Below are 141,295 nucleotides of genomic sequence, written 5' to 3'. Positions count from 1 at the left end.
GTTTAAAAACTTACATCTTTGTAAGAAAATTAGCTTATCAGTAGATCACGCTCTGTGGAGATCAGGTTGAAATTTAAGAGTTCTGTCTCTGTTAATCTCCAAGTGTTAGGATTAAAGGTGTGCACCACCATGCCCTGTCACAGAGATCTGTTTGTCTGTCTCCTGAGTGTTGGGATTAAAGGCATGTGCCACCGTGACTTGTTTGTTTTATTCTAATTTTAGTAAAAAAATTTTTAAACATCTCAAACAAAAATTAATCAGGAAAACAAGAAAATTCTAAGTCCTAGGTAGTTAACTACATTCCCTAGCCTAGTTTAGAAATCTATCAGCCTCCTAGTTCCGCCTCTCCAAATAGCCACGTGTCTGTAGCCATCTCTGCTCTGTAGGAGTCAAGCCCACAGATAACTAGGAGCAGTGTCTGTAAAATTATCTGGCTCAAGGAAATATTAGCCCTGGACTTATTTAGTTAGTTGGATCTAAGCTGGAAACTCTCAGCTGTAAATGTTTGTTTCCAAGGACAAAACTAGTTCATATCTCTTATTTGAGCACCTAAAATTTTTTAGAAATATTTCAAGTAAACATTAAGCAAATAAACAAGAAAATTATAAACACCTTGTAGCTAAGGAATTTGGAATTAACTCTATTTGCTAGACCAATTTGAAAAACTGTTAGTCACTTACAAGCAAAAAAATTAAGCAAGAAAATTTTAAGTTTTAGGCAATAAACTTTATTTCTTAGACCGTGCTTTTTCAACTTGTCACATGTTTGCAGCCATGCCTGTTCTGTAAGAGGCAAGCACCACAGGCAGCCACTGTGCCTGGGTTCAGGCCCTGGAAAGGGCAGGTCTGCTCCTGCCTCAGAGGCAATACTCTTACTGTCTCATAGGCTGTGTGTGCCATGTTGTGCTGCACTGTTTTAGAAAATTGGCCAGCGAGTAAAGCTTAGCCCTCTATCAAGACATAGAAAAATGAAACAGTATTTTAAAAAGTAAACAAATTTACAGACATAGACATAAAATTTGACATGATGATTATAAAGCAATACCCGAGTTCCCTGTGTACTGAAGGACTGTTTGAATCTCTGTAAGAAAAGCTAATGCTTACAAGGGCTTTTTTAACTCTAACTCCTCTTTCCCTGAGAAAAATTTTAAGGTGGCGAATAAATTACGCCTCCTTTGAGAGACTTTAACCCATCTTATTGACAGAGATGAACACTTACCAAAGTGCGGAGAGGTCCTGTGAGCAGCAGGCCCGCACCCGAGACGATCGGAGGTACTTTTGACCTCGGCGAGAGACTTGACCGCGGCGTTTCTGAATTATTTCCCACGAAGGGTCTCTGTCGTGGTAGAGGGCTCGTACCTCGTGGCCACGTTGGGCGCCACTTGTCCCGCCCAGCAGGACCAGTAATTACGGGGTCGCGAGGGGAGCCATACCTGAAAAGATGGGATGAGAAAGAAGGAGACGAGACCAAGTAGAACTCCTATCAAGGTCTGTTTATTGAATCAAAAGCAAAAGCTTATATGGGGTGGAAGCAGGAGCCAAGCAGTAGGGGGTCTGAGAATGCCTCCAGGTGATCTCAGCAGGGGAACATCCTGTGGTTCATCTTGAAACAATTCCTATCTTACTTTAGCTAACTATCTCTTGGAAAGTCCCGAGCCAACCCGGCTAAACAACATCTGCAGAGGTCGAAAGGAGGAGGTTATGCAGAGGTCGAAAGGAGGAGGTTATGCAGAGGCTGAAATGAGGAAGTTATGCAGAGGCTGAAATAAGGAAGTTATGCAGAGGCTGAAATGAGGAAGTTTAGCTTTGGAATGGGGCATCAGAATTTTGCCTCAGCCAGTAGATTCTTTTAGCCTTGAATGACCCTGGGCTGGCTCCGGACAGGAATCCAGGCCCACCTGAGAGCAGACTTTAGATATTGGAGGAGGTAAACTAAGTGTTCCCTTTCTTTTGCCACTTCTGAGGGTTTGCTGCTAGTCACTGTCCATGGAACAGATGATGGCATGTCTCTAAGATACGTAATATGAGAGAGTGCCCAGTGCAGCCTGCCTGCTGAATGCAAGAGCGTAGTTTTCACATTAGGCTTAAGCAGAGTGACACAACTATAGGGCGGATGACACACTGTTCCAGGCTGAATTCTGGAGTGCAGAATTCTGTTATGATTCTGGGGAGGACTCACATTTCCTCAGATGACCTCACTATGCTGCCTCTATTTTGAGTGGCAAATTGAATGCTAAATTGTCTGAATATCTATCAGATACAAAGTATAAAAATGGTTTTCTTGCCTTGTATACATTTAGTCATTTATCATTTGGATTCATGTATGTGTGTGCATGCATGTGCATATGTGTATGCGTGCATATATGTGCATCCACATACATGTGCATGCATGCTTGTATGCATGTGTGTACATGTATGTGTGTGTCTGTGTCTCCATGCTTGTGTGTGTTTCTAGCTTTGTACCTGTGATTGTGTGTGAATGTGCATGCCCAGCTGTATGTATATGTGTGCACACAGCATGTGTGTGTGTGTGTATGTACTTGCTGAGTCCAGAAGAGGATGTTAGATGTCCTACCCTGCAGCTCTCCCCCTTGCCCCACTGAGAAAGTGTCTGTCACTGTACCTGGAGCTTGTACCTTTTCACGGCTACCTAGCAAGCCCCAGCCATCCTCCGGTGCCTACCACTCACAGCACTGGGGTTATAGGCATGTATAGCCAGGTGCAGCCTTTAATGTGGGTGCTGGAAATTTCAACTGAGGTAGCACTCACGCTTGTACAGCAAGTACTTTACTCACTGAGCTGTCTCTCCAGCGCCTATCACCTGGGCTCTCAAAGTTACTAGAGAGTTTCTGACAAAGAAATTAAAATGTTCCAGAAAAAAGTCATGACTGTTAGAATGTGCATATTCACTCATCACTATGTAAGTCCCTAGTGGAATGCAAACCCCTGGGAAGCATGCACAGACCCTGCCTTCAAGTAGGTCTAATCTAGGAGCAATACAGAACAGTGCAGTGAAAATCCAGCCGCAGAAATGGCAAGTGCCACATTCTGTGCTAACAGAGCACAGAACCCGATGGCATTATTTCATATGGGCATGAAGTCACTTGAACCCAAGGAAGACTGCAAGGAGAGATGGGCTTTGAGCCCGTCACAGAGTACAGATTTCAGCTAGGAAGCGGCGAGGAACTGGGAGACGACAGGGAAGAGCCAGTGTATTATTGGGGGCAGTGTTGGAAAATGATGGTTGATAGAAAGAGTGTATGGGGCTTGCCTGTGTTTCTAGGGCATGAGGTCAGCAAGGAGAGGAAAGTTGATATTTACTTAATGCTTATTAAACCTAAGGATTTTCATTTAATGATTGATAATGGTAACACTAGTCTAAATAAGAGGAAAGATATAGTATGAGCTACTCTAACAAAAATTAACATATTCTGTATAGTGTTATTTGTATGTATGTTTTCAGGACTGGCTGTTTGGCACTGGACGGCCAGTTGGTGTGCTTTCACCTGGAGAAGGCCGCCTCTCCCACTCCCAGCCTTCGGCAGTTGCCTATGGTTCTTTTTGTAGGGTTGAGGCCTTGTGGGTTTGCCTCTTGGCATGTCCAGTGCTGCTGTCCTTGCTCAGTTCATGTTTGGGCAGTCATGATGTCTTACACTCTATAGGATAGCTTGCTGGGCTTCAGACCCGGGACACGCGGCTGAGGTGCCTTTTGAACCAAAGCAGACCTGACTTCCAGGTTCTCCCAGCATCCCTCGGTCCCTATCTGCTATAGGGCATGGCTGGTACACCCCACCATCTACCCGGAACTCGACAGCCCAGGGGTGGGTCTTCCCCTCCCCCAGAGGCTCTTCACTATACAACCTGGAGATTTTGGTCCCCCCTCCCCACTTCTTTCTGCATTTCTTCTCTCCCTCTCTGTGCCCCCACTTTTCTGTCTCTCTCATTAAGGCTGCTTCTCTGGTCCTGTTCTTCGGGATCAGTGAACCTGGTGAGAGCTGCTTCCAATAAACCTGCCTTTAAATACTTTAACATGTCTTTAATTAGCTCATTTCACCTGCAGAAAGAAAGATAACCTCACATAGCTAATTGGTGAAAGAAGAGGCCATGGCTTTGAAGGAGAGAGGGGAGGGGAATGTGCGAAGGTTTGGAGGGAGGAAAGGGAAGGCATAATATTGCAATTATTTCATAATCTCAAAAGTAAAAAGTCAAATAAATACAATAAAATAAGTCCTGTATTCAAGATATTATGTAAGCAGAACACAGAGGTTCCAGGGAAATCTAATTGACTTAAAGACCAGGCTGTTTGCTTAAAAAAACCAAAAACAAAAATAAAAACAAAACCAAGTAGCTTTGGGGAAGCATAACCATGGTACGGTGCCTAACAGAGACTGTAATTCTCATAGAAAATGCTTTAGGCTCATAGTATAATTGACTAAACACTTAGATTTGAGCTTCTTTCAGATGTGAGTCTAAGTCCTATTCAGGAGCCCGTTAGATATATGACCTCACAACGAATTATTTTATCTGGCTCAGCTTCATCCAGAAAGAGCTGATGGTGACCTCTGTTCCACAGAGGTTACTATGAGAACAATCACGTAAATGTGAACAGGATTAAAGTAATAGGAAGATGCAGCTGGTTTATGCGAAAAGCGCAAATCAAAGCTTCTTGGGGGGAAACCAGCAGACTTCAGAGCCGTTAGAAGACAAGGAAAGAAACCAAGGCATCGTTTTCTTCCTGCCTTGCTCTCGGTAAGCGATGGCCCAAACTGCAGTCCGCAGGAATGCTGTCCGGACAGCCTAAATACTATACTATATTTAAACAAGGCAGGGACGGGAGGGGTGTGGGGCGTTCCTAAAGATCTGTGAAGAAATGCCGCATGAGCAAAGATCGAAAAGGTTAACTGGGGTGTAAGTTACTTTCCTTGTTTACAACAAATGGTGGCGAAACAGCTGGAGGAGAAGGGCTTACTCTGGCTTCCGTCTTAGAGGTCTCACTCTAACATGGTGGGGACAGGCGCAGGCGCAGAGTAGCTCACCTCACAGCGGGCAGGAAGCTGAGAGAAACACCTTTACCCTGAGAGGCTTTTGTCCTTGCCTTCTCTTATTTCACCCACCCCCAGCCACGCTTTATCCTGTCTGGAAACACCCTCAACTGACACACCCAGGGGTGTGCTTTACTAAATCTCCCAGCTACTTTTCAGTCCTGTGGACAACCGCAACTAACCACCCCAAGTCTACCCTTCTTAACATGATGCCCAAACACGTCTCCTTCATCTGTAACATTCTACCTCCTAAGCCAAAGGGTCATGGCCATTTTTCCTATGTAAAAGTTTAAAGTTAACATACGGAGCAATACATAGACTTTATCATAACATTAAAAATATTTTGAGATATTTTTAATCATGTGTATGTGTGGGTATGTGCATGAGTTCAGGTGTCCTTGGTATCTACGGGCGAATGCTGGATCCTCCTGGAGTTAGGATCACGGGCAGTTGTGAGCTGTCCCTTGTGGGTGCTGGGAAAGGAACTTGGGTCTTCTGCCAGAACAGCTTGTACTCTTAACTGCTGAGCCATCTCTTCAGCGCCCGTTAAACATTTTTATACAAATGTTTATTCTTTGTTCCCATTTACTCATTTATGAGCGCCTTCATAGTTTCAACGTTGTTCAAAAGTCCAAATCCAAAGACTGCTCTGAAAATCAAGGCGAACTCCACCGTCACTTCTTGTAAAATAAAAAAAGTAAGTTTCAGGCTTCCAACACAGAACGGCTCGGGTGGGTATTCCCATCGGGAAAGGGTGAAATCTGGGCACACGATGGAAGGACCGGACCAGAGTAAGAGAAGCCCAGGAGGAAAAACATTAAACCCTGCAGCTTCATTTCCAGCACCTGGAGCTCATGTGGGCTGCTCCCCACCCCTCCCCCAGGGGGGCGGGGCCCGCTTTGTTCTTTACAACCACGGGGCGCTCCTCTTGGGCAGGCTCCATTGCTTGTGGCTTTCCTTGACAGATGTTCCACATTCCTGCGATCAAAGACATCCTGGGATTCCCGCTCTATCTTTGGCTTATAAATATGCACTAGCCACTCGGCAGCTGCCTGCAGGGATTGCAATCCTACGACACACTGCTTGGTTTTTCAGGTCTTTCTTTGGCACTTTGGGGGACCGCCGTTACTCGTTGATTCGTATATTCTGCATCCCTGGGAAACCAGCATCATGTGATGATGCCAAGATTTGTTGCTGGCTTAAGACCATAGCTGCAGTGACTTCTCCCTGTGACTGGCTGGCCAAATGCAAGAAACTGCTTCTTCAGGTGGTCCTAACCAAGGATCCCTGGATCCTTCTTGAAGCAAATTATTTCAAATAAGTTGTTTACTTATTTATTTTGGCTTTTTGAGACAGAGTTTGTCTATGCAGTTTTGGCTGTTCTGGCACTCACTATGTAGACCAGGCTAACCAGAAACTCAAACCCTTCCTCTGCCTCCTGAGTGCTGAAATTAAAAGCCTCAAAAATGTTTTTAAGATGTATGTATACCTTTAACCAGGTGGTGGCAGCACTCCCCTTGGGAGGCAAAGGCAGTGAGTTCAAGGCCAGCCTGGTCTACAGAGAGATTTCCACGACAGTTAGGACTACATTGAGAAACCTTGCTTCAAAAAAACCAAAAACCAAAAATGAAAAAAGACTACACCCTTGACCTTCCTTTTTCTTTTTTCCCCTCTTATTTCCACTCTGTGCTCTCTTTCAAATTAATGGTCTCATTTTTTTTCCCTTATTGGTCCATACATGCAAATTCCTAAATACTAAGTATTTAAATACAACCTGCTCAGTCTGTGTGATATTACTTGTGTGTGTCTGTTTCATGCTCTTTTTAAGAACGTTAACCACATTTTCCTTTGTCCTTAGCCTAATACAAGCTTTTGTTCTCGGAAAGCTGCAAGCTCTCAAACATTCCTGCTCTGCTTCTTGCCCAGTTCGCACTCTAACGCAGGCTGGCAATGCCCATGTCATTCCTGAATGCTGTGGAGCCCTGAAGTTGCCTTTGCCAGGTTCATTAGCCCATTATCTTTAAACCCAGCTCAACTGTAGTCTCAGGGCAGAATATAGATAAGGTCTTTGCCCCAGGGTAACACATGTTTCCATATGAAAAGTGATGCACCGTCTTCACTGTCCACACTATCCCCTGCATTCTGGTGTTCTGAGCTCACACTGGAGTCTTCCACTAAGCTTTGCTTAGAATCTTGCAGGGTGTCTCCAGCCTGCACTTAGGAAGCTTTCTAAATCAGGCCCACAAGCCATGGCCAAAGCTTCTGACCACACGGGATGGTAGTCATGGAAACAAACTCCCTTCTCCTGAACGAACACATGCCATTCTTATTGCTGTGAGAAATAGTGGGCACAGTTTAAGGGAAAGTTACTTTTTGGCTCAACTTATCAATGATTTCCGTTCATCCCGGAGGAGAGCATTGCAGAGCAGCTCACACGGCAGCCAGGAAGCAGAGAGAAAATGCCTCTGCTCATTTCCTTTCTTCTTACTCCATCTTAGTCCCTAGCATTCTGGATGGTGCTGCCCTCTTTCAGGGTACGTCTCCCCCCATATCGAGTCATCCACACAGGCTTACCCAGCTGCATGCTTTACTTGTCTCCTTCTCCATCCAGCCCAGTTGACAATCAAGGTTAACCATGACATGAGGCGACTTGGTAGAGCTGGAGTAAGAGTCCTTCTGGGTCACAGAGTGCCTTTGTCATGTGTCAGAGGTTCTCTGGGGATCCTTGCTGCATAGGATCAATGAGACTTTCCAAGGCAGTGTGAGGTTGAGGCTCTTTAGGGTTTGCCCAGAATTCTGTGAATTCCTTCCTAAGAACTGCATTAATTCACCTGCTGTGGTGGCGGTTCTCCTAATGCCCTGACACTGGTCCTTGGGGAGCACCTTCACGGAGACCTCCTCCTTCCTCCCACCCCAGGTGCTCTTAACAAATACAGCCTCCCTCCCTCTTTTTATCACCAAACCCTAAGCCCTCAGCAGCTTCCTTGCTAAGGTTTCCCCCCCCCAAAGTCTGCATAGTTTTTAAATTGTTTTGAAAAGAGAAAAGCAGTCAAAAGCTGCAAAGACTCAAACAGAATCAGAAGGAACAACAACAACAGTAATTACGATCTTCAACACAACCTCTGGCTCCTGGGGCCCCTCACTGAAGATGCCACAGACCTCACTGCAGATCCCAGCTCCCCCTGCAGGCATGAATGCATTTGCTTACTCTCTTTTCCCACCTGTCTCTTGTCTGCAAGGCTCTCTGCAGCCAACTGTACACCTCTAGAACTTTCTCTAGCAACCAGAGAGCTTCTAGAACGAAGACATGAACAGGGAGTGAGACCAAACCTAAAGCTTTCCCCAGATCTGAGATACAATGGGAGTTTGGCAAAATGATTTGGGGTTGGTCAAACTAATTTTTAGATGCTGTGGGACACTGCTGCTAAATAAATAAATAAATGTGTCTCCTCTTTATCCTTTGGACTAAACATTTAAGAACTGATTATTTTAGAAAAAGGCAAGTCAGACACAGTCTTTGCAAGAGGAATGTGTAGTCAAAGAAACTTCCCACATTATTCATGCTTGCCTTAGTGACCTATGACGTGTTAATTCAGGTTTTTGTTTTTGATTTAAATGTAATGTATAGACCTAGCAGTAGATGTGCTTTCTGATAATAAGAAAGGCAGTAGGAAAGGCCATGCTTGCACCTGAGGGGTAATATCAGTAATGGAAGGAAGGGAGGGAGGGAGGGGCAAGAAGCTAGCAGTTCCAGGCCTGAGGGTTGGGGGGTGGGTGCAGGAGAATGTGCTGTGGCTTCTTTCCAGTTGTCAGACATTGGCTCCTCCTTGGGCCTCCCCCTCCCCCCCGACATATTGTCCTCCCCCGATGTCCAAAGCTCCCTTACCTAGCTTCTGAGTTTCTGGTTAGGGCTGAGCCAATAAAAATCTCAAGGCGCAGAACATTCCACCCTGGTCCTCTGCTCTTAACCCACAGGTCTTGGCAAGGGCTAAAGGGGGGGGGGGGGGCTGGGGGACTCCTGCTAATTCCCACAGAAGCAGAGAAGCTTGGGAAGCAGCGGCCAGGCATTGATGAGCACATCCGAGCTTCAGTCGCCAACCTGTGATTAGTATAATCTAAGTCACATGACCTTGGAGTCTCCGTTGTTCTCAGCGTGATGAAGGAGACCTAGGTTACCTTGTTATTATCAGAATTAGATAAATTAATGTCATAGAGCAAATTGTTCATGCCAAGAGAAGGTAGCTGGCATCTACCCCACGGACCCAGAAAATGTGCCCTTTAATTACTCAAGCATTTAACCAAACCCAGATAAGAAAAAAAAATGTTGCTCATTACCACTAGCAGATTGCTACAAACTCATTAGAGTAAGTAGCTCATAGTCACTTTGGACATACGGGTCCTTAGAAAATAGAAGACAGCAACTCTGTTTTTGTAAGCAAGATGCAACTGTGAGGGGATGAATCTGTGTTTCTTTACTTTGTAGACATCAGCAGGTTTCTCAGTGCATTCTGGGACCAGGTTCTGGAGATGACTGGTTAAAACGGGAGTGTACTAGCCAGAGCCACTCTCATCGTTTGGATTAGGAGTTAATTTTTAGTAACCAAAGTTACTATAGGCAGCAACAGGCATTCGTTTTGTTTTGCTTTATTGTTCTGACTATACTGTAGTGAATAGAAAATTTTAAACCCACAAGTGCCCTTAACTCTAAAGCCCTGACTACTAATTACTATTGTGGCAAATGCTCGGAGAAGCCAAGTGCCAGTCACTGACCTAAGTGTTCCCACTTGACTCATTCGGCCATCAGAAACAATGCTGAGAGCGGTGCTATTCCTAGCTGGATTTCACAAACACTGAGACCAGAGCACGCACAGACTGAGAAACCAGCCTATAGCAGAGCGACTGCTAAGGAAAGAGCTGGCTCCCACATAGAGGAATTGGCTCCTGCAGGCAGCTGCCCTCACTAGCCAGTACTTCTCCCGTTCACTCGGAACACAGAGTCAAATTTTCCTGTCTTCATGGAAAGATTGTAAAGTTTCCTTTTTCTCATTAAACAACTTATTTTCAGGGACCAGATGGCTTGGTGGTTAAGAACACCAGCTACTCTTCCAGTGGACCCAGGTTCAGTTTCCAGCACTCACATGGCAGCTCACATGTCTGTTACTCAAGTCTTAGGATAGCCAACACTTCCGGCTTGACATCGATGTGGTATACACAGATACACATGCAGGCAAAACACCCATGAGCATTATAAATAGAAAGAGAAGCAATGCCTTGTTATAGTTTTGTTAGATTCACTTTACATGCAAAGGAATAAAGTTAACTTTCCTGTGGTTTCTGACTTTCATTTTGGCATCATTGTGACTACTGTCTATTTGCAGCAATACTATTGGTTGTAGACCTCCAGCGAAGCTATAAAGTTTACTTCTGTTTCATCTCTTTCCCTTTGGTTGCAGTGCTAAAGACTGAATTCGCACACAGCCTTGGGCATGCTAAGCAAGCACTTCACCATCACGCTTCATTCCAGCCCTTTAGAGTTAACTTCCGAAGCATGTTAAATGTGTGTGTGTGTGTGTGTGTGTGTGTGTGTGTGTGTGTGTGTGTGTGTAAGGAAAGTGCTAAAGTTATGGTCAAACAAGTTGGAGGCCTATGACTGAAGGTTCGCTGAGTACCACAGAGCCGACACAACTGCCCTCTCTTGTCAGTGACCGAGTCTTTGCCTGGAGAAGTCTAAGTAGAAGGCAATACAAAGGTCAAAGGTCAAACTAGCAGAAATTCTAAATGACAAGAAAATGGACAGTTGGAGGGCCAGCAGAGGGGCAACCAGAGAGCAGGGACGGATGAAAGAGAGAAATCTGGGGATGTCCCAGCATCCCATGAGCTACTAGATGCTCACAATTCCTCTGCATACTGCCATCATGTTAGCCTCATGCCAGCTGGTAAGAACACCGCTTTTTCTTTTGCCCCCAGAAGCTCAGTTTTCACACTTGACTTGCAGAAAGCCCATCTGTTTCTCCAGTTCTCCTCAGCTCTGTCATTGTGTAGGTAGCTCTACAGTCCATGGATTCCTAGAGTCTAGACAACCCAGCTTTGGAGGAAGAATGGGGGCAGTAGAACAAATGGTTTTGAATGTGGTGTTGAATGTATTAACATACAAACCTCTGGCTGAATGTTGCCTTTAAATTCTGCCTGCTAGGGGGAAAAATGAGCTCTCGTTTTCAACCTTGACTTGACATTGCTTAGCAACAATAAAAGTCAGAGGGGACACAGACCCAGCTGTTCTGCTCTCAGGTTCAGAATCTGTCTTGAACTTCTCTAAATTTTCTCTAAATTTACCTCAAAGAATTACAGAGACTATGCCCTGGGCTATCTAGACAAGGTAGGCTAATTTTAAAACTCTCCCAGGCATGTCCAACCTATGGCCCTCAGGCTACATGTGTCCCAGTATTGGCTGTGACTGCGGCCCATCACATTCATGGACTACAGTGCTGTGTCACACTGTCAAAAGGTCGGATACCCCTCGGTAGTCCAAAACACAAAATAAGTGCTGGAATCCCAGGCAGCTGTTACACGGCAGATGCCTGTGGTGGCCTCTCAGCCAATGGACTTCCACTGGGTAGCCGCTGTGCCCTAAGCCATCGATGGTTTTGCAGAACAGCCAACACAGAAGTCTAAGTATTTTTTCCACTCTTCTTTCTGCCTCTCACTCCTGAATTCTCAGGATGGTTCCATAGCTCCCTCTCAGCAACCTCAGTCCAGGTGCAGACGTGGGCTAGAGTTCTATACAGGGCCCACATCCTGCAGCGTCAGCAGCCAGGGACACAGGAGGAGGACCCCCTTCCAGGACCCAAAAGAGCAGCCCTTGCTTAGTTAACCAGCTCTGCCCTGCCACAGAACCCCAGGCGAGGCACATTAGCTAGCTCGTGGGCCTCAGTTTCTCACCCACCAACCGTGGCTGCTGTTAGGTCATTTTAAGGTCCCCTTACGATTACATTCATGGTTTCTTTTTTCCTTTGTTAACACAAGATCTAAGTTATGGGTCTTGGGTCCTTTCATGACAGGAAGTTTTAGTGCTGGGGAAGATGGATGGGATGCTGAGCTAGGGTGAGGAAGCACTGTCACCATCAAAAGGCACAGAGAGAAGACCTCGATGAGTGCAAGAAGCAAGCCCGCCCTGGCTGCCCTCTCAGTCCTTTGGAGGCCAGGGTCCTATTCTCTATTCCTCGGTCACCTCCCTTCAACTCTTCTGGAACATTTGATGTAGACGAAGTGACTCCATCTCCCTCTAGGGGTAAACATACCCATCGCTTTAATGATTAACATTTCGTTGTTGTTATTGAAAACATTTATTTTAATATTAATATAATGGGATGGAAAAATTTCATGGACTGTCCTGCAGCCAATTTCTTATCTGCTGCTGCCAAGAAAAAGAAAGGAGAGAACAAAGCCAAAGAAGGCGCCGGTGATGAAGACAGCAGATAGGAAGAAACTGGTTAGGCAGCTTGGGCGCAGGGACCCCAAGAGCAGCGGTTTCAGGAATGTTGTTGCTGTAGACCAAGAATGCCAGGGGAGAGTTCGAGTGCCCGGTTCCTCATTGTGGTTTCTCCTAAATGAGCACCGTCTTCTAGAAGCTTCCTGTAAGGTAGGGACTGAGACCCCGGTCCAGACACGATGCCTCCTGGTGAACAGCTTTAGAAATAGATGTGGATTTTCACGGTGGAAATGGGTAGTATCTACACCTTTATTTCAGCTCATCGCCTAAGTGATTAAGAGGAACATTTCGATGTTTCAGTAACCTTCAGGGCCACCAAAAGCTTTGGATCCTGCTCACCATTTTCCCTAGTAGGCGTCAACTTTTCCACTCCTTAAGGTGGATTCAAAAGAATAGACTAGCTCGCGCCTAGGTGGAGGGCCATCCCACTCTGATGAGCTACCAAGATGGCAGCACTTCATACTGTCATCTCCTTCCTTAAAAGTTAGTTTTAGGTGCACACCTGCAATCCCAACACTCGAGGAGGCAGGGGCAGGTGGAGCTCCGTGAGTTCGAGGCCAGCCTGGACTACAAAGCAAGTCCAGGACAGCCATGGTTACATAGAGAAACCCTGTCCAAAACAAAACAAAACAAAACAAAACAAAACAAAACGTTGGGCTTGTCAGTCAGCTGGCCAGAAAGCCCAGCTAAGAAGACGGGAGGGATAATTATCCCTTCACGAGATAATGTGCTTTTCTGTTCCTAAAACCATGTCTCCTTTGTGACCACTTAAGGAGCTGCAGCCACACAGTTCTGCTCGCCAGTTTTTGTGAGTCTTAACCCAGAAAGGTATAACTTTTTCCTTTTCTTCTTTCCCATCTTTCTCTTTTGCATACTGGCTAGGGCCTAAGCATGTTTTCTCTGGCACTTTGGCTCTCCTCATGTTCTCTGAAGCGTTTCCTCTTGCTGATAGCTGCTTGCTGCCTTGTAGCTACTTGAAAATGTAGCTGAATAAGCCAATCTAGCTCAAAAATTTCTTCCTTCTTCCATCACCTTCCTGTGCAGCTGCCAGGGTTTACTGTTCACCTACTTTGTTGTTTTCTCTTAGACTCTCTTAAAATTGTCTTTTAAGATTCTCACTGAGCTGGGCCCATGCCTTTAATCCTAGCACTTGGGAGGCAGAGGCAGGCAGATTACTGTGAGTGTGAGGCCAGCCTGGTCTACAAAGCAAGCCAAGGCTACACAGTGAGACCCTGTCTCAAAAAACAAAACAAAACAAAATAAACAAAAAATCCAACCAACCAACCAAAAAAAGATTCTCACTGAGTACATTTTAAGTTATTTTTAATGATGAGACTAAAAACTAAAAGAAGGTACCCCAATTTTCCTAACACCAACAGGCTGGATAAACACTATTTAAAATATTCTTTTACATGCTTGGCCTATTCTTATCATTGCTACTCCATCTTTCCACTTTAAAGCTATCTATTTGGTTTATTTAATTTATCTGATGTGTATGAGTGCTTTTTGCCTGCATATATGTACGTGTACCATGTCTGTGCTGGTGTCCACTGAAGTCAGAAGAGAGAAAGCATCCGATCCCCTAAAACTGGAGTTATACGGGATAGCTGTGAGGGACAGAGTGGCTGCTAGGCAGACAGACAGGGAGGGGAGCAGTGACCAGGTACTAAGAAGGTGAATTTCTGAGATGGCCAGGCTCTTCCTCACCATTTTGAGCCAAGACCAAAGCCTGGAAACTTAAACAAGGCCCTGTGGGCATTTTCTCCTTCCAGGAGGCGCTTTGTGGACGAGCTGGCTCAGAGTGTTCAAGGCCAGCGATCTAGAAGAGACTGGAATTTCGGGTTCCCGAGATCCCTCTCTGCAGAGGGAAAGATCTTTTTCTCTGTATCTGCTTTGAGTGTGTGTTTCCTCGCCCCTCTATGTGCGCCTTTCTTCAACTGCTGATTCTGTGTGCTCTGTCTGAGATGGCTCTGTTGCTATACATCCAGCTGGAGATTTTTCCTGCCTTTTGTTCTTTCACTAGCAGAGAAAATGAGTCCCCATCTAGACCCCTGGAGATAACACTTGGCTCAGTATGGCCGCTGGGAACGAAATCTCGGGTCTGTGGTTGCTAGAGCAACAAGTGCTCTTAAACTCTGAGCCTTCTCTCTAGTGAGAGCTTTCTAACTGAGCGAAAACGAGGAAGAGGAGGCAGAGTGCAGATTGAAAACCATGGTGTTTACTGCTTCAAGGAACCAGAAGTTCACGGCAGCCTGACTGGGCTGAGGAAAATCTGCTCAGTTTAGGGAAAAACCCAGCGGCCGGCAGCAAAACTGGAGCAAACCCTGTTAGGAGATCTGGCCAGAGCTCAGCGGTCTGTACCACCCCCATCCGGCCTGTTCCGCAGAGGCAACAGGGGTAAGCAGCACCCAGTGTCTCTGCAGCAGTTCTCTTAAAGCGCAAGTTCCCTGAGAGGCAGCTCTGCATGCTCTTGTTGGCACCAGCAGAAGTTAGGCCACGTGCAAGAGAGGGAAAGAGGGCAAGAGGGAGACAGCTCTGCTTGCTGGCCTTGGCCCCTGAAGAAAACAAGCCGGGGAGAAACATACTGTTCCCTGCAATCTGGTCAACTGTGCAAACCTCTGGCTCGCATACCCGGGGACGCCAAGGCCCAGAGGCAAAGCAGATTAGACCAAGCAGGAAAGAGGAATTGGAGATTGTTCCTGAGCAGATGAGAAACACGTTGTGAGGAAGTGGGTAGCGCGGGTGTGTGAGGCTCCTCAGTTGGAGGCAGTGTCGGGGTGCGGGGGTAGGGGGTGCGGGGGTAGGGGGTGCGGCAGAGGCTGCCCCCCAGGAGGGGACAGATGCATAATAATCTGTTTGTGCGCTGAGATCCCAGCTCCTGGGGTGGCCTCTGGCAACTGCTGAGGCCTCACAGTGAGAAATCTGCAACAACAAAGGGTGAAAGACAAAAAAGCCTCTGGCCAGAGGGGGCTGCTGGCTTTGCAGGGCCAAGAACTTCACTTCTAAAGGACACATGACAAGCAAGTTGACAAGGGGGCTGTGAGGTGAACAGTGAAGGAAGGAAGCTAAGGGAGGCTGGGGGTGTACTGGGTGCAAGGCGGGTATGAGGCCACTGTATGACGTTTTCATTCAATCATAAAATGGGAAGCAAGGAGCGCTTTTCTTTTCCCCAGCTCAGTGACGCCTAGAGTTGTCTAATACCACGCCAGAACCATTCCTTTAAAAAAGGTAACCAAAAGCCAGCTAGAGAATTTAGTCACCGTGAGACAGTAGAGCTGAGAGAATGGTGTTCAGGGAGGTGAAGACCAAAGTACTCTGCAAGCCTTTATCACTCCCTCTTCCAAGTGTGAGCCCCTGTCATACCTGCAGTCACCATTTTCCGCTGCCTCTACTTTAGCGCCACCTGCTGGCTCTGATGGCTAATTTATTTTTGACCAGGCTGGGAATTTCTGCTCAGCAACACAGCTCACGCCACCCAGTTTTGCCAGTGGCCTTGCGGTGCCCGATCTTTACATCACCCCTCTTTCCACGTCTCTTTAGTCTTTTTAAAAGGCAAAACTTTAATTTATTAATAAATAAAACCCATATAATAAAGGCCAAGTTTGTAATACATCTCCTATTTGAAAAGCCACACTTGGTTCGAACCCATTATTTGAAATATACAGAGACACTGTATATACATATATGAATCTAAAAGACTATTAAGTAACAAGAAAATATTTTAAATAAGTCAATATTATTAAACATATGTTTATAGAAAATAATCGGGTTTTATATGTAAATAACCATCTAGAAGACTATATTTTCATGGAAGATTTTTTTTTTTTAAGACAGGGTTTCTCTGTGTAGTCTTGACTGTCCTGGACTCACTTTGTAGACTAGGCTGGTCCTGAACTCACAGAGATCTGACTGTCTCTGCCTCCCTTAGTGCTGGAATTACAGGCATGTGCCACTGCACCTCGCTGGATTTTTATATTTTCATTTTATTTTCTTGAGACAGGGTATCACGGCTTATCCCTGATTGGCTTGGAACTGTTTTTGAAATCTTGGCTGTTTCATCTCACCAAGGCAACGCCAGCATTGACTTCAGACAGATCTGGGTCCCCGTTTCCTGTCTGCCCTCCTCTTGGTTGACTCTTTTCCCCATGGCTTGCTTTCTTTTTAACATTATGAAATTCCGTTGACCTTTGTTGTTGCCTCCTGTGCTTTTTCAGGTTTACTTATTTATCTGTGAAGGCATGCACATGCCACAGCATGTGTGGAGGTAAAAGGACAACTTCCTGTCCCTTTGTGGGGTCCAGAGGTTGAGCTCTGTCATTGCAGCAGCCTGCAAGGCCTTTGCCGCTGAGCCGTCTGGAGAGTCCCCCTTTCCACTGTGCTACAGGATCTTTCGACCTTCCTTCCCCCACATGTTTAGGACACCTTTCAGAGGGCTTGGTTTGGTCCTGTGTGAGGAGCGTGAAGCAGCAAGGGTGAATGTTCATGGCTAGACACGAGGGCCGTCAGGATTAGAACCAGAGAGGAATGGTCAGGCCAAGTAGATAGAGAGGCTGAGAGAGGAAAGGGATCACGCCAGAGACAGACACCACAGCTCACGATTGAAAGGGTTTTCGGTCACTTTCTACTGTCCCATGGTAGACTTTGTTCTAATTCCAATGTGGAATGTCCCCCTGCTGGCTCATGTATTTGAACACGTAGTCCCCTGCTGGTGGCACTGCTTTGGGGGTCTTCCTGGAAGATGCAGGGCTTCAAAGGCAGAGTTTACCTGGTCCCCGTTTGTTTCCTGTTTCACTGAGATGTTATAATTTGAGCCACTAGTTCCCGAGGCCAAAGGGGCCAGGGTAGACCTTGTCCCTCAAGCCACGAGCCAAAAGAACTTCTTGCTCTTCTCTTTCCGTCAGGTGTTCCATCATAGCAGCAAGGAAAGAGACTAACACAGAGCTGATTTCAAGACCTAGATTTAGGAAGTAAAGAAATGGAGGCAGACCCAACAAATGTCAGGCGCAGTCATGGTTCTAAGCACCAACACGGCACTTGAGACAGAGAGCTCATGAGATACTCACGGGCATGAAAGGTGGCTATAAGCTCAAGGTAGATTTTTCTCCTGCTAGGATAAGTGAATAGGGAGTCTGTCTGGATGAGAAAAACACCAGGTCAGCGCTGGTATAGGCATTAGAAGTGTCTTATTTTGTAGACTTCATCTGGAGGGCCAGGTTAGTTTTTCTATCAGTTTAACCCAAAACATGGTTAGGAATGAAAAGCAACTGAGCCATGGGAGAAGGACATTGGCAATGAACCACAGAGCACTTGAATTTTGGCTTTGGGGAAGAACATTTCTCAGCCAAGCAGCCCAGGTACAGAGCCTTCCTTGGCCACCTCCCACCTACTGGCAAAAGACCAATTCACGGGATGAAGTAAGACACACACACAAACAAAACTGGTGTCTGACTTTAAGACTTGAGCTCAGTCTAGAATCTACAATGGTCTATACTACAGGTAGAGGTGACCTTGGTAAGTCTCATAGCGAGTCAGCAAGATCAACTAACTGTACTGGGCAGCATAGGGCAGGAGATGAGGCAAGAAACAGGTCCCTTTACAGACGAGATACACGTCAATCACATTCAGTGAGAGTAGGGGAGCCAGTCCTGGGAGGGAGATCCACTGTGGCCGCTGAGCACCCACAGTTTCCCAGGGTCTGTTCCCCTGGCAGCTCTTCTGAGGAGCTAGAGTTACAGGATGTAGGTGGCCTTTTCCTTAAGTTTTTCCTTGCCTCTCTATAGTCCCAATACATATTGTCTAGATCTCTGTATCTGGGCTTTTCACAGGCTCTAACTATGCTGTATTTTCTCTTATTAGCACCTTTTATAGGGAGATCTATTTTCTCCCCATTTTTTAAAACACGGACTCTCCCTATGTAGCTCAGTCTGGCCCTGAACTTATGATCTGCCTTGCCTCAGCCTTCTAAGTTTTAGGATTATGGGTAAGCTACCATGTCTGGCTTTAGATGTATCTTAAGCAGCTAGGTTAATACCCTGCTTCCTCCTGTCAGTATTCCCTCTTGGCACCAGCACCTGGCCCTCCCACCTTAGAGCTGTGCTTCTCCTCATGCTGGCCCGTCTTCCACTGCTTGGCTTCCTGAGCCTCCCAGGCTGAGGACTTTGCCTTTTCTCTCTACCTGCTGAGGGCTCCGGTGCTGAGACAGAGAATCGCACTGCCCTCACCTCTGCCCCCCATGGTACCTGCTGCCCTTTCAGATCCAGCCTTAGATCAGAATGAGTCAATTCAGTGTCTCCTGCTCTTTCAAGAGAGTGAGTCTCTGACGAACCCCACCAGTACCCTTCTCTCATCTTGACACTGAACTTAACCATCTTCCATTGTTGACCTACCCCAAACCTTTACACATTCATGACTTGCAGTCACAACCTGTGACTGCAGTGGACTTTGGGTGCGAAAGGAAGGGCTGCTGTGACAAAATGGAACAGCCTGCTTGGAAGGACTCTGTAAATATGCTTTGCATGGGAGATGAGGTGCCTTTAACATGCTGTAGGAAATACCCAGGGACACATTAATCTTCCCTAAATCCAAACCAACCCTATGCTTCTTATTCAGCTCTGCTTCTAACTTTTGCATTAATTCAAGAAATCCAGTTATGTGGAGCTAATAGCACAGAGCCATAGCTTCTTTCTGGAGTCAGTCAATTCTGTAATTTTCCCCTCAAAGCATTCTTCATAGATGCTAAATTCATATCGGTAGCTTGTAGATGACTTGGACCTTCTGTCGTTTTTTTTTTCTGCACCAACAAAATGGATGAGGCTCAGCTTGGGAAGGGAAACTAGGGGAGTCCTAAGACATATAAACTCAAAGCAAGTATGCTCAAATGTAACCTGTGACAGTAGGGCGGCATCAGGCATCACCTATACAGCCTGTAGTGCTGAGTCAGAATCCAAGCCTGTGCTGAGATACCTTGCTGGGCATGTCATCACAAGGGAGGTAATTAGTTCCATCCCGTCAATCACTTTCCATTGGCTTCCTGAGTACTATACTAAAAGTAATTAGGAGACCTATCCTTGGGTACATGAAAGTGAACACAATGACCAATTAGTGATGTCTGTCCAGGACTGGTCACTAGAGTAGGCAAGAGTATATATGCTACACTCAGAGAATTAGAAACCCAAGCCTTGTATTTGCTCCTTAGTAGCTTAGTGGTATTGAGCAAGTCACCTAATCTCTTCCAGGCTTATTTCTGGGTATTAAAAAATCAGGTGGATTATAGCATCTGCTTCTTAGAGTCACTGTGAGGATTGACTGAGATAATTCATGCCAGGTGCTTAGTACAGTATCTGGCACAGAGTGCTCAAAGAGCACCAGCTGTTATTATCAAAATAACACCTGGTTCAAGTGTGGTTGACACGGCTTGGACTCAGCACACCTGAGGGTGGATGGGGTTATTATGAGTCTGTGGTTAATACAATTAAAGGCACTTGTAGAGGTGGTTGAACTTCCTAGTTTCTAAGACATCAGCAAAAATTGATTCTCTCTCTCTCTCTCTCTCTCTCTCTCTCTCTCTCTCTCTCTCTCTCACACACACACACACACACACACATGTATATTAAATCAATGAAAACCAGATGTCCTTGTAGGTCAGTTGAGCAGCACAAACTCTCACTATAAAAACAACACTCTGGTCATTTCTGACCTTGTGGGTTGGGTCCTAGTTATTTATAAGACAGAAAGAATTCCTTGGCTTCCTTTATCTGAGTTTTTAACCTCATCTTTTGATTTTCTCCAATAAATTCCCTGAGCTAGAATCTATTATTTTTGTATCCCCACAGCATGCTGTTCCTGCTGAGAATTCTTTCCCCATGTTGCCTGTAGACATTGTTTTCTGAACAGTTTGCATAAGATTGGAATTGCTGGCATTTGGACCATTTGGTGAATTTCCTCATGAGGTAATCTTGGACTGGGATCTTCCTGGAAGATTATTATAGATTTGATTTCTCACAGCTTGCATATTATTCACGTTTTATACACATTCTTGAACCACTTAAATTACAGCTTTTGGTTTTGAAAAAAGTAAATCCACCCTTTTGAATGACATTTCCGGAGCTTTGAAGGTGACATTCCCTCCCTGTGCCTATGTGTTTGAACAGTTGGTCTCAAGCAGCTTCTTAACTAAGCCCCACTCCCTGTTGTTTTTGCTCTCTGCCATGGTCATCATAATCGGCTCTTCCCTCCTGCTGCCTGTCTTTCCTGACACAATGGGCTGTGTCCCCTTGAACTGTAAGCCAAAACAAACCCTTTGTCCCTTATAATGCTTCTTGTCAGATGTTTAATACAATCTCTGGACTATGACAGTATCTGGAGTAGTTACTGCAGTAAAATTACCAAATTTGTGATTTTTTTTCCTTTTCTTTTTACAGTTTGGAAATGCTCTAGAATTGGTGCATGTTTGTGTTCCTTACTCTAAAGTTAGTGGTTAAGTGTTAATGCTAGAGAATGTCCAGGTTTGTGGAGCAGTACACTTGTTTATCTGCTTTCCCCATCAATAGCGGGAAGGGAATTTTAACTGAAGTTTTCCATCTGGCTGAAAACTCCTTGTCTCACCTTTGAAGGAATTAGTTAGGTAGGCATTTCCTCAGCACCTTTTCTATTTCACTGGGAGATGGTTGAGAAGTGTTTCTCTTCCCCCAGACTTTACTTTAGTGTCATCCATAGATCCTAGACTACCAACTTCTGTGCCGATACAGGGAAAAGAAATAAACTTTATCTTGGTAAAAACCTTTGCATATTTGAGAAAGATTTAGCTGAAGTTGATGCAGCTAGTGATGGCTCATCTGCAAGCAGTACTTCAAACCTGCCATATCCATGTTTCCGAGCACTTGAAAGCCCTGCTATTTTGTTTTTGTTTTTGTTTTTGAAGACAGGATTTCTCCGTGTAATCATGCTGTCTGTCCTGGAAGAACTCTCTCTCTGTAGACCAGGCTGGCCTCAAACTCACAGAGAACCCCTGACTCTGACTCCCAAGTGCTGGAATCAAAGGTGTGCACTACCATACCTGGCTGAAAGTCCTGCTCTTAATTGTCACAGGAATCCAGCAAATGCTTTAGGGATGGGCACTGATGCCTAAGAGGAAATGGCCCAGAACTGAGGAGAGTCAGAGCTGAGTCTTCTGCTTCAAACTACACTCTCTAGGTCCATGGGGAGGAATTTACCTCAAAGCCAAGGTTTATGCACAGATAGTTTTTCTCTCTCTCCAAATCTCCATTCATCCAGAGCAGTAGCCAGGGGTCCATTTGTAAGGTTTCAAAGACCAGGCTGTAAAGCACAGTGTTGAGATAAGTAGGATATACTTGGGATTTCCAACCCCAGGAAGAATTCCCCCACCCCAGGTGGGATTCCCCACCAGGCCTCGGCGAAGGTACCAGGGGTTCTTGTTTGAGCATCCTTATTCTATCCCAGAGGCTAAATTCTAGACATGTGAATTCTGACAGTCCAAATACTGATGCCTTGTGCCTAGCTTGGGAAGACTTAGCTCTCTTAAAGCTTGGCATCGCATTTTCCCTGGTATTGAAGCACATGCCAACCATGCTGGGGGCATGTATCTTGAGAGATGCCCCCCACACAACAATTCCAGAGTACACACAAACACACACACACACACACACACACACACACACACACACACACACACACACTACAACAGAAAGGCCTTAGGATGGAGGATGCAAAGTGGGCCCATGACTTTATTGTTAGCAGAGCTTACTTCATCTTCAGCGGGAGATTCTATTCAGCTTTACTCTTCATCAACATTAAGTGATTGGGTAATTGGTCATGATGCCTCCTTACTTATGAGGCTTTCATTGATTTATTTTTCTCAGTTTTATTTTTATAAAGAGAATCTCTTAGTCAGTGAGGTCCTACATTGTTAGAGAAATGAGAGGTGGGACGTCATGCGTTGATAGAGCCTCCTCGGAACCCAACACTCTTCTATCACAGGCCCCAGGCGCAAGTTTACCATCCGGGAGTTTACTATCGAGGGCATCCCTGCCCTACAGCAGCATCTGAACAAAGTGCCCACTTTCCACCCAGACTTGTGTTGAAGACCTTTGAGTCACTGAATCTATATTAGCAGGGGACCTGGTACACTCAAATTAAGATATTCTCAGTGTAAGTCCGCACTCAGACGATGTCCTGGAAGTGGCTTACCAACCATCAAAAGAAGCTGGCCTGGTGGTAGCCGGAGAGGCTGACTTTATAGGCTTGAGGGGTAGACATCTCATGCCCTCTAAGGCATTATGATTAGAACGGCTTTGGAGGACGCTACAGTGGTTTGAATGAGAACTTCCTCTCTAGTGTCTGGCATTTGAGCATCTGGTTCCAAGATGGCACACGATTTGAGAAGGTTTAGACGGTGCAGCCTTGCTGGAGAAAGTACACCACTGGGGATGAGCTTTGATTAAAAGCTTCATGCCACTTCCGGTTTGCTCCCTATACTTCCTGCTTGCCACAGGCATTGAGAGCTCTCAGCTGTTTGCCACTTGCTGCCATGCTTGCTTCTTGCTTGTGGGTGACCGTGACGACTCTTCTCCTTCTGGAAATGGAAGCCAAAACAAACTCTCAGGACATTTTATCACAAGCAATGGAAAAGTAATGCATCTTGTAAGCAGAAAAATAGAGAAAAGTGTTCTGAATTTCACATAATCTCCGTTGTGATGCTCTGGTTTTTAGGCGCCCTATTCTCTAATAACGTTCGTGTGGAATGTTAACCCCTGAAGGGTGTCATAGTTCACAGAGGGCTTAAGGTGAGAAGTTGCAGCTGAAATCAGCAGGGGTCAGGAGTGTTCACTTTCTCAAAGAGAATCAGCCAACTGAAGGGCGGGTTCCAAGAGTCAGTCTGCTCAACAGGGCACTGGGAATGAAAGACACCATTGTGTTATGTCAAGGTTAACCAGTGGAAAAGAAACAAGGAGAAAAGGACAAGATTCCTGTCAGTCAGACAATAAACCCTGCAGAACTAAGCCCCAGTTTGGAAACAAGATTACACTAATGCTAAGGGTGGGCCTAAAGTCAGGCCTTCCCCTGAGTGGCCAGAAAGTGGGATTGGGAGGGCAGCCGCTGAGGACAGAAGGCCAGAAGCATTCTGAAGTAGACTAAGTAAGCTCTGTAGTTTTCTGAGATAACTCCATGTTTCTTCTGACTTAATGTGAAATTATCCAAAGCAAAATAACAGGCATTAGCATTTAAGTTCTAGGGTTGGCCCTTTTAATCTCAGTGTGCTGGACACAGAGGCAAGCTGTTCTCTGTAAATTCAAGGCCAGCCTGGTTTACATAGTGAGGTCCAGGACAGCCAGGGCTACACAGAGAGACCCTGCCTCAAAAAACAAACAAAACAACAAAAAACCCCTCAGAAAACCAAAAACCGAAAATCAAACAAAAAATAAAACAAAACAAACAAAGCAAAACATTTCAGTGCTGGAAAATCCCCCAATCCCCTAACCTAGTGTGCATTATTTGCAGATGGAGTAATCCAAGTTTACAGAGGTTAGGGAGCAAGACTGAAGCTAAGCAGCAAACCAGGCGTGGGTCCAGGAAGGCCAGGCCACCTGATCCCACCTCAGTTTTCCCTCTTTCTTTCTTTCACCCAGTACCATTTTTCTAGTGAAGTCTGATTCTTAATGTCTGGCTCCTTGGAATTCTTGCTTCCAAATGGCCGTGTGGATGGTAGCCTATAGTGCCTCAGACTTACAACAGCCTTCCTACCTCAGCCTCCCAAGGGCTCTGATCCTAAGTTTCATGTGTGCTCTTGTTACAAATGCATGGTCAACAGCTGCTGTAGTAACAGCCCCTCTGATGGTAGGAACTGTGTCATCAGGTTTTTGTTTTGTTTTGTTTTTGTGTGTGTGTATGTGTGTCACCGGGTTTTAGTTCTCAGTTTTCATGTCTACTGTTAGAGGTTAAAATGACACCCTGCTCATTTCTTTTTTGGTAAAATAAGATTCCCAATTCGGCTTTCCTTTCTGAAACTGGCCCTGGGTTAGTCAAGGCAACATTCTGGTAACAAAAAACATGATTTTCACGCACTCAAGATCAAGTAGTTTACTATGTATTCTAGGAGTTCTGTCTACTGGCCCATACAGAAGAGTGGTGGCTAAGACAGTTAATTTGTGTACTACAACTGCTCAGTGTGGAGGACCTCCCTGAGAGAAAGTCAGCAAGGGTGGTCAGGAAAGGCTGCGGGTCCTAGGCTGTAGCCGGGAGGGCACTGGTCTGCTGAGTTGGGATGCTCTGGCTAGGAGTGAGTCAGATGTGGCAGGGATCAGTGGCTCTGCACGAAGAGAGGACAAAGGAGATGGATGGAAGAGGGAAAGGTTGGGTGAAATGGCTCCTGGTAACACAGAGAGATGATTATAAAAAGTATTATCATAGGAAATGGGGCTGCAGAGAGATTTTTAGGCAAAGAAACAACATGAATGTAGCTGCGAAGGACAATTGATTTTTTTTTTCCTAGTATGCAGAGCCAATTAGAGTACTCATATTAGAATCTTAGGAAGCAGAAATTACATCCTATTTGTAAGATATGGGGGAAAGCAGCAAGAGTGTGAACAAGGTGTCCTGTGATAGGTGGAAAGGCGGCACAGGTAAAGGGGCATTTTGAAGGGTGCATTAATGTGTGCCATATGCTCATGTCCTAACTTGGTGTTTGTTCTTCCACATGGTGAAACACCAAATAATTTTGTTTGGAACATCATGTTTTTATAAATATTCCTTCTGAATATGTCAATATTTATGAAGTTTCTCATGATCTTATTTCATTCTCAAATGTCCAACTTAGATAAGGTCTAAGGTTTTGCAAGTGTTTTGTATCTTATATTTCCAGCTTTCAAACGCTGTGTTGTGAAATGTCTTATTGCTCTGAATTTCTCAACAAGCGGCCGATTAGTCAGGCCTGTCAGGCCATAAGAAAACCCGGATGATGTGGAGTGGTAGAAGTTCACAGGGAAGTAAGACAGTGTGCCAAGTGCATGGCAGCCTCACAGCTACCCTGGATCCCAGGAGGCCAGTCCAGAGTGTCAAAGTGGGACCATAGGAAGCCTAGCCCGGCCCTAAGAACAATGGAGCAGTTTGACATCGTTCAAGTTTGATGGCCCCAGGGTCCTCCTCTTTCTCTGTGAGACTCTTCATTATCGTCCAGAGACCATGTCGCACCGTCAGGTTTCCGCCCTGGATAGTCTCCCTGATGGACTGACACACTCTGCCTCACATGTCCCCCATACTGGGTTGGCTTTTTCCTGCTGCAATTAGCTATGCCTGGCCTGACATCTCTCATCACAAGTGACATAAACCACAGCAATTCAGACAAGAAGAAAAAGCCTGGGGACATGTTTTTTGTTTGTTTGTTTGTTTGTTTGTTTGTTTCTCATCAGGGGTCTCTGGCAGATACCCAGGGCTTCTTGTCTAGTTTAGATGAACACAGACAACGTGATTGGGTGGAAAAGTGAGTGGAGACAGTGGGAGAATTCACCATGACCGGAAAGATCCTAAACTCTAGCGAGTTTTAAAGTTAAAAAGAAAACTAGACATTAAAACGAAAGATTCCTATATGAGCTGAGTTCACCCGTCGTTGCTGCTTAGATCAGAATTAAGAATGTTTTCCCCCTCTTCTCTGCAGTTGAGACAGGAAATTATTGTCACACAACACACCCGGTGAACATCTTAACTGTAGGTTTTTTGTTGTGGTTGTGCTTGGATATTTGATGCCAACAGCTGTTCCACGGCCCCCCCACCCCACCCCCTGCCTTTCCTGCTATAGTTACAGATTTGTCTGAATGAACTTGCCTGAGGGTTCAGTAAACAGCCAACCAAGGAGTGAGTAATTCACTCAGTTGTCAGTGCCAAGATGATGCACTGTGATTGTCACACTGTGTACCTTCAGCTTCTGGAATGGCCCCTGTGATGTTCTGAGTTGAGAAAGGATTCTAAGGTGCTGCCATCTGAGAACGAAAAATTGTTAGTGTTTACTAGTGACAATGACATGAGGATAGGAGGGAGTTAAAGTGCCACGAACTGGTTCTTGGCTGCCTTACGCATTATGCTATAGACCACCCCCAACTATGGTTGGCCCAGGCGCTCTCTTCCTTACTCTCTCCACTCACTAGGTCTCGGCTTGATGATTTCACCGATGCCTGGATTCCTTTGTTTCTCGTTTCCATTTGGGACCTATGGCTTTTGTGCAATCTCTTTCCATTCGCACTCCTCCAATTTAGAACCTCACTTTTAAAATTTATTATTTTATTATAATATTAAGTTATTATTTTAGAATTATTATTATTTAAAAATTTTGTGTGCTTTTTGTGTAAAGGTATGTGTGTGTGTGTGTGTGTGTGTGTGTGTGTACGTGTGTGTGTGTGTACATTTAGAGGCCAGAACAACTTTGGGTGTCACTCTTTGTGCATTCCATCCACCTTATGTTTTAGACAGATTCTCTCATCACACCGGAGCTTTACCTATTGGGCTAGGCTAGCTGGTTAGGGAGCATCAGGAATCTGCCTATTTCCTCTTCCCTAGCAGCAGGATCCCCCAGCATTCACAAATTCATCCTGTTTTTTCTTTGTTTTTCTTTGTTTTGTTATTTTAACTTGAATTTTAAAATTAAAATATAATCATATAACTTCTCCTGTCCCTATATTTTCCCCAATCTCTCCCTTGCCCCTCCATCCCCTCTCAACTTGATGGCGTCTTTTTGATTATTATTGTTACATATATTTGTATATACATATGCATAGGCATGTATATAGTAATACCACCTAATTGGTGGTATTAGTGAGGCATCTATGTATATGCTTCAGGGCTGACTATTTGTATTGAAGAACAATTATGGGCTCACCCATGGGAGATGTCAATTCTCCCACCCTCAGCAGTCACCAGTAGTTCCCTGTCTAGAGGTGGGACCCCATGGCGTTTTCCCCTTCAAGTCTTGCTCAGGCCTTCTTTAGTCAGGCATATTGTTGAGGTATCGGGGTGCAATTTCTTTGTCATTTTTAAGAGACACACTCTCAGAGCAGATTATCTGGTTGCCTAGCCTTTATCATATTTCTGTCCTATCTTCTGAGCTTTGGACGCAGGGGCCATGTTGTAGATCTGTCCACTGGGGACTGGGCTCCACATGATCCGTTGATCCCTGCCTGATGACCTGTTGCGGTTTCCTGCAATGGTCTCTGCGTGCTGTAAAGAGATGCTTCTTTGATGAGGGGTGAGACCTACATTTGTCTGTGGTTATAAGGATCTGTTTTAGGATGCAGGTGGCATGATGCCCGTCTAATAAGGTGCTGGTAGTAGGTTCTCCCCTGAGATCTGTGAGCTCACTAGCCCGGAGTAGTTAGCTATGGCTTCAGTAAGAGCCATGTTTTCCCCGCACACTGAGTGAATCTTACATTTAATTAGACAGCTGTTGGTTATCTCCAAGATATGAGTGCCACTAATGCACTCATAGGGATATTTTGCCATGCAGGACATTGTGATAGCTCACTGGCATCATAGCTGGATAGGACTGTTCTTTGCTTTCTTCCATTTGCAATTTACGTAGTGCTTTCTGGGGCTATAAAAGCGGATGGCAGGAAGAAGACTTTTAATGTGGATTCTGGGAATCAGACTCAGGTCCTTGTGTTCACAGATGGAGCCATCTCCCCAGACCCCAGGCCAGCTTTTTTAGACTGGCAAAGCTATTGGCATTAGAAGTGGCATAGTTTGGGATGCTTGGAAGTGGTCCGTGGGTTAGTACTGCCTTGGGAACCTCACATATGTGGTTTAAGTACTCTCTTAGTTTCTTGGTCTAGAAACTAAATTACAACCAGTACCTCAAATTAGACACAGATGGAAATGATTTGTATGAATCAAAGACACTAAAGACTCATCCAACATTATAGTTTTTAAAAATATACTTTGTTGTTGTTGTTGTTGTTGTTGTTGTTGTTGTTTTGAGACAGGGTGGCTCGGTGTAGCCCTGGCTGCCCTGGAACTCACTGTGTAGACAACTTAGAGGTTCACCTGCATGTGCCTCCCGGATGCTGAGTTTAAAGGCATGCATACTATGCTCGGCAAAATGTACTCTTTTTAAAGCAGACTGCAGTCCTCTGACACACACAGTTGTCCGTAGTACAGGTTTTCCATGCAAATGAGGACATGGCAAGAGCATGGTTTGGTGACCATGAAGCTGAACAATCTAAAGAGTGTTGGGTTGTGCTGAGCCATCTTCACACCAATGTCTTCATGCTGCCCAGCCTCCTGTGTTCCCGCAGTGCTCCCACCATCTTGTGTTCCCGTAGTGCTTCTAGCATCCTGTGTTCCCTCAGTGCTCCCAGCATCCTGTGTTCCCTCAGTGCTCCCAGCATCCTGTGTTCCCTCAGTGCTCCCAGCCTCCTGTGTTCCTGCAGTGCTCCCAGCCTCCTGTGTTCCTGCAGTGCTCCCAGCATCCTGTGTTCCCGTAGTGCTCCCATCTTCTCTGGCTTGCATTCCAGTGGCTCCTTGATGAACAGCTCTTTACCAGCCTCGGAGAAATAGCTTGATTCACTTTGCTCTCTGCAAATGTCTTCTACTATGGGATGACTCTTGCAGGCTTGAGGGTTCCCCACTGATGCCTACCTAGCCCATGTGCTAGCAACTCAGCCAGCTTTACCATCTCTGGATGATATTAGCTTATTTGATTCTTTTTATTTTTAAATATTCATTCATCTTTTAAATTATGTGTGTGTGGTGGGTGGTATGTGCATGTGGGAGTGCAGGTGTCTTTGGAGTCCGGAAGAAGAAGGCATAGGATCCCCCAGGCTTGGAGTTACAGACAGTTGTATGCTAGCTGACATGGGTGCTAGGAACTAAATTTGGGTGCTCTGCAAGTGCCTACTCTTAGTCAGGAAGCCATCTCTCCTGGCCCTCTTAAAAGGCTCCCAATCCTTTAGTAATGCCACATGTTGGGTGAGCATTAGGTAACAAACGTTTCCCAGGCAGTGTGTCACAAAGAACTCTAAGAGGCTTGGGAAGTAGGTGACGCGTGCTATCACTTCCATCTTATAGGTAAGGCAGCTAAGTGAGGCTCTGAGCAGTGTTATCTAGCTCCTGAGGCAACCTGCCCAGGACTGGGCCTTGCTCCTGTCTCCTGAGTTTGGGGCCCATGTTTTCTCTGTACCTGTTCGTTTCCCACTGAAGATGCTGATAGAGGCTCTCAGGCTCTGCTGGGAGTTGGAAGAACTTAATGACAGTTTGAGGACCACCACTCTGATTCCTTATTCTGCCCAGTCATGTGCACCCAGTTCCCTGTCCTACTTGTTGTGTCTTGGCAGAGGTGGAACCGAGAGGAAACGAGTTTGGAGGGTGCTCTGGATGCCATCTGAGTGCCCTTTCCTGAGCTACATGGGGTATCAGTTTGGCAGGTCACCTTCTGCTGGCACTGGATTCAGGGACCCAAACAAGCCAGGGAGAGAGACAATTGACAGAGAATTGAGCATTTTCAGTTCAGGCTCCATTCCCGCTTCCATTCAGGGCTCCTCATTAGGCCACTGATGCCCCATGGACCTGTAATTCCATTAGGTTGGCAGGACCCATGGTCCCATTAGCAGCAATGAGTACCAGAAGGATTCCAGAGAGAGGAAAGAGGCTGAAAGAACTGGAGTTTCTGGTCCAATTTTTAAATAAAAGAAGAGAATGAGAAGTGCATAAACCCCAGAAATACTTCTTTCCCTGGTTCATTCACATGGAAATGCAAATTGGATGACAATGGACAAGGAGGAGATGGCCCTAGAAGAGAGAGACCAGAGCTGCCGATGCTCCGCTTAGGTCCCCATAGAACCCCCTGAGCCACCAGCACTAACCAAAGGGCTTTAATGAGCCAGGCATTGGTTGTACACACTTGTAATCCTAGCATTCAGTAAGCTGAGGCAGGGGGATTGCCATCATTTCAAGACAGCCTTAGGGTACATAGTGAGCTGGAGACCAACAGTCTAGGGCACACTGTGAGCTCAAGGGTAGCCTGGGCTGCCCAATTAAAACCCATTTTTTGTTGTGTATTTGCTTGTTTTTCTTAAAGGCTTTAATGTTGCATCTCTGGACATTTGGCCAGAAGAGCCACAAGTATTCCAATTAGTGAACTAATAAGCCCTTAAGAGCCAGACCAGTCCTTCCTGGAGCACGTACTCCCAAAAATTTGGTGTTGAGAAAATTCTCCATCAAATACAAGTTGTTTTCACGATATGGAGCAGAACAAAGTGAGCAGTAATGACATCGGCTGCTGTAGATTCTCCCATTGTCTGTGTGTTGCGCTGGATGGGTCCAGGCTGGCCAAGGCCAGGTTAGTGCTGAGAAGGGAAGGCAGATCCCATTTCTTGAACCTCAAAGAAGTAGATTTTGAAACAGAGGGAGATGAAACATCGCCACCTCAGCCATGACCCCTTTGCTTGCTACTTAACCTGTAAGCACCCTGTCCCGAGCACAGCTCTGCAGACCCAGAGCAGAGACATACAGCCTAGACTAGTGGCACAGCCTTCACCTTCATCCATCCCCCAAGCCCCCCGACTCCCTATCCCCCCCACCTCCTGATATCCTTACTCTACCCCTGCAGGCAGACTGCATGGCATTACCTCTCTTGTGTTAAACATGAGGAGACTGCGTCTCTGCAGAGGCACACTTGTTACTGGCAGAGTTCATGCTCAAACACAGAGCTTCTGGCCAACTGCAAGACTTCCTCCCAAAGACTTATCTTCTCAGAAGATCTCAAGCTAACCATGATGGTTAGGACTTAAGAAAGGAAGTCAAATTTGGGATTATGAATAACTCCCAGTGTGAAGACAAGTTTTAGGATATATGAACTTCACGAAGAATCATCAGTAACCAGATCATTTGCCTTAAAAGTAAAGAAAAGATTTATTTTATCCTTTATTTACATGTGTCTCTGAGTTCATATTCCACATGTACCAGCACCCAAGGTGGTAGACGAAGGTGCTGGTGCTGGATCCACTGGAATATCCAGTGACAGGTGGTTGTGAGTCAGCTGGCATGGAGGTGGGGACCCAAACTCACTTGCAAGAGTAGCAAGTGCTCGTCCCTCTCTCTCTCCAGCCTCAGCCTGACTCATTTGAGAAGCCCTAGGCCAGAGCTTTCATCTCAGAAGACAGCCTGAGAATAGTAATATCAAAACAGAGCCTGTGTGTCCTCCAGCGTCTGAAGTTGACCCAACCCCAGGTGTCACTTTCTGACTCCCACTTAGTATGCAGGGGTCACCTCGACTCACCCCTTTTTTATTTTCCTGGGCATGGGGCCCTTCTCCTTGCCTTTTCTACTATGTTGTTTATGAATATCTGTAGACTAAAACCAGAACATATTTTCACTGGCAGCTCAAGTCTATTGCAGAGAAGAGAATAGAAAAAACATCCCTGGACCAATCAAATGGGGGCAGTGCCACATTTTATAACCTCAGCCTTCTAGAGCCCTGTTGGGAAGTCAGACGACCCCAGCCTGGTCAGTAATAAAAGCCAAAGCTCATCTCTTCTTGTGTCAGTTTTAATTTTTCCATAGTGTGTATGACCAAAGGACCGAGAGGAATATGCAATATCTTTTTAGATGGGAAAAGGACACATTTGGGTGTTTGTTACCAAAGGATGCAGAGAGAGAAGGTGGGGTTGCAAGAAGGACATTGCCCTAGTATGAGATGACAGTATCTCCCCCGAGCACATGGCTGGTGACAGCCTTTTCCCTTCACACTCCAAGGTGCCCTTCTTACTTTGTTTTCTTCCCTTCTGCACTGACCTTCACTAGGGCTCAGCCCGGACTTGGTTCTGTTTTGTCCTGTGCTCCCTGCTCACACCCTTATTCTCACTGCCAGCCTTCTAGGCTGACTACCGAGTCACTTAGACTTGGAGAGAAGATCTGAGCCCCTGGGACTCTTAGATGCTGGCCAGGATACATGCAAACAGAGGCACTTTGCCCTTGTTGCTCAGAATAGACAATGCAATTGATTTCTGCACTATCCATTGGTACTAAAGTGTTGACCCCAAGCACAGGCTGTTTAGCCCACATTTTTCAAAGCTTTTAAAAACGTGTTCAGCAATGGCAATTTACTGACTGTAGGTAAATCGTAGACAATGATTGTGTTTGGATTAAAAAATTATATATATATATATATATATATATCCCTAGATTTCTTATACTAAGCATCTGACCAAACAACTAACTGAACATGAAATCAATTTCATCATTCTAATCTAAAAGAACTAATTCCCTGTGCCCGATATGGGTTAACTCCATAGGAGCTGCTGATTAAAGGGTCCAAAATAATATAGACTTTCACCATTCCTTTTGGTTATCCACCAGGACTAGTTGATAAGATCCTATTTCAGGTGTATGTCTAACATAGTGAAACTGAGCTAGAAGCCTTCTGACTCTGGTGGCTAGCTTTCATAGCGCTGGGTGCTGGTATACAGGCTGCTAGAGGGCTGGGAAGGTTAGGTAAACCCATCTATAGTCTTATGTAGCTGTAAAATCTATAAACTACAGTACCAATCTGCCTGACAAGATGTACCCATTGGTGTAATAATGGTACAAACATAATGGGGGAAACTTGAGACCTGCTCTAGAAAAGAGAATCCATGCCTAGTACTGTAAATCTGGTCCAAAAGTCATGACTAAAGAGGTCTTGGGATCTGGAGGCAGAGACATCTAGTACTTATGTTTACTTGAACTGAAGTATCATTAAACAACCTTCTAAATATGTTCACACCACAGAGAAAGGCTGTCCTCAGCCTTAATCAGAAAATCCTCTTCTTTCAGTGAATGAAGGTGAATGCAAAACGTGTTGCTGCACAGGATTCTGGGGATAAAGGACAGTTGAGGCTATCCACAAACAAGACACAGCATTTTCCGAAGGCTCAGGGAACACTGTGGAAGAGAGGCGGAAAGAATGCAAGAACTGGGTGATAGGCAGAAGAGCTACCAGATACCATCTTCTAAGGACCATAGAGCCAGACAATCATGACCTCATAGCAGTCGTGTGGACCTACTGGCACTGGGTCTACTCAACAGTCAGCTATGGATGGAAAAGGGGCTCTCCAACCCCTACCGTTTACTGCTGATGTAATAGCAACTAACAGATTTGGGGAAAGGAGGAAGGCTAGTATCTAGTTGCGCATCCACTGGTAAAGCCTACTGGGCTTTAGTTCTAAGCCAAGAGTCACACAGATGGCTTAGTTCAACTTTGTGAGACACAAAACAAAACAAAATAATCAGGAAGAATGGCTGCTGACAAGCCTGGGGGTGGTAGTGGGGGGGGGGTGGGAAATAGAGTCAGGGGAGGGGCGGAGGCTGCATTATATACATATGTTAAATTATAAAAAGCAATTTAAAAGAAATTAAATGTCTGAAAAATGTCCATATACATATTAGCTTTGAGCTTCTCTAGAACAATTTTGGTTTTCCTACAGCCCCTCTCTTCTACAAAGCAGTGTGGCAAGTCTATGTTATACTGGTGAATTTGATGACAAGAGAGAAACCAACAGATGTGTTCAGCCCTCCCTCTTTTGTATCTTCAGGTCTCTCCACCCCTTGACCCAGAGTTAACAGCTCACTTCCAGCACAAGGCTGCCCTGGGGTGGGGTGCTAGACTCCTTCAGAGCGTGCTGTTCCGCAGTCCCTGGTGACTAGGTTCTCAGATAAAGTAGCCTTGAGTTCCAGACTCTTTGCCAAGCACCTGCTTATCACCAGGCTTGGCAAATATTGTTGGGATGTTTCAAAGTACCGCTACTCGGTCCAAATCACCTGGCCAAGTGCTGTGAGCACTCATTTAGCCTGGCGTCGCCAAGTCCTTGAAACAGGGTCAATAACATCAGGGGAAACAAGTATAGGCTGTCCCTTTTGTGAAATACAAGTGGAAACTGAGTTACAAGAAGATAAGCTCAGCCACATAGCTACCCAGAGGTGTGTGTGTGTGTGTGTGTGTGTGTGTGTGTGTGTGTGTGTGTGTGTGTGTATGTGTGTGTAAGAGAGAGGGGGGGGCTTACAATCTACTTTTAAACAGAAATCTTAATTCAAATATTAGCTACAGTCTTTACTCTATTCAGAACTCTAGATTTTTTTTTTTAACCTTGCACATACTTGAATCCTTTGACCTACATCTCTGTATTTCTTTCCCTTCCCCACGCTGGCACTGGAAGCTTGTTCTGAATCTATGTTTATTTCAGTGTGTTTTTTTTTAATGACTATATATTTAGTGGAGAACCCATGGCATTTCCCCTTTCTCCTACAGTGTATTTTTACCAAGCACAGGTCTTCCAGGTTTATCTGTGTCATTGAATATAGCAGACTCTCCTGTTTTAAGGTTGCACACTATCTCTGCGTTGCTGTGTATAATTGTGAATGTGTCGAAATTACATATTATAATTTCCTAATCTCCTGCATTGAAGGAGATGGGTGGCTTCACATTTCGGCTGCCGTGAATCGCGCTGCAGTGAATGTGGAAGTGCATTTATCTTTCCAGGGTGCAGATTTCATTTCCTCTGGGCATGGAAGTATATATTCATATGTGCATGTATGTGTGTATGCCTTTATACACACGTGAGAGAGACTGATGTGTGCTGCGGTGGCTCTCCACTCATTTTTAATTTGCTTAGGGACCTCCATACCTCCCCCTGCCCCCCCCCCCCGTGCTACCTGCATCCCATCCACAATGCAGAGGATGTGCCCGTTCTGTATCTCCTTCCCAGCACTTGTCACTTTCTATAACAGGTCATCTTATCAAACAGCTCAATCTTATTTGCATTTCCCTAGTAATGAGCAATGCTGGACACACTTCCATATATATTGCGTTCATGTGGATGTCTTCATCAAAATTTCGGCTCAAAAACCTTTGCCCATTTTTAAGTCGTTATTTTTCTGCTATTGAGTTCCTTTTGTCTGAATTCTTTATATATTTTAGATATCAATCCCTTACCAGATATATGGGTTGGTTTGCATTGTTTTCCTATTCTCCGGGGGAAATTATTTTCATTTAGTCGTTTCCCTTTCTGTATAGACTATTTGAAGTTTGATGTAGTTGCATTTACATATTTTTGCTTTTATGGCCCCGATTTTTGTTATGATATCCAAAGATAGCATTGCCAAGTCCAGTCTCAGGAACTTCCTCCCAATATTTTCTAAGATATTAAATTCTTATGCTTAGCTCTGTGATCCATTTTGAGTTGGCTTAGTATGGGGTAAAGGGTCTAATTTCATTGTTTTTCGTATAGAAACCTAGTTTTTCCAAGAGCATGAATGAAAGTAATTGTCCTTTCTGCTTTGTTTCTTCTTGGTGCCTTCGTGGGCATGCTTATGGTTCCTTCTGATTCATGGGTCCCTGTACCTCCTATAAAGCCAGTATCAAGCCAGCTTATTACCACAATTGTGAAATGCCATCTTAAACCAGGAAGTGTGATGCTTCTAACCATGTTTTCCCTTTGCACACTTAACTTGGCTGTTTCACATCTTATCATGGTTCTATAGGAATCTGAAAGCTGTGTTCATCCCCCCCCCCCTTCTGTGGGGGACTGTCACTGGTATAAAGATCCACTGATTGGTTCTTGCCGGGAATGAGGTGGGTCTTATAACAGTGTTGCAACTGTGATCTGCTCCTGTGTGATTTCTTCAGCCGCTGAAGCAACGTCTTTCACTTATGCGGTCATAAACAGGGTTGATGCCTTGATTCCTTTCCCTCCCCCCAGAAAGATCCCTGTATAGACATTTATAGAAATGTTCTTTATTGTACAGCTTCATTAGACCCATTTATCAGTGTCTAATAGAGTTCGGGTCAAGTCTTTGGAGTTTTCATGTGGATAATCCTGCTGTCTATAAACTTGCTTCTGTTTGCCTGTGTGGCTGGTATGGTACTTTGACTGCTCTGCTGGCTGGCAGTGTCCACAACTGAATAAAAGGGATGAGGGTTCTTGCCTCGTCCTTGACCATAGGAGAACCATTTTCAAATTTTAACTATCTTTTATGATTTGGCTATAGGTTTTTTTGTAAATGCTTTCTATTTTGATATTGAGCCCTGAGGCACACAAAGTAAGTAATAAGAAAAAGAACTTGAAAAGTTTGTTAGTGTTTCCTTACACTAAGTCAAACGATTCAAGTAAGTTTAGGATCCTGTGTAAACAACATCTGAGTCATGAAAGAAGGTACTTCTATGATCGGAAAGCTCCCCCATGCTTCCTCACAGTCAACTGGCAACTGCTGCTTTGACTGCCATCCTTGTATATACTTGGCTTCGAACGTCATATAAACAAAATAACTTAGAATGTACTTTTTAGCATCTGACATTTAAAAACTCAATGTGTTTAAAATAGTCATATATGTTACTGTGTATTGTTAATTTTTCCATTTCATTGCTGAGTAGTATTCCATGTATGCAATATTCCATAATTTACTTATGCATTATCTTGTTGACTGATATTTGGTTGTTTATAATTTGAGGTTATTATAAATAAAGCCTACAAGAACATTTTTGACTAAACATTTAAGGGTGAAATTATTGGAATCCAGAAAACAAGTAATGTTATAAGAATTGGTCAAATTGGGCTGGTGAGATAGCTCCGAGGGTGAAGGGGCTTACAGTGAGCCCACCTATCTGAGTTTAATCCCTGTCAAGATAGAGAATCAACTCCCCAAAGTTATCCCTGTGACTACATACATACTTTGACCTACACATTCCCTGACTCCCTCCCCACCATACACACACACACACACACACACACAGAGAGAGAGAGAAAAAGAGAGAGAGAGAGAGAGAGAGAGAGAGAGAGAGAGAGAGAGAGAGAAAGAGAGGAGAGGGAGAGAGAGAGAGAGGGAGAGAAACAGACAGACAGATACAGAGACAGACAGAGACACAGACAGAGACACAGAGACAGAAAGAATTGATTAAATATCAGTGGTTGTTGATTGTTTTGAGATAAGGTTATGTATATTACTTTAGTTTGAATGTCTTTTGCTTTTCTCTATTCAAGTTTCGTCAAATTCACTTTCCAGGATTTCATCACATCCTACACAAAGACTTTCTTGGCTACAACAGTATTTCTAGGACAATTTTAATGTGTAATGCTTTTTGGTTATGTAATAGGTTCCTTGTGTTTTGCTATCATGGAGTCAGTCTTTGTATGCAGGAAGCTCACACACAGTCCAGTGGGGAAGGTGGGCAGCCAGCGGTAGAGAAGAGTGGAGTGTGTTCACAACAGGAAGCAGCTGCACATCGAGAAAGCCTGTGTCAGCCTTGGAGCCGTCTACTGAAGACTGGCCATCCCAGAGAGTGAAACAGCAAAGGGAAAGACATAGTGACTCATCTAGAGAGCTATGGGTACCCATAGCTGGAACATAAACTAGACATAAGGGGGGCACTGTGGAGCCAATACCTGGATCACAGAGGGCCTGGAATGCCATTTCAAGGCATCTGGACTTTACCTGGTGTCTTCATCTTTGTTAGGGTCTCTATTGCTGTGATAAAACACATGGCCAAGGCAACTTTGGGAGGAAAGGTTTTATTTCACCTTATGACTTATAAGTCTGTCACTGAGGGAAGCCATGGCAGGAACTCGGGGCAGAAGCCTTTAGTAAGAACTGTGGGAGTGTCTTGCAGGAGTGCTGTTTACTGACTTGCTTTTCTTGGCTTACCCAACCTGCTTTCTTATACCATCTAGCACCACCTGCTCAGCAGTGGCACCACCCATGGTGGGCTAGGCCCTCCCACACCAATCATTAATCAAGACAATATCCTATAGGCGACTGGAAACATTTTCTCAGCTAAGATACCCTCTTCCCAGATATATTTAGGTTTATGTCAAGTTGACAAAAACCAGCCAGCACATCTTGCAAATAACAGCGAGCCTTTGGTTGCTATGTCATGTAAGAACATGTTAGAAGAGGTAACATGCAGAATTAAGTGCTCACCTTTCCTATCCACAAGCACTGACTTGGACTTTTTTCATGCCACTGCCTCGGGTTCCTCAGGGCTCCTGAGGTTTGTATGCTAGTTCCTCTCTGCCTGGTCTACATGGTGAACTTTGCTTCTTAGTGATTTGCATGGCCCCAAGTGCCTGTCAACTGGTGTTGTAGGGCCAGTGTTGGTAAGTCTTTGGCACAATGGATCGAACCATGAATTTCTAGAGACTGTGGCTATCCTTGTGGTAGCCAGGGTTTGATTTAAGGAGTGGGGAAGGTGTAGCCCATTGAAATAAGTCTGAGATAGAATTTCTTTAAATCAAATGTTATAAACAAACACACAGATGACCATACGCCTCTTGCCCCATTCCTAACCGTGTCTACCCCTAAGTAGAATCGCATGAAGGTATGTCTGGGCTGCACTACAGGAAACCTGCTTGCTTTTCTAAGTGTCCTGGAATTTTCACATACTGAGCAGATGGCCTTGCTTTCATTTGATATGCAAAAGATTTTCCATGTATTCAAACAGCAAAAGCTTGAGAAAGCACAGAGTAGGGATAGTAACTGGAGTGGGGAACTAGCGTGATATGTCAATGATACGTCGATAGAAAGCAAGATCCTATGCAAAGAAAAAGATGCGATGGGAGCCTTGGCCAGCAGTCTGGGCTCTGCGGGGTGTGTGGAAGCTGGAGGCAAGCATTCACAGGCCCTGGCCTCAGCTAGGATGCTTTCAGTTTCAAACATGGGAACCTCTCTCTGTCTCTTCTGTCTCTGTCTCTGTCCCTGTCCCCTCCCCTCTCTCTATGTAAGAAAGTCCCTGTTTTGTGCTTGGCCCTGAGGTCACAGAAATGAAAGCCCAGTTCAGACCCCCAGGGATTTGAACATAGAGGCGAAGACCAGCTAAGAAAAGATTTGTACAGAAAGTGAGAACAGAAGAGGGAGGGCCCTGGCCCCACCTACAGGATCAGGGAGACTCCTGGGAAGGTAGTAGGAGCTGGCAAGGAGGAGGATGGGAACGGAGCAAAGGGAAGGGAGAAGGTCAAGGGTATGACAGGCCAAACAAGGACACAGAAGCCCAAGGAATGAAGTAAACACAGAAAGGTCATCTATGTGGTGTGGCGTAGTCAAAGAGTTGAGGGCTGAGACTCAGACTGGGGGCTAGAACGTATCAGAACATTCAGGAACATCCGAGCACAACATTATACAAGGTCACATAGATCACTTGCAAAACAAAGTGTATCCAGTCAGTAAATAGCTGAGGGTGTGGGCATATTTGGTAATAGAACTGCACTGCCAAGATCAACAGTTCACATGTGCAATTACTCATTAATCTTAACACATGTAGAACATGAGAGCCAAGTACCAGGTACTGGAAAGCCCCATGACCAGTACTGTATTCTTGACAAAAACACCAGCACTAAGCTGATGTCTAAGGTGAGCCCTCTGTAGGAAACTGTTGAATGAATAAACAAATGATCAACCTGAACCGCCCCTCCCCCCAATCCACCCCTCCCCTCCATCCCCCCCCCATCCAAAGGCCTTCCAGTTTCTGCTGATGAAGCACTCTCTTTCTCTATCGCAATTACTAAGTAGACTCTCCTAACTCACCAGGCTAGGTGGGTCATTCTCAGCTGGGTGTAGCTAGGATGGAGCAGGGACATTTTCCTGAGAAAGTCTGCAAGAACCAGGCAAGTGGGGTGAGTCCATGTGGTGGGTCTGAGGTGTAAGACAATAGGGAGGGTGAAAACCATAGCCAATGGAGAGCAAGGGTCATTTTAACAGGAACACTAGCTGCTGCTGGTCAACTAGAGTCAAGTTAGGATAATGAAAAGATGTGGATTTGTGGTTTTGGTCTAGTTGACTTGTCACTGTCTAAATTTCTTTTCCCTTACATGCCCAGGACCCAGCCTTATTGCCCTGGTCCCTGCATAGAGGAGAAACATTATTTAGTAAGACACAAAGCCCCTCCCCAAGTTGCCTCTGTGAGGGCCATGGCACTGAACTCTGTACTTAAAAGGGGAACACCACTTTTCCCACAGACAAAAGGGCAAATAGTGTCAGGTGTCTGGACACCCCCTCCCCCAACACACTTCTGGCAGCTCTGGTGTTCACCTGGAGGCTAATCTCTGCCCTCAAGCCTTCAGCAAGCTTCAGAACAGCTCCTCCCCAGCCTGCCCTAGCCTGTGTGTGTGTGTGGCAGTTGCTGATTCCCTAGATGTTTGTTCTGCCAGAGGGAGACAGAAGACTGCACTGTGCTGGAATCCTGCCCCACCCCCCTCTGCACAGCTGCCTCCCCCAGCACACGAAAGCTGCTGAGCAGACAGAGAAATCAAAGATGATTATGGGCTGCTGGAAAACCGTGTACTTCCGCCTGGCTGCATCTGCCTGCCAAGCTGTTATGTAAGCCACAGGCCTGCTCAGGCCTGGAACCAAACAGATGCTGTTGACAGCCCTCTTGTGACCTGCTCCTCACCTAAGCTTCCAGAAACCGCGCCTCACCTGGAGTGCACCTGCCCCTGGAGAGCCTTGCACATCCTGAAGCTGACAGGCCACTTCTATGTTTGTTTTGGAGTTTCCCTGTCTCCGCTCCCTTCCAGCACAACACATAGGGGTGGGTCAGGGCCAAGAGTTGACTTTGGTCAGGGTCCAAGTGACTAAGACATTTTAGTTTGGAAAACTCCATTTCACAATCCAGGGGAGAGGGTTGTTTTTCAGCCTTCTCAGTGAATAATTCACTTTGTCTGTTTAGACACTAGAGCTGAGCGCATAACTCCTGGAGCCCCAGATGACCTCCTGGCTGGAAAGGGCCTGACCATGCTGCTCTGATAACCAATACTTATTTCTATTTAGGGATCCTAGATATGTCCCGCAACCCAAAGCACCTAAATGGATGCAGAAGGAGTTTTCTTCCAGCATGTCCATGACTTGGCTAAATGTGCTGGTTTCTCAACACTTCAGTTTATCTCTCTCTCTCTGCATTACATGGCACACCGGAAAATACAAACTGCAATATCTGCTGTGTACATTCTTCAAGTATATGTATTTGTGTGTGCAGGTGTGTATTTGCTTTTGCATATGTGTGGAGTTCCTTGGCTGTTGTCCAGTGTCTTCATCTGTTCTCTCCACTCTATACATCCTAGATAAGGTTTTGCAGTTGAACCACAGCTCATACATGTAGCTAGTCTGGCTAGTTTCCTTGCTCCAGAGAACCCCTGTCTCCAGCTTCTGATCTCTGGGATTACAACAGCTGGGCTGCCACCCTCACCCAGAATTTATGTGGGTTCTAGGAACCCTAAACTCCAATCTTAATACTTGCATGGAAAGAATTTTAACTCACTAAGCCATCTTCTTAGCTCTTTAGTATTTCCAAAAGCATGGTTATCACATCTGAAATGAGCTCCCAGGCTCATCAGTGTTGGTGGTGTCCATGCAGGCTTCAGACATCCAAACCTGATTCACATGGGGTTCCATTACTTTCCTTTTGCAACTGTAAATGGCCACAGTCCAGAGTCAGGGTTCAAGTATCAAGTACAGGGAGTTCAACTTCGGCCTTGGATATAATCTGTATAGGCTGCCATATGACCTTGTGCTGTAGCCTGAACCTTGCTGCACACTTGAACTACCCTGACATCCTTTGTTTTCTGCATCACTTTATAATGCACTGGCTTCCAAGGAGTCCCATTCTGATGTTGGCTGATGGCTGACCATATCTACTTTCACTGTTTCCATCCTGGAAAGAGTGAGTAGGGGAGCCTCTACTGGTTGTTGAGAACACCCAAGTAGCAAGGGCCTTCAGTCTTTGAGCTCAGTCTTTACTCCTGACCCTCAGCTCTCTCATTAACACAGGAAATAAGTGGCTCTTACAAGGCAAGAGCCGTTCAATTCACTTTCATTCTCCACAGATGGCCAAAGTGCCAGATCTAATAACTAATGAAAACTCCACCTCCTAGGAAGATGGCCAGAAAGATCATGTCCTGAGGATAGGCATTGTGAGCAGGCTTAAGCAAAATGGAAGAAATTGTTTTCTCTAGGTCCTGTAGATGATCTACCAGGTTTCTGAGTCCATATAAGCACCATGACAGTGGGAGACACACTTGTCTGTTGCTCAAGAGAATGACTTTATACAAATACTGTATGGCACACTATGATTCTGTGGAGCAGCTGCTTCTAACTTGGAGACCCCACCTTAGATCCTGATACCCTTCTCAAGGAAACTGTTCCCCACTGCACCTCAAGATGGCCTGCAACTGGGAAATAAAAAGTGGGTCTGAATGCAGTGGAATTTGGGCTTCCTATTTCTGCCTTGCCCACTTGGGTTGGAGAGGTTAAAAAAAAAATCCCTACTCTTGGAAGACAGTGGCCTCTGTACTGAGCATGTGCAGCCACTGCTGGCTTCCAGGATGATGATTCTCTCATAGTTATTTGTGTTTCTATACTAACATCTGGCTAGTTACCTTGCTCCAGAACATTCGTGTCTCCAAGTTCTGACCACTGAGATTACAACAGGTGGGCTGCCAAGACCTCACAAGACCATACAAGACCAGTGTTGTCTGGATGTGACCCTGGGACTGAGAGGTTCTGAGTGCATTTCCCTCTGCCTCTTGAGGGGTGCTGGCCTCCAGCCTGAGTGCACAGCTTCCAACAAAGGCCCCTAGAACTCCTCTGAGAGAAAGGGGTTAAGAGGGAAATGAAGCCAAGTAATTTTGCTCATAGAAAGCCTTTTATGAAGCATGCTCCCACTAATGGGCCTAGGAGGAACCTAGACCAGGCAGATTACAAGGAAAAGCTGTCTGTTCAAATCCGGAGGCTTTGTTGACCAGGCCTTCATGTCCTCATTGGGAAATGGCCGGGATGGGAAGGTTTTAGCACAGCAGGACACTTTTGTGTACCTGAGAATGAGTGGTGTAAAAAGAGTGGCCCGAATTTATGACATTAGCCTTCTGGAAGCCCTTTCTTCAACTCCAGGCATTAAGATTACAACTCAGTCACTCTTGAGAATGGGATATTAAATACAAGCATGAGACCATTAAATAAAAACATAAGTGGCATTAAGGAATCACTAGCCTCTCTCTCAGTTTAGGGATACATAAACATTCTACTACACATTCTAGAAAATTATATATTTAATCATTAACCATTGCTTCTCAGTTACAGCTAAACCATAATATTATGCATAGTCAATCAATTATTTCTGGAAGGGCCTAAGAATCTGTAAATGTCTATTTGACTTTGAAGGATAACTCTTTAACAAATGTATTTCTTTATAACAACTTTAGATATACATAAAAATGTCAAAGATGGCATTCCTTGTCAATAGTATCTTAGTTGGATATGGTACATTTATTACAATTAACATAGATAGATACATTATGATTAAAATTAAAATTCCAATGCCTTTTTGGCCAGTGGTCTTGGCCCAAGGCCTTTCAACCCAGGGCTTTTCTATCAAACCCAGAGCCTTTTCATGGGGGGCATGGGTGTCCTATTCCTGAGCCACCTCCAGGCGCTCTAATTTCTCAGAGAAATCATGACTCAGGCTTTCACAGGGCAGATAAAAAGCCTTTGCGGAGTTCAGCTCCCCCCTTCTACCTTTGGAACACGTATGCCTGTCTACTTTCTGAGTATCTCCTGCAAGGAGAAAATATCAATTATTTTCCTTGTCTTCAATCTGGACAGTTCACTGTAAAGCAACTGTTGTACAGCTTTACCTCAGAATTGTCTTCTAATGACAATGGCATGAAATGGCCAAGAGCAGGGATTTTAGAATTAAATCATTTGAATCCTATTTCTGACATTCTAAGCTATTACTTTTTTAAGGCCATTTTTTTCATCTACAAAACAGGAATGCTAATAGGACCTTATTCATTGACTTCCCGTGAGGAAGCACATTGTACAGTTCCAAGCAAACAGCAATAATACAGCAACGGTGGCCAGCACTAGCTTAGAGCCTTCTAAGAGGCAACCACGCTCAACGGGCTAGTCAATGAGTGTCTAGATCAATTTAGTGAAAAATAGCTTTTTCAACAAATATCAGTTTCAAAGGTCAGAAGGGAGGAGAAAAATAGTGGCATAAGCATAAACTTAATTGCTTCAAGAATTCTCTTCAGATTAGAAAAACAAGGCAATTACAGACTACTGACGTAAAACCTAGGAGGAATTACTCATGGGTCTTTTCTGCTTTAGCATTCTGCTTGAAGGATTAAAATGACAGTGCCTGTTTTGAGCCACAGATATCTCTGCTGAGGAAAACTGGAGTTTCAAGGCTAATTAGGAGCACTCTTGAGAGCCAGCCCACTGGGCACCCCGCCTCCCATCCCATTTCAGCCCATGCACTAATGCTATATGTGGAGCTAGCGCAAAATCAGACACGCAGGCGCTCGGGCGTGGCCACGCCTCCCACGTTCCATGCATCGCCACAATTTCATCTGACTGCTATATTGTCAAGGCCGAAGTCAGGCATCACCTCCTCCAGGAAGCCTTCCCTTGGTTAGCCCAAGGGTCACTCTCTCCTTCACCCTGTGGTGAGTGGTGTGGGTGCCCGAGTCTTAGCATGGTCCCCACAAGATGAAGAGTGCTCAGAAAATCTTAGTGTCTGATTACTTAAAAGTCCAAGAGCCTTTTTGTCCTGTGTTTTGAGGTAGAGACTCGCCCGTGTAGCCCTTGCTGGCTATGAACCCCCTATAGAGCTCCAACTGGTTTCCAACTCGTGATCTCCTGCCTCTCACATGCTGGGGTTATGGGCTTGTGCCATCGTGCCAGGCCCAAGGACTTTCAATTCTTCCCTCAAACCTTGAAGTGGAAGCACGCTGGGGAAGCACAAGAATTTGGTAACGTATACGTATTTCTATCTGAATCATGATGAAGAATGCCAAAGGCTTCTCTTTAAACAGCATAGTTAAAGCCAGTGTTGGACTAGTTTGAGTCGTCATTTACGGGTTTCAGCAGGTGAAACGATGTTGGGCTACTTCACAGTCTTCACAAGTCTCTGGAATTCTACTTAGGAAAAAAAGCAACGACAATAAAACCCTGTAGATGGCCCTTTGTCCCAGGAGAGTGCTCTGTAGTATAGACAGGTTCTCTGGGCTGAGACTGTTCTAGGGAGGAGCTCCCTTGCAGCCTGTTTCCCTCAGCTCTCCTAGGACTGTGCTTCTTCACCTAACTGCCCTTGCCCATCTTTCTAAAACTGATGATCATTACAGTGAGCACAGTCAAGGCAACACAAGCAAGGTACCTTCTTTGAGGTCACACAAAGTGTGCCCTTTAAAACTAGGATCCTAGGCCATTGACTTTCAACCCATTGTTTCCTTCAGCACCCAGCATCCGCTGGTGCTGTTGGCTTCATGCCCAGAGGATTGGCTCTCCCAGTATGAGGCTGAGCTCTCGGGTTAGGTCTGTGTCTCATGTAGTTTCCTCAGATTGCAGTCTACTAGTGCTCTCTTATCATTCCAGAAGTAATTTGAAAAATCAAAATCATTAATGGTTGAGTGTGTATGTGTGTGTGTGTGTGTGTGTGTGTGTGTGTGTGTGTAGCTAATGTGTAAGCACGTGGAGGGTGCAAGCACCTACAATGATGTGCATGTGGAGGTTAAGAGGACAACTTGTGAAGCTCTCAGGCTTGTATGATGAGTGCTTCATCCCACTCAGCCACCTCACCAGCTCTCATTCAGGAAATATTTTATGTCACCTGGTTCTCTACCCTACTCATCCCATGAATACCCATGGTGCTTGGTGGAAAATAAGATTCTGGGATGGGAATGGAGCCATTTTTGTATTTCATTGTGTTGTAACTTACCGTACATGGGGATCCATTCTGCGCCTAAGGTTTGTGGTAGAAATCTCAGTGGTAATAATGCCATGGGGACAGTAGCTCTAGAGTGACTTCAAAAGTCCCTCCACATAGACACATTGGACAAGAGCAATGCATCTCCCTAAATAGAAGAATCATTGCTGGTGTTTGGGAGTTGGTTTTAGTATAGAAGACTCTTTGTTATGATTTTTGTCCCTGGCATGCCACCTAGTTTGAAACAAAACATTCGCTATAAGACATTTATAACTGTTTGATTAAATGCCAAGCACGCCATTGTTTGTAAGTGAAGGTAGCACCAAGTCTACCACGTCAGTGTGGAGGCTCAAGTGAAGAGCGTTTACACATTCTGAGTTCTCTTGCCTCAGCTGGTTGGGTCTGGAAAGATGCTCCTGGACTCTGAGAAGCATCTGCACTGGGGAAAGGCATCGTTATTTCTCTCAGACCCATCACTTCAACCGACAACACTATTCCTCATCGAAGCAGGGAGGTAACACTAAGGTCAAATACACGATGATTCAGAAAGGAAAGCCCATCAAACAGCGATGAAAACACACAGCGGCAGAAGGCAGAATCCAGTCAAGTGTAGCCTTCCTGCTCCCTCTCTGGAAAATTAGCCTGTGGTTTTGGCACAAAACGACAGCTTGGGTGGGGGAAAGCAAAGTTTATGGATATGGTTGCCTTTTCTCCTCTAAGCCAACTAGTGCCTTGTTTTTCTGTGAGCCTGCCACTGTGGGAAAATTGCTAGAGTGTGAAGTTTCCCTCTTTGTCCCCAGCGCACTTCATTTACCAGGGAGCCAAGTTGGGAACAGAGCTGCCTCTCACAGAGCCCATGAATGACTCCATTTTCTCAGGGCAGCTTCTGCCTGCCCATTGTTTAACTGTCATGGCCTCTTGTATAGGTGTTCCCTGCAGCCCAGGCTGTTATGTAATGCCTGGGCAGGGAACATTGCGTGAGAGAAACAGAAATCTGAGAGGAAAAACCCCAGAGGGCAACTCAGACCAAACTGTCTTCCTGGAGGGGAGAGAGAGAGAGAGAGGAGAGAGAGAGAGAGAGAGAGAGAGAGAGAGAGAGAGAGAGAGAGAGAGAGAGAGAGAGAGAGAGAGAACACGAGAACAAGAGAGGGGGAGGGAGAGGGGGAGGGGAAGGGGGAGGGGGAGGGAGGGCGATTCGTGTATAAGCTTTTTCCTCAGGCTTGTTTGCTCCAGTGATAAACCCTGGGTGCTGGCATACAAAGCTCCATGGCTGGCAGCAGTGAATGCTTCTGTTTATATCCACAAGACAGGACATGCTGTACCCTCACGTCAGTGCAGCTGTTACCTAGGTCAAGATTCTGACAAGAAATCCTCTTTAAGTAATCCTCACTTAAGGCCTAAGCAGAAAGGATTTTTTTCCCCTTCACCCTAGGCTCTATAATGTTCCTCTCTCCTGCAACTTCACTGGCTCAGGAAGGCATCTGAATCCTGCCTGGCAAACATGCACCTGTCTCAGCATCCAGGTTGGCATGATTCTCCATCAGTTCATCGTTAAGAGGCGCCCATCACTCGGCATGCCTCCGTTGTCTCTCATATCTGCACCCATTGCTATGTTCTGGACTTGAGTCTTTTCCACTGAGGCAAGGGTATTTGAACACTTGGTCCCTTGTTGGTAGGGCTGTGGGAGGAGCCAGAGTAAGTCACTGGGGGTGGGGTCTGAGCGATCACAGCTCCATCCTCTTCCTTCCAGTTCACTGTCTCAGCTTTGTCCTTGTTGCTACCAGTGTAATTTCTTAGCTTCCTGCTGATGAGCCTGCTGCTCATTGTCATGTCTTCCTGGCATGAGGGACTCTTATTCCTCTGAAACTTGGAGCCAAAATAAGCTGTCTTTATCGTAAGTTGCTTTTGGTCATCGCCTTTTGTCACAGCAACAGAAAGTAACTAAGACACATATCACACCCTTTGGTCACACTGCCAACCCTGTGGTAGGATCAAGGTTTTGGAGGTGAGGCCTACCATTTGTTCTTGTCAATGCTGGCATTTCCTCCAAGCTTGCTCTTAGGCTCAGAGCCCTGGCCCCGTTAGGACAGACCTCATGGTGAGTAAAATTGGATTCCACACCCAATACTTTTGGAGAGTGCAGCATTCTTAGAAAGTCACAGTCACGACACTTCCATTCTTAGAAAGTCACAGTCACGATACTTAAGAACACCCTGATGAGCCAGGCACAGTGGCACACCCCTGTAATCCCAGCACTCAGGAGGCAGAGGCAGGTGGGTCTCTGTGAATTGGAGGCCAGCTTGGTCTACAAAGTGAGTCCAGGACAGGCAAGGCCACACAGAGAAACCCTGTCTTGAAAAACAAAACAAAGCAAAACAAAACAAAAAAAGGAGCCCTTGATGGATTTTCAGTTAAGAAACCTGAATTACTCCGATGGACCATTTCTCAGCTATGCTACATGCTCTAGAAACAGACATTTCACCTGTGTTAGTCTTGGTTGAATTTGTTGTTCACAGCTCTACTGTGGGAATTTGATCAATGTGTTTCGTTGAACTGAAGCAAATTTAGCCTAAATTACATCAATATAAGCATGCCTTCTGCTTTGTAGATCATAGCTTCTGTAGATGTGATAATAAGAAACAAAACAAGATCCAGGTGAAGCAATGGGCAGAGAGATGGAAGGTGTGCATGTGCGCACGCCAGAGCGCTCATGTGTGTGTGTGTGTGTGCTCGTGCTCACACACACACACACACACACATACACACACACACACACACACACACGCATGAGCACGTGCATGTGTGAATATAATGGGTCTAGTGACATGGCTCAGGGAGTAAGGGGGCTGCCACCAGTCCTGGCAACCTGAGTTTGATCCCTAGAACCCACCTGGTAGAAGAAGAGAACTTTAGATTGTCCTCTGAACTCCACATGCATGTTATGGCAAGTAAGCAACCCCCACCCCCATGCACACACACACACACACACAACACAATGACTGCGTAATATAAGCAAACAAAACATTACAATGCAGCCAATTTTTGTTTTGTATGACAATTAAGAGTTAAAAACAAACAAAACTAATCAACAAATATCTCACTTCCACCATGGTCCAGAATAGAAGGCATTATGAAATCCCTGGGTTCCCAGGGCAGCACCATGGACTGTCGCTCACCTGCACTAGATAGCTCAGGCTAGAAGCATAGGAGGAGCAGGGGAGAGGGAGGAGAAAGATCTTGGAAGATTTGTGTACTGTGTGAAAACCACGTTCTTTTGTATAATAGTGAATAGCTTTTTTTCTGGGACTCGGGAATGGATTTCTCTACTCTTGGGTGTGAAGGCATCAATCATAAATATTCTGTCTTATGTTTCCAGTTTGTGGGGCCAATATACTCCTGAGTGTGGGACCATCCAGGGAGCATGGCCCACTTATCAGGAGCCACAACCTTAAGGAAAACTGAGTCTCCATCCTTCTGAAACCATCAGAGCTCAGGAACTCTTCCTTTCCTACTTTGTGTTAGAATGCTGGGTGACTTGATCTTGCCGAGGTCTTGTGCAGGCAAACATAGCTGCTGTATGTTGGGGGTTGGTCTGATGCTATGTATTCTAATCCTAATTACTGGCCCCCAAGATTTGGTTGCTCCTCAGATGAGTGCATTTTCGTGGACACCAAATGATAGTGTGTAAACTTTGCTCCCCATTTCAAAGTTGGTTGGTTAATAAATGGAGCTGACAGCCTATAGCTGGGTAGAAGAGAAGTGGGTGGAGCTTAGGTTCCCAGGCGTGGGGTCAGATGGGGAGGAGGAGAAAGGAGAAGAGTAGAAGTTGAAGGAGTAGCAGCAGGAAGAAGGAGAGGAGGGAGGAGCTCATGACTGAACAGAATGGAGTAGGAATACACGGCCAAAAGAAGTTCACCCTGAGAACACACTGATGGAGCAGAAGCTTCCCAGGGGTCATCAGATTGGCAAATGATGGGCATTTATGTGGGTTTTCAGGATAGTAGGATTCGAGTAGCTCAGAACCTGCCCAGCATAGTGCGTACAGCTTCATAATAAACCATACTCTTTCTATGTCAGTCATTAGGGAGCTAGCTGGTTAAAGAGCAGTGCCGCCATATTAATTTCCTGAACACATTACTATTAATCATTTTACAACTGTTAGTTCTTCATGAAGTAAACAACTACTGAAGCTACTTAGACTGTGATCTTGACTCCATGGCATTGGGTAACTGAAAGTGGGGATTGTGAAACTCTTGGCAACAGTAAAAGGTTTCTGAATGCAAAACAACAACAACAACAACAAAAAATCAATTCAGAAACATAACACATAATGAACCTAAGATGTTTCTGCCAGTAACCTCCCATGTTGCATTGTGTTACTTCCCCCTTGGCTTGGAACACAGGACAGACACACTTTGCATTGCACATGCCATCAAGCTCCACAGAGCCAAAGAGTGCTGCCTGATAGACCTCGGCTCAGATGTGAGACTACCTTATGTAATGAAATGCAGTGATTTTACTTTACCTACATGTAAATTTGTACTAGATAAGTTATGTAAATTGTCAGTCTCAATTACAAAATTGAAATACCAATCAGCTCTGAAAAATGTTGAGGATACAACAAGTCCTACAGTAGCAGATATTCAGACATTAATTCTTCATTTTTCTGCTCTTATAGAAACAGAGTAGTTTAATTATGGAGAACAAAGACTTTTATCATTCCTAAGCATGTAAGTATTGAACTCAAATATTTTGGCTGTGTTGTAATAGAATGTTCGATTCTAAACATGGCTGTTTGAGTTACAGAGGAGAGTCATTAAAATAAGTCATTAAATGAATTTTGACTTGGGATTAGGTCAGGATTTCCAAAATTTCTGAAATTGTCTTCTTCATATTTCTGCTAATTCATATTACTTAAGTTATGTAAACTGCCACTATCAAATATAAAATTGAAATACTGATCAAAACACTGAAGATACAAGTCCTACAATAGCAAATATTCAGCCATTAATTCTTCACAAAATATAAGCACATCTTTCATTAGCATACAAATTTTCCTTTGTCTTTAACAAATGGTAAGATTATATGTCTGCCAAGGAATTATTTTACAGTGTATTTCTTTATAACTTATTATCAGTGTTTGATTTGTATATCTGTTCTATATGCCTGTATAAATATTATATATACCCACAATTTTACTAAAACTTCTTGGGCTATAGGGCTCATGGATGGAAGTGTTGAAGAAATCCTGCTTTAGACCACATCATTAGTCTTTAAATCTTCTGTCTTCCTCCAGCCTGCCAACACCCCTGAAATATGTCTCATGCTATTTTCATACAGGGATCACGACACAGCATTTAAACCCTGTAGACTCGGTGTCCTATTGCAGCATCCAAGGACACATCTAGAATCACAAAATTATACTTTTTCCCCTTAAAAAGGCATTAAATAATTCTACTGGGGCCTGAACTTTGATTTAAAGGGTGCCACCCCTACATATTCCTGAATGAGAGTTCCATACTAAAATGGAATGGCTTAAAATAGCATTTATTTTGTTCATAGACCTTCAGCTTCAGTAGGGTATTGAAAGAGTAGCCCATCTTTGCTCTCTGTATCAGCCGGAGCTACTCTAACGCTCCAAGGAGTTGTGAGCATACACAAGCTTCTGAGACCCCAGCACACAGCCTCTGTTTGTCAGTTGTGGATGCAGATGTAGAATTACCATTTCTGTCTTCTCTTGTCCTTTCCTGTCTCTACCTGTTCCCTCCTGTCCTCTTTTGTCCCTTCCTGTCCCCTCCTGTCCTCTCCTGTCCTCTCCTGTCCCCTCTTGTCCCTTCCTTCCTTTTCTCTTTTCCTCACTTCTCCTGTCCTTTCCTTCCCCCTCCCCTCCCCTTTCCTCTGTCTTCCTTTCTACCCTCTCCCTCCACCCTAGCCTGGCTCACAAGACCTTTCCAGCTTTGGAGTAGCTGTGCTTCCTTCAGGAGAGTGGTCCTCCCAAGGTTCAGGTTGGCTTTTTATAGCATAGCATCAGAAGCTAACTCTGCTGCTTCTGGCATATTATACCTACCACAGGTCCATCCAAGCTCTGGTGGATGGGAGATGGGCTTCACTTCTTGTTGGGGGATAACATATAATGCTATTGGATGATTTTAGGAATTCATTCTGCCACAAGGAGCAAGTTACTGGTGAGACTATGGAGACCTGGGTTGCTAGTCAGTAAGCATTCAGACACTGGGTTCTGCAGCTGCCTTTTGAGCACTGGAGGTTGAAAAAGAATAAAACAATAAAACCAAATGGAGGCCAGATCAGTGGTACCCTTCTGCCTCCACCATGTTGCTTCTTCACAGCATTGCTAACAGGATGGAAACAGACACTGACATTTTTATTAATCAGCAAGCCAAGGAAAGCTGGGATTTTCAGAGCAAAAACAAGTTGGCAATAGGTTTCAGGATTGATAGCTCTCATGGTGAAGAGAACGTAGCTAGCTCTGGAAACTGTCATTTCAGCTGAGGGAAATGACATCTGTTTACTCTACAGATCCAGGGGTGTCTTTCCTCAACACACACACACACACACACACACACACACACACACACACACACACACACACACCAGATTTGGCCTCCTTGTATCTCCATGTAGATGCATATTCTACTAGGAAGAAAGATAAGGTTTTAATAAAAGTGATGTAGTAATCAATGGAGCCTCATGCTGTGGAGCACAGCAAGGAGACAGACATCTCTGTGATGGAATAAGAAAGATGGAGGAAAAAAAAAACGATGGAATATATGAGGGCTCTCTGAGAGCTAGTATCACTGTACTATCTGGCTGTGTTGACTTGTGAACACAGTAAACAGGTGCTAATAATCCAGAAAACAGAATAGATTTTCAAAGATATAATAGTTATAACTGTGAATATGATTAACAATGAGGAGATGAGAATAAAACCCAAGGAACAGCAAAGCAACTTTAAGTGGCTAGGACATCTACTTTATTGTTTTATATGTGTGGGTGTTTTGCATACATGTATGACTGCATAACTCTTGCATGCCCAATCCCTGTTAGATCCAGAAGAGGTGGTCAGGCCCTTTGGGACTGGAGTTATAGATGTTTGTGAGCTGCTATATAGGTGCTTTGAACCCAGTCCTCTGGAGGAGCAGCGGTGAGTGCTCTTGACTGTTGAGCCATCTCCAAGCCCTATTGTCATTAATTTTAAAAACTATTGTTCTTCTCAATCTTTGGGCTGTTACTGAGGATTATTAAATGCTAACACTAAGGAGTGTCTTTAAATGAAGGCGACAGACATTAAAACACACGACCTCAATCTGATGGATTGTGTGGGTTTAAAAATTACTTTATTAGTGCCTATTAATTATACAAAGCAGTGTTTTTCATTATGACACTTTCATAAATGTATAGACAATTCTCTGTATTATGCTATTACCCAGATGAGTTGCACAATCCTTGAGTCTCATTCCTATTCCTCATAGGCTGTTTTCTATTCTTATGACTTCTTAAAAGGATTAAACAAATGAAAAAATTGTGACATTTGGTTTATTGTTTGTTTTTTAACATAATAGGTTGAAGTTCCCCTCTTTTTTTTTTTTTTTTTGTGAAACAACACACATTCTTCTTAGTGGTTAAATAGCACTCTAGTATATGTAATTTTCCCTGTCCACTTATCCACTGGTGGTCACTGTGATGATTAACCTCAATTCTCAACTTTATGAGATCTAGAGTCACCTGGGAGATGAACCTTTGGCCTTGTCGATGGAAGATGATCTTAGGTTAATTGAAGTGGGAAGACCAGCCCACTGTGGGTGGCAGCATTCCCTGGGTTGAGATCCTGGACTGTATACAAAGGAGAGGGAAGTTAAGTGCAAGCATTCATGCCTCTCTGCCTGTTGACTGTGGATGCAATGTAGCCAGCTTCTTTAACCCTCTGCTTCTGTTAAAGTTATAGTTATAGTCCACGATGGACTATAACCTCAAGACAAAATTAACACTTCTCCCGTACATTGCTTTTTAATTTTTTCCTGAGTATTTTAGCACAGCAACAGAAAGTTACTAAAATTGTCACCTATGTGGATTTCATGGTTTCACTATTATGAGTGGTGTCAGACATGGATGTAACAGCATCTCTATTGTCTGCTGACTTTGATTCCTTCTGGCATATGATCAGGAGTGGCGCAGCTAGCTCATAGGGCAGGTCTATTTAGAGTGTCTGAGGATTATCTGTAATCATTTCCATAGAGCAATTTCCATCCCCATCCAAAGTGTATGAGACAGGGTTCTTCTTCCCCACATCCTTGGCAGCATGTCTTGTTTCTTCAATGAGAATCATTTTGACTGGGATAACATGGAGTCTTGATTTCATTTTTGTTTGCATTTCCCTGATAGCTAAGGATATTGGACATTTTGTGTATTTATTGCCTACTTGTTTTGAAAAGTGTTCAATTTACTTGCCCACTTATTAGATGGATTTTTATTTTGCTGTATGTTTATTTGATTGCATTTCTTTTCTTTCTTTCTTTTTCTTTTCTTTTCTTTCTTTCTTTATTCTTTTTTTTTTGATACAGTGTTTTTCTCAGTATTCTTGGATGTCTTGGAACTTATACTGTAGACCAAGTTTAAACTCAGAGATCTACCTGCCTTTGCCTCTCAAGAGCTGAGATTAAGGGCATGTGCCACTGTAGCTGACCTGTGTGTTTAATTTTTTTTGAGTTCTTTCTATACTCTGGTTATTAATCCCATATATGATAAATGACTGGTAAAGCTTCTCTCTCATTCTGTTGGTTTTTCTTCATTAAGATAATCATTCATTCATTCATTCTTTCTTTCTTTCCTTCTTTCTTTCTGCTATACAGAATTTTTTAATTTGATATAATCTCATGAAATCTACTCAGGAAGCTTCCAAATATTCCTTTATCTTCAAATATCTCCCTCTAGCAAAGTTTCAGGCATAATACCAAGGTCTTTGATCTGTTTTGAGTTTATTTTTGTACAAAGCAAGACACAGAGGCTGATATTCAGTCTACATGTGGATATTAGATTTCTTCATCACTTGCTGATAAAGGAGTCAGACTTTCTCCAGGGTAGAGCTATGTGTTATGACCACTGAGTTTTGCTATGGGAACACAGCAAGGCATCACTGGACTAGGCAGGGAGGCTAGTGAAGTTGGCTTTTGAGGAATAGGTACACATTAAACAGGTGCATTTATGCAATGAGCATAGCAATGATGGTTGGAAGAATAGTGTATTTGGTGATTTTAGACTATGAGCCTCACAAAATAGAATAGTGTGAATGGGACTGGGCGTTAGATAAGTAAGGGCCATAGTGGGAAAGTTTTACAAGCAGTGGCAGGGAGCGTAGAGTGCCAGTGGAAGGCAGGGACAGTCCAGAGTTACTATTTGATGATTCTATGGGAGGGTAGCACAGAGATGAAGACGTTAAGAGCAACTAGGTGTTCGGAACTGAACTCCAGGTGTGTCGCAATCTGAGACCTGGAATTAGAAGAGGAGAAACATCTGGACAGGGGCAATCATGAGAAATAAGTAGGACACAGACTCTGCAGACCTCGTGATTTGATATATGACAGGATCCTAAAATGACTAGAATTGTGGTGTAGGTAACTAGGCAGAGGCATTGGCACCAAACAAAACAAAACAAAACACACACACAGAGAAGGGAAATAACTAGTAAAAAGATGAGGTTTGAGTCCATTTCAGAGCATAGTGAGGCTTAATTTAATTTAATTTAATTTATGTCCTGGACTGATGTAGCACTGGAGACTCCTGGACAAAAACGAGCGCAGCGTTGAACTTGTAGAACTCCTTTGAGATCTGGAAGGGGTTGATAGTGGAAGTCGGAGGCACAGACCTGTGCTGTCAACTACAGCAGCCTGGGAAGGGTCCTCCCACACCCCTAAGAAAACCCTACTTCAGTGGTCTTGGGGCTCTTGACTACTCTGCAGAGAAACAATATTTCAAGGTGAGTCAGTATGAAGCATACTTGGAGTTTATGTTTTATCACTGATTTGAGCACAGGGATTCAGAGAAGGAGAGAGAGAGAGAGACAGGTAAGCGAAGGACAGTAGTGCATCCTTGGGCTTCTGAAGAAAGACCGGCACTCTAGTGTCTTAACAGCCATGTATATGGATCACTCTTGAAGTTGGATTATTCAAAGGGTTTGAAAGACAAAATAAAAGACTTTTCTTATATTTATTTTTATTTACGAACTTTTCTTTAGTAAATGAATTATAAGGTGGCTTGAGGTACAGCGGTGCAGGTTTATAGGCTGGTAAGATAAGTGTACAGGGCAAAAGGCTCAGAAGACTCCTTAGTATACATGGGCCACAAGGAAGTCAAGGCTTATAGGTTTCACTGCAAATGTTATCTATATGTGCGTGACGTTCTTTATTCTCAGCCAGCAGGAGCGAGCGGCTCCTTTCCTGTGTTATTACCCTTTAACTTCCCCTGTCTTTCTATGGGGCACCAAAAATACTGATGGGCTGTATTGATGCCTCTTATAAGTTTTACTGAGAAAAAAAGAAGTTTGACAGCCAATTACTGATAGGGACGTTTTAGTAGAAAAAATGCAGAATGTACAGAAATGGTCCCCACTCCCTCTGTGTGCTCCATCCTTTGCACTACCAATTGCTTGGCTCAACAAGCACTGCCTGGAAACTTCTCCACCTACGTTCTGAGGATACCAGGGGCACCTTTTAAGGAACTCACAAACTGGGTACCATTTTGGTCTTTATCACTAACAACATATAGCTCTTGTTCAATTTTAAACATTTTCTTAAAAACTTGGGCAAATGTGTTTTTGTGTAAAATAGGAAAAATTTAAAAATAAAAGAGGTTGTCCAAAGGCTATTTGGTCCAAAGAATACACAACTTAGGAGAAAAAAAAACCCAAACTAGATAATTCAGAGTAATTTTCCTAATAATTTCCAGAATACCCCTTCTGTTGAGGGATAGTAAGAGAATGAGGAATTACAGAACCAATTTGGAAACTCAAGGAAATAGGCTGAAATGGAGGACTGCTCAACCCTGGGGCATTTAGCAAGCCATAAGAAGTTTGAGCTAGAACTACAGGACTAGGCTGTCATCCGGGGCCTGAGAAGATGAGACGGATTGCTTATGACAGAACAACACCGCACACAGCTTCTCGGAGTGAGAATCATGCCAGTTCCCTAGCAACGGGAGATGTAAACCCTCTTTAAATGAAGAATAGTCCTCTGGAGCAAGGGTCCTCAACCTGTGGGTTGTGACGTCTTTGGGGTTCGAAGGACCCTTTCACAGGGGTCACCTAAGTTTATTAGGAAACAGATGTTTATATTATGATTCGTAACAGTAGCAAAAATACAGTTATGAAGTACCAATGAAAATAATTTTATGATTGGGGGATTGCTGCAACATGAGGAACTGTAGTAAAGAGTTGCAGTGTTAGGAAGGTTGAGGACCACTGGCCTAGAAGCAATTTCCCCCATATAATTATTAGAACATAATTTAAAGCCAGTCATACAAAATAAGAATATTTGAATGACAAAATGGAAGAAATAAAGGGTAATATAAGTTGGTTAAAGGGCATAAGCCTACAGTTGTGTAGGATGAGGAAATCTAGTGAGCTAAAGTACAGCACGAGGGTTATAGTTACTCATACTGCATTATATACTGGAAGTTTCCCAAGTGCAATACCGTAATGACCCTCATCACACATGCACATGTGTGCACACACAGTAACTGCGGATAGTGATGAGTGAGTGAGTTACTTTGCTTACTTAACTGAAGTAGTCACTGCCACACACATGTGCACATACGTGTGTATATGTATGTATAGATACATAGAGCATGATGTGCACTCTGAAAAAATAAAGTGGGAAGTCATTATTACAGATCAAGAGAGACCCACTTCATCATAACAAAGTAGACCTTACCAGGAGGATGCAGTGCTTCTAATTTCATATTAACATAAATTTGAAATATGCAAATCAAAATTTATGGAAAACCAAAACTGTTGTCATATCTGGTAGGTTCTATACAGCAAACAGAAAAAAGTCATTCACCATAGAGATTTCAACAACACGATCTATACACTAGACCTAACAGACAAGTATGAGACACGCACACTGACTTCAAGCTAGAATGGTTTTCTAAGCACACGAGGCAACTTCTCAGACATTTACCTTACATGAGGATATAAAGTAATTATTAGGAAATTTCAAAGTATGCTTGAAAATTCAAAATGTCATAATGAAAAGTAAAATTAAAATGTAAGAATATAATTCCTCCAAGTTGACTTATATAGTGAAATGGAATGTCATAAAAATTTACAAGAGCATTTGTACACCTGTCCCTAGCAGTGTGGGTATGTTTGTGTGTGCATGTGTGTTTATATATGTATGTGCATTTGTGTATATATGTATGTGTATTTGTGTATAAGTGTGTATATGTATGTGTATTTGTGTGTATGTGTCATTTTGTAGGTATATGTGTATATGTATGTATGTGCATTTGTGTGTGTATATATGCGCATTTGTGTGTATATGTATGTATGCGTATTTGTGTGTAAATGTGTATATGTGTGTATGTATGTGCATTTTTGTGTATATATACATGTGTGTGTGAATTGACATCTGATTCTAGTGCTTTTATGAAAATGCAAACGGTTAAGTAAGGACATCTGAGATCCTACTAAGAAAGCAGAAAGCCTTACTCTGACAGCTGTGGAGACTAATTTTAAAGCCACAGTAACTAAGGTTATAGAATTGGGGCAAGGATAGGAAGCAGGCCAATCAAACAGAAGAGAAGTCCATTAGGACACCGTGTTTCTCATGAAGCTGTCACTGTGGAGCCGTGGGAAAGGGTGGCCTTTTCAACAAATGTATTAAGTGAGGCACCTTGGACATCCATATTGAACATAAAGAGAAATTTAAAACCAACCATAATCCCCTAAGAACAAATTAATGGAATGAATGAGTTATAAATATGAATGAATGAGGTTAGCAGAGAATTATCTAGAAGACAATGATAGACTTGGCATAAAGAAAGCATTTTCACAAGTCAGGAACGACACACTCACAAAACTGAGACAGATTAAACTGGACTACATGAAAACAAATAACTTCTGCCTGTCTAAAGAGTCCGGAGAGTGACAACATAGTCCACAGCAGGTAGGGTATTTTGCAATATGTATGCCATCTGTATCTAAGTTGCATGACAAACAGGTACAGATCAGTTAAAAGTAGGAAAAGTGGGATTGCCACATTATAGAATATTCTGAAAGCCAAGAAAGATTGAGTTTCCACCAAACACCCATCAGAATGGGTAACGCTGTAAGACTGAGAATACTAAACATCACCAGGGCTTTGGAGAGGGCACGGATCCATACAGCTGTGTGGGAACACTGTTTAGCAGTGGTGACTACAGTACATCATGGCCTGGGAAGTTCACTTCTAGACACAGAGTTGCTGAAATGTGAGTGGGACACAGAAAGATGTGTGTAAGAACATTCATTATGGAATTTTTTTATGACAATATTTAACTTGAATCAACCCAGAAGTCCACTGATAATAGAATAAATAAGAAAATTGGGTTCCCTCTGTATAATGAAACATAAGAAAATGAACATGAAAATCACAATAGAGCCAATAAGCATAACATTATACAAGACACAAACAAAGAAATGCTCACACACAAGGCTCAAAGACAATAAAATGATACCTTAGTGTTTAGGGACTATGCATAGGTACCAAGACCACAAAGAAAAGTCAGTAAGTGGCTTTTTTGTTGTTGTTGTTGTTGTTTGGTTTTTGTTTTGTATTTTAAAGTTAGGATAGCTTTTTTTCTTTGAAGGAGAAAGAAGAGATAACAATTGCTGTATGTGTGTGTGTGTGTGTGTGTGTGTGTGTGTGTGTGTGTGTGTGTGTGTCTTATATCCTACTTCTGGGGTGCTGGTAATGACTGTTCTTACCTGAGTATGTTTTATGAGAAATTACTGAGCTGAGCACTTTTGTTTATATGGACCCTTTGGTAGATAAGTTATATTTTATAATACAAAATTCAAGCACACATGTACATATCTAGCCTAACACATACTAAGCACATAATCCCACACCCTCCACATACGAGAGGTTTAAAGAAGTTGACCACGTCTCTTTCACAATTCCTTCTCTCTTTCTAGCAGAGGGGCATGGAAAAGAGTAAGATGTGGATTTTCATAAACATCTCACTGCTCAAGTACAGGCAGGATCTCTCTTGTTCCCTCTTGCAGTCATCTCATTGCCATGGCAACTGTACTCAGAAGTAGGGCCTGTGAAGAGAAGGGGAAATGCAGGGTGACAACCTGGGTTTGAGTGCCTCCTTGTGTGAGGAAATCCTTGCCGACAACTGAACTGCTACAGCCCTGAGCCTAAAGTGCCCATTACCTGTTTTTCCTGCTGTAAAAACAATGCAAAAACTTCTGTTTAGCAGTTTACCTTTGCTGCAGGCCACAGTTAATCCCATAGTCACCAGGAAAATAGATATTCTTGTGCGTCAAGGAACCAGGGTGCTGGCCTTGCATGCAGTGTGCTTTGGAGAAGGCGTTTGCTGGGCTTGGTGGGGTGTGGGCTGCAGTGAGCTGCACTCTCCTGCCCCAGTTCACACACTTCAGCTCCTTAACCCCAGCCTCTGGTATGTAAGGAACTGGGGGGGCGGGGAACAGGGGGGGGAAGGTCCATAACACTAGGAAGAAGTTCAGCTCTGTCAGATGTGAAATCAAAGGCATCCAAAAGTGGAGTCACCCCACTCCCCTCCCCCCAAAAAACACCCACGACCAATTCATACAAAAAATGCCAATCTATGAAAAAAAGACGAGACCAAGATTTGTGGGTCTGCAAATGAATAACAAGTCCAAAGGCTTCCAAGCTGAAATCCCAGAAGACTTACCTTTCAGATGAAGCTGAAATTCCTCATGATTCCTCTGCTGTAACACTTTATTCAGCACAGGCCTTCAGACTGAGATTCTCTATAGGCTGGCAGGAAGGTGAGGTGCAGAGCAGGCAGGAGAGGCCATCTGGACCTCACTTCCTTGTGCCTGGGGCAGTGGTTGATGTGTGGACTCTAATATCGAGGCTGGTTGGGATTCAGCCAGCATGCGGTTCGCTGAGGCCCCATGGTGTTCTAGGGCTCATCCGAGGGCAAGCCTTAGACTGAAAGACCACAGAGACCGTTCTTCATCCACTGAGTCTCAGTGGGACAGGCATGCAGAATCCTTCTGCACAAAGGAATTGGTGGGCAGGGGTTTAGTTACTTGTCTTAGCTGTGACCAAGTGTCTGACAAGAAACAACTTAATAGAGAAAAGGTTTGTTTGAGTCACAGTTTAGGACATAGAGTCAGTCACAGTGGGAAACGTGTGGCAGTGGGATCGGCTTACAGCTGTAGTAGAAGGAGCTCACTCATGTCCAGACAGACCAGGAAGCAGCAAAGGGACACCGGTGGTCTGTGGGCTTTCTCCTTGTCCCCTTTGTTAGTCAGTCTGATACCCAGTCCATGAGGCGGTGCTGCCTGTGTTCAAGGTGGGTCTGCCCTCCTCAGTTAAGCCTCCTTGAGAACACCCTGGGAGACAGCTGGGTCTACGTCTAGTCAGGTTGGCAATGAAGAGTAACACCACACCCCTGCACCTTCAGAAATCTGGCAGGGGAGGTGGGAGGTGGGAAAAGTGTGAAGGATGCAGTCAGACACAGTATGGATCCATCCACTTAACTCACCTGTAAATGGTCAAGATGAGCGAGGAAAAAAAAAGGAACTCAAAGATGGGGTTGGGAGTACAAGTTATGTAATACAAGACAGAATGGAAAAATGTGTCAGGAGACTTAACATTAGCTAAAGGTCAAGGCCATAGACGTTTGTTTCCCTTCATCCAGGGAAAGAACTGGATGGAAGAGAAAAAAGCAAAAGCTGCTGACAGACACCAGGCTGGCACCCTGCCTTGGTGGACGGCCACAGCACGCATGGCCAGCCTGCAAGTCAGTGGGAAGGGGAAGGGATGAGGTCCCCGTGCAGCCACAGGGATGGCTTACTAGTTGAATTGGTCACAGAGGGATTTCCAGAATGGCCTTGTATGGAGGCACAGAGAGGGTGGAGAGAAACACTTCCCCAGTCTTGATTCTGTGTTGAATTCCTGGGTATGGACCCTTTCGGCACGCTCTGTCCTCGGCGATTTCCTCATTTGCAAAGCAACGTGAACACAGTAGCAATTCAAATGTGATTGCTTTCGTTGGTTCACTGAGTGCAAAATGAAATAGCGTAAGCAAAGGGCGTTCTTTGGGATTCTCCTTTATAACGTCATCTTAGGTACTTATGATGTGTCTTCCAGACAAAGCAAGGTGAATCTAGTTAGGGGAGGCATGGTTACATTCTTTCTTGAGGCCAAATTATAGCTAGTTGCTAAAAAGTGACCCATGCTCACCCCCAGTGGGGCATCTTAAGTAAGGCCCAGTGAGATAGGACTCTCAAGCAGAAGACAGCTTTGCAGTGTCCTCACTGCCATGTAGAGCTATGCCCTGGTCATGGACTGCTGCATGTGGTTGTTGTTGTTGGTTATTATTAAACATGTAAGTCATTCTTGAATCACTGCATTATAGGGACGATAAGGACAGAGACTTGTAGTTAATCCTTTTTATTACTCTATAGGTATCTGAGAATGATACTGCATTCACTAAATTGTTCACAGAGCAAATTGAGCTGACATACACTGTTTATTAGGCGGCTTCTTAGGTGTATTTTTAAAGGTCCAGAGAACTCTCCAGGTAGATGCCACGGACACGCTACTGTCATTGTTTTTTTTTTTTTTAAATAGCCGGTTAATGTTTATACTTAAATAGCTTCAGTCCTGGAGTGAAGAGTCTCGGAAGACACATCTCTGTCTTTGTATGCACTGCGGGTGGGGCTAGTTCTTTTACAAATATGACCCAATGCTGCTGAGCTGGACAGCATTCTTTGCACCTGAATGGCCCAGGATCTCTCAAAACGCAAAGCTTACCAGTTCAGTTTATGATGAGCTCAGATGTAAAATAAAAGCACAGTGGGAGAGACAGGATGTTAGGGAAACACACAGGAAGAGCCAAGCAAGGCAGCAGCAGCGGAGTGGTGTCAATGAAGCTGAGGACTATGAGCCACTGGTCTATCTTCAGTATCTGCCCAGCTCATACCCCCTGTCAGATCTCTGTGACAATTAAGAGCTGCTCTGAGTCAGCATGAATTGTGACTTCAGTACAGTGTTTAACCTCTGTGGTACAAAAGAGTGGAGAACTAGGTCTTGTTGCACTTGTAGCTGTGGCTTCCTGAATAGAAACAGCTTTGAAAATAACCAAGGCTGAGATCCACCCAGAGTAGTATTTTAGTTACTTTCTGTTGCTGTGATAAAACACTGACCAATAACAACTTGGGGAAGAATGGGTTTGTTTTCACTTAGACTTTACAGCTCCTCACTGGGGGAAAGCCAAGCCAGGAATAGAAGCAGAGACCAAAGAAATGAATGGTTTGTTCTACATGGCTTGCTTTCTCCTGCCCTCCAGGACCCCCTGCCCATGGTTTGCACTGCCCACGGTGGCCCTCCTACATCAATCATTGATCAAGGAAATGTCCCACAAATGTGTCCACAAGCCAATCTGATGATGGCGGTTCTCCAGCCGAGGGTCCTCCTTCCCAGGTTACTCTATCTTGTTTTAACTTAACAAAAACTAACCAGAACAGTAGGGACTAAGTAGGAGCCACCTCAAGCCCGCATTGTATGTGACCACATAAGCCAGGGATGTATCGCTAGTACACGGCATGGTGAGAGGCCAGAAGAGTCTCTCCTGATCTCTCTGAAGTTTCAGAAGATAACCATCTCGTTTTCATTCAGAGTCCACCTGCAACAAAGGGGCCTGGTTATCCTGGAAGCAAGACCACAAGTGAGACACCAGCTATACAGAACAGCAGAGTTCAGAGAAGGAAGGAGTGATGGCGGCTCCTCTGTTTTTACTGCTCATAGGTGCAGATCATCACACAAATGCCGAGGTCGGAGGAGCATCTTTTCTTTAGTTCCTCTCTTTCTCTTCATAATATGCTTCCTTTTGCTTTGGGCTACGTGTTATCAGTTGCATTCATTCATTCTTTATAAGAGACGATGTCAGACACAGGCGCATGAGCTGCCACCATGGTCTTCAGTTCACAAAGATGACAAAGAGTAAACAGATAGGGCAATATGTAGAAAGCCTCGAGAGCTCTGCGGGGAGCTGTGCCAGGTGTTGAGAAGGGCAGGGAGGCGTGCAGTGTGCCCCAGCATTCCCAGCATGCGTGACATCTGAGATGGATGTTTGGGGGCGATGAAAGGAGTTTGCCTAGTGGACAAACAGGAAGAGGAGGCAGACATACAGAGAAACTAGTACTGACTCATTAACTCTTTCAGTCATTTAACTGATACTTAGTACCTGTTTGTAGACAAGATATGTCCTCAGTAGTAAAATCAGAGTTTTTTTTTTTTTAAGTTGTTTGTTTTTTTCCTGCCCTTGGGTATTTTACAGTCTACAATACGGGTGAGAAAACAAACAAACAAACACCCACAACCCAAACCAAAAAACGAAAGATAGTACAGGAAAATGAATGGTTCACAAGCTATTTAGAGGGCACTAAAACCCACAGGACAAAGCCAAGCGACAGCTAATGTGGTAAGCTAAGGGAACAGTGTGGTCAGGGCAGAGCTCTAGCCGGCGGCTGGGGAAGGCATGGTTAGAGTCTTAGGCAGCGGGGAAAGATCATTGAAGACTTTAAATAAGCCGGTGCTGTGACCTTGTTTAGGTACAAGGAAAACCACCTGAGAGTGATATGAAACTGCCTGGAGAGGCACCATGTGGAAGTGGGAAGTCTATTTGCAATAGGTTTTATGAGTCCTGGCTTTTTTTTTTCTGTCTCTTTGTCTCCATCCATCTCTCTCCTTGAGAGAGGGTGTTCTGGAACTCTTATGTAGTAGACCAAGTTGGCCTCAGACTCACTGAGATTCTCTTGCCTCTGCCTCCTAAGTGTTGGGATCAAAGGTGTGCACCACCACACTTTGCAAAATGTGTACGCCAGGCTGGCCTTGGACTTTTGATCTATCTACCTCCATATTTTCTACCTTATTCTATCAGCATGCGTCACCACAACCAGCCCTGACTTTTCCGTATGCACCCCAGCCTGTTAATTTCCCCCTTTAAACATGTTTCTGGAAAAGAATAAAATATTGTGTCACTTAATCAGCCCAGATTATTAATTATAATATACTATAATATGTAACATATATTTTAAATATAATACGATATAATATATATAATAAGTAATATTATAATATTGCTGCCTGGGATGACAATAAGTTTAGCAACCCATCACCCTGCTGCTTCAGATGGATCTTGTTGTCAGAATAAATTCCCTGGTCACTTTGTCCATTCCCCTGGCTAAATGTTAACCCTTCCCATCTGGATCTCCAGTTCTTGGTACCAATATGGGAATTCCATTCATTTTGTTAAATGCATTCTGTTAGTCCCCCACCCCCACCCCGCCCCAACTCACCAGAATCATTTGGGGTCCTATGAGTTATCACTGTGCTTGTATCTCACCTATCTTTGTAATATCTGCAAATTGGGCTATCACTCCAGTGATGCTCTTTCCTGAGTCCTGGATAAAGCTTCTGAACGGAACAAGAGAGGAAAGGTGGGATATGTAGTGTCAGTGTTTTATGTGCCCACATTTTGTCATGAAGTTTAAGGACCTGATGATCTTATTTTATTTTTTCTATTTTTTTTAAACACTGTATTGAGACCTGAATCAACCATGGCATTGCCTTGGACATTTTCTTAAAAAAAAAAAAAAAGCTTCACCTACAAACACCTATTCTTAATGACACAATCATCCTAACTGCTAATCATCACTATTCTTTTCAAAGACCTACCAACTGTTCTTTTAGCCAACCATTTTAACGCTCAGTTCTCAGCTGTTATCTTATGAGACCTCTCAACAGGAAGGGACACAGATTATCCTTCTCTTCCTGGGAGACTTTATTTCCACTAAGCTTCCAGAACACCAAAGCCTGTTCCCTGGACCATCGGTCTTGGTCTTGGTCCCTGCATGATGGCTCCTTTCTCAACACTGGGTCATGCTGGAGCTTAGCTCTCGCTTTACTCTTACACTGCTTTAGGCTCTCTGTAATGTCAACATTTTCATTGATAAACTTGTTTTGGCTCATTCATTGGCTGTTGTTATCAAAGTTTGCCGGAGACTGGGTAACTTATGAATAGCAGAATGATTCTGGCAGCTGGGACAGCCAAGATGGATCCTTCCAATTGGCAAGGGCCTTTTTGATCTGGCATCCTATGGAGGAAGTCAAGGGCAAGAGAGAGAGAGAGGAGAAAATCTGAACTCACTTCTGTAGCAAATCCATACTTGGAATAACATTAATCCATTCACAAGGACCCAGGCTTCATGAACTACTTGCCTAGGACTGTTTTCACCACCCAATACCAGTGCAACATCAGTGTTAAGTTTTCAATAAACCATGGGGGACACATTCAAAAGACAATAGGACAGCTCCAGTCGTGGGCTCTTCTTCAATTTCCAGACACATAAATCTGACCAGCTGTAAAATTCCTTTTTTTTGTGATATTATGCACCTATCCCATCACACACACACACACACACACACACACACACACACACACACACACACAAACACACACACACACACGTGACTGTTCTCTTTAAGTCCTATTCAGTTACTCAGTCCTTCAGCAAAGTCCAGTCATGTCTTTCTAGACTTTGATTGAGAGCCAATTGATTCAAGCCACCACTCCATCAGGGGCTATTGTAGTATTGTCTAGACTTCCCTGCTTCCATCACAGCCTCTAGATAATTTGTCTCAGAAAGACGTTGTTAAAAATGCAAATCAGAGTGCATCTTTCCCTGGTGGATGGTCACCTACATCTTTTCATCTCTGAAGACCTTCAAAGTTCTGCAGAGTCTGCCCTCCTGCTGTATCTGGGACTCCGTTATTGCTTAATCCCACTACATGGGAATAGCTCTGAGACTGCCGGAGACACGACTGTCTATGCCTAGACAAAGCTTCTTGTTGGTTACAGAAGCCCCATGCTTTATTATTAGATGCCATTCTTTGTATGGCATGAATGGAGATTTACAGATGTGTTTCTTCTGCTCATACAAAGAACAGAGAACCATCTTTAATTGTTCCGTGCATCCTTCACACCTAGCACATTCATAGTTTTAGGACTGTATAATGCACGTGAGAAATTACGTTTTCAGAACGAAAGAACCGTACACTGATGCTGGATCAGACCTTACAGGATTCATTCCTCCAGCATGCTGGCCACTGACATCCTGCATCCTCCTTGTTCCAGCCCCAAGTACTTCAGTTGCTATTCCTCATCAGAAAAGGACAGCTTCAAAGAAGGCTCATGATCCCAATTGGTCCAGCATTTCACCCACACAGGACTTATATTAAGCCCAGAATTTCTCAACATTTTAGAGATTGGACCACAAATACTATTCCTAGCTTGATTAACCATTTTTTTCCAATTTTGTTTGGGCCCCTACATAGGTATTATTCACCCCAAATCAGCCTGAAGAAACCTTAAGAGAAAGATACCCCATTTCCCTTAAGGGGGGTTGAGTAGGTTTTTGGTTGCTTTCTTGGGCTATTGATGTATATTGTCATTGAGAAGTATGGAGGCAGGAGTTGAAAAGAAAGAAAGGGGAATATAGAAATATATAGGGATGATAGGACAAAAAGTAGATTATTGAATCTACTCCTTAACTTAAGGCCTTAATTGTTACTCACAAATAAGGTTAATTTTAACTCATTGATATGGAATTTTGAATATTGATGCAAAATAAGTTTAATTTTGATACATTGAAATAGAATTCAAATTTAATATGATTCTTCACACATTATATTTCTACTCTAATATGAGATATTGCACACATACAACTCAGTCAATACATGATTTACTTCCAATATTCTGATAGTGCTATTGCAGGCTGTTTAGAATAATTAGGTAATACAAATCAACTGTTAGTTGGTCAACTCATGGTCATGTCAAGTACAGAAATATACATCCTAGATTTAACAGATAGATATAATTCTACAGATAGATGAGGTAAAATAGTTAGATATGTGTCCCAACCCGTGGGACAGTCAACGGGAGACCCTAGAAGGAGGGGAAGGGGGATGAGAAATGGAGACAAGTTTCTGATCAAGCCTCATTTATTGAAAATCATCACAGAGGTTTTATGGGTGTTTACTGGGGCAGGGGTATTTGTGTAAGCGAGGTCACTATGGATACCCAACTGTAAAATGCTCCAGGAGTTATCTACTTTTACAGCTGCTCTAACCACAGAAGCGGGAAAAGTTCCAGAAAGAGAGAAGTTGTAAAGGGTCTGGTTAGTCAAGCAAACAGCTTCCGGGACTGCTGTTCCCAGAACAGGGTGGCCTCGTGAGCAGCTGTCCCGTATCTGATCTTACCAGTAGTAGTCTTACTGGAAAAGGTAGTTTATAGCCAGGATGGAGTAGCTCTTACTATGAGCTTGGGTGTCTTAGAAATGACCGTTCCCCACAGATATGCTCTTCAAAAGCCTCAGAGACCTACAGAATATGGCGTTTAAAGACGTTTTTATTATTTTAAGAATTGTTTGACAATAAGACAGGTTAACTCCTGGCAACCCCCAGCCTACTTCAAAGAAGCCGATGAGCATCTCCTTGCGGAGATGGCTTTGAGTGTGACAAATAAGCCACTGGACAAAAATGTCCTTTTATCTGCCACAGACAAAATTCTGCCTAAAATGAGCAGGCTTGGATGCAGGCAGAGTTGATGGTCAGACTCTGCCAAGACAGGGTAAGCAAGTCCTCAATAGTTCCTGCGTCACAAATATGTCTGTCAGATATACTGGGCCAGAAGGCTATAGATGATGCTCCAAGGTTATAGTTTTGAGTAACTGTTCAAGCAGCAAACTGTCATTTTTTTTTCCCATTTTGGAAGCACTTCCTGTTTACTCAGGTAGTTAACTTTATTTCTTCTCAAGTCTCTGATAAGGTTGAAGACCAGATAGTTTTAAAATTAAGCTTAATTGTTTAGGAGTTAAGAAGATGCTTTTAGGTGTAGATAGATACTTTTAGGTTGATAGGTTTGAGCTTTGATAGATATTGATTTAGTTCAAAACTTTAGACTCACCAAGATCAAACAGATAAAATTTTCTTCAAGGTTGCCAAATACCTTTTGATTAGACATTATGTATGTAAGTCTTACCTATTGGTTTTTTATAATTTTTCATAATTGTTCTTATTGTATATAAAAAGAATGACCTTGTTGGGAAATTGTTGGGGGGTTGATCTGATGTATTTTGATGCTAATTAATAGAAAGCCATCACACCTGGGCAGGGCAAATGGCCATAGGCATGGCTAAGGTTCCCGGGCCTGGGGAGACAGAGAGAATCTTGGCAAGAAGAGAGACCAAAACAGAGAGAAGGAGGTCGCGCCATCACGGGTTAGTTGGAGGAGTAGCACATAGCTGGTGTGGATGGGGATTTGGTCCAGATGAAGAACATTAGCAAGTACATGGGATTATGGATGGGAGGTATCTTGATAGAAATTATTAGAAGCAGATGGCCTGGGATTCCCACAATGGGAAGTAGTTTAGAGGATTAATGTCTGCCCTGCCCCAGGTTAACTAAGGCTATTTTAAAATATAACAGGTGTCTGTGTCTTGATTGATTGCTAGCGGGTTAGAAAATACTGCCTTGGGCTGGAGAGATGGCTCAGAGGTTAAGAGCACTGACTGCTCTTCAAAAGGTCATGAGTTCAATTCCCAGCAACCACATGTTGGCTCACAACCATCTATAATGAGATTTGTATACATAATAAATAAATAAATCTTAAAAAAAGAAAATACTGCCTTAAGAATAATTATAGGCCTGTTAATAAACATTATTAGGCCACATTGTAATTTAACCACAACAAGTGGTGCTTGATGTGGGGCAATTATTAGAACATACTGGTAAAATAACTGCTACACTCCATCTTACTCTCCTCATCCCTCCACACTAGGCATAGTGTCCCCCATGCTGCTCTGGGAACACGAGGGTCACGCTTTCTTCTTGGGCTCTTCTGCTTAGAAATCACATGGCTTCAAAAGTTCGTTTCCCACAGGAACCTTACTTGAGTCCTCGCTTTAAAAATCACAGTCCAATTATAATAAGTCACAATTGAAAAAAAGAAAAAAGAATCATAGTCCTCCTCCTCCCGCAGGTTCACTTTTTCCCTATTACATCTATAGCAACCAATATATTAAGATATTTTCTTAACTTAAAAATTATGTAAAAATAAAAATTACACACACACACACATACACACATACACACACACTCACTGTCTCCCTCCCACACTTATCAAACAAAAGGAGTAGATTACTGATGCATTCCAGGGCCCAGTATAGAACGCAATATACAACAGCTGTGCAGCCAGCCTGTTCCAGTCAGTGCTCGCTCCTATTTTTGTTTTTTGTTTTTTTTAGACAAATAGAAATTGGAGGATTGTTCTTCCTATCACCCACTAACATCTCACCATCTATCCCTGGGGCAGACTTACGTCTCAAACAAAGCTTTAGAAGAGCTCATGTGCCAACATCTTTCAGGTGCCCTGGCTCGATGCCCCTGACGTCACCCTTCCGGCTTTCTGCCAGACTTCCAAGTTTTTTTTGCTGGCTGTTGGTCAGTAACAACTCTCCCTTGTGTACAAGTTTCAGGCAAAGAAAAGCATAGGTCCAGGTATAGTGGTACAGGCCTTTAATCCCAGCACTAGAGACACAGAGGCATGCAGATCTCTAAGTTCTAATCAGTTCCGTTCAGGCAGTCTGTTGAGGCAGGAGGTTGAGAGACAGTGCAGTGGAGCTGAGTTCATGGCAGTTCCATTCATGGATTTCCGAGACAGTGACAGGTTGCAGAGAGAACAAGCTAGACACCGGTGAAGACAGAGTGAGCCAAAGAACGAGAAGGAGCCGGAATGTAAGAACAGATTGCCAGAGTTAGTTTGAGGCCGCACAGAGCAATTCAGTCAGAAGCTGCAGAGGAGCCAGTTTGAATCAGTCAGCAAGGAGAGGAGTTTGAGCCAGAACAGCTGACTTGAACCAGCCAGCCAGAGTTCAGAAAAAGCTGGAAAGGGTGAGCTTATCCAGCAGTAAGTCTCAGTGGATGAAAACATGCTAGGCCTAGATTAGATTGTACAGAGGCTAGAAGCTTCCAGGGCTAGACTTCCAGGCCTCGGTTAGTTAGACGGAGACAGTAAGCCTCAGAGACGACGATTACATCAGGCAAACACAAGTACTTTTACACTGCCCCTCTCTGACTGCCTGCTCCTCCTCCTTTGAGGCTGGGTGTCTATGCTCCCACTGATTCTGCAAGCTGCTTGTTGAAGAACACCTTGCCTCTGCCAGCTTGAGTGCCGGGGGACATCCCCATTTTGCAAGACACAGAAGTGAACACCTATTGTATCACGTCAGGGAAGACTGAGAATTTGCATATTATAATAGCCAGGACACCTAACTAATAGAAATGCCACAATGCTTCTTCCACAGGCCTATTGCAATCCTCTCCCCAGAGAGGGTGTTGCGCATGCCCAAGGATTATACTCCCTCCCTCCCAGCCCCTCTGTTTCCTCATCAGAACCAGTTCTCTACCACAGCAAGGCCCACCTCAGTTTGCTTCCTCAGATGCTCCACCTTTGGGGAAAAATAACCAAAGAATGGTACCGGAAGCTCTCTAGGGATCTGGGCTGGGAAAGAGCTGACTGGATCCTGTGAGGAAGGAAAGCACCACAGTGAAGCTAGGGAATGTAAGACTCCAAGTCAGGCAGGACCTTGTACAAAGGTGCTGCCTCAGGAGAGCAGCAGCTCAGCAGTGTGGGTGCAGGGATAGGAGTGGGGTGAGGCCGGAGGGAAGATCTGCGGCCTGTGGTGCAACACTTCCATGGGAATTCACCTGGCAACGCTCTGCCCTTCCTGTTCCTCTTCATGCAAAGGTTTTTGGAAGAGTCTGTCATCAAAAATGGCAAATCAGTCCCCACCCCCTGCTCCTGGCTTCCTGCTGCCAATCCCAGAGGCCTTGTCCTCCTGTCCCAGGGACAGACCCAACTCCACTGGATTTCAATTACTGTCATAACTATGCCTTGGGCTGGACCTCCACCTGGGGTGACGAGCTGTTCTCACTGCTGTTGTCCTAGTTACCTGAGTGACTCAGAGGCACCAATAGAAGGCCTTGAGTAGATGGCCCCCCTGAGGGCCAGTCATTCTGGGCTCTGAGCAATGGCTATCCCAGGTGCCTAGATCATGCTGCAAGGGGAGGAAGAAGCCAGCTCATACATGGTTATGACTTTTCTATTTTTCTGAGTTTAGCAGTGTGCCTGATAAAGGCCACAGAGAGATGCTGAAGGAGGAAGAAAGGCACAGCAGGGAGATAAACTTTGTGGGGTTTTTTGTTTTTGTTTGTTTGTTTTTTGTTGTTGTTGTTGTTTGCTTTGTTTTTGCCAAGGCTTCATCAGATGGTTGAGAACAAGCACATTTTCCTTGAAGAAAACACAGTCTGCCCTTGAGTGGCCATTTTCCCTTGATGATGGGGGCGACACCAGACAACTAAAGGGCCCGATGCTGGGCAAGTCACCAGCTTGCAACAAACACTGTCCACATCACCCACACCTATTCCGAGGCTATCTGGGGAATTCCTGGTTGAACTTTCCTTGTCTTCTGCAAATTCAGAAAGATGTGTCCAGTCTTCAGGGTGCAGCCGAGGAAGGGAGCAAGGTTTACTCACCCTGCCACGCCCTTCTCCATCCTACTCATTGTCTTCTCCAAACACCTTGGCCTTCACTGAACAAACACCCCAAACTTTTGAAGGAAAAGGAGCATTTGTTAAAGTGCAGAGTCTGCCAATAAGACACCTTAAGGGCAAGAGGAGAGGAAGGAGGTCCACTGAAGTGCAGCGTCCTGGGCTCTGGTCCCAGGGATGCTACCGCTTACGAACTTTCCTCACTAATATTAGGGTACCGCCTTGCTGTGCAGCCATCAAACATCATCCCCATAGCAACTTTACCTCAGGCCAGGCAACCTGGGTTCTTTTTTGGTGTGAAATGGACCTGGGACAGAAACCTAGATCCTACTGCCCCATCCTGGGGGGTCCACACACTCCTAGATAAACACTTAAGGGTTAACCGGGGGCATCAACACTTCACTTCGTCATGCATCATACTCTTCAAGGCTCAAATCCATCCCTTCCTCCAGCACGAAGCCTTCCCTGCTAACTCACCGCCATCTTCTCCCTCCTCGCACACCTTCGCAGTCGTTAGCACTTTTCTCATTATTTGTTGTGTGTGCTTCGCTCGCTTCGGTCTCACAAGCCACCAGAGGCAGAGGCAGAGGCAGAGGCAGAGGCAGAGGCAGAGGCAGAGGCAGAGGCAGAGGCAGGAGATGTAACACAGGGTACTTCTGTCTCTTGGAGTTGCTTCTAGTGCACCTGAGAAGAGGTTTGATGGAGAAAAGCTGTTTATACCCAGCTTCAATGCAAAAGCTCAGGAGCTGGAGGACAGAACGCCCCACTGACATGGGTAGGAGGGAAGCTGGTGGTGTCTGAAAAAGTTAAGCTTTGGATGGTGGGTGGTAAGGGTCTCTCTCAGCGAAGGAAAACACTTCCTGGCAGGGTGAACAAAGGTGTGGAGGCAGGGAACGAGGAAGAACGGGCTCATGGAAGGCCTACTCCGGCCAGCTCTTCTAAGTTGATGTTGTGGCACGTGTGCCTTCTTCCTCTGGGCTTTACTGCCCAATGCTGTGCGTGGCAGTGACCTCAGGAGGCACGAGGAAGGAAGAGTACCAATTGCTTTAAAGACCAGAGAGAGTCACCCTAGATCAAGGTTTTTCATTAGTGGGTAGCCTTGCCATCTTTTACCCTAGTCAAGCCTGAGATGCTCGGCATGGGCTTTGGTGTCACAAGGGACTCTTGAGAGTATTGCCTGCCAGACAGGCAGCAGCTGAAGGAATAGGAAATATCACCCCGAAACCAGGGTTTCTTCTTCATACTTATTATAGACCGGAGTGAACAAGAACTGACATGGGAGGGTGAACCATGCTAGGGTGGCTACCCAGGAAGGCTGAAGAGAGAATGAGAGGAGAGAGGGGAGGACACACTGGGAAGGTGGCTGTGTTCTAGAAGGCTCTGTCTGTCTATCTTTCCAGGCAGCAGCCTCCCTGAAGACATTAGGAGGTAAAGGCATCTCCTCTTCAGTCTCCCAGAAGGAGACCTGGGGGAAGCCAAGAGCGAGTGCTTGTTCATGGCCTCTGTTCCATTTTCCTAATGAACATACTCAACACTGGGATCGCAAGGCGAGGCCTTTGGGTGCCAGTCTCTCAGAGAAGTTTGACTGCCCCCCTCAGTATCATCTGGGGATTGTCAGGAAGTTCCAAGTTCAGGCTAAGCTTTGTGTGTCTTCTTTATCCTCCTAAGCATTGAAGACCTGGAAGCACAGATGGTTATGGATGTCTACTGTATACAAGGTAGCGGGCATCGCAGCTTTGTCTGTGTCTCAGGTCACACTCTCAGACTGGTCTTCAAATCACAGTTATCTTCTGTTGGTGACTTCCCAGGACACCTTTGCTTCTGTCCTGGTGTAGGGAGTCCCTCAACCATGTGTAAATGCTGCCACCTGCTGGTTAGTTATAGACGGTCCCTTGCTCTCATGCATGTTAGAGAGGCCTGAAGCAGGGTGGTCCAGAGGAAAGTGGCTGGAAACAACCCCCACTTTCTTCTTCTTCTTCTTCTTCTTCTTCTTCTTCTTCTTCTTCTTCTTCTTCTTCTTCTTCTTCTTCTTCTTCTTCTTCTTCTTCTTCCTCTTCTTCTTCTTCTTCTCCAGCTGTGGAATAGTCTGTTTTGAGAGCTATACTGTCACACAGTCATGTGCTTCTCTTGACAACGCTCATTCAAGCATGTCTTTGCCACCAGTCAACAGGCAGCTCTGGCTTACCCATCACTTTGTCTTCATTTGGTTCAAGTTAGGATATATGTATGGAGCACCTGATAGGAGCTAAGCATGGGCACAGAAGAGTGATGAGAGTCTGTACTTGTATGGAAGGGTTGATAAATCAGATATACTAGTGAGTAAGAGCAATTTCTATATGAAGAGTTACCTGAGCAGAGTTCTAAGGGATAAGCCGGAGTAGGATATGTGAATAATGGGAAAGAAAGTTCCAGGCAAAAAGGCAAGCAAAATTGTATATGACCTTTTAAATATGGAAATTAATTGATTTTTTAAAAAAAATCTACTTCTTTTTTTCTTCCAAAAGATGGATTGTGAACATTTCCTTTTAATTTCTGGGCAAGTTTAAGGATCAAGAGAAGTGAAAGTAGCTTCCTAATTTCTAACAGTTCAGTTCTGGACCTTGGGTGGTTTCCATGTCTGCTGTAAAAGGGCAAGAAGGATGCTTGGGTCTGTGGGAATGGCATCATGGCTGGAGGAAACTGGAGGCAGAGGCTGCGTCTTCCTTAGCAGAGAGTCCTCCAGGCCAGCACAAGAAGAGAAGTCTAGATCATTCCTCCCAAACTGGCTCCTGTATACCCCAAGGGATGTATCAGGACTGCAGAGGGAAGTGGATTCTCTCACTGTGAATGTTTAGCCTTGCAAGACTTTTAAGTTACAAGGGTGGCAGAAGCATCCTGGCACCAACAGACCTATGACTTGCAGATTGAGTGAGCCCAGATGTGACCCTGGCACTCCACGTGGAAAACGTTCAGGGACAAGACCTCTTAGCTTTTTGAAGGACTTAAGAACCTTGACACATCCCTAGAAGCAGAGAAACACAAGTTCAAATCAAGACAATACAAGAACTCAATGTTCTTGCAAACCCAAGGTTTGCAGCAGCCTTGCAAGGTCATGGTGTGAGTAAGGGCAGAGCAGGCCTCTGTCCTGACAAAAGGTACAATGAGAGCAGTCCAGTCCAGAGTGTATTGCCCTCTTGGCTGTGGCTTAGTCTCTGGTGACAGGATGAAGAAAGTGAACAACCTCTAGGTTGATGGGGGACACATCCTATGTGCGACAGCAGAGGTGAGGGAGGGACACCTGGGTCTCCTAAAGTATCCAGAAAAGTCTTCATGGCTGCCTCTGGGAGACAGAGAGAAGCAGAGAAATGGTGGAGGCCTCAGAGTCTAGGTGTTGCAGAGTGTTTGCGAGGTGCTGGCATGCCTGGACCACAGCGTGGACATGCCAGGCTTAGATAGGGCCTGAGAGAGAGGAAGGGTATGGCCAAGGCAGGAGCCTGGTGGGTTGCGCTCAGTGTTCTCCTCTCTGGATGAGAAGTGGGAAAGGCAGAATACACAGTGAAGAAAAAAGGATCGATCATACCTGTACTCCTGGGGCTTCATTTTTGTTAGATGCTCTTCAGAAAACCCGGAGTGCTGTGTTCTCATCACTGAATGGCAGGGAAACATCATGGGATGTGTTTTCATTGACAGTCTTTGCATGGGCCAGGAGGAAGGCACACAAGGGATCTATGGCTACCACCACATACACGATATGGTGGGCTATAGCGGGCTTGCTACTGGCCACAGAAAATATCTACTGAGACCTCTGCTGGCCAGGTCAGTGTCAGCCTGCAGAGCTTTGCTCCTGAGGCCCCAGGCCTGGTCAGGAGCAAGTGTCCCAGCAATGGCATCTTCTGGTCAGTGATCTTTCACATATATATGACATGCCTCGCACCTGTGCTATTTGAATAGCGCTTAATCTCACTTAATTTAGGAAGAACCAGATTTAGAAGTGCTGTAAGCATCAGTGAGACTGTGGACTCTGGAATCAGGCTACATGAATATTTGCTCTGCTGCTTATTAGCTTTGGGCCAGGGGAAATTACTTAGCCCGTGCCCCTGTTTCCCCTTATGGAGGCACAGACAACATCCTCTGTGCATTAGGATGTAAGCCCAGCAGCTGGTAAGCACATAGCTCATGTGGAGCAGAGTCATCGGGGTACAAGGCTTCAGGGGGCTACTTGGTAGTGAAAGTCCCAGGAGAGGAAGCTTAAAAGCTTTTTTGTCTGGTAGGAGACCAGGAAATCTCTTCAGCGGCTAGTTAATTATTTTTTCAGTTCGACTCCGCCATTAGAATAGAATGGACAAGGAATACCAATTGCGAAGGCAGCTAGCGAGACCGTCTGAGTGGTGGGCGGGAGGCCAAAGGTTCAAGGCATTCTGTGGCTCAAGAAGTTCTGGAAATCTGGCCAAATTTCCCTCCAGAGACCATTTTGATTTGCTTTATGCTCCTGAAGGTCGTGCTCATCTGAGGCCAAACGCAAAACAGAGCAAATATGATGCTATTTCTAGTACATGCCTTAAACACCTTCTAAAGATTAAAAGAAAGAAAGAAAGAAAGAAAGAAAGAAAGAAAGAAAGAAAGAAAGAAAGAAAAAGGCCACTTTCAATGTCTCCTCATTCTTGGCTCCAAGGCATCTGAAACACATTAGTGTGCCCCTCAGGTCCTGCCAGGGCGCCCCTATCAGTAAGAATCACCCTTGTGGCTCTCAGCACTAATCATTCAGAAAGGTAGCTCTTGTCTGAAATGTAGGGAGTTAAGTAGCAGGGTCACAGGATTTGGTGTGAGAGGTTCCACATAGAGTGGGAAGGACTGACAAATGTTACAGAGAAGGAAACAGTATCATAGCCTCAGGACCACCTCTCTCCCTTCTGGCTTTCATCTGCACCTTCTCAGGCCGTGAGTTCCTGTGCACATCCCTCTTGCAATAGACAGAGAAGGCACCTTCTTCACTCTCCTGTGTAGTTTTAGAACACTCTCCAAGAGCCTAGCTTTGGGCCAGATGATAGCTCAATGGGGGGAAAGCTCTAGCCACGCATGCCTGAGAAGTTCATTGCCTGGAACCCATGTAAAAAGTTGGATCGGATGCCCTGGGGCATGAACCCATAATCTCAGCTTTACTAGTGTGAGATGGGAGACAGAACCAGGAGAGTCAGTCAGAAGCTCACGCATGAGCTAGCCTGGGGTAGGCAACATGATGACAGAAACAAGAGAGGCCCTGCCTCACCAAGATGGAAGGTAAGAGCAAACTTCCAAAATTTATCCTCTGACCTCCACACACACCTGTCTGCTCCTTCATATGTTCATGCAGTATGTGTGTGCATGTGCACACAAATAATAATAAATGAACAGTAGCCCAGCTTTGAACGTCAGTCTGCAGTATTTCCTGCCTCTCAGTGCTGTTTCAGGGACAAAAGTTCCCTGATTACTTCCTCTCATCTATTCATTCATCTCACTTGTACTTGTGCAACGAAACTCAGTCTTCCATAAAACCCAATTCTGTGGCTTCTCCATGTTTGCACCCACACAACTAACCTCAGCCAAAGGAAAGCACACGTTCTTCTTAGCTGTCCTGACTTTAGCTCACAGCCACTAACCTCAAGTGGACCGTTCACGATGTCTGGCAGTTATGGAACCACACGTTCCGCTGCATGAATATGAACCGTCCTTTCCTTTTCCTCTTTAGACTTCCCACACCTTCTTTCCCAGTGGCCATCTGGCTGACCACCTTGGACCTACTTCACTGAGAAAACACAGCCCACACAAGCAAACTTCCTCAATTTTATCTTCAACTTCTACCCATGCCTTGCCCTTTCCTCCTGTCACGGTAGATGGACGGCCCGCGCAGAGGACGCTCCATTGTGAGGGCCCGAGTCTCATTCTTTGTCATTGCCTTGAGTACGCCATCTTGTGTCTCAGCTCTCCCTGATGGAGGAGGGCTCTCTGAGTGATGTGATGTTCTGACTGACTGTAGTTCCTCCAGCCAGGCTTTGATGCCGCATGGCTAGATGAAGGGCAGTGTTGAAGCCTCATTAACGTGAATTCTTAGCATCATTTGACACTACAGACTGTGCTCCCTTATTTACCATTTTCTTCCCTTGATCTTCAGGCCACCACAGCTGCTGATCTCCTTTCAGACGCCTTTTGCACACTTCGTTCTGATGAATGTTTCTCATTCCCTCTGTCTGTTCACATTTAATGGGCCCACCGTTAAGGTCTTGAATCGTCTGACCAATGGGGTGGAATTGAGGACCCACATATAACCTCAGACTCTTACAGCCACATGATTTTTGACAAAGAGGCCAAAAAAAAATTCATGTTGTAGAACAGATAACATCTTTAACAGATGATGCTGCTTAAACTGGATAGCTGTATGTAAAATAATGAAACTAGACCCTTCCCCCGGTGCCATCTCTTACTCTGTACAAAGCCCAACTCCAGATGGAACAAGGGCCTTAGTACAAGACCTGATAGCCTGAATCTGACTGGCACAGGGCTTTGTGAACAGGACCTCCATAGTGCACACATTAAGAAAAAGTACTGACAAATGGGGCCTCATGAAACCCAATCCTTTTTGTACAGCAAAGAACACCATCACTTGAATGAAGAGGCAGCCTACAGAATGGGAAAAGTCCTTCACCAGCCACACATATGACTGAGGGTTGTCTAGAATATGAAGAGCCAAAATGAAGCCTAAATGCCAAGGGTACAAATAACTCAGTTAAAAGTTGGGGAATAGAACTAAACAGAGAGCTTTCAAAAGAAGAAATAAAAATGGTACATATATAATGTTCAATGTCCTTAGCCATCATAGAAATTTAAAAAAATTGAGATTTCATCTTTCCCCAGTCATAATGGCTAAAACCAATAAAACAAATGACAAAACTGCTGAAATAGTTGTAGGGAAAGGGCACATTTATCCACTGCTATTAGGAGTACAAACTAATAAAATCAGTGTGGAGGTTACTCAAGAGAGCTAGAAATAGATCTCCATGTAATATAGTGGCATCACTCCTGGACATAGTCACAAAAACCTCTATATCTTGTTATAGAGACATTTGCTTATTTATGTTCATTGCTGTTCTATTCAACAATATCCATGGCACGGAACAACTTAGATGTCAGGGGATGAATAGATGATGGAAATGTGATTCATATACTCATGGAATATTATTCATCTGTAAATGAAAATTATGAAACTTTCAGGTAAATAGATGAAGCTAAAAATAATCAGAGTATTATTATTGTCAGTCAGTAGAAAGACAAACACTACATGTTTTCCCTTATAGCTTTGCATCTTTATATATGTGTGTTTAAATTGGAGCAACCATAGAAGGAAGGAAACTAGTGATGGGCAGTGGGGGGTGGAGCTTCAAGGAGAGGTGGGTAGATGGACTGCAGGGAATATGCAGAAAGAAAGGAAAATAATGGAAGGGCTCAGTCGGGTGAAGGATGGGGGGGCAGGGTAAAGGAGGTGTATAGAGAGAGATGCCTAACACTAAAGACCTTTCAAGATGCCATATGGAAGCCTACTACTGTAGATGTTTCTTAAAATATACACAGACAGGCACACAGACACACAGACAACACAGACAGACAGACAGACAGACAGACAGACAGACAGACACACACACACACACATACACACACACACACACACACGTGGTCTAAATGGAATTATCCTGTAACAGAGGTACAATGGTTTCCCCGGATACAATGGTTATCATATTAAAAGCCCAGTATGAGATACAGGTTACCTCTTTTGGAGCTGCCAGTCAGTGGGGTTCTGTGAACAGGCTATTGCATTGCTCTTGGTTACCGTTAAGAACTTGGTGGTAAGACCCTATTGCTGAAGACATCCCATGCCTGAACCAGAGGGCATGGGAAAACGAAACGGTGCTGACATGGAAGCTTCAACCCTATTGACTTGCTTTCTATACAGCTTCTCTATATAGGTTCTGCATATAGTACCTGAGGAGAAAAGTCACCAACAGTTTTCCCAGCTATGAACCTGTGAGGTATGATGACAACTGTCCTGGAGAGAGCTGAACTCAGGGCTTTTGGATTTCCTACCCTGTGTGGAATACCCTCCCTCTTTCCAAAAGCTCTGCGGCCCACTTCTTCCCCACTTCTGGCTCTTGGCTGAACATTGTCTCAGAGCCTTCCTGCTCATCCTCTGCCAGCTCCCAGTCTGTTCTCTTGTTCTGTCTACACTTCCTTGTTTGATTCTTCTCCATAGCACTCGTGGGCTTCATCACCCTCTAAAGGACGGTTTAGTCAGTCTGCTTTTGATTTTTGATCCTGGCAAAAATGTGAACTTCACGAAAGCATAGTTGGTGGTTTATCTCTTTTGTTCCTCCTTCCTTTTTTTAATTTTTAATTTTAACCCCCCACTGTGTTCCCACACTCTGGAACAGTTCATAGCAAGTTCTCAATACAGGTTTGTTGATTGCATTCACGATTTTAAAAACATCACTGTGGTTGTTGCAATAGAGAAAACCCAAAAGAGGGCAGGACTCCTCTGTGCTGATTCATGAGATAGGAGTGTGAGAGAAACCACAGTGGAAGGATGACTCTTAAATTGAAATTCACCCGATTGTTGATGGCGACATTTACTTGAGATAGCAATGTCTGAGAGAGGAATAGGTTTGGGAAATTGAGTTTTGGATGGTTAAGTTTAGGATGTTAATGAGTTAAGTAGGCAGTGGAGAATACAAATTTAGAATCCAGAGATGTATATTTGGTAGTCTTTAGAATAGAGACGGAATTTAAGGCCATGGCTATGGATGAGATAATGTACAAACAGTGTTGAAAGAAATGAGAGGAGGGAGAGGGAAGGGAAGGGAGATAGAAGGAGGAGGAAAGGGGAGGGGCAAGGGGAAGAGGAGGAAGCAAGAGGAGGGGAGAGGAGGGGAGAGGAGGGGAGAGGAGGGGAGGGGAGGGGAGGGGAGGGGAGGGGAGAGGAGGGGAGGGGAGGGGAGGGGAGGGGAGGGGAGGGGAGGGGAGGGGAGGGGAGAGGAGAGGAGGGGAGGGGAGAGGAGGGGAAAGGAGGGGAGGGGAGGGGAGGGGAGGGGAGTGGAGGGGAGAGGAGAGGAGGGGAGGGGAGGGGAGGGGAGGGGAGAGGAGGGGAGAGGAGAGGAGGGGAGGGGAGAGGAGGGGAGAGGAAAGGAGGGGAGGGGAGAGGAGGGGAAAGGAGGGGAGAGCTTAGGACAAAGTCTGGCAAACGCTGACATTGGGAGCTAAGAAGTGGTGGAGAGCAACGGAAAGCATAGTATTGTATAAGGAGGCCAGGGAAGGGAAAGGTTCTCAGGAGGGAAGAGGGAGCCCACTTGGTGGAGGCCAAGAGCCTGAGAATCTTCTGGAGTCTCCCACGTGGAGCTTCTTTCCGCTGGCAGCTTCAGTTAACCAGAGAACGTGAGCCAGAGTGCATAGGGGTGAGGGGAGGTGAAAAGGGCGTGTACAGAGAGGGATCCTGGTGCCTGAGAAGCAGCACTGGGAGGGACAGGGCTGGTCTCCTACCCATGACAGGGGTCCCTCCACTGGGCTGACTTGGGAGGTGAGAATGTAGGTGTCGCTCCTGGGTTCAGAGGTCACATTCACATGGTGCTGTGCTTCCGGGATCTCCCACCCAAGACTACTCGCTGTGTGGATCTGAGCAGGGAATGTGGTCAGCAGACAACTTCCAGCTGTCAGCTCCCTTCAGGGCTTGCCGCAACACTGGAAGGAGCCTCCTAGGCCCACCTCACATCCATCACATCCTCTTTATGCTCCCTGCTTCTTCTGACTTGCATTCTGGAACATTCTCACCCCTCAGCCCATGCTGTACACTCTAGCCAGCAAGCTTCTTACTGTAAAACTCCCTGCCAGGGGTGTCTGAGACCTATTCTGCTGACCCCCACCCCACCCCCACCCCGTTTTGTTCAGGGGCACTAGTCTCTCTCACTGATGTCTTATACCCAAACTCTGTCCTTTTGGCTGCTTCATACGATATATTCAACCAGAGGCAGAAAGAAGTCCGCTTGTCCACGTACAGCGCAGTAGATGCTGTGCTGCCTTTACTGTGGGGCCTAGCACGCTGTGACCATCAAGCGAGGCCAACACGGTTGGGCTAGTCAACAGCCAAACTAGAGAGAGGAGTGGCTAGGTCGGCTCTGCTAGCAATCATTAGACCGCGTGTACCCAGATGCTGCCTGGAGTTTGGGAGCCACACGTGGAGAGACCCACAAACGTCATTGACTGCTGAGTGGAGTCTTGGGGCACAGATGGCAACAGGACTCTCTGTTTCCTCTTATCTGTGGTACTTGATGTTTTCAGTCTCGAGCTCCACGCAGCTGTTATAGAGTGGAGCTCTTGCCCTGTACCCAGCTAGCTCACTGCTGTGGTCTGAGGCTGAATTTGGCCTCAGTTCACCCTGGCCAGGAGAATCCTACATGTTCAGAGACATCCAGCACCAGGAAAGGAAATTTCTTTCAAGAAACCTGGCTTTACCGGCCCTGCTGCCAGAGCAGGATGAAGACAGGCCCTCTCCAGTAATGTGCCCGCGGTTGAAAGAGGAAGAAGGGGGTGTGTTTTTATGGAAACCTCGGTCGCCTTTCCTTCTCTTCTGTGAATTGCCTCTGTGTTCAGGCAGCCGACTTAGACAGCTGTGAGAAGAGGCTCGTGGGCGTGATGGGGGCCTTGGAAAGAAAAGGCCTCTTGTACCTTTGCCAGTGTCTGTAGGTGGTGTGACCTGAGAAGACTGAAGAGCCAGGAGCTTCTCAGCTGCGGAGACCGAAGCCAGGATCCCGTGGCAATGTTCTTGTGCGCCAGAGGGGGAGCCCGAGTACCAAGAGTGAGGAGGAACCAGCCTAGTGCAGAGTCAGGGCCTGGGGCTCTTCCAGAAAGGCGAGGGAGGACTAGGAAAGATGCAGAGGAATTTATTTGAAAGGAATTGTCCTTATCTAATGCTTGACAAACCCAAGTTCAATCTTTGAAGCCAGTGCCAAAGCCTGCTCTTCTGGGAAGGATTTCCAAACCTCAGGCAAAGCCAACTACCCCGTTCTCTTTACTGTCTGTTGCATTGCCTGCGCGTGGCAGTGTCCGCTGGTGACTCTGAGTTCTCCAGCAGGTAAAAAGCCTGCAGAGCAAGACGTGACTGGCTCCCCCACGTGCCAGCTTGGTACCTGGCTTCTCCTCGATGCAAGTGTGACTCATGCTTCAGAATTATGCAGGAACGTGTTGAAATGTAGATTCTAGGTGATATGTGAACCCGGGAACCTAGAATTATCCTAATTAGGCCCTCTGGTTATGCTTGTGTACAGCAAAATTAATATAAAGTTGAAATGTCTAAGTACTTTGTTTTTTATTAATAATTTCATAGATGTATATAATACACTTGGCCGTCACTCATCTCTTTTCTTAACTTCCTCCCATTTTCATCGTCCCAGTCTCTCTCCATATTCAACCCAATCCCTATCCCACTTTCATATTTTTTTGTTTCGTTTTTGTGTTGTGACCCACTGGGTGTAGGCAGCACCACCACTGGCATGGGCGTGGACTTGACGAAGCTGTTCACTGGCTCATGAGTAGCTCACTGGCGAATACACGACTAAAGATAACGACTTCCTCTCCAAGTGTCCCTAGACAGCCATTAGCTCCCCTGACAGGGTGGGGGGCCCCATGCGACCCTCCCCATCTGTGAATGTTTCTGGGCTCTATTTCATGCAGGCGTACGCAGGCAACCACGGCTACTGTCAGTCCATGAGTGCCTCGGCCATGTCATGTCCAGCAGACAGCATTTCTCTGCCCTCCTCCCCACCTTCAGCCTTCCAGCCTTCCAGTCTTCCCACCCTTTTTCCATGATGCACTTTGGGTCACAGGAGGGTGGTGTGCATTTCTTATTGAAGGCCAAGTACTCGTTAGCCATGTGTTCTCAGGGACTGCCAACCATGACTCTACATTAAGCCACTGTTGGCTGCAAGGTCCACAGCTGGGAAAGACTGTGGCTGACTTTTCTCCCTTACGTGACTGTAGAGCAACTTCTAGAACTGTGAAGGCTACTGAGCGGGAAGAGAGCATCCAGCTCAGTTCCAGCACGGTTTCTCTGTACTCGACAACCAATTCTGGGGTGCCCTCAGCAACACGACCTTACCATCCAGTTTTAGTGGGCAACCTAAGACAATGGCTATAACCTGTACAGTCTGGGGGACCTCCAAGGCCACAAATGTTTGTGGCTGTGAATCAAAAACACCAGAATATAAAGTACAGTTTTCATTATATCTTAGTTAGGGTTTCTATTGCTGTGATAAAACACTATGACCAAAAGCAACTAGGGAGAAAAGGATTTTTTTTCCAGCTTATAGTTCTATATCATAGTCCATCACAGAAGGAAGTCAGGACAGGAACCTGGAGGCAGGAACCTGGAGGCAGGAACCTGGAGGCAGGAACTGAGTCAAAGGCTTGAAGGAATGCCGCTTATTGATTGGTTCCTCATCAGCTTGATTTCTTTGTTTGTTTTGAGACAGGATCTCACTATGTAGCTCTGGGCCAGCCTGGAACTTACTGTGACATCAGGCTAGCCTTCAACTCATAGAGGCTTATTGATTGGTTCCTCATGGCTTGCTCAGGCTTACTCAGCTTGATTTCTTTGTTTGTTTTGTGACAGGATCTCACTATATAGTTCTGGGCCAGCCTGGAACTTACTGTGACATCAGGCTAGCCTTCAACTCATAGAGATCCTTCTGCCCCCACCTCCTGAGTTCTGGGCTTAAATGCATGTATTACCATGCCTAGATTCAACCTGATTTCATATACACACAGACAACAAGCTCGGGTGGCACCATCTTCAATGGATTGTACTCGCCTAAATAAATCATTAATTAAGAAGATGTCCCACAGACTTCCCGTCCCTACAAGCTAATATTATGGAGGCATTTTCTCAATTGTGGTTTCCTCCTCACAACTCCAGCTTATGTCAGGCTTAAAAGAAAGAAAGAAAGAAGCCAAGACATGCGATTGCCACATACACATTTCATGGATATATGAAATAAATAAATATGAAATAAAAATTACCTAAACGGTAAATTTTATCCTGTGTGAGAGATGCTCTGGCACAGTCTATTCTAAAAAAGAATGTAGGCTGTGCTCTAAAATGATTCCCTGTCCTATTTGCAGGTTCTGTCTGGTAGTTTGGCAAACACTGACATAATGAAGGTGAACAAATATTGGATGAATGAATAAATGCATGATGGAGCAAACAAAGGAACATGTGCACACCAACGTCTGGAGAACAGAAGGCTGCAACAGGTAGCTTCTAAAATCTCATTTAGAATTCTGACATTTGATTTCCCCATCATTTTCACTGCATCCCAGGACTCTGGTAATTCACAAGCAAAGAGATTCCTGTGGACGTGAGATCAGAATGCTCTATTTCAATTAAAGTTATGTAGCATCTTCTAACTTCCCACCTCCGAGCTTGGAAAGGCCAGCAAAGGCAAAAAGAGATCTGATGGTGGTGAAGGAGGCTCACAAAAGTTTCTTTTGTGGCATTTCTTCTTTGTCTTCTGCAGAGTCCCAAGACTGACGTGTTGGGTATCATCCTGTTACTGTAATAAAACACCTTGACCAAGGCAACCAAGAGTTGAATTTGGGTTTACATTTCCAGAGGATTAGAGTCTATGACGGAGTGCAGGGAGCAGGCGATGGGCGTGATGGCGGAGTGGGGGGGAGCAGGCGGTGGGCGTGACGGCAGAGTGGGGGGAGCAGGCGGTGGGCGTGATGGCAGAGTGGGGGGAGCAGGCGGTGGGCGCGATGGCAGAGTGGGGGGAGCAGGCGGTGGGCGTGATGGCAGAGTGGGGGGAGCAGGCGGTGGGCGTGATGGCAGAGTGGGGGGAGCAGGCGGTGGGCGTGATGGCAGAGTGGGGGGAGCAGGCGGTGGGCGTGATGGCGGAGTGCAGGGAGCAGGCGGTGGGCATGACGGTGGAGTGGGGGGAGCAGGCAGTGGGCAGAAGTGGTGGCTGGAGCAGCAGCTGAGTACTTACATCTAAAGCCACAAACAGGAGGCAGACAGAATGCACTGAAGACAGTGCAGGCTTTTGAAACCTCGAAGCCTGCCCCCAGTGACACACCAAAGCCGCATCTTCTAGGCCTTCCCAAACTATGCTGGGTTATCCACTGGAGACCAAGTATTCAAATCTCTGTGATACTTATGGGGGACATCTCAAAGCATCGCAGCTGAGATGGAAAGTGGAGAAAAGAGGCCTGGCGTCTCTGTGACCTGGAAAGATGTGTTATTCCATGGACCAGGAAATGTTAAGCTAAGTCAAAAGAGAATGTGACTATTTGGGTTTTTTTGTTGGTTTGTTTGTTTGTTTGTTTTTTGTCTTGACAACCATTGCTTAATAATCCATTGCTTATGGCTAATTCTCTCATACTCATGGGCTGGGGGCTTTAGATATTCTTAGGAGGGCCACTGTAGTACAACATGGGTTTGCAGGAGCTTGAAGAAGGCTGGTTCCACCAGGTGGTGGCAGCATGCATCTTTACTCCAAAACAAGGGAGGCAGAAGCAGGTGGATCTCTGAGGTCAGCCTGTTCTACATAGTGAGTTCCAGGACACCCAGGGCTACACAAAGAGATCCTGTTGTAAAACAAAGAAACAAACAAACACCAAAAAGAAAGACATACACACACACACACACACACACACACACACACACACAGAGAGAGAGAGAGAGAGAGAGAGAGAGAGAGAGAGAGAGAGAGAGAGAAGGAGGGAGGCTTCTCCTTGAAGTTTACTCGAAGAGGTGGACTGGATGAGGCCCTCAGACAGTGTGAGGAAACAATGTCAGTGGAGGTATGGGCTCCATTTGGACTGACAGTAGAGGCGATCCCTATCCCAAATTAGATTTTCATTAATATTGATTGGTAGTAAAGAGAAGGTTTACCCAGTAGCCAGGTTCCAGGTAGGCATGCTAGGCCACCTTACCATACACAGCCAAACGTGACTGGGTAGAAAGGGGAGGCTTTCAGCTGGGCTCTGTTCTGAGAAGTTCCTGGAAGAGCTGAACTGAGAAGCCCTTCAGTGCTTGACATCTTATCTGCAGGACAAACCTCCCAGCCCATCACTAATTGTTTCACATTTATAGCATACTTGGGGAGCACTCCTATCTCCCCAACCCATTGTGTGGATGTTCTCTCAGTGAGGCTGTGTGACACCAGGAGGCAAGAAGCAGAGCAGGAAGACAGACTCCCTTTTAGAATGAGAGCAATCCAGAGCAATTTCTAGAGTAGTAGGCATGAGGCAAGGGGATCAGCATGCCTCTACTAGCTCAAGGAAAAGGATGTAAGAAACAATTTATTGAAAAATCATGAGGTGGGGGCAACATAGTTCAATCAGTAAAGTGTTTGATGAACAGGCTTGAGGGGCTGAATTTAATAATTAGAACTGACATCATCATCATCATCATCATCATCATCATCATCAACAACAACAACAACAACAGCAACAACAACCATGCCTGGTAGCAGACACTTTTAAGCTCGGCACTGGTGAGGCAGAGACAGGTTGATCCCTGGGGTGTGCTGGCCAGTGAGTCTAGCCTACTCAAGTGTCAAGATAAGAGATCTTGTCTTAAAAACTGAGATGGTTGTCCCTGGAACAATGATACCCAAGGGTCAATCTCTGGCCTCTGTATGTGCACGCATGTATACACACGAGTGCAGACACTCACACACATACATAAAGAATGGTTACTGTATAGCTAACAATAAGATGAATGCTTCCCCAAATGTTTTAATGTTATTTCACAACCACGATTTCATGAAGACATATATATATATATATATATATATATATATATACATGTACACACACACGCACGCACACACACACACACACACACACACCCACCACATATCACTATGTATTCCAGGCACTTTGACCTGTAACTCGACAGGCACTGAACTCAAGATTCTCCCATCTCCGCTTCCTGAGTGCTGGGATTACACATGTCAGAGACCATCCTCTGCTTTCATGAAGGTTTTTGTGTGCTTGCTTTTTTGTTTTGTTTTGTTTTGTTTTTGTTTTTTGAGACAGGGTTTCTCTATGTAGTCCTAGCTATTCTGGAACTTGCTCTGTAGACCAGGCTAGCCTCAAACTTCGAGATCTGCCTGCCTCTGCCTCCCAAGTGCTTGGATTAGAGGCTTAAGCTGCCACCACCACCACCTGGCTCACAAATGTATTCTCATTCCTATTTTACAGCTGGAAAGTGTGAGGCTCAAAAGAGTTAAATACATTGGCCAAGACCGAATCAAATGAAACTGAGATTTAAAGCCAAGTCTTTCTAACTTAAAACTATGGGTGAATCCTCATAGATCTGCAGTTTTGCTTTTTGTGGGCAGACTCTTACTAATGAACATTATTGTCTGATAGAATAATAGTATTGAGAAAATCTTGAGCATGTGTAGGATGCTCAAAAAGTTGATCCATGAATCTTTTCCAAGGGTGACATCAATTGTTCCCAGTGTTCCCAGAGTCCTGTGCTTCCTGCAGGCTGCAGAGTACAGGGAGCTCAGGGAAGCAACCCTGGCTTCAAAGCTATAGATAAGACTCAGGGGACTTCTCAGGCATCACAATCTAGTCCTGGCTCCATGAATAACACTTGTTCATGAACTCAACCAAGAGCCTACAGCATCTTTGAAGGTGGAGAGACAATGTGGCCTCTCTTCTAGCAAGGCCCCTCAGCTGCACTCAGCCAGCCTGTGTGGCTGACAGGCAGCATGGAGCTCTGGCCGCCACTGTACCTCTTAAGAGGCCAATGCGCCATCCCAACCCTGTGCTTCAGGCTTCTCTCAATGGCTCCTTTCTTCCCTCTTCCTAGACAAGCACACAGATCCTTATTTGCACCACCGCCAAGTTGGACAGCTCAGGGGGAGTAGGGGAGTGCCAGATTTTTAAAGGAGACCTGAAAACAGAAATTAAGACAATACATTCCTTGTTTGCATGCATGAAGCACTGGGTAGAATGTCAGATTCCAGAAGTTTTATTCATTCATTCACTTATTTATTGTGTATACTTTTTGCATGTGCTTTTGTGCATTTATGTGAGAATAAGTGTGTACATATACACATAGAGGGCAAAAATTGCGTGTCTTCTTCAATTGCTTTTCTACCTTAATTTTTTTTTTCAGTATCTCTCACTAACTTGGACTTTACCAATTAGGCTAAACCGGATGGCCAGAAAACCCAACGGATCCTTGTGTCTCTGCCTCCTCAGCATCTGGATTATAGATACTCAGCTGTATCTGGCTTTTTATATAGGTGCTGGGGATCTAAAGTCACATGGCAAACATTTTTCCAACTGAGCCATCTCCAACTGAGCTTCTGGAAGTTCCTAAAACAAGGGCAGAAGTATGGTCTAGGCCATCTCCCCATGCCTTGTGGGGAAGTTTGTGGAGACAAAAGGAGACAGTGAATATGCTTTGTGATGCCCAACGTGCAAAGGACTCAGGGTATAAGATATTCCAGAGTTCATCTCAGACTCCACAGACCCTCTGTGTGCATATCATTATTATGGCCAAGAATCTCAAGCAGAAAAGATACAAAACACTTGGCTAAGGGGGCATAGCGCGGCAGAAACTCAGGGACATAGGGGCTCACATCACCTCATGGTTCAGGTAGCATCCAGGCCACTCCAGTTCCCATTTATCACAAGGATGCCTGCCCCACACCATCAAGATGGTAATATTGACATGTCCTGAAAACCGGAGAGGAGTCTGGGCAACTTTATATGGAGACCCCATGGCATATGGAAATTAGTCAGTGGTTATACTTTCCTAAAAGAGAGACAGGAACACAAACAGTTCAGGTTAATGAGAATCAGTTTGATGGGCAGAAGTCATGTCAGCTAAGTGCAGGACAAGAATGTCTTCCAGGGAGGGTAGCGACTGCCAAGACCACACCACAGTCACACAGCTCTGAGTGAGAAACTAAAGATTTCCAGGGTGGAATGAGTCAGGAATCAGGCAGAGGCATGGTTAACAGTGAAGATCCTGGTTGGGGCTGTAGCTCCAGCAGTAGAGCGCACAAACAAGGCTAAAGTCCAACCCCTGGTGCCACAGAAAGGAAGGCTGGAGAGATGTCTCATCAGTTAAGAGCATTAGTGGCTCGTAAAAAGTGCTCAGGCTTGGTTTCCAGCACCTACATGGAGGCTTACAAACATTCATAAACCCAGAGGATCTGATGACCTTTTCTAACATCTGCAGGCATCAGGTATGAATGTGGTGGCATACAAACATAAATGTAGGTAAAACACTCATATGCATAAAACAAATACATCTTTTAAAATATACATACAAAAGAATATAGTCACACACATATATAATATATATATATATATCTTATACTTATCTTATACTTACATTGTATCTGTGATTTTGGAGAAGATACTTCAGTGGGCGGGGCCTCCGTGTCCACAACTTTTAATGAGGCCAGCACTAATAGTGGGCACCCCAAGGGCATGTGGTGAGGACTAGCTGGGATGCTGGGGTGCTGTATTAGCATAAGGTGAGTGTTAGAACTAGTTAGGACTTGATGATCTGCCACACACAGCCCAACTCCAGCACTCAACTCCATAGGCCTCTTCACAGATCAGCAAAGAAGTCACCATTTTCCTGTACATGCATCTAAATCCCAAAGCCCGAAGGATATGGCCACTTGAGATACTTTGACTTTGGGTAAGTGTTGGGATGTGGGCTTCCTGAACCCCATTTGGACTCTGAGAGTATGATGCACATCTACACTTCATGCCCTCTGCCTCTGAAGTCATGCCTGCAAAATACAAAGGAGCAGAAAGCAATCTGCTCTCTGGATCACACCCAGAAAACTGGTGTTGGGTGCGAGTGTTCCTATCAGAATTATAGCACCAACAAGGGCCATAGGGGCATAAAAACAGCCACGTTACCCAGGAAACCAGCAACATCAGCATGAAAGTAGAACGAGCTAGCCACACCCCCTTCATGCCCCCTTCTTTTTTTTTTTTTTTTTTTTCTTTTCTTTTCTCCAACACTAGCTTAGAACGCATTGTGTAATGCAGGTTAACTCCACACTTGACCCACTCGCCTCATGCTCAGAGGGCTGGGATAGCAGGTGCACTCCACCACACCTAATTTACCAGCTAATTTTTCTGTTCCAGACTATGTTCTGGACGTATTGCTGGACTCTTGCAATGTATTATTAATGTAGTCCTTCCTAGTCCTTCATAAAGTTGATACTATCCTGATTTCCATTTTTTAGATGAGGATCCAAGGGATGAAGGAATTAAATAACTTGCCCAAGGTCAACCTAGTGGGTGGTAGGATCCAAACCCAGACCCAGAACCTTCTGTCAGCCAGCATTATTTTTGGCCGCATAGTGACATCACAGGTAGCATGTTCCAAATTTCTATTTCAATGTCCTTAGCACTCAATCTAATAAAAGAATATTAGGTATGTGGGGTTTTGTTTGTTTGGTTGATTTTTTTTTTTTTTTAGCATATGAGTTTTGAGTGCCCAGAAAATCAGAACTACTGAGCCTTGTATCCTGGGTCAGCTGTTCTCTTCACAATAGACCCTCATGGGAATTAGCACTGAAGAGAGCCAGGGTAGAGCTGGACTCTGTACCCATACACCAACTCCCTGTACCTCATGCACCAGCTACATTGCCATGAACATTTCTGAGCCAAGGATTGGATTAATAAAAGAATCTGAGGACTGCTCCCCATTGCTGTTCAAGCCCCTGGTCTGTGCAGGTGGGCACGAGAACAGGGCACTAGAGTGAGGGGTAAGGTGGGTACTAGAGCGAGGAAAAGGTGTTACAGGCTTTTCACTGAAATGCTCCCCCAGATAATGACCTGCAGTTGGAGGTCCGTGAGCACAGCAGGGCAGGAGTGAAGGAAGGATGGCTTGCTTTGTGGGAGGAGGGAGAGAGAACAGGAGGTCTAGGGCCACCTGCAGGAGGACTGAGAGGCCTCGGAGGAGGGAGGAGAGCCAGCTGTGGGCAGGAAGGGAAGGCGGGGAACTTGAGGGAGCCTGAGGTTCAGGCAGAGAGAGGGCAGTCCCGCTGTATTTCCCAGGCTGCTCCGTGGATGTAGGCAAGAAGGTGGCTGAATGTGTTACCTTGGCTGCACCTCCCGCTCCTCTCTCTGAAGCTGCTGCTTTGGACACAAATTGGGGGGAGACACAGAGACATCCTTGCTGACAGGAGACTGGTTCTGGTAGCTGAGGGTCCAAGTGGGACAAAAAGCCTGGGCAGGGTGCTCTACACCGTTCTCTGCATTTTCCAGGTAAGCGACTGTTTATGTGAAAACTAGAAGCCAAGAGCAAGGGCCCAAGTAGCAGAGAAGGTGGGAGGTGGCTGGGGTTGGTGTAAGCTGGAAGGAGCGCAGAGAGAGAGAGAAGCAGGGGCTTCCGCAGGAGCAGGAACGAGCCCCAGGCAGGCTCCTGAAGGGTGTCTGTGTGCCAAGTGGGAGACCTGGGGCCTGCACCGCGTCCACGGCCTGGCCGATGGATGTGGATGAAGTTCAAGAAAGGGCTGTGCTCTCGTGGTCTCAGAACCAGGCATCTGGAGAGCAGAACCTCCAGCGATGCCTCCTTTTTAGCGTTCCTCTTCCTAACCAGGTATGTTTGTGCAGACTTTGCCAGATAAGTATACCCTGAGCCCTGATCTCCTCCTAGTTTTCCCTCTGGCTGAGAAAGAGCAAAAGTCAATGACCACAGAAGGGACAAGGAAGGTAGACCATATTCACCGGGGAAATGGCTTACCAGAAGAGGGGGTCCTTGTCTGGAAAAGCAATCTTCCCAGAGGCTCCTGAGAAAGGTAAGCTGGCAGAAGCCTGTGTGATGGCCTGAGGAGGCTTACCTGTGGACCAGAGGAAGGGAACAAGACACGGGCTATGGAGAACAGGGGGCATATGGGTGATAAATGGATAAGGTGAATGGTCCACAGAACAGAGGAATCTCCACAGCATGGTGCCTCACACAAAGAGGATGAGGCCTCAGTATCTGTTTCATACAAAGCCAGCATCCCTTTGTTCCCCAGCTGGGGGGAACTCCACACCTGATCCAGCACACTAGTCAGCTGGAGTTTGCTAGTGGCGTGCCTCTTCTATCTGCGGCACATGCACACAGTTGCTCTCCAAGATCCGTGATGCCAAAGATATTCCAGACTCGGTTTCTGGTCGAAACAGACACCAGCCACAGGCTGAGATGGTATGGGGGGGGGGTCAGTGTATCAAGAGGAATTACCCCCACCCCTCTACCCTGGGCTTCAGGACACAAAGGCAGGTCTACAATAGGTCTTCAGTATGTAAAATAAGTGAAGGTTCCTCCCCATGGGGCAGTAAGCAGGTCGGGGCACAGAGAAGACAGTTTAATAAGGCAGGTACAGGGCATGCGAAGTACAAAGGCAGCTCCTCTCATCCCTGCTGAGGTGGAGGTGGAAAGTGGTGCAGGCAGGGAGGGAGCGAGGTGACAGTTACTCTTCAGTGACTAATATTCCTGGCCACCCCAGCAGCAGTCTGTGCAGCATGGAACCAACTCTCTTTCTCCTGTAGAGGGCAATCTGGGTCAATGAGCGCAGGGAGGAGCCCTAGGCTGAGCCAGCACAGCCAGGGTTCCTTGGCCCAGCAAACACAAGGGGCTTTGATGCCTGGGAAGAGCAGCAGCTCTGCCCCTCCCTCCCTCCCCCTGCCCCGTGCCAACTCCCCCCCCCCCATTTGCTGTAGCTGTTCTTGGCATCGCCTAATCCCAGGGCAGGCCTTGCTCTGGAGGCCCCAGCTAAAAGATGATAATGCCCAGGGTTCATCATACAGCAATGGGATCGGAGGAAAGGCCCAGAGCTGGTGTTTTTAAGCTGGGTAGCCTCGGGCAGGCAGAAAACCTCATTAAGGTTCAAGGCCCTGTCTGTAAGATGGAAGGGCAGATACAACAATAGCAGCCTCTGTCTGGAAGGAGTACATGAAAATGTGTCTGGGAAACCGTCAGCATAGAGTAAGTGCCCAGAAGAACGGGAAAGTTAGTCTTTATTGTATCTGGCATCCTCAGGGTGTTCCCTAAAACTAAAGCAAGCTCACCCCACTGGCCAGTGACTAAGTCCCATCCCCACCCCAAGGCCCTCAGTAGTCTCCCGCATTGGAAGCCAGTCCCTTACACATACATGTCTCGTTAGCTGTCACCCATCAAGCTTTGTCTGTGTCTTCAAGCTAAAGCAAAACTAAATTGAAAATAAAACTCAGGTGGCTTCTGCGTCTCATGCCTTGGTGTCCAAACCTTAAGTCCATGCTTGCCAAACTGGGGAACATGTACCCCTGGGGGCACGTGTGGAGTATGCTAGATGTGTGATGCCATAGGGAAAGGTTAAACATTGGAAGGTGAAGAGAGAATATGCATTCCCATGAACGTTTAAAGTGGAGTATTTTAAACTCAAGCTGGATACCCTGTCTCCTTGAGTGCTTCTCCTCAGCTCCTGTGGCAGTTAGGGCCTTACCATCCATTGCAAAGACCTCAAAGACCTCGCTCAAGCAGACAGGTGGCTTGGAAAGCTGTCTGGTATCTTATGCTTTCACTCCATATTTCTGGGGGACTATTCTTTGCTTTCAGAGGAGGTGGCCTACGCAGCTCAATGCCTGCGAGACAGCCCCAGATGTCCGTTATAGGATAACACACTTGCCCTCCTGGCAGGACAAAGCCTGTTTCTTGCTGTTTCACCTAGTTCTCCAAGGCTAGAGAGCATCTGTTTTGCTAACATTTGAGGTGTGGGCACCCAGCAGATCCCCCTATGTCCGGCTGTCTCTGGATTTCCAGAAGGGAAGACGGGCGACTATGGCAGTTTCAGAAGGACCCAGAGCCTCCTTCATCCCAGATGGTCAACAGGATGAACAATGTGCCTGCCACGGGTATCAGTGAGAAACGGAGCCATGGTGGGACCGCATATCCTCTGGCTATGAAGGATGTTAAGTACACTCACTGTTGTTTATGCCTCATCTTCTTCCCTTCTGCAGGAACAGACAATAGCAGTGTGTCTGCACACCACGGCACAAGTGGACTCCCAGGATAGGCGGAGCAAGGTGGCTCCTGACAGCGTGATTCATGATACCCAGATGTTGAACATGAACTTGGACAGTGAAGATGAGGGCGGTAGGGAGGGTGGCTTCCTCGTAACTCAGACCAACACTGACTTGCCATGTGACACTCAGCCCTGCGAAGAGGAAGGGAAATGGTCTGTGTCCTTCAGTGCTGGACTCAGGGAGAAAAAAGCTGAGGAGATGCTTGGGAAGACCAACAACTGGGGGAGAGAGGCACGCAAGATCACCCAGACCCAAGATTCCCCTAGATTAGAGGAAGCTTTCACTGCTCGCTCCAGAGGCTCCTTAGACAAGGCTGTAGCTCAAAGGCAGGCCCCCAGGGACTCTGTGAGCAACGATGGGGGCAAGAGGGCAAACGAGGATACAGTCCCGGAAGTCCCGAGCAGCCTCTTAGACAGTAGAGGGTCTTTCGTAGCACAGAACAGTGCAGCTGCATTCTCCTTAGACAAGAACTCTCGGGAATATTTTTCCAGGTTTGAGAGCACCCCAGCGCAGACTTCAGGCATTCCTGCCAGCCTGGCATCAGAGTTGGCAAAAGCACAAGGCAGTAGAAAAGTCCAGGGCCAGGTGGGCCCAGGAGTCAGAAAGCAGGAAAAGGAGGGTCCTGATAGGTGTGTGCAGGGCAGGCGGGCCTTTCAGAAGTCCAGCAAACTTCAGGGCCCCGCGAAACACAGTGGTGCCAAGCCCTATGTTTGCCAACTGTGTGGGAAGGCCTACTCCCATCGCAGTACGCTCCAGCAGCACCGGCGCCTGCACACAGGCGAGCGGCCATACCAGTGCCCCTTCTGTGACAAAGCGTACACTTGGTCCTCTGATCACCGCAAGCACATCCGCACCCACACCGGTGAGAAACCCTACGGGTGCCCGGACTGCGGGAGGGCCTTTGTGCGCTCCTCCGATCTGCGCAAGCACCAGCGCAACATGCACAGCAATGACAAGCCCTTCCCATGTGCCCAGTGCGGTTTGACTTTCAACAGGCCTCTGTCACTGCTGCGCCACCAGCGCACACACCTAGGCGCCAAGCCTTTTCGCTGCTCCTCCTGCGGCAGGGAGTTCTCGGTGGCCAGCCGCATGGTGGAGCATCAGCGCGTGCACTCTGGCGAGCGGCCCTTCCCCTGCTCCACCTGCGGCAAGTGCTTCACCAAATCCTCCAACCTACACGAACACCAGACGCTGCACACCGGCCAGAGGCCCTTCAAGTGCGCCGACTGCGGTGTGGCCTTCGCGCAGCCCTCGCGCCTGCTGCGCCACCAGCGCATCCACACCGGCGAGAGACCCTTTCATTGCATAGAATGCGGCCAGGCCTTCACCCGCTCCTCCACCCTAAAGCGACACCAACAGATTCACTCTGGGGACAAGGACTTCATCTGTGAGGAGTGCGGCAGGGCCTTCCACTTTGCGTCAGAGCTGGCGCAGCACATCCGGTTGCACAGTGGGGAGAGGGCCTACCAGTGTGAGGGTGGCAGCCAGGCCTTCACCTGCTCCAACCACCTCCAAAGGCACCAAGCCAAGCATGACACCTGCAAGAAGGAGCCTGTTGCCTTCTCCTACTCCGATGAGTGACAGCATCATTGGCTTGCTGCTAAAGGAAGCTAAGACTTCACATTCCTATTCTATCTTCAAAGCTGTGCTGCCAGCCAGGCCTCAGTAGTCACGCCCTCTCCCACTCCTTGGTTTCTGGCCACGGGGTGGTCCATGTACTTTGTGTATTTGATGTGTTGTGAGACAAAATAACGTCTAGGATAGTGGCCAGGTGTGCAGTTTCACACCGGTCTCCTGCTGCTCAGAGGCCATGAGCAATTGGAAAAGGGTAAGTGAGATAGGTGCTGGCCAGTAGTTGTATTCCTTGGGTCAGGAGATGTCAGCCAATGAGAAGGTATAGAATTCTTTGTTAGCACTAACTGTGCGGGATGCCATGGGTACACTGATGAAAAGGGTCTATTTTGCTCTTTCCTCAAAGCCATATCAAATATTGAGAAGGCCATCTTTAGAGAAAGATTCTATTTGATTTTTATATAAAAGAATCCTCAGATATGATTCCTGTGATGGACTTTTCCAAAGAACAAAGCCAACCTGAGGGTAACTCAAACGAGCCAGACATCCTAACGTGTCACTCACTTGACTGCTAAAACGACTTTACCCTCGAGGGAATGTCTCTGTGGGTCAGCTTTAAAGTACAGATGGCAAGAAGGGGGTGGGGGTTGTTCCATGTTTGGGAGGTAGCGATCCCACAATTTCAGAATAGCCTCAACATTCAGAAAAGAGAGAGGCCATTCCTCTTAGCAGAGGCCAAGGTGACTGGACTCACCTGGCTTCCACCCATAAAGTTCATGGGTGTCTCTCTGCCGCTGCCTTTCCAGGTCACAGGATGGGCACTTAAGCCACAAATGTCACTTACAGAGAGAAATTGAATTCTTCCAGATAAATCCACCTGGATCATTAGCTGTGGTTTGAAGGAAATAAAAGAAAGCGCTCTTGCCCCGGTGCCCATGGGTTTATTTGTGTTTGTGTCAAAGTCATTAAAATCAGCCGAGAACGTCTTTATGCCACATCATTACCCTCTAATAAATTTATTCAAAATCTGCCCTACTAACAGTCATTTTTCAAATTACAGACACAGAGATTCTCATAAAATTGGTGGTTTGGTCCTTTGGACCTTGACTTTGAGGAACCTGTGGCTTTGTAGAACATTTGATGTTGACAGAAATCTTCCCAGAGGGTGCCATGGTTTTCAAAGCCTCCCTCCCCATGTGTGTGATACTGTGTGTGTTGTATGCATGTGGTGGTGGTGGTGGTGGTGGTGGTGGTGGTGGTGGTGGTGGTGTGTGTATGTGTGTTTATTGGTCTAGATAGCCCAGGATATATATTCAACATGAGCCTTTCAGTAGATGTAAGAGAAGACTGGACGGGACAATCTTTCTTTAAAATGTGATGCCTTGTGTATGTACTGTACATGTGAAAGCTGAAGCAAGATATAGGCAGTCTTGCTCTGTCACTCTCCACCTTATCTTTTGAGACAGGATCTGTCACTGAATCTAGAGTTCACCGTCCCAACTAGGCTGGCTAGCCAGAAAGCCCCCAGGATCTGCCTGTCTCCATCTTACCTGAGTTAGGGTTTACCCATGTGTGCTGCTCCACCTGGCTTTTATGTGGGCACTAGAAATCTAAATTCTGGTCCTCGTGTTTGCATAACCAACACCTTAGCCATTGAGCCATCACTCCAATACCCCCATATATGAAATTCTATCAGATCCCACCTGATGTGGACCCAGGGTGTGACTGCTAAATAGCATTCTCACAATACATGAGGTCAAAGAAAAGTAATACATACAGCCACGCCTTGTTTGACATAAGCAAACCTTGTAAGCGTCAAGCCTGAGGGGGTCTGTGCACTAGATATGACCGCTTTTCTAAGTGATAGAGTTAGTTTCAGGCCGTCTTCATCATTACTAGTTAAGTACCTAGAAGTTGACCCTTTGTATCTGAGTGATGAAATAGGCGAGATGGTGATAGACAGTAGTGGGCGGAGTCATCATGACAGCTGCCAAGCACTGTGGCCAGCTGCTAGAGCATTATTAAACAGAGTAACAGAAGAGTTAACCGTTCACTGCAGGTAGAATAGAGACTAGTATGCAATCAGTGAAATATTTGAAGATCCATTATTCCTCTGCAGTTTTGATGGTTTACCAGTTAAAAGTTTTGGTTTGGTTCTATACTATTAGGAGTCTTTTTTTTTCTATTTTTTAACCTCATACAACATCTCCATAAAAGTCAGATTGTTTATTTACCACCCAACTTGTTGGACCCTAGCTTTGAGCATCAAGACAGGATTGCAGCGCCTTATCTGGGTACCACTTTCAGGTCTGAAACCTAATACTCTGAAATAGTATTAGGACGTGCTGGATGTCTTTAGTGTTCTATACTATGTTTCTGAAATATAAAGGGGGGTAGAACATACAGGCTAAAAAGAAATTCATGAATTGTTCAGACCTGCTGCGTAAGGAAGTCACATTTTAAGATACTTTGTCCCAACCAGTCTTCTTTACACGCCCTGAAAGGCTCATGTTAAACAGGTAATTGACTACAGCCTGGGATGCCCAGACCAGTTAAAGATGCGCAAGTGGATTGTAAGAACAATACAGGGAGCAGACACCAAAGAACTGAGAGAAGCCAACCAGTTATGAGGAAACTTGACCCAAGTCCTGCCGAGTGGAGCCTGATGTTCCAAGTGGGAGTTATTCTACTTCACGTTGTTGCCCCAAAGTAAGTTTTCTGGTTTTCTATAGACATTCTCAGCATCACATAAACAATCTCATCTTATTTTATAATTCAAAGTCAGGGCTGGGGCATCTTTGTTATATTGCTTAAAGCTTCCTTCCGGATTGATGCTGTTTCCACAGGTTAGCTTGACATTGCTGATTTAATATACCCAGTAAAAATATTCACTTATGTGTTTTCACTTAATAAAATTTCACCTGATATAGTCACCAGGATCTACAGTAATCATGACCTGTATAATACAAAGACTAGGCAAGGCTTTACCCACTATCAGAAACAGTCTGTTTGACATAGTAATAGACATAGAAATAGTCTTCTTGCTTAATAGGAACTATTGCCATTTGTGATGGTGTACAGCAGTAGGAAGTAAAAACAGGTGGAGACACAAGGAGGCCAGCTTGGGCTACCCCTCTGGAGGGCAGGGCATGCTGGAGAGATGATTTGGTGGCTGAGAATATTTACTGCTTTTCCGGGGCATCGAAGGTTAGCTCACAGCACTAATAGCAAGAGGCCTACATCTTTCTACAACCCCAGCTCCAGAAGACCTGAAGCTTCCTTGACCATGTGCAAATATGGTATACATGTACACACACACACACACACACACACACACACACACACACACACAAGTAAAATGGTTAAAAATACATCTTTTTAGAAAAACTCCAATTTTAAAATCAAAGGATGGTGTTTATTAACTCTATTTTTTTTAAAGATAAGGTAAGGAATGAAGTGCTTCAATTGCCCAAGAAAGGTGACTAGAAAGTGGCTGGCATAGGCTGCCTTTGTTTGGTGAGGAAGACTATCCCACGACTGTTGATGTCATTAGGCAGTCACAATAACAAGTTGGAACAGTGTCCAGGAAAGCATGGTTTCATTCAGGGAAGACCAAAAGTGATCTGTGAATGCGTGTGGGACGGTTTGGTCTGGCAGGTATTCATCATTAATTCTTGGGCAAAACTATTAATAAGCTGGCCGGAAGGAGTGCAACGGAGCCAGCAGAGGGAAAGCCCATCAGCATTTTCTTGGCTAAAGAAACACTCTGCGCCTGTGTATCACACAAGGAAATACACCAGGAATGAGTTAGCTCTTGGTACTCATGTGCTTTTCGTCATCTCCATGCATGCACATTGTAAAGCTATATGACTTTGCTTTGATCAGAACAGAGCTCCAGGAGCTTCAAATAAGCCTTTAAAAAGTCTTGCTTAGAAGGACTTTGTGTTAAGGATCAGACCAGTTTAATAGCTAGAATGCTTAAGTAGATGCCATTGCTAAACTCAGTAGTAGGATGTGAACTACAAACTCAATGACCCATGAAAACACTGCCAAAGATGGGATGACTCACTCCTCAAACCTATATGGGGTGCCTGTTTAACAGGAGTTCCTGCTTTTTAATATTCATTGCTTTCTGTCTTTTCTGCATGAAACCACTCTGACTCAGTTTCCCCACCATGCCTGGGTAATATTTTGTAGTTCTCACTCCTCTTTGATTTCTTTTTCTCTAACCCACTCCTCTCTGTCCTTGTTCAAATCAGTTTAGAGTTTCATTGTCCTAGGAGTATCAGGAACTCAGCTTGATTAGTTTACTGAATAGGTGGAGGTGCACCCACCACTTCCTGCCGCCAGCTCACCTCAGCTCTCCCCAAAACACCTCCACCTTCAAACTTCATTCTGCTGCCTCTGAGGCTGCCGCCTCCTCCTCCTTCCTCATAACCCACTGAGTACAATGAATGCCTTCTTTAACACACACACACACACACACACACACACACACACACACACACACACACATGTGAGGTCACCCACTGGAACATGGGCACTCTATCTGGAGCCACATTCCTGAATAAAAATGACTTTTCCTTTCCCAGGGACCCATCAACTGTCGCTAGCTCCTTAGCTAGAGGTGAGGACTCATGAGCCCCTCCAATCTTTTAAAATATCATTGGTGGGATCTAGGTATAACTCAATGATAGAATGCCTGTTTAGTGTGTTTAAAGCTCTGAGTTCAATGCCTGACACTACAAATATAGACACACACACACACACACACACACACACACACACACACTTTTATAATAAAAATTAAGTGATTGTTTCCCTGAGTTTTGTGAGTCATTCTATGAAATAAGCTGAACCTAAGGAGAGAACCCTATCTTATAGCCAACTTTCCTAAAACACAGGGGAAAAGACCCCAGAGCTTATGATTAGCTATGAAGCGAGGAGAAAGTAGCCTTAAGAACTGCATTCTGGGGGGCAGGATCTAATTCTCCCTATATGTACCACTGGAATTACATTGGATTAGAAGACATCCAGCATGAGCTACACAAGCGCTTGCTGGCACAGAGGAATATCATACCCTCGGGGATCACAGAAGACTTCTATGTTGACTGTTGCCCAAGATATTTAAAGACATATCTACAAAAATGTCTAAGAAAATGATAGATCACTAAAATTAAACACAAGAGTAACCCATTAAAAATCAACAAGATAAATCAGATTCATGTTCATAGTTGGAAGGACTCAGTTCCCCCACAGCCAAATTATTTGTTATGTATTACATGAGATTGACGTAATTTTAATCAAGACCCCCCATGTTTAAGAGAGCTTGAAGAACTAATTCCAAAGCTTATATGAAAAGGTTACAGGCCTATGGCTGGGCAAATAATTGAGAGGAAAAAATAGAAAAGAAACAATGAGGGTTGCTTGATCCAGGAGCAAGGCACAGGAGGCCACAAGCTGTTTCACAGTTATTGTCAGTTTTACTGACATAAGGATGGGTAGATGCTTTTATAAAACAAACCAGAGAACCCAGAAAGAGACTGAAGCCTATATAGACTCTTAATGTACAGCAACACAGGCACAACAAGTCAGTGGAGAAAAAGTTATTGAGTAAGTGTGTTGGGACAACCAGGCCTATACATAGACAAATAAAATTAGACCCATTCTTCGTATCATCAAGTATTAAATGACTGTGATCAATAAAATGAACATTTTTTATTTTGTTTATTTTTTACTTTATGTGAATGAGAGTTTTGTCTGCTTGCATGTCTGTGCATTATGTGTGTGTCTGGTACCTGTGGAGGTCAGCAGGGGTTGGAGTTACAGATGGTTGTGAGTCATCACGTGGGAAATGGGAATCTAACTCAGGCCCAGTGTTCTTAACCAGTGAGCCATTTCTCCAGTCCCTATAAAAAAGTTTAATGACACACAAAAAAAATTATAAAAGAAAACAGGTGGAATTAAACCATATTATATACATTTAAAGATCTGGTTGAATATTAAGGCCTTAAATTGTGGCACTATGGAATATGAGGCAGGAGAATAGCAAGTTAGAGGTCAGCCTAGGCTGTACAGTAAGCCTATTTACCCAACTCCTCATATATATATGCTGTATATATATTGCTGTAAAGCAAAGGGTAGCATAAGTAACATTGTAACAGTATGAGGGAACATTTCAAGGGACTAGTGTCCATAATCTAGAAATAAACAAATCAAAGTAACAAGAAAAACACATGTTAAAAACAAGAAAAACAATGAACAAACTTTAGAAGAAACTTAAGAAACTTCCCAATAAAGAAAGGAAAAGATGACCAGCACCAGCAGTAATAAAGGAAACTTACAACAAAAGGCAGCTCCACCTCACATTCATTAAAGTTGGTAAACACGCTAAAAATCTGAGAACCTTTTGATGCTGACAGAGGAGCCGTATCAGCTATATAGAACTCCTGCTGAAGATGTCCAGCATGGCCCAGTGCCGAGCAAGCTGTCAGGCAAAGACAAAGCAACACACAGAACACCAACAACTGTGCAACACCCTTCAAGTATGTCAGGGTCTTGAACATCTCACCACCTTTTGTACATAAAAAGAGGTTAGAGAGACATGACTACTAAATGCGATGTGTGTCCAGGATCAGAAATAAAGAAACATGGTAGAAACAACGTAACTGGGAAAATTAGTGAATGTTAGTGCTCTTGAATTTTACCATGGTTACATGAGAGATTTTCTTCATTTCTGTGAGTTATGTTTGGGAATTTTTAGGACTGAAAGGTCATGGTATCTGCAACTTACAAATGATTTGAGGAAAAATGGCATATGTAAAGATTTGTATGAGAGGAGGAGAGGAGAGAGGGAGAAAAACAAAGGGAGAGAAAGCCAGCATTGCAGAGTGCTAACAAATTGTTGAATGCAGATGAAGATCAGATAAGACCAATGCTATTATGCCATTTTAACAACTTCTCTGCTGGTGTGAAAATTTTTTTCAAAATAAAATGTCAAATGAGAGTGCTTATTTGAAGTGTTAGTAAGCGTGTAGAGGAATGAAAAATTTCATACTCTGTTAGAAGGAACGAAATGACTGGTACAGTTCTTTGGAGAGTAACACAATAAAATGCTATACTTATAAAATTAACATAGCATGAGGATGATGTGAGAATAATATAGGTAAACATGATGGCATGCTCCTATTATACCTCCAAATGAGATGTGGGAAGTAAACAATGGAGCATTTGTTTATTTCAATTTTAGAAAAAAACTTGACATTTTATAATAGATATTAAAAAAACAAACATTGTAATACTGAAGATAAGAAGTTAATTTTTTAAAATTACTACAGTCAATAAATGAGGAGACTATTCCCCTTAGGAAGTTAAAGTATTCATGAGAATATATATAAAACATGAGAATATTAATTTCAGCATGATTTGTAACAGCAAAAATTTAGAGACATCCTAAATGTTCACGAGAAAGAGAATGGATAAACAACATATGTTTTATTTATGTTAGGACACTAAATAACAGTTAAATGGAAGCAAACAGGTTTGTTAAGTACCTACAAGGATATACTTTGAGATGTTGAGTGAAAAAGGCAATTTCAGAACAGTAGTCTATTCATATGTATTACATTAGTCAGCACAGGCTGCTATAACAGTCTATCATAGTCTTGGGGGCTTAGGAACAATAGGAATTTGTTTGTCTTAATTCTGGTGGGTGAGATGATCAGCTTTCTGATCAGGGTACCAGCGTGGCCAGGCAGTGGAGGGGGGTCTTCCAGGCTGCAGACTGCTGACTTATATTCTAACAAACAAGCCAGCACTAATTCCCAATCACAAGGCTCCACCTTCGTGATACATATTGGAATTCCGATTTGAACACATGCATTTGGGGAGTGCGGGGAAACATTTAGATCACTGCATAAGTTTCAACTTGAAGCATCCATGCATATTGAGAATTCAGTGTTCAGAAAGCTGTGGAAAAGATGGCCGTTTACAAGCCAAGCTGAGCAGCCTGGAGTGGATTCTTATTTGTATGCCTCAGGATGTACCAACCCTGAAGAAACCTTGCTCTTAGACTTCAGCACCCAGAAAGTGCTGCAGAGTATATATCACTAATTAAATCTCATGTTTTCTTCTGATGGCCTGTGCTGGTTGGTTTTTGTCATCTTGATACAAGCCCACACGTAGCTGGAAAGAGGAAATCTTAATTGAGAAAATGGCTGCATGAGATGGGCACGTAGGCAAGTCTGTAGAGCATTTTCTTGATTAATGATTATTGTGCAAAGTCCCAGCTCATTCTGGGCAATGGCATGAGTAGGGGGTCCTGGGTGACAGAAGGACAGGAAGCTGTGAACATGAGGCGGTGAGCAGCATTGTCCATGGCCGCTGATTTTGTCTCCAGATTTCTGCCTTGAGTCTCTGCCCTCACTTCTTCCTTCTTTTCCTTTGATGATGGACTGCGATGGGAAATAAACCGTTTCTCCCCCAAGTAGCTTTGGTCATGGTGTTTTATCACTGCCATAGAAACACTAATAAAGCACAACCCTAGGAAACAGGCTATGTAACTTACTAGGCATTTGAATTCAATAAAAATGTTCCAAAAAAAAAAAAAAGTCCCCTCTGTTCACAAAAGTGTAACACAAGGACCCAGAAGTTAAGAAGTAAAGTTAATTTTTAAGTTTAGTGTTAAGGAAGACACTTGTTCTAAAAATCAGGTGGGCAAGTCATACTGAGCAGGAGACTCAATTCCTCTGTCCTCAGAATTGTCCTTTGTATTTCCTAAAAATGAGCAAGATGATTTCCAAGTTGCCTTCAGGGAATACTGGTGCAATAAGCATAATTAGCTCTAAGAAGTTCAATAAAAAAATCATCAGCGCTAATGAGCATAATAAATACGAGGGAATTATCTGAATATGGACTCAGTAGAATAAACACAAGTTCAATTTCAGGACAGCATGTCTTACAGAGGCAGTGCAGATACACTACAGTTTAAGGGAAGTCAAGGTTTAAAGTTGTTTTCTTTTTTGTTGTTGTTTTGTTTTTGTTTTTTGAGACAGTTTCTCCATATAGCCTTGTCTGTCCTAGACTTGCTTTGTACACCAGGCTGGCCTCGAACTCACAGTGCTCCGCCTGCCTCTGGCCTTCCTGAATGCTGGGGTTACAGGTGTGCGTCATCATCATGCCTGGCTCTAACTGGTTCCGTTTCCTTAGCATAGACTTTATGGCATTTTGCTTTTAAGGCCATTAGTTACTTAGCATAGTTAGGAGCTGTACTAAGATAGTGACAGACAGGGGGGGAAAAAGTCCTTGTACAAATTTTTTCTCTTCTTCACTGGAGAGAAAATATAAAGCTGGATAAAGCGAAGAGTATGAGCATGACCAGAGAGGGAGAGAGATTTTAGACCACACATAGAACTCTGTACACACACACACACACACACACACACACACACACACACACACACACACACACACACACAGACTTTCCTGTTACACTGTGCCTGTTCTGACAGAAGGATGCTGAGGCTCTCTGGTGTTTAGAATGGTGCCCAGGGTATGCATTAGATTAGACGATCAAATGATGAATGAGACAGCTTGGTGTCGCGTCATATTTATTGACAGTAAGAAATACGCGTATCAGTTATGTACCCTTGAGTCTGACATCCAATCTGGTACAATATACATGTAGACAGCTGTGCTGGATCAATGATTTAAAGTATGTAGGGTTAAAAATCTCCAAGCCCAAAGCCACTTGTCTTTTCTTTCACTTACTGTTTAATGGGTTGTTTTTTGTTTTTTGTTTTTTTTTCTTTTGAGATAAAAATCTCAGCCTCAAACTCACAGTAATTCTTCCGCCTTAGCTTCTAGGATTGTGTGTGAATTCACAGGTACACAAAGACAGAAGAATCTCAGAACCCATTTCACTAATCATCAACCAGATGCAGTAAACTAACAAATGGCCTGCTCGGCTCTTCCTTGATACTTGAAGCAGTTTCAACCTCAGAAACCTCACGTACTTCCTGGGCATTCATTGTTCCACCTGGCTGCTCTAGTTACTAGAAACACTTTCCCAAGAGTGCCACAAACTGCCCCATGGTGAATCTACCTGTAAGTCTCAATTTGTTTTCAGTACACACAGGAAGGAAAGAAACTATCATAGACATATCAGCTAATCAATATTCAGGGAGAAATCCTACCTTCACTAATCCTACAAAATAAATGAATTTTTACATTTCAATAATGGCTGGGAGTGCAGTTGATTTACGATAATGGTGATGGAGAAAAGTGTGTGGGTGTGGGTGGAGGAGTGATTAAACCAGAAAGCCACTTCCATAAAGGGATTTCAGGCCCTCACTGAGACCGTGCAATACCATCTCTACTGACTTGCTGATGAGATCACTTGAGGGAACAGGGGTCCAAGGAAGTACCCTGAGGGGAAAAAGAAACCAAATTGGGGTGAAAGGAATGTTTATGGTTGGAATGTCACTCTCAAAGTACTAAAGGCTTGGTCTTCAGTTCACGGCGCCGCTGGGAGGTGGGACCTAGTTGAAGTCCTCTGGTCATATGGAAGAGATACCCTTGCATGGGATATTGGAGACTCAGCCCCTCCTCTCTTGTTTGGTTTCCTGGCTGCCATACACCAATGGAGCTTCCTTCAGTGCACAATCCTACCATGCTGTACTGTGCCTATCCATGGGTTGAAGCATTCACAATTGTGAGAAATAAGAACGAGGAAAGATAAGCCTTTCTCTTACTTGGTTGACTTATCTCAAGTATTTATTGCAACAATGTAAAGCCCAGTAAAATAGGAACCTGAAAAAGGCATATAGAAAGGAAAGTATTTAGTAAATAGATTGTGTGGCCTATTTATGACCGCCTAATTCTCCATATGTGCAGAGAACCTAGGTCAGAGACACAGGATCCCTGATTGCCAGTTGTCATTACTAAATTGTCACTTCCAGGAACCAGAATCATAAAAGTAATTAGTTAACAATGGATTGTCGATAACCTTCTAGGGCAGTGCTTCTCAGCCTTCCTAACACCGCAGCCCTTTAACACGGGTCCTCATGCTGTGGTGACCCTCATCCATAGCATTATCTTGTTCCTCTCTCATAACTGTAGTTTAGTTACTGTTATGTATCATACTGTAAATATGTTATGTGACCCCAAAGGGGTCTCAACACACAGGGTTGAGAGCTGCTATTCTAGAGTCTATCCTTGAGGGATGAATAGGTAGATACCTCAGTGAGTAAAAAGGACTTGATTCATAACCATAGGACCTGAGTTCACACCCCAGCACCCATGTAACAAGCCACTCATGGTCTCATGTACGCTTATACTACCAGCCCTGTGGGGAGAGGCAGAGACAGGAGGATTGCTGGGGCTTACTGACCACCAACTTAGCCAGATCATTCCAGCTTCAGGTTCAGGGAGAGACCTTATCTCAAAGGAATAACATGGAAAGTGATATAGAGGATGACGCCCAAAGACCTACGCCGGCCTGTGAGGGTGCACACTGACATGTGCACACACTGTCACACAAGTAAGAACAATCATAACAATAGGCATATGTGTGTGTGTGTGTGTATAATATTTACTATCAGTATTAATTTAAAATCATATCTTCTCTAGCAATTAAGAAGTGGAGACCAATAAGATATGAATGCTAGCATTTTATATCTTAAATATAAATAATATTATTATCAAATTGAAAAGCAGCATTTATCAGCTTTAGCACAGATTCTGTTTATATTCTCCCAAAGAAAAACTTTCAGTAACACATGCTCAGCTGCCCCTGTCCATTTCCATCTGATGCCCTGAGGTCATGCCAAGAACTCAGGATCACTTGTGTTCCCCAAGGCTCTTAAGGATGATCTACGCATTAGCTTTATGCCATCTCCTTATTTAGTTATTTGGTTTTTTTTTTAACCTAAAAATAAGTTTATGCATATGAGTGCTTTGCCTGCATGTATTTGAGTTCATCACATGTGTCCCTGGTGCCTGGGGAGGCCAGAGAACGTGTTACATTCCCTGGAACTGGAGTTACAGACCATTGTCAGCCACCACATTGTTAAATCCTCTAGACGACAGCCAGTGCTCTTAAACATCGAGCCATCTCTCCAGCCTTGAGATGGCTAGTTTCTACACTTGGTGGGATATAGGATCCGCAAGAAGGCAGGTGTGTGTGTATGTGTGTGTGTGTGTAAGGAAAGATCTACCTTGAATGTGGGTGCCATTGTCTTCATTAGCTAGGGGTTAGGACAGAATTGAAAAGGGAAACTACTAGAATTAATTCCTTTTTTTGCTTCAGCTATTAGAATCTGAACTGATTACATTTGAATCCCCTGTAACGTTTGAAACAAGTTACTTAATTCATAGGTAGTTAACCCAATTGTAGCCCTTAACCAGTTAATATCTCTCATTAATTTCTGAAAGTCATTAAGAGTTTGTAATTGATCTCTATGGGTCTGTACCTTTTGTGGTCAAATTTTTTGTTTAGTTATTTTATAGCCTAAATAGGCAATTGAATCTTTTTGTTGTACTTTTTTTTTTTTAACAGCAATCTGTAATCCCCAGCATGGCAGAATTCTTTGTGTTTTTTAAAACATTAAAAAAAACATTTGGATCAGAATCAGCTAGTATCATCTATGTAATGGTAAATGATAGATTGAGGAAACTGTCTATGAATTATTTCTAATGGTTGTTGCACAAAATGTTGGCATAAGGTTGGGCTATTTAGCATTCCCTGTGGAAGTACCTTCCAATGATATCTCTTCATTGGAGAATTACTGTCCAGAGTAGGTACTGAGAAAGCAAATCTTTCTCTGTCCTTCTCATGTAGAGGTATTGTAAAAAAACAATCTTTTAAATCAATTGTAATTATATGTCAAGACTTAGGTAATAAGGAAGGCAAAGGAATTTCAGATTGAACCAGCCCCGTGGGTTGAATTACTTTGTTTATAGCCCACAAATATGTTATCATTTTCCACCTGCCTGATTTCTTTCTTACCACAAACACAGGAGAATTCTAGCGACTGGAAGATTTTTTGATATGTTGAGCCTCCAGTTCTTTCACTAAACAATAAAGTGTCTGTACCTTTGTGTGTGTGTTTGTGTGTGTGTAAGGGCCACTGCTCCTGCCATACAGGTCTGTTTGAAATCCATTTTAGGGGCAGAGCTGTTGGTATGTCATCAGTGGCCCCTCTTATAAATTTGGGTACTCTGAACCTGAGGAGTTCTGAGAGTGGACTTTGGACATAGCTTGTGGTCCCTCCTGATTACTTGTATTAATATCTTTCCCACAAGCACATACCATTTCACCCCTAGTTTCAACATTGTTTATCTCTCTAATTGTAGGAATATTAATCTGAGTACCCCATTGTTGTAAGAGATCTCTTCCCCATAGATTTATGGGTATGCTAGCCACATAGGGTCTTAGCTTTCCTGTTTGCCCTTTTGGTCCCGCACACTCAAGCCACCATATATTTTGTTTTATTTGAGATAATTTACTAATTCTTATAATTTTTGTATGAACCTTTTAAAATGGCCAATTTGGGTGTCAAGACTTCTGTGACATGATTGACACATTGGCTTCTCTGTCCACCAAGCCTTTAATTTTAATACCATTTATTTGTATAATTAATTTAGGTGTCTGATTATTAACTATTGTTTGTCAAAACACATGTGTCCCTGTGCTTCTGAATGTACCAGTCCTTTCCACTGGAGCAGCTTTGCCCTTAATGTAAGGAAACAGTAGCAGTTGAGCATTCTATCGCCAGCATTAATTTTTATCTCTTTTTTTACACATGTCATAATTTTTATTTCTCCCTTAGAATCTCCATCTATAATACCAAGATGTATAATAAACCATGAGAAGTCAGCCTACTTCTTCCCAGAACCATTCCTACTGTGCCTGAAGGCAAAGGACCATAAATACCAGTATTTAATTTGGAGCATTCAACTTGTGGAGACAGGGTAAGAGACATGTTTGAAGCCAGATCTAAGGCTGAACTGCCTTCAGTAGCATGCATTAGATCACTAATATTTAGTTTTTGTTTCTTTGTGGGTTTGTCATTTCTGGACTGGCCAAGGGAATTTGGCTGGTATTGTTGATGGGGCCCTGGGCTGATGGGTCCCTCCTGCCATTTCCCATCGGCAAACTATTGTCTTGAACATCTCTTTTAGATTGGCAATCCCTAGACCAATGTTTTTCTTTTCTACAGCGACTACAGTACCCTAGAAGTCTTGACATCTCATTACCATTATGGCCAGAACCTCCTTGTTCTCTCCTATGAGTTATGTTTTCTTCTGGATTACTGTGATGGTTATTCTGAGGTCTGGGATCTTTATCTCTACAGCTTTGTTGTACACGACCAATTTTACCACAATTAAGGCACTGGGTATTATGATATCTGGCTATACCTTGTCCCATAATATTGTTTTGATATTACTGAGAGTAATATTAACTGTCTCCTTTTCCCAATCATCTAATGGAGCTCCTCTTTCCTTTAATAGTCTAAGTACCATCTTTCATACAGTATTTGCATTCTCATAAGCCATGATAAGTTTTAATGCCTCTTTGGTATCAGAATCTGGCAACAGTTTACCCATAGCAGATGCTAATCTCTGTAAAAATTCTGTGAAGAGTTCCCCAGGTCCTTGAAGTACTTTAGGAAATGGAATAGTTGTTTTCCCAGGTTCCTCTACCAGCTCCCAAGCTCTCAAGGCTGTAATAGCACATTGTTCAATCACTCTCTTTAGATTGAATTTGTTCTCTTAAGTTAGTATATTGTCCTTCACCAAGCAATTGCTCTGTATTAATATTTATTTTCCTTGTTGTATTTTTTTTTTGTTGTTCTATTCTTACAGCCTCAGTTTGCCACTATGATAACCACTGTAACTGTTGGGCGGCTTCTAATACCGCTGACACTAAATTTTTCCAATCTTGGAGAACAAGTTTATTCTGTGTGGCCCAGCTGTTTAGCATTTGTTTAACGAAGGCAGAGTGCATACCATATTTTATGACAGATTCCTTAAAATGTTTTAAATCCATCATGTCTACAGGACACCATTTTATTTCTTTATAACTCTCAGCACCATTTTGAATGGGGATGTGTCTTAGAGTGACTGGAAAAGCTGAAGGTGTCTGGGTGACTCTGGAGGTGTCCTCCATCGGGACATTTTTCTCCAAAGACCCTTTGGTCTGTCTGACTTCCTTTTACTCTGGTTTTTGACCTTCTCTACCCTTTTTCAACCAAAGGTGCCTTTTGCCTTTCCAGGCCCTTTAGTCTTTTCTGTATTTTGTCCATTTGTTCACTCAAGTCAGTAATTCTTTCTAAAAGGATAGAACTTATTGATTCTTCCATTTTTTTCTGGCTTTCCGGTCTCTATTTTTTTGTCCTTCTTCACTGTCATTTACCAAATATGTTATTTGCTTTCCCGTCCCTTCATTTTCTTTTCTCATTTTTTTCATCTGTCTAGTCAAATCGGTAATCTTTTCCAAAAGAATAGAATTTATTGACTCTTTTGTTTTTTTCTATCTTATTAACCTTTTTTCTAATCCTTCTAAGAATGAAATACAATAAAAGAACAAAGAAAAAACAGAAAATTCCCTCTAAGTATAAAGCAGAAAACAATTTTGCAATAGTAGTTGCAATTTTGTTAATACCCTGAAACAGCATTTTTGTATCTTCGAATTTCGAATCTTTCCTCATACCATAAGAAATTACAGAACCCAACAGGCCCCACTTTGTTAGCTCTGTTTCTTAGCAATTAGACTTTATTATACAACCCAACTATCCTATACAAGAGGAAAAAAGGTTAAAGGGAAACAAGAATAAACCTTCCGGTATCAGTTTCACAGGACAGATCACCAGGAGTCTCTGGCCTGCACGCTGGTCCAGCCTGCATGCTGGTCCTCTCCCCATCCACACGTGCACATGCTCCAAACCTGCATCCTTCTTCTATCCACCTGTATGTGTGTGTCTCTTTCTACCTGGCAGCAATCTCTTGCTCCTCCTCCGGGTTACTTGGTCCCATTGATGCTCTGTTAGAAATACACTAGCCTGGCTGGAGTCCCCTAGTCTGTTCCAAGAATTCCATAGCCAGGATGGTTCTTCCTGGTCTACAACAATGTCAGTCTCAGTGGGGTATCCTGGTGTTTCCAAGGGAAAGAGCCTGAGGCAAAACCCACCGAGACTGCCTTCACCTGGGATAATGCCTACAATCCTTCCACACCCTTCTATCCTCTTTCTATCTGTACCTCTGTCTATCAAGCCAACACTCACAGAATGTTCACTGCAACTGGATAGGACACTGGCCTGTTGCTTTGATACGGAAACAAGTAAACAGAAAATGACGTCACTGGATTGAAAGTTCACAGAGTACTCTGGGGATACGGAGGGAGGGTCCGTCCACCTTTAGACTTTTCCAGGGTAGTGATCTCATGTTGGAAACTTGAAGAAAAACAGTACCAGGGAGATGAAGGAATAACATAAAAACATCACCGAGCTGTAATATAGCAAGATGGAGGTGGGGGTGGGGGCAGGGCCTGTAGCTTGACTTGAGGTCTAGTAATCAGAAGTTACTGGAAAGGTAGACAAAGATGAGACTGCAAATGGAGTTTCCTTTAGTTCTGGTTTCAAATCCTATGAAGCGACTGCTTGAGTTTCTATTCTCCTACACATTTTATTGTTTTAGTCACATGCATTTTTTTTCTCAAAGATATACTTTATTTCTTCTTTCCCCAACTTTCAGCTGAAGATGTGGAAACCCCTACTCACAGATTTATTCTGAGAATCTAAAAACCTTTGAAACAGCAACCTAAGTAAATAAATTAGTTATCCAAGGCAAGAAGAGGTAGGCATAGTTAATTGCTTCAAAGAAAATAAGATACAAAGTAACTTGTCAGACACTTGAATCCAAATCTTCCTTTGCATTAGTTTACTTTTATATGCATACATGGGTTATTAGTAGCAGCCATGCCTCTGTGAAGGGAAACGTTTAAAATTTCTATTTATTACTATTTTTATAATTTATTTTTATTTTATGTGCATTTGTGTTTTGCCTGCATGTGTGTCTGTGTGATAGTGCCAGATCTTGAAGTTACAGACAGTTGTGAGCTGCTATGTGGGTGCTGGGAATTGAACCTGGGTCCTCTGGAAGAGTAGTCAGTGCTCTTAACCGCTGAGCCGTTTCTCCGGTTTCTTATTTATTATTGTTTATGAGGAAGTGACAAGTTTCTGTGGGTAATATGATGTCTACGTCGTGGTTGCTTCTGTCCCCTTACAGCTCGGGTGGAATGAGGGAAGAGTGAGGCTTACAAGCAAACACTGAGTCTTGGCTGTTGAAAGGATTTGTTCCTTTGTATATCCGTTGTTCTCTCATCCTCAGTGAACTTCTCCTCTGGTTACCTGCGGTGCCACCAGGTCTGATAGAGGACTTAATGAAACGTAATGACTATGTAGGAAAAACGTCAATTGTGTGCCTATGTCCTTGGGTCATTCCCTGGTACTGCTTGAGGGAGCCTTCCTGACTGTCCCCCCACCTTCCACTCCTCGATCCCCCAGCCCCGACCCTTCCCCCCCACAAACAGGTGTCCAAACAGGTGTCCAGACTTGCCCTCGCCGAGGACTGTGCCTTTGGTGTTGAAGCGACCAGAGGTGGAGCATAATTCACCAGTGGAGGGTGCTGCCTGCTAAGGCTTCCCAAGCCTTAGCCCCAGACATTAGGCTCAGCGTTGCCAGGCAACAGGCTTATTTAATTCTCCCACCCGCAAGGCCTCTCTCCTGGCCCGCCTCTTGGACTTGACAGACAGCCTCCTTAGTCAGTCACCAAGGCTTGAAATCTTTCTCCTATTGCCCACAGTTCCGCCCCAGCACTGGTGCTCTTTGAGGAATACAAAGATCTGTCCCCGCCCTCTTCAAAGGAAAGGGGATTCCAGGCGAGTAACCCGTCCATTCACTCACCCACAGGGACTCAGCCTGTATTGATGCAGGAGCTAAGTCACGTGGCTCAACAGACCCGCAAGCTGGTGCCTGTTCATCCCAACTTCGGTACATAAGGACTTAATAAACCAGGGAGTGCGCTATCCTAGGCAAATACAGGAGACTAAGCAAGTAGTAATAAACCCGATCCCATGGAAAGGTACCTAGGAGAAATTGTCATTTAGCTTGTGTGAATGTAGGTGTTAGCTAGAAAGGTGAGGATGGGAGCTGAGGGGACAGGACCTCAGGATTCCAGGACCTCAGCGTCTTACAGCCCTGGGAAAAGTCTTTGGGTGACTGGACAGACACTGTTTGGGTAGGTTAAGGAACCTTCAGGAAATGTGGCTTAGCTGAAAGAAGTAGTCACCAGGGGTGGGCTCAATTATTTTTGATACGTTGGTATAGAACTTTATATATTGATACAGAAATAAGGCATTGTTCTATACATTGGTATAGATTATTGTCTATCAATACAAATTTTAAGTTAACTTTGATACACCTATGTATAGATGTTTCTACTCCTATACAAGGTATTGGACCTTTTCAACTCATTAAAAAAATGCAGTGTTTACTTCCAGTCCTTTTAAAAGCTGCTATTACAAACTGTTTAACTCTATCATCAAAAATTTCAACTATTCTAAAGAAGTAATATAAGCAATGAAAAACATAAATGTATGATTTTATATGTGTATTATTTATATATACTATATATATATATCTACTGTATTTATGGTTTTTAAAGTAAAAGAAGCCACTCTGATGTCAATGGGAGTAAATTATAGTTCACTTGTATGTGGTTGCTAAATTTATAGTTGGGAAAATTATTGTGAGATGTATTGAGTGCATTTGATAGAATGTTCAATAAAACAGTGCAGGGTAATCTAAACAGCCCATCATTGCAATTATGTAGAAGAAAATAACACAAGTAAATTTGGCAAAATACTAACAATAGTTAAATTTAGATGGGGAAATTATGGATAATTATTTTTCTTTGTTTTAAAAAATTATTGGTATGTCAAAGATTGGTAATTTTTATTTTCCAACAATCATTTTCTTCTTTTCTAGCAAAAACACCCCCCTGAACCCTCCAAGAGAGTCCTGATGTCTTCTCGGTTCATATAGCTTCAGTGAGGTTTGTTTTACTCCTTATATATCACAGACCAAATGGTCACATGTGAGCAGACCCACTTTACAGCCCTTGTGGAGCCTTGGGAAAAAACACACATTCTGCTGTGGATGGGGAGGATACTACAACATTAGCCACAGATGTGGAGAATGGTACACATTAGCCATGGATGGGGAGGATGGTACAACATTAGCCATGGATGGGGAGGAGGGTATACCATTAGCCATGGATGGGGAGGAAGGTACAACATTAGTCATGGATGGCAGGGAGGGTACACCATTAGCCATGGATGGGGAGGATAGTACAACATTAGCCATGGATAAGGAGGATGGTACAACATTAGCATGGATAGGGAAGAGGGTACACCATTAGCCATGGATGGGGAGGAGGGTACACCATTAGCCATGGATGGGGAGGAGGGTACAACATTAGCCATGGATGGGGAGGAGGGTACAACATTAGCCATGGATGGGGAGGAGGGTACAACATTAGCCATGGATAGGAAGGATGGTACAACAGTAGCCATAGATGGAAAGGAAGATACAACATTAGTCATGGATGGGGAGGAGGGTACAACACTAGCCATGGATGGGGAGAGGGTACAACATTAGCCATGGATAGGGAGGAGGGTACAACATTAGCCATGGATGGGGAGGAAGGTACATTAGTCATGGATGGGGAGGAGGGTACAACATTAGTCATGGATGGGGAGGAGGGTACAACATTAGCCATGGATGGGGAGAGGGTACAACATTAGCCATGGATGGGGAGAGGGTACAACATTAGCCATGGATGGGGAGGAAGGTACATTAGCCATGGGTGGATAGAGGGTACAACATTAGTCATGGATGGGGAGAGGGTACAACATTAGCCATGGATGGGGAGAGGGTACAACATTAGCCATGGATGGGGAGGAAGGTACATTAGTCATGGATGGGGAGGAGGGTACATTAGCCATGGGTGGATAGAGGGTACAACATTAGCCATGGATGGGGAGGAGGGTATAACATTAGCCATGGATGGGGAGGAGGGTATAACATTAGCCATGGATGGGGAGGAGGGTACACCATTAGCCATGGATGGGGAGAGGGTACAACACTAGCTATGGATGGGGAGAGGGTACAACACTAGCTATGGTTGGGGAGGGTACAGTGTTAGCCATAGGCAGCATTTATCAGAGGAAGGCAGAAACAAAAGATGGAGAATGAATCTGAGGAGCATTGCTTAGCTGTGGGACCTAACTGCTATGGGACTATCACTAGATTCTTTTTCAGTTACCAGAGCCTCTAACTTTGGTTTTGGCTTAGGCTAGTCTGGTTTTGTTTTGTTTTAGGCTTCTAATTTACAACATAAAAAGCTTTGATTAATTGAATAATCACAGCGTGTTACTTTTATGCAGACTGAAAAGGAAATATGCACCTATGAGCATTCTGAAGCATCCTAAGCATTCTAAAGTTCGTATTCATTTCTTGGCCTGCACTAGAAGTACAGATGCAATACCAACATTAACTTCAGAGTTCAAAATTTCTTAAGACTTGGCTCAGCTAGGACATTGAGTCCCTGATGGAGGGGACAAGGGAACACAAATGGCTCTCTTACCATTTGGGCTTGTGTTTTGATGTTTTTGTCTTTCCAGCTGCCCTCCCTTCTGCTAACTGCAGCATCTGCTTTTTCTTAGAGCCAGGTCCCCGTCCTCACTCTGACACAGGTGAGCAAATTAAATAAATTAGTTCAGTCAGTACCCTTCAGAGGCACTTCAAAAAGACAGCAAGAAAACGAGAAGTGGAGGACGCTTGTTTGAGAGAGGGGAGGCACAACGGCCATGCTAACAGTGGTCCAGACTACACGTTGCTCCAGCACTTCTCAGCCCCTTCCATAGTTTTATTAAACAGACACGAACTGTGGCTTCTTTCCCTCCCACTGAGATGCATCTCACTGGGTTTCCTCACCTGCACCTGCTAGTCCCAATTAAATGAAGGTTGTCTCGAATCTCTAGTGCAGAGACTGAAGGAACCTTGGCAGCTGTGTGCAGCTTAATCTAAAAGTCACAGCATTTCTATTATTCCCTGAACTTCCAGTAGGGTCTTGCCACTTTTGAGCCAGTGGCATTCATTAGGCTAGGCTAATGATGTTTTATTCAGTGCATGGCTAAAGAAGACAGAAGTCACAAAAAGATGGAGATAGCAGTGAACGCCTTGAAGAGAGAAAAACATTTAAAATATTCGTTTATTTGCTGGCACTTTCAACACACACATATCAGTGAATTTTTAGCAGTTTCTCACCCTACTAACCTTTTATAGCCCCTCTCCCTATGAAGCCCCCTTCTATTTTTTGTGACCCACTGAATTAAATTAGGGTTGTTTAGTAAAGCACAGGCAACAACATATCAGAGGTCACAGCACTGACAAATCTGACATACCCTTCCCAAGCAAACGTGAACTGCCATTAGTCCCTCATGAGCTGCCCCACCCCCACCCCATTTCCGTGATGAAATGCTGGTAGGCCCAGTCCTGTGCTGATCCTGTGCAGTCATGGAAGTGGCAGCAAGCTTGTGAATGCAACTGCTGGGCCAAGTGCAGACAGCAGCTTGCGGTAGCCTATCTGCTCTCCATCCTCTGGCTCCTACCTTCTCCCCATGCCCTCTTCTGAAATGTTCCTTGGTCATTCTACAGGATGGTATAGATGTCCCATTTCAGGCTGAGCACTCAACAGTCACTTATTTCCAGTATTTAACCAGTTATGAATCTCTCCATTAATGCTGCACACCGCAGGGGGGGAAAAAAAGAAGCCTCTCTGATGAAGACTCGGAGCAGCGCTAACCTGTGGGCGATAAGCTTGAATATTTAGAAATCAGTCCTTTACCATATCCCCTTAGCAAAACAACAGCTGTGGGTTGTCGCTCTGCCCCTCACAACCTATGACCTGCCCAGCCATGGGCTCTTACCCAGGTTTACAGTACGAGGCCAGAGTTTCCGTTTACAGACAAGCTTCAAGCCAGCACGAAAGCAGTTGGTTTTCCCAGTGTTGTTATGCCACTGTCTCGCCATTAGCCACATTTCACCTAGAATGCCATTATGACGGCTCACAAGTTTAAAGTTGGGTAAGACAGTTGAGGACTTTTCTCCATCAGCACCCAGCGCAGCATCTTCCAGCAGTGGGGAAGGTTTTGTCTCTTCTCCGTTACAGCTTGCTTCCTCTCTGTCCTGGTAACTAACATATGTAATGTGTATGGGGTTGAAAAGAGAAATTGTAGATTAACACAGTCACTTAGGTGGGGAGGGGCTGGGGAGGGAGAGACTTAACTTAGCTGTCAGAAGGAGGCAAATCTTGAGTTAGAAATAAAAATGAAACAGAAGAGAAGAGAGAAAGGAAAATGCCTTATTTAGGGAGATTTCAGCTGTTTTCCTCTTCATCTGGGGGACACTGAGAACATCCACCATGGTCTGTGGCCCAGTCAATGTCCCAGAACCCCGCTGTATGAACAATTCTTTCTCCTTTGGCAAAAAGCAGTGAGCAGGCAAGGCAGAAGTGACTCCCTTGCAACCTCAGCTCCTGGGAGATCTGAGCAGGAAGATGTCTGTGAGTCCACTGCTAGCATGGGCAACAGAGTGAGATCCTGTTACACACACACACACACACACACACACACACACACACACACACACACACCAAAAATAGTGGAGGAGACTGAGAAAACAGAGGATTAAACAAAAAATGCCTTCTTTCTAGTTAAATATGGTTGGTGAGCACTTGAAATGTAGTTAGTATTATTGAAAATCTATACTTTCGTCTCATTACTTTCAACTTCCAAACTGTTGTAGTGTTTTTTCTATTAGCCACAGCGTCATTGACTTGGTAGAATCACATTTCACTTCGCCACCACATCATCCCCTCCTCCCACTGTGCTATATAGCTGCTATCCAGAATATACATCATTTCAGCATCACATGTTGCTGGTTTACTTAGTGATGACTTACTAATTGAAGGGACTCTGGCCAGCTTGAATGTGGCAAACATGGCTCTGGCAGGCCTTGCCCTTCCCCTCAATTACCCCTGCCTTGATAAAAACTATTTACATTCCTAAAGCTAGCCGTCAAGGTCTAGTCCCTCATTTGGCCACTGCCTCCTGAGGCTGACCACTATGGTCCAGCTATCCAAGCACTGAAGGCCGGCAGTCACAAGCCCCTTCTTTGGCTCATTTAATTAACGTGCTCAATTAAAATTAAACAGGGTTCCCCATCTTATCTTTATAAACTGCCACTTTCCTATGTGGCACATCTGTCTCTTCTTTATCCAGAGGCTGTTCTTTGTCCTGGGACAAATACTACTGACTCCTCTCCCTTGCATCCTTGCCTTCTCCCTCTTCCTCTATCTTCTGTCCTTGTCCCCTGCCCTCTGTCCCTCTGGGACAAGTAAATCTCCTTTGTTGAGAACTTGGCCTTGGGTACAGAGCTGGTTCTTTTTCTTTCACTACTTCAGTTAGATGGATGTTCTACTAAAATACTGAATGCACTTATAGCAATATGCAAGCAGTGTGAGGTAATGCTTACGTAAACTGTAATCAGTAACTAAGTTGAAATACATATGATAATGCAATTAAATATAAATATATTTTAAAAATTGAAGCGAAGCCATAATATTTATGCACAATAAAATAAAACTACAGAAGCTATTACTGTGATCAGAACAGTAAAGACAATAGGTTTCGAATGAATTGCAATTTGCTGGACAAACAAAAACCCAATATCTGCTATGCAAAAGATACTTGAGATCATACCATAGGGGCTGGGGAGATGGTTCAATTAGAAAAGCACTTCACCACAGAGGCATGGACGTGAATCCAGACCCCCCTCCACCCTTATAAGAGCCAGGCATGGTGGCACGTGCTTGTAGACCCAGTGAGGATGAGATGGAGACAAAGGCAGGCTCATCTCTGGACACTTGCCAGCCTGCTGCTCCAGACTACTTGGTGAAGTTCCAGACCGAAAAAGGACTGTCACAAACAATGGAAGGCTCCTGAGGAATGGTACCTAAGGTTGTCCTCTGACCTCCACACACACAGGCATCTACATGCACATGCAAACCTACACATACATGTGCACCCCCTACTCCACACACAGCTCCACACAAATAATAGCATAGTCATTGCCAGCAGATAAATAGTAAATCTGGTCAATTATTAAAGGGAGGGAGAGAGAGAGAGAAAGAGAGAGAGAGAGAGACAGAGAGAGAGACAGAGACAGAGACAGAGAGATAGAGACAGAGAGAGGGAGACAGAGAGAGGGAGAAGGCAGGCATGGCGGCACACGCCTGTAATACCAGCACTCAGGGAGGCAGAGGCAGATGGATCTCTATGACTTTGAGACCAGCTTGGTCTACAAAGCTAGTTAGTTAGTCCAGGAGAGCCAAGGCTAAACAGAGAAATCCTGTCTTGAAACACACACACACACACACACACACACACACACACACACACAGAGAGAGAGAGAGAGAGAGAGAGAGAGAGAGAGAGAGAGAGAGAGAGAGAGAGCAATTAAATGAACTGCCCTAAATCAGAATTAAGGAACCAAAAGCATCTTTTAAATGATTAGTGTATTTGGGTAATTTTGGCATGTAAATGTGTTTTTTCAACTGTAATTATTTTAATGAAAAGGGTGTCACTCCATAGTCCACATTGGCTTCTCTCTCTCTCTCTCTCTCTCTCTCTCTCTCTCTGACACACACACACACACACACACACACACACACACACACACACACACGGAGGTGGGGGGGGAGAGGGAGAGAATATGCCATTTGTTATGGAAATTTTGTTAAGATATTTTGAAGAAAAAGACTATAAATAGAATCAAACATTAAGTGGTTGAAAATATGAAAAATTATTAAATTGAAATATTTACTTGCTTTGTTCCACTATCTGATATGGAAAAATATGGCTCAGTTTTCAAAACCAGACTGTTTGAAAAGTGTTACAGATACAGTTGAATTTTTTACAGTCTATATGTACAAATGTGTGTGAATCACTGCTGATTTACCAAGCTGCTGAAAAGTGAGGAAACAATAAACTCAGTGATCTTAGGTTCTTTGCCAGTGCATGCTGGTTGAGTAATGGAAGCGTTTCCCAACGATCGACTATACTATCGCTCCAATATTTTAAAACAAAAGGAATGCTTGCCAAATACCCAATCATCAAAGAAAATGCCAGTATGCTATTTACAAGTGCCATGATACAACACTTCTCTTCTGAGCAACTCACGCTGAAGCTCTGAGGGAAAGAAAGTCTTGTGTACGACTTAGTTAGTCAGGTGTTCTTGCTGAAATCAAATACATCATATAAAAAATGTCAATGGCTTTTACACTTTCTGTAAATAGACCAAGATGTGCAAGAGTTGAGGTGATTGGGTTCCAGCAGGCATGATGGAGGGGTTTGCAGAGTCATGTTTCTTCATGGTTGTGACTCCTGGGAGGTTGTCCATGCCCCAGTGGGTGGGCACGCACGCATGAACATGGGACCAGACCTAACTGGACTCAATGGGATTTTAAAAAGAAAAAGATCATGATGTTGGGAGGAAGACAAGTTTGGTCAGTCCGGGGACAGTTTCGCGTAGTAGATAGGGTCGATGTTCATCTATGACATTCTCGAAAAAAAAATTTTTTTTATTATTGGAAGTGTGTTAAAAATTTAGTTGTAGTGTTATATAAATCTGTTGTGAAAACTAAAGAAAATTTGAAAAAAACTTGTTAATATTTTATAAACTTGGAGTTTCTGTTTACATAATTGCTTTAAAAATCTGATGTACTAAACTTACAATCACACACACTCATACCCACAGACACACTCACATACACACTCACACACACTCTCTCTCTCACACACACACATACACACACACACTTTTAAAGATCGAAACAAGGAAGGCCAAGTTAATCCTCTCTAGTAGGCATGGCCGCCTTCATAAGCATCAGAAAGGAAAGGAAGCAGCTGTATACTGCAAACCTGTGAGGCCCGCCCTGTGCCTTTGTCCAGGATGCATCCCCCACACGGTGGCATCTCGGCATGGGGTTTGGGAGGGGGCACTTCCTGAGATGACGTATTTTAGTTTTTCCCTGTTGGCTACCACTGCACTTATCAAAAAACCTCCTTGGGAATTAGCAACCCTTCATTGGAAAACAGATGACTGACATAGAAAATGTCCATGAAGGATGCTGAGGAGATGCGTAAGGTGCTTGTTGTATAAGCACAAGGACCTGAGTTTGGATTCCCAGCACCATGTACAAGCTGAGTGTGGTGCATGTAGTCCCAGTGGAGGAGGTGGACAACGGACAACCCTCTGGCTCACTAGATGGCCAGTCTAATGAAGGAGTAAGCTGAAAGGTTCAGGTTCAGTCATACACACACACACACACACACACACACACACACACACACACACACACACAGAGAGAGAGAGAGAGAGGGGGGGGGGTGGTGAAATAGTTATGTAATAATACATAGAAAAAATTCCATTTTCTAGTTAGAGAGAGGCCACTGAAAAAGTTACACTGTCTCTGTGACACTGGAGTCCACGCTGCACTTTCAGCAGGCTTTAGTGTGTAAGGTGAGCCCCGGCTCCAGCCTGAGCCAGCCCTTGGTTTTCCTGACCTTTTGACATGTCAATTCGCACCCAACTCCCTACTTAATAACTGCAATCTTAAATTTAGCTCTTAAATCCTGGAGGCATATATGCTAATTGGCAATTTGGTCCGTTAACTGTATTTAAACCCCGAGTCCATTCCTTTGGCTTCGCAACTTTCCCTTTGCCTCCCACAACAACTTACCACCCTGGGTTCCTTCCTCGGATTCTAATTTAGCCATTTGACCATATTGGCATCAGGAGCCGGAGCAAGAAGGCTGACATGTCTAAAATCTAGCAGTGACAGAGCCTAATGACTTCCGTGGCACATGAATTTAGCAACTGGTGCATCCCACTTAGAATTGATGAGAAATGAGAAACTAAGAATATTGTGCCAGCTAGTTTTTATGTCAACCTGAAGTAAGCTAGAATTAGCTGAGAGGAGTAAAGCTCAACAGTATACCGCCAAGCCTGTGGGGCATTTTCTTAATTAATGATTGATGTGGAAGGGCCCCTCCCACTGTAGGTGGTGCCACCCCTGGGCTGATGGTCCTGGATGCTATAAGAAAGCAGGCAGAGCAAATCACTCTGCAGTGTTCCTCCATGGCCTCTGCATCAGCTCCTGCTTCCAGGTTCCTGCCCTGCTTGACTTCCTGCCTTGGCTCTTCTCACAGGACTGCAGTTCAGGGAACATAAGCCCAGTGACACGGTTTCCAACCCAGGGTGCTTTTGGTGATGGTGTTTAGCACAGCAATAGTAGCCATGACTGCAGCAGAACTATAGCAGGATTCTCCAGAGACACTGCACCAACGAGAGAGACAGAGAAAGGTGTCTACCTATTTAATTCCTTATAACTAAGAGCCCCCATAGGTAATTTACTTGTTAGATCATGGAAGCTACGTAGCCTCATGTCTGCAGATGGTCATCCGAGTCTCAGAAAGACCGATGGTGCAGGTTCAGATGTACAGAAGCTAGTTTCAGAAATAGAAATGGAAATTCTTATAGTGTGCTGTTGGGAGTATAAACAGGTAGAACCCTATGAGAAAGCCAGAGCATACATTATAATTAAACCAGGTGTGCCGTATCTAGCAATTCCGCTGCTATGTATAACCAAATGCAATGTGCACACCTGTGGGTGGAAATGCCACTATCACATTGTTCATTATAGCCCCTAATTAGGAACTGTAAATGTCATCGCTGCACAGACAAATGAGTGGTGTGCTCATATGATTGAAAACTGCAAATAATGCCAGACAATGAAAAAAATGCACTGGAAAAAAAAAATCCTCATATTGACTTGGATCTTTGCAGTCATGACAAATGAGTCATGAGGAGGTTACACTGAACAATTCTATTGGATTTATACTAAATTTGGAGTTACAGTGTGAACACACTTCCCTTACGACAGCTTTTAGCTTATGCCTGGACCGGGAAGGACCCTGCCCCTGTCCATCTTTAAAGCTCAGGCATTCAGATGGCTGTAGCGAAGATGAAGTTTGCCCAAACTAAAACAGTGAAAATGCCTTGATTTTGGACTTCTTAGTTTTTAAATTATGAAAATATTTTTTGTTATTTATAATCTAAAAAAAAAAAACTCACAATAGCAAAGAACAAACTGCTCCACACACGATATAAATGAATCTCACAAGAATGATGTTGAGGAGCAAGAGAAGCCACACACAAAGGTCTGCATAATGCATGACTCAACTTACATAAAAATTCAAACACAAAAGCTCATCTCTATTGTATAGCAGCATGGGAGCTGACTCTGGGGAAGGGAATAAAAATTAGGAGGAGTTTAAAAGGAAGTATCTAAGCAAAGAATAATAGCTTTTATTTAGAGAGTTAATAGTGCTGTTTATTTTATTCAATTTTAAACAAAGTGTCAGAGGAGCCCTACTTAGTTACACAGTACATGAATTGTTTTGAGAACCTACCAAAACATGTAGTTAGTGATTTGCTAACATTAGAAAACATCCTTAAATTGGCATTTTATCCACAAAAACAAGGTGCATTGAAGAATGGATTGCTTAAGTATCTATAATTATTCTCCAAATTTTATTGCATAAGATTTGCATATTTGGGGGAGGGCATGCAACTATAGTGATAGAAAAAAAGATTTGTGTAACTGTTAGAGAGGCCAGTGTAAGCATAAAAGTTGGCAAGAAAATCATAAGGTGAGGCAGTGCAGGTCAAGTTCGGGCAGGGTATAGATGCAGGGGGAGTGACTGTCAAGGGGACCTGGGACACCAGTGCACATCAAGTTCAGGAGGGGTACAGGATGGAGGGGAAAGTGGGTGTTAAGGGAACCTGCACACCTGCTGAAGGCTTTGAGTATTAGAGTCTGTTTTTATCGGAGAGACTATAGAAAGTCATTAAGAGTTCTGGGTAATATTCCTTTTCCCAGTTCTTTGTATTTCTAATAATATGAAGTATAATAATGATTTTTATACTTCACAGAGATCCCAAAGTGGTAGGTTAGAAAACTGATAATTAAAAAGACTAAATAATTTATCCCAAGACAATAGAAGTGAGCTTTAAAAAAATGTATACCAACTATTTATTTATATATGTGCATGCTTGCTTGAGTTTCTGCATATTGCTTGGGTGCAGGATCCCACAGAGGCCAGGAGAGGGAGCCAGATCCCTGCATTGGAATCACACATTTGTGAACCTTGACATGGGTATTGAAAACCAAACCTGGGTCCTCTGCTGACCCACCTAGCCAGTCCCCATTTTTTCTTTTCTTTTAAAGAATGATTCCCTTCCTCCCCCAATAAACCAGAGCATTAGAAGGATTTAACAAATCATTTACTTTGGTAGGGAATGCGGGGAAATGCCCAGTAGCGCTATGAGCAGCCGCCATGCAGGATGAATGGTTAGCATAGCTCCAATAGCAATGAAAATCTCAGGTACAAACCTTGTCTTTGCTAAACCAGAGAACACAATTTGTGCAAACTATGAAGTCAGAAGCATTGAGTCTTGTGTTCAGGGCCCAGCCTCTAGAAAAACACTTAAAATTTTTATTTTATTTTTATTTATTTATTTATTTTTAGTAAGTTATGATGAATGGTTCTTCCTTCTCAACTCAGGAATGTTCTCCTGCTCAGGGATGCACCTTGTGAACATCTTTTTGAAAATTTCTGTTTTCTCTATAGCTTTTGGATTTGGCTCCTGTGAAAAAGAATTAAGCCATAGTGAAATCTTACCACTGCCCTAGACCTGAATCACCAATGATGTAAAATGTGTGTTTCCACCTTGCTGTCCACTCATACCCTTAATTTTACATGGCAGTTTATGTTAGGCTCCTGGGCTCATCCCTTCTCAGGCCTGTGATTTGAAGCCCCCTGGAGTCTTGGCCTCCTTAACTACATTATGGGATACAAAGCTAGCACTTGTTTCATGAATGGGCACAAAGTGCTAAACACACAGCCAGAAGGTTTATTATTGTTTTACAATAATAGATTTTCTGATCTTTCTATGATTTAATGGGAAATCTCTTAGTAATTTTTACACTGATTAATAATAATAATAATAATAATAATAATAATAATACTGTAATTAAATATTTTCAATAACTAAATTGATTCTCTCTCCCCCTTTTCTCCCCTTTTTCCAAAATATGAAGTATAAAATAAGGATTAAGATTAACAAGTACATTGAGAGGCATTACAATTATAAAGTACTTAAAACCCAAGATAGAATCTGATTGGCTAATTTCAAGTCCCGTCTCTAGCCTGTTGAAATTATTTTTATAAAACTGTATTTCTTACTTAACCTGGCTATCACACAAATAGCTGAGACTTTTATAATACAAGGCTTCACAACACAATCAGAGCAGCTTAAGTCTGTTCTTAACCTTCTATGCCATTTTGTCTTACTACCAGCAAACATCCCAGCACTGCTTGCACTTTGTAGCTTTCCTGGCTCCAGCTCCTTCCTCCTGATCTTCCTTGGACCTCCACCCACGGCTGAATGCCTTGCTTCCTCCTCTAACTCCTCCAGCCCCATTTTCTCCCCTGCTCAGTGATTGGCTGTAGGCTGCTTTTTTGGCATGCCAGGGCACAGGGGGGAGTGTTCACACAACCTTGAGACAGAAATCAGCATTTAAACTATACAATAACTTTATGCCTACATTTCCCCCCTTTTAGTCTAATAAAAGGCTCCATTTCTTACATTTAAGAAACTATATGTAACACAACAATTATGAAAATTATTAGATAAGACTTAACATTTGTGTATTTGGCAATCCTTGGATAACTGGCTAATTTCAAGTCCTTGTCTTTAGCCTCCAAGGATATGAACAGAAATGGATTCTCCATGCTGTTTTAGTTGATCCTTTTTTTTTTTTAATATGTGTGTTTATTAGCATGTTACACCTGAAAACTTGAGCCCTCACAGTGCAACCACGGGGAAGAACTCAAACTGTTAGCTTCCCTTGCCCATTAAATGAAGGCGAGCATTATACTTCTTTCACGGAGTTGTTGTGAGTTTTAAAGCCGACACTCAATATAAAAGAGCTTAGCATGTAATCCTCACTCATTAAACGAGAGCATAACAGGCCATCACCTGTGTGCTGCCTGGATCCTCTTTGCAGGTTAGCATGGTCTAGTTCCTGGCTGCTGTTCATGTTGCCTGACAGTGTCCACTGCTGCCTCTCCATCAGAAATTAGCACACATCTCAAGGAAGCTTCTGGCCCAAGAGGGAGCATCCTTATCTCCAAGGGCAAATCCCAGCCAGGAGCCAGAGACCTAGTGGTACAAAAGACTGGTGCAGAAAGCTGCCCCTCTGCTTCAAAGTGGGTTATTTTGTTGTGTATATTCTGATGAGATTTCTTTTGTTCATCTTGATCCTCCTGAAACACAGAAGACATCCTTTAAAGCCTAGGCTTATTTTTATGACACTCTGTATATGAAAATTTTAATTATAGTTAAAAAAAATTGAAACGTATCACTAAAGAAATAACTGATCCAATCACATAAGGATTTTTAAAAGATTGGGTTGTATTAAAAACTAAGCTAAAAGTAAAAAAGAAACAGACAACAGATTGATATTGAGAAATCCCTCAAAGCAATAAGAAACTCATAAGTATATTGTATGGGAGACATTTCATATAAAAGACTATTCATTAAAGTGGAATTGTTACAAGTAAATATATACAGAAAAGTGTATTATGCCCTAGTTAAGCTGAGCATCTCCCTCATAACAACCGAGTGAGCTGGGAGCTACACACTCCTGGCGAGAATGTGGTTAAACATGAATGTGCAGGTTTGGCTAGCTGCATCAGGAAATGGTGAAATGACTGAAAAAGTCAAGCATTGCAAAAAATCCCAGATAATTACATATGGGAAAAACTTATTCTTCTTTGTATTCTGAAGATATTCATCCTCCTAAGAAAATAACCTAAAATTTCAAATTAAAATTTAGGCATTGAGGTATTCACAATAGTACACTGAGAACAATAAAAGATCAGAAAGGGTCATGTCTAGCTGTAGCAGACGGGCTAAGTGAAATGTCTGTCTGTTTCTATGGACTATTTGTAACTAGGACGTATAACAGCCATGAAGACAGTCAAGTCCACAGTATGATTGTTTCATGTTATCTGGTGACATGTGACAGCATCGTACAATAAGCAGCGTCTATAGCATCTCCACCAGTCACATGACCCCCTTCCACCAGCTCTGTGGCATGTCAGGCCTGGGAGGGTTTTGGTTTTTTAAATAAAGATTACTAGATATTATATTATATCACATGATTCTTGGCCAGTAGGCTCTTTAACTTGGAAACTTTTTTTCCCCTGTAGATAGTTTCTACTATAACTTCATAGAAAATTCTCCCCTGTTCTTTTTGACTGCTAGTCATAGGATTCCTAAGTGCTGGACGGATTATCCCGAGTTCTTTAAGAAACCAACTCTCCTGACAGATTTTCTCAAATTTATCATCTAAAATTTCCATATGAACTTTGTCATCTGTTTCTGAGAGCACACTCTTGTTCTCCGATAGTGGGCATCAGAGCCCCAACAGTTATATTAAAAACTGAGAGTTATATTAAAGTTACATTGGAAACAAAGAGTCACAGCACATGTTTCTCTTAACTTTTTTAGCCTCAGATTGGGGCTAAGACTAGTTCTGGCCAATGGTCAGTGAGGAGAAGTGGCCTTCTACACCAGCACTTCTCAGCCTTCCTAGTGCTGTGATCCTTTAATATAATTCCTCAAGTTATGGTAACCCCAACCATAAAATTATTTCCATTGCTTCTTCATAACTGTAATTTCGCTACTGTTATGTGTGGTATAAATATCTGGGTTTTCAGTAGTCTTCTGTGACCCCTGTTGCAACCCTCAGGTTGAGAACTGCTATGCTACAAGGTTGCACTAAAAACTGCCTGAGCCCTTCTGTATCCTTTTGAGCCATGTGCAAGGATGCTGTTGTCATAAAAGAAAGGGAGTCTATGTCTCTGAGATATAGATAACAAGCATCTCTAATTGCTTTGCCCTTGGTAAGAATGAGAAATAAATTTTAGTTGTCCCAAGACATTGAAACTGGAGTGGGACATTAGCCCTGAGCTCATTATATTTTAAATAACACCTCTCCTGTTTTATTTTTTCATGCTGTTCTATCTTGCTTCACGAATGCTGTATTTTTCTCCCCTTCAAAAACATAATGATTCTTTTCTCGGCAATCTTTGTTTTTAATTCATTTTCCCAACAAATTGCTTCTCTTCTTAATATTAGATGTTCTTTTTAACTGTCTTATGATTTCTTGACTACTTAATTTTAAAATAAGCTACTAAAATGTCAGCACAGGGATAACTATGTAGCTCTGTTGGTAGAGTGCTTTCTGGCATGCAGAAGCTCTGGGTTTGATTCCAGAACTGCATAAACCAGACAGGATGGCACCTATTTGTCTGTCCAGCACTCAAGAAGCAGGGGCTGAAGGATCAGAAGAGGTCCAAGGGCAGCTTCAGCTAGGTGGAAAGTTTGAGGACAGCCTGAGCATAGCGAGATCCTGTTTCCAAATAAAATAAAACAGAACACAGATCATTCTTGTTTGTTTGTTTGTTTTGGCTTGGTTTTTCGAGACAGGCTTTCTCTGTGTAGGCCTGGCTGTCCTGGAACTCACTCTGTAGACCAGGTGGCCTCGAATTCACAGAGATCCTCCTGTCTCTGCCTCCTGAGTGCTGTGATTAAAGGCATAAGCCACCACTTCCTGGCTCAAAAATAATTCTTAATAGATAGATCATGTAGATTCATCTTTATTCAGCATTCAGATAACACGATATCTTTTCAGAATGTAATATCTTTTCTGAAGAAGATAAGGCACATATACCTGACTGTTCTGGGAGCAAAAATTTCATTGTTGAAACTGCCAATTTTCACTGGATTCTGATCGTAGTGCATGGTGCCACACATCTGGAACCCTTTTTAGTCACTTGCACTGGAGGATCAAGTTTTGTTCTTTTGGTCATTGGGTCATTTTGGAAAGGTGATCTGAAGGGACTTTAGCATTTCTTACACAGGTTTTGGCCAAAGTCCCTGTTGTCAGTCCTTAACAGCATGAGGATTTTGCAATGCTAAGCCTTTCCAGGACATAACCAGCAAGTTATTATGTCTTTTGTGGCTGTGTGGAATATGGCTAACTCCACCTCACCAACGTCATCACTGCTCCCCCATGTTGTACTAAGACTTGGTCTAAATAAGACTTTTCAAAATTGTTAAATTTTATTCTTACTTATAGCTTCCATCTAAATTGAATCTTTGTACATTTACATATTTTTATTTATTCATTGGAAATTTATTACATTTGAAGAGAGGGAAGAAATTTAAAGTAAATTGTGGATCATGTTATTTAACAGTAGATAGGTTTTTTTTTTTTTAAATAATGGAAACATCAAAATAAGGTCATGGCAAGACATGGCAGCACTACCTTGTCTAACAGAAGTCTGTGCAAGCACATCAACAAAGTGGCCAGCATATATGATGCACTTGACCTTCAGCCAACTCTCCTCCTCCCAAGGTCAGCCAGGGTTTCATGGAGTTATGTGTAGCTCTTGAAATATTAAAAAGGTCTACTAACTCAATCTCACAAAGACTTGTTCAGGAGAAGAAAAAAAATCACATCATTAAAATCCTTTTTGAGAATTATTTTCTGTAAATCTGTACGAATGGTATGAGCAGGAATGACTATTTTAACCTTTTTGCTTTGCTCATTGGTTACTTCTCTGAGCACACCTGAAAAAATGAGGACTTGAAGGAACAGGCAGGAAAGCATCCTTTGAATTAATTGAGCTCCAGTATGGGAGTTTATTCCTGAACACTGTTAATTCTCTTATGGTACCTTAGTTCTATTAAAGTTCAAAAGCTCTATATTCCCCTGTACCCTTTATGATCATGGAAAGAAGCTTTTCTCACATCATTATATTCTTGAAGAATCTTTCCTAAGAAAACAATCCCAGCATTTGGGAGGCAGAGGCAGGCAGAGCTCTGTGTGTTCGAGGACAGCCTAGTTTTACATAGTGAGTTTCAGGACAGTGAGAGCTACATAGAGACCCTGTCTCAAAAACAAAGCAAAACCAACAACAATAACAACAAAAAAGACTTACATAGCAGTCACAATTACAATATCTGGAAGTTTGCTTATTATTTATTTATTTTGTATGGACCTCTGGCCTATATGTGTGTCTGTATACGACATGAGTGCTTGGTGCCTGTGGAAGTCTGAAAAAGGCATTGGATCTCTTGGGACTGAAGGACAAATGATTGTAAGGCACAATGCGGGTACTGAGAATTGAACTGAGGTCCTCAGGAAGAACTTCCTATGTTCTTAAGTGAGAAGCCATCTATCCAAGCCTTCTGTGTGGGCTTTGAATAAGAATGGTCCCCATAGGCTTATATATTATAATGCTTAGGGAGTGGCGCTATTTGAAAGGATTAGGGCTTGTGGCCTTGTTGGAGTAAATGTCACTGAGGGTGGGCTTTGAGGACAAAGACCCAGTGTCTTTTTCTTCCTGCTGCCTGTGGATGCAAATGTAGAACTCTCAGCTACCATGCTCTCTCCCATGATGATAATGGACTAAACCTCTGAACTGTAAGTTATCCCTCAATGAAATGTTTTCCTTTATAAGCATTGCTGTGGTCATGGTGCCTCTTCACAACAATAGAACACTGACTAAAGCACTCTGTACCTCTCTCTCCCATACACACACACACACACACACACACACACACACACACACACACACCCTCCTCTACTTATCCTTGTTAGGCATTCTTAATTACACAAGGGAAGCAAGGGGTCTGCTATAGAGAGGAGCGTGCCGTTCATCTTTAGTAACTGGAGGAAGGCAGAGTATACGGACACAGATGGTTGGAGGTGGTAGATGAGGTGGTGGGAGTTTGTGGAAGTTCTCTTCTGATTGCTCCAGTTTTGCCAGGGAAGTAAGAAGCAAGGTTGTCTACTGAGAGTGAAGATGGGGGCAGAGGTGTTGGATGTGTGAGGAGAAAGAGAAAGGCGTGAAAGACTCTAGTAGCACAGGAGGGTGGACGTATGGGACGATGAAACATGGATGATGGGCAGCAAGCATTCTGGATCCTCTCAAGGTTCCAGATGCAAATCTAAAGCAAAGCAGGATAAGACACTATGGTTTTGTGGGGATTCTTGTCCACTTTCAACTGCCATAAACCCGTAGGCCAGAGCAGCAAAGAGAAGTAAACATTTGTAGATTAGATAAACAAATAGGATGACACAAAGTTATATGAACCGTGGGGCTTTCTGCTCAGGAGTTGTTGATGACGGATGTGCCAAATGAGCTGGCTAAGGAGAGAAAAAGATGGGAAGTGGGTGAGAACAGCAAAAAGGTAGCGAGGCCAGTGGATTATAGGTCCAGCTTTGGTGAGGATGTTTGGATATGGAATTCTAGAAGAAGGTTGAAATTATAAGAGAGTTAAGGTATCATGGAAGAGTTGTAGTGACCTAGGATGGTAAGGCCCAGAATGCTCACTACAGGAGCGAAAGAGAGACAAGGGAGGACAAAGTCACCAATACAGAGGAACTTAAGGAATATGAAAGTAGCTGTGGCACATAAATTTTCATCTTCCAGTATATTAAGATTGTTAAAAACCAAGAAAGAAGTAATGCTGGAGAATGGGCCAATATCAGTTAAGTCACAGCTACAGTGAGAGGAGGGGTCTGATGGAGTCTGAGGGCTTGTGACTCAAAGCATGAGTAATTTAGAAAGAGGTCAGGTGACAAGCAGACAAGAGCACCCCACCTGCTTTCAAGGCCAGAAATTGATGACTGTGGGAGAAATTCACCCCCTGTCCCTCTGGCAGCAGTGCCCTGGTGGGAAAGCCAACTTTTGTGAGTGGAAGAAACTGGATAGAGTGTTCAAAGAATAGAATGGAGATACAAGGATTTTGCTAATGATGAACAAGGAATTCAGTAAAGTACAGCAGAAGGGTTGACTATGGGGAAGTGTAGGATAGGGGGTTAGGCTTGAGGTTACATAAAACTACTTGGGGATGGGAAGGTGAGAGAACAGAGCTAGTCCAGCAGTCTTGTGAGTGACACAGGGGTTGGGACCATAGTGAAGTTGGTTCAGGTGAACTCAAGGCAGACATTGATGAGAGCCTTAAAGTGTGCATCAGTGAGCATTTGGGTTGGAGAAGCTGATCTGTTTTCAGAAGGCCTACAGTCTTCTGCCTGTGTAGAACTCTATTGGCCTCTTTTAGGGAGGAGCTGGGCAGAAGTTACCAGTTGCCATCCTCCACCTTCAGCCAGTTAAACCTAACCAGCTATGTGGAAATTTTATTTATTTTCTGATTCTCAGAGAAGGCAATTGACCACGCCTTGGGGATGTCACACAGCTTGCTTAGGGCCATGCTGCTAGTCAGGTCAGTGTGAAGATTCAGATTACAAAGCCGCCTCTGTATGACACCCCATGTTTGTCTTTTTGTTGTTTAAGTAGACTACCTCCTCCTTGAAATGAGACTGAAACGAGACAGGTATGTAGATTGAAGGCAAAGTTGAAATTTGTATTTGAATCCTTCCCCTCCTCTTCCCCTGTGAAGTATTCATTTTCTGTTGTTCTTTCATTTCTCCCAAATGAGACAATACTGCCTCCATTAATTTCAACCCTTTGGAAGCCACAAGGATTTCCTTTTATTTTTAGTTTTCCTAGGTTTGCATTTAATTTTTAAAGATTTAATTTTTAAATATGTTTATGAGTGCATGCAAGTGGGTACAGATGCCTACAGAAGCCGGAGGTATTGGGTCTCCTGGAGCTGCAGTTACAGGTGGTTGTGAGCCGCCTCACATGGGTGGCAGGAACTAGGCTTGATGACTGTTGCTGTGAATAAACACCATGACCAAAGGCAGCTTGGGAAGAAAATAGTTGATTTCATCTTATAGTTTATATCCTACAGGAAGTCAGGGCAGGAACTCCAGGCCAGAACCTGGAGGCAGGAACTGAAGCAAAGGCTTTGGAGGCATGATGCTTAATAGCCTACTCCTCATGGCTTGCTCAATCTGCTTTCTTATATTGCCTAGGACCACCAGTCCAGGAGTGGCACCACCCACAGTGGGCCGGCTTCCCACCTCAACCATCAGTCAAGAAAACGCATTACAGGCTTTGCCCACAGGTCAGTTTGAGGAGGGAATTTTCTGAGTTTCCCTCTTCCAAAATAACTATAGCTTGTGTCAAGTTGACATAAAACTAGCCAGATAATTTGGTGCTCTGCAAGATCAGAAAGTGGTCCTAACCACTGAGCATCTCTCCAACTCAAGCTGTTCATTTTTATAGACTTCTGTATGTCTCAATCATGACTGTATTGGCTCAGTTGAAAGGGTCTCTCTGATCTTATGAGAACTTTGATATCTATATCTAATTGAACCAGATAGAAAATCACTTCTTCAAATTCTACACAGTAAGACACTCACAAAGTATTTGTTGCTGATTTTACAAAATCATTTTATAAGGACTAAAAAGGAACATTATCCTAGCCACACAAGTGTGCATTGAATGCAATTCACTCTTGTTCTTTAAAAAAAAAACTATGTATGTTTTCCCTCTGGGCTTTTTCATTGGTCCTTCACCTAGAAATGTCTGCCCTACTTTGACCAGTTTTCTGAATCTTCCCTTTTTCTCTCCTCACATTTCTTCTTTACTTCTTATCTTCATTATTCTTGACAATGCAATTTTTTTAAAATTGTGATTTGTCAAGCAACTATCTGTAGCCCTATTCTCCTCTGCAAAGTGCAATTTTTCTTTGGAGATACAAGTTCTTTAAGGTTCTGTGGTGATTAAAAGGGCCCTTCATGTAACAAGACCGAGCTGTTTGGGTTTGGTTTTATATTGGCTGTGTGTAGACAAAAGCCATCTCCAGGTAGGAGCTGTAGAAGGAAGGACAAGAGTAAGAAAGGACTGAAGTGGGTAAAACCCAAGTCTTCTCCGCAGGGAAATGGAAGCAGAATACCAATGGAAACAGTGTCTCAGGTGAGGGAGAACTCAGGGCAGGGAGATAGGGCTAAATCCTTCTCTAGCAATCAGCCATGCAAAAACAAACAAACAAACCCCAAAAGACAAAACAAAACAAAAACCCAAAAAGGAAGAAAAGAAGGAAAAGAAAGAAAACAGAAAATTGGTTTGTGTGAGGTCAGAAGTCTGCACAATTGATGATAGAGCAAGACAAAGTGGCAAAGTGCTATTGAAAAGATAATTGCTGGTGCACTGGGCTCTAGTCCCAGTGTGGTAATGAGAGAGTGAACACAGGGCAAGGACAAAGAAGATGGGTGAGAGGTGCTAATCAGCTAAATAAGAAAGGGTCATGGAAGAGAGAAGTGTGGGGAAGAGGAGGTCCAAAAGGAGTTAAAATCCAGTATCCACATGGCTTTCCTGGTACCCTAGGACCCAAAGATGCCTAGGGGACTCCCCCAATACCCAGTGGTCCCCAACAAGAGAAGCTGGCCCTACCTCATGGCTCTCCCCCTATTTTGTCCCCAAAGATCCCAGGCTACCAAAGGTTCAGTGGTTGAGGCATCCCACTCTGCTCTTCCCAAAGGCAGATGAAAAAGGCCTTTGGGGATTCGGAAGTCCCTCCCAGGAGGGCATAGCCTGGCTGCCTTCCAAGCATGCTCTCAAGAGGTCAACTAGTTTAGGAAAATGCAGTCATGTAATAGCAACTATTCTCTCTCCCCCACTTCTCTTCCTAACATCCCACTCTCTTCTTAGGGAACAATGTTCTCTCTCGCCTGCTGCTACACATACGGGGGCTGGGGGAGTGGGCATTTGATTTCCTTAGACTTGAAATTGAATCCATCTCTACTTTGAAGTTGTCTCTAATTTACATTTGCTCCGTTTCATCATCCTTTGGTCTTATTGCTCATCAGTTGCCTTCCTCTCCCTCCTCCCATCTCACAGTCCCCCCACATCTTTGTCTCATTATTTTGCATTTCCACTTACTGTTCTTCCAGTCAAATGTTTGGGAAGAAGAGCAGAGAAACACAGTCTTCCTGGGCCCTCATGAAAGTGGGCTGTTGCTTTGGAGGCCTTCAGCATGTCATAGGTGATCCATCCGCCACCAGTGCTTCCTGAAATGTTATCTTTTCTGCTAGCTTTTCCCCTCTGTTGCTCCTGCCTTCAGGTCATATCTCTAGTAGCATCATATGATGTACCATTGTGCCTATGGCACCGTTAGGGGCCACTTTAAAATGGTAACTAATGTCCCTATTCATAGGTCCATACGGAGGCTCGGTGGGTGGTACCATTAGCTACAAAGCTTGAAGCAGATTGCAATTGCCTTGCTCAGAAGAGAGACTCCCAAGCCAGAGAAGCATTTTGATAAAATATTCTGGACCAGATTTCGAGCTACTCTGGCATCAAACAAGAGTTTTTCTGTTCTCGATGCGATGCATTTCTCCCCAACGAGTTCAGACTTGCCAGTCACAGGCAGAAGCTCCTGACTCTTATGTGCAGGATCCTTGACAACCATTGTCTTATCCCATAATAGCCTGCTTCATTATAGTCTTCCCCAGAGCCAGAATAGAGCTCCCTCAGTTCAGTCTGTAGGGGATTTGTTGCAAAAACAATGACAGCTTCCTTTCAATATTTCATCATAGAGTCACACATTTCTGATACGTGGTATTTCTAAGTCAACAACTGAGGACAGAAGATGAGTTCTGTATGGGGCAGTGAGCCAGAAGCAACCAGCAATCTTTGGAGCATCCCCTTCAACACTTAAGGGGATGTCATCAGCTCACTAGACCACCTGCTTTCCTACCAGTGAGAGCAGCTTAGGCCATGACTGCAAATAGATGGAAGGCAGGGCCCTTGTCTTCTTCACTGCACCTGCATGACGTAAGCGCTCTTGTGGCACAACTGAGCTGGAGTGGGAGCCCGAAGTAGCCTACAGCATTGCTCTTATAGCCATCTAGTTCAGGGGCTCATTTTCAAACACAAGTCTAGAGAACATTAGGACCCAATAGCATATAAGTTCAAAGGTTATTGGGACAGGGAGACAGATGCTAGCCCATTTTGTGAGCAGTTTGGTTTGGAGAATGATGTGATCACGAATGTTCTGGGGTTATTATTGTTTGTTTGTTTGTTTTTGGCTTTGTTTTGTTTTGTTCTTCTGAAACAGAGTTTCTCTCTGTAGCCTTGGCTGCCCTGGACTCACTTTGTAGACCAGGCTGGCCTCAAATTAACAAAGATCTGCTTGCCTCTGCCTCCCTGAGTGCTGGGATTAAAGGCATGCACTGCCATGCTGGCTTATTATTGTTTTTAATGACAGAAAAAAGTCTTTAAATTTTTAGTTAGCATATAAAATATTAGGTTTTATTATGGTATTTTCCAAAGAAGAGATTTTTGTTGTTTCTCCTGTTTCCTCTTACTCCTAATCCCTTTGTCCTTTATCCTCTCTAGGACCCTTCCTATCCCTAGTAGGTCCCTTTCTATTTTCATTCCCGGTGTCCCTTTGTCTCACTGCCTTCCTCAACACCTCTTGTTCCCCTTCCTATGATCTAGTTTCATGGCCTATGCCTACTCACACCCCCTTGTTTACATACATACAAACATTAAAAGTTAGGATTTCCATATTAAAGAATACACCTTGCTGGGTGTGATGGTTCACACCTGTAATCCCAGCACTTGGGAGGCAGAGGCAGGTGCATCTCTGTGAGATGGAGGCTAGCCTGGTCTACAAAGTAAGTCCAGGACAGCCCCAGCTACACAGAGAAACCCTGTCGCAGAAAGAAAGAAAGAAAGAAAGAAAGAAAGAAAGAAAGAAAGAAAAGAAAGACAGACTATACATTTCTGAGTCTGGATCACCTCACTTAATAGAATAGTTTACAGATCCACCCATTTTTCTGGAAAGTCCATAATTTCTCTTTTCCTAACAGCCATGTCTTTAAAATACCACTGAGCCCTTTGAAGGAACAAAGGGTATGTTGTGTTATCTCAGTCGACTTCTATGAGTCACTTTGGGATGGACTGATCCAGTTCAAACCTCTCAAGCTGTATGTGAGGAAATGGAGGCCTCAAGAGGAAATGTCATGCTTGTTGACATTTGACCTCCTGCCTCTTCTAGATTGGAGCCCAGCAACCGTGCTGTGCACGCCTACCCTTAGCTGCCACACGGTCCCTTGCATCCACACAGCACAGAAACAATCAAGTGAGCAAACCAGTAGCATGGCTCTGATGTCAAGTGCTTGTTGTCAGTGTGACATTTTGAAGATTGATGTCCTATGACTGCTAAGAATTTCCTGAAACTCCGCAGGTCCTCAGAGAATGCTCTCCCCCCTCAGGAGCCCCACAGTTCCCAAATTCCTGATCCATGTGAGGAGTTGTTATACTCTGCCTTATATTTTATTCATGTTAGTTTAAGCCATCATTTCATATTTTTTTTTATAAAAAGGGCAAATGATTCTTACAGCAAGAACCTTTACAGGCAGATGCAAAACCCTGTGCTGAAACTGGGGGAAAAAATTAAAATGCCAAGAAAAACAGTTAAATGTGTGTGGAGCACTAGCTAGAGAGGTGTGCATGTGATGGAGTGGGGGTGTCTTCTGAATCATTTCCCTAAATTTAGCAATGCAGTTTTTTAAAAATGAGCCCTTAAGAGCTGTTTCCCAGAGATCCTGTTATTTCTCTGCATGTGCCTTACGTAAGTCTTTGTCACAGGCCTGCAGAACAGGCAAACGGGAAGGGTGTGGCCGCTTCCCCAGACAACCATCAAGAAAAAAAGTCCAGAGATGCTCAAAGGCTAAGAAACTCAAGCCTCTCCTCGGAGGCTGTCTGCTGGACATGCTGTCTGCTAAGCGCATCCCACCTCCATGTTGTGGGGCTGTTTGATATTTATTCAGTTCTTCATGTAGAGTAGAGTTGTCACTATTGTTAATCATTCCCAAGAGCAATGACATTCCTCCCTCCTCCCTCCCTCCCTCTCTCTCTCTCCCTCCCTCCCTCCCTTCCTTTCTTCTCATTTTCTTTTCTATAGATTCACCTCTGGTGAATAGAAATGAAATCTATTTCTTCAGAGTCTGTTTCCAGCTTCTGGATGGCAATTGCTCATATGGCTTCTCTGAGGTTCCTTTTAGCAACTGGCACATAGTGGCAGGACTCCTGAAGGTCTGTGTTAGGCATTTGCATAGTGTGTTAAGTGATGCTGTTGAAGGAATGTCACTTTTAAGTTGGGCAAATGACCTTCCCTTCGGTCTCTAGCTCCTCTTGGCTGTCTCTGCAAAGGTTCACCTGTAGGATCAGCTTTGAGGATGCC

The 141,295-nt window shown here is 44.2% G+C and overlaps 1 protein-coding gene across 2 annotated transcripts; it reads left to right on the top strand.

The window, feature by feature from the left end:
• The first annotated feature begins 20,360 nt into the window (after positions 1 to 20,360).
• On the top strand, positions 20,361 to 98,779 carry ZNF648 (zinc finger protein 648). Of its 2 annotated transcripts, XM_084796682.1 has the most exons (7): positions 20,361 to 20,479; positions 56,032 to 56,239; positions 86,307 to 86,438; positions 91,768 to 91,866; positions 92,662 to 92,918; positions 93,243 to 93,786; positions 96,168 to 98,779. In XM_084796682.1, exons 6-7 carry the CDS (start codon positions 93,673 to 93,675, stop codon positions 97,812 to 97,814), a joined length of 1,761 nt encoding a protein of 586 aa, XP_084652808.1. In that variant the 5' UTR covers positions 20,361 to 20,479; positions 56,032 to 56,239; positions 86,307 to 86,438; positions 91,768 to 91,866; positions 92,662 to 92,918; positions 93,243 to 93,672; the 3' UTR covers positions 97,815 to 98,779. The 2 variants fall into 2 exon arrangements, with proteins under 2 accessions (XP_084652808.1, XP_084652809.1); XM_084796683.1 differs by lacking the exons at positions 20,361 to 20,479; positions 56,032 to 56,239; positions 86,307 to 86,438; positions 91,768 to 91,866; positions 92,662 to 92,918 and having other exon boundaries at positions 92,929 to 93,786.
• Positions 98,780 to 141,295: the final 42,516 nt, after the last annotated feature.

The sequence above is a fragment of the Acomys minous genome (assembly GCF_964271855.1).
Source record: "Acomys minous genome assembly, chromosome: 1".
Taxonomy (NCBI): Eukaryota; Metazoa; Chordata; class Mammalia; order Rodentia; family Muridae; genus Acomys; species Acomys minous.
The sequence above is the reverse complement of the archived record's forward strand: the minus strand, read 5'-3'. Positions and strand labels throughout refer to the sequence as shown.

Excerpts from the sequence above, each read along its gene's own strand:
- ZNF648 (XM_084796682.1), top strand. The coding sequence starts at position 93,673 with ATGGATGTGGATGAAGTTCAAGAAAGGGCTGTGCTCTCGTGGTCTCAG. Across the intron at positions 93,787-96,167 it reads GCGTTCCTCTTCCTAACCAG|GAACAGACAATAGCAGTGTG; the intron begins GTATGTTTGTGC and ends TCCCTTCTGCAG.